Below are 144,179 nucleotides of genomic sequence, written 5' to 3' on the forward strand. Positions count from 1 at the left end.
TTGAGGATTATGTCATTGATGCCATCCTCCATGATGTTGAGGAGAATGACACAAGTGCCATTCATTAAATGGATTGCAAAGAATGGTACCAATGCCATTCTCCTGATGTGAAGGTTATCACATGAAAGTTTTCTCATAGAAAATTTAGAGGAACACTGCCATAATGCCATTCTCCATTCTCAATGTGTCATTCTCCAAATAATAATATGATGTTGTGTGACATTCTCCAAAATGTCATTTGACCTTCTATGTCAGAGATGATGGTTAGAAAAAGGCACTAGTGCCATTGTCCACAACTCCATATGATTATATTGGGAATGGCACCAATGCCATTAATCACATGGATTGGGGATAATGGCACCAATGCCACTCTCCATTCTCTAATAATGAAGAATATCCCAAAAAATATCCCAAAATTTTTAGAGGAAGGCCTCATGAGTAGGTAAAGAATACAACCTCATATGGTCAAATCAATTGCATATTGTGAAAAGATTGAGCCATAGGGTTAAATATTTGGCAAATGGTCAAAATATCATGCCATATGGTCAAAATATTAGGCCAAAGGCCAAAGTATTTAGCCATATGGTGATAACTTGTGAAGAGCTTCATGGCCAAAACTTTTGCATATGATAAAAATCAATTGCATGTGGTCAAAGGATTCAACCATAGGTTAAATCTTTGGCAAATGGTCAAAAGATCATGCCATATGGTCAAACTATTAGCCCAAAAGATCATGCCATATGGTGATAACTTGTTAAGAGTTTCATGGTTATGGTGCCATTCTCTAGATGTCAAGGATCTCACAGATGATGGATATAGAATGGCACTAGTGCCATTGTCCACAACACCATATGATTATACTAAGAATGGAACGAGTGCCATTAATCACATGGATTGAGGATAATGGCATGAGTGCCATTCTCCATTCTCCATGTGATGAATGGCATTGGTGCCATTCTCCAAATATTCATATAATGTTGTGATCCAAAACTTCAAATGATCTAGTGAAGAATATCCCAACAAAAGAATTGAGGAAGGCCTCATAAGTAGTCAATTGCATGAGGTCAGAGGATTGATCCATGGGGGCAAATGGTCAAAACTATAATGCCATATGGTCAAAGTATTATGGCCCTATGGTTAAAATATTAGGTCATAAGGCCAAAATATCAGGCTAGATGGTCAAAATTTTAGCCATATAGTGATTAATCTTGTGGATTGCACACAATGGTTCTAGTGCGATTCCCTAGATGTTAATGTTTTCACAAATGATGGTTAGAGAATGGCACTTGCACCATTTTCCACAACACCATATGGTTATATTGAGACTAGCACCTGTGCCATTAATCTCAGGGATTCTCCATTCTCCATGTGATGAATGGCATTGGTGCCATTATTCAGATATTCATATGATGTTGTGGAGAATAGCATCAGTGTCATCCTTTAAACTTCAACTCATTTGGTGAAAAAAACAAATTTAGGCAGGAAATTTGAATTTAGAATTTCAAATTTTCTTCAAAATCTAAAATTTAAAAGATCATGGGGGAAGTTCCCGAGTGACTCTATAAACTTTGACCTATTGGGTAACAATTGCATTGATGTGGGTATTGAAAAGAAAGAACAAATTACAAGAAGTGACTTAGGGTCTTCTATGCAAGATGTCGGCTCTCTTAGCCTAGTTAAGTGGCCCATCAAGCAGGTTACCTTACTTGATGGAAGCCCATTGCAACAATATGTGCCCGTGGACCACGTTGTTGGCATAGATGAGGTGGTCAATGATCAAATGTTGAAAAGGGATGATCCACCTTCAAATAAAAGACTATACACTTTCATTAACAATGTGTCTAAACAAAGAGAGCCTCTAATGCCAATGTACAAAATTTCACTAGAGTCGGTGTAGTAGGTTTCTTCCATCGATTGTTGTGGGAGTAGGTGTTGCCAACATGCTGGGTGAGACCTCTTAATGAATATAAGGAAGAACTTTTGGGGCAGCTCCTTGGAGTCTCGTACAAACTTTATATATGATGTTTTATCAGTGGATTGGCATCGTGTGACTACACTGGGAGGAGCATGGTACGAGATGCATGGAATTCCAAGGACATCATTTTATTGATATAGGGAGTAATTCGAGAGTGGTGTGCAACAATATGTGCATGAGAATTTAGGGATTGTGAGGAGGAGCAAGGAGCACACAGGTATGGGAAGGGCTCTCATTCAACACTTTGTGGATAATATCATAGAGCATATGCCTCATAAGAGTAGAACCATGTAGGATGGTTCTAGAGAGACACAGCAAGTGATACCTGAAGTGTATAAGAAGCTAAACATCTTGTGTGAGGTCAACACTTCACTTAATCAACGTGGTTATCAGAGCCTATCCACATCCACATTTGGCAAGATTTGGAAATCAAACTTCAAAAATGTAGCCCTTGCTAAGACGAGTGAATTCTCTAAATGTAGCTTGTGCAGTTAGATCAAGGCTCAATTGGCAGCCACAAAAAGTCAAGATGAGCACAATTCATTGATGGAGGAGAGAAAGATGAATATGATATAGCAACAAAGTTGTAGGAACTTATACTATGCATGGTGTAGATACTCCGAGATGAATCCAAAAAAGTATTGTACGCATAATCCATGATAAGATGGACCAAAAAAAGATAGCAATTCCAAGACTTTGAGTGAGGTCCAAGGACACCAATTCTGCATGGCAATTACAGGTTTCACTCATTGGAATGATTATCCATGGGCATGGACATGGTCATTATGGACACTTCACCCTCAATGGTTTGTGGCCATCATCTGACGGTTCATTTTGGGGCCTTTTGGCCAAAGTGGAAAATTCCTATCCACCAATCACAAGAGGGTAAATGTAACATTGAGAAAATAGAGAAAATACAAAATAATTTCACATAATAAGAGAAAGAGACAAAACTTTATAGATATACAACTATATAAACCTGACAAGGAGTCATTTTCAAAAAAGATCATGAACTCAAATATGATTTCCCTCCTAAACAATTTTCCCTGCTTGTATCAATCAAAGATTCAAATGTGTTTTCTTGAGTCTAGGATTGGGCTTGTTTTTTCCCCCCAATTCTCCTACTCACACTTTCCATCCATGGCAATAGGCACCCCAGGGTGTCTTTCTTGCTTGTGTTCCTACTTTTCATCCTAGTTCTCTTGCTTGCATTTGACCCATTTGCAGGTTTGGCTCGCTTTCACAAATCATCCATGGCAACAGGCATCCCAATGTGAAGTGGTGTGTAGCTCAAAATGCAAAAGACCAAGACATAGAGGTGAGAGTTGTTTCTCGGTCACCTACAACATGCATATCATCTATAGAGTTTACCAATAGGGTGAATGCAAATGGTCATTGCAAAAAGATGGTTGTGTTGAAAGGAAGTTGGGTGCTAATGAAGCCAACAAGGAGGAAAAAACCACGGTCAAATAATATATTTCTAGCCTCTTGGAAAGGCAGGGTCAAAGATTTCAGAACAATAGATGGTAAGAAATATATTAAGGAAATACTAGTTGAGCATGTATATATGCACAATGAACTTGTGCTACATGATTATCTATATTCTCTTTCATGGCACACGCCCAATTGTGAGTTTTTAACCCTTTCAGTTTCGAAATGGTAGTTTTGAACATTGCTATTTTCTATGTAAACTAAAATGTGTTTTGGTTTTCAGATATGTATCCATCATCATATGAAGAATGGAAGCCAGTGGAGTGCATTTTGGGATTCTTGGATGTCTTGTCTGAAGCAATAGGAGAATTATAATATCAAGGTAGATTTGCAACTCAATTAGCGCAGACATGTATCTTCTTCTATGACTGTTTTTATGAATTATAGGACAAAGCAAACACTCATAGTGTGTTGAGGAAATAAGATCTTTTGCCACAAAATACGATACACTGGCCAATGCCCCCTAGTAGTGTGACAGAGACATACAAGGCTAAGTTATTTGTAGAAGTTCAACGATCTTTACATCCAGCCATTGCTACAAGAATTGTAAAAATCAATGTATGCATGCCAGTCACTGTTTTGTTGACCTATTTAACCAGCATCCATTCAAGGTGTGCAAAACAGTGCTCACCTACAAAGCAACTGGAAATGAAGAGAACCTTGACTTCTTGGATGATGGTTGGGATAATTCAATATCAAACAAGGTCTACTGTGAGGTGGTGCCAAGTACGGTTACCATTAAGTATATGATTGCAAGCCATAATTTTATATTTTCTTTTTACTACAAATGTAGTAGGTTCATTGTGGATAAATTAGTTCCAATGGACCAATACCTTAACTTGTTTGGACCTAAAAAACAATGCATCATGAAATTCGCATGGAGACAGAGGACAGTATTTCAAAAGAATTCTCATTCATTATCACCAACAAAAAGGTGCATAGAATGTTTATTTTTTTTGGCAAAAAGAGACTTCTATTAAGTATTAAAGAAAACCGTTAGAGCAAGCTCCATACGGGATACAACATGCAATGCATGAAAAGCTCAAAAGCCAAAAAGAAAGGATTGGGGCTGAAAGTGCCATCTCAATCCTATAGAACCCTCCAAGAAAAAGGGAGAACCCCTCCAAACTCATAGGAATATAGTCCTCCTCGAAGAGGCTGCCCATGAAGGGCCCTGCATGCTAGCCCAAATGGCTATCAAAGTATGAACCGTGTCAATCCAAATACCCGTGAACACCTATGAAGGGTGTATATGGGTGCCATCCAGGGCCTCTGTACATCTGGCTGTCCAGATGTGCCAAGAGGAAATGCTAGCTAGAATCTCCTAGGAAGTGTCCACTAAAGCATGAGAAGCTCGGAAGGGCATAAATGGTACATCCTAAAGAGAGCAGGTCTCTATCACCTACCTATAGACCAAGAGTGCCCAAGAAGAAGGCTCACCCTCATAAAACATATGTGGCCCAATAAGGGATAACCAGGCAACCGAGCCCCAAGTCATGAAGAAGGGGCAGGTATGAAAAATGCTGAGTATCCAAGCAACCCCTTTCCAAATAGTCCTCGCCTAAATGCAGTCCCAAAGGCAATGTCACACTGACTCCTTTGTAGAATGACAACGAGGGCAAGTAGGGTCAGCCCCAAATCGTGATCTCCACAGATTCACTGCAATCCTTCCATGAATAGAAAGCCAAAAGAAAAGAGTGATCTTTCTATTTCTAAGGGATTTCCAGAGCCGCCTCCATAAGTTCCTACGCAAATCTGTGGTAATGAAGAAGCTGTCCCAATGGGGGGATCTAGAGGGAATCTAAGCCCTACTGCTCAACTAAAATCTCCTAGCATTACCAATCGTGAAACAAAATAAGGGAATCTCCCTCTCTCAGTGTCCATGATCTATCCACTCCCACTCTCTTGGGTCCCACTGTAAGCACCTGATAGGTGCACCTCCATATAACCATATTCTCCAAGATCCTAGGGCCAAGAGCAGAGGATCAGGGTCTAAATACCATTGCAAGCCTGCTCCATGATCCACAAAGCTAGCAATCCTGAGAACCTAAAAGGCAACCTCTAGAAGAATATCATCCATGGATCTAGAAAGTAGACCCCCATCCCCAACATCAAAGACAAGTGCATCCTCCCCAACACCTCGAAGAGCGATCACCTGAAGAGGAACTGCTGTCCTCGAGAAAGCTCCCATCCAAGTGCCAAAAGTAATAGGCATATCAACTGTCCACCAATCCACTAGGATGGCTGCATCTATCTATTGAATCCTATGTGCTACCCCTCTGAGGTGACTCACGGACTGTAGTCTCTGATCCTCAGGTAGCCTGATAAAAGCTTTCCAAGTGCCTACTGTGAAGGTGGGGCCTCTCTCCCATCTAGACCATTGCATGTAATGCGAAGTGCCTAGTGGTCTGCCATGCTCATCAAGAATACTATCATTCCAAATGACCGGCTGTCTATCAATCTCTTCGAGGGTAGAGGGCGAAACCCTGCGAAGTGTATTCTTGAAGCTGCCCCAAGCTTTCAGGATGGCAGCCATGAGAGTAGATGCCAAAGATCTGAGAGGGGTGGAAGTAAAAATCCAACGAGGGCTATCCACCCAATCATCTCCCAAGGTAGGTGTTCAAGCCTAAATGAATCCTGAATGCATCCAAAAAAGAAGTCCTTCCAAGGTTCCTGCCTAGGCATGACACCCCTCACCACCACCTTACAAAGCAATACCCTGCATTGCAGGTCCGAGTCAATGATATTAAGGCCCCCTTCACATGTAGGGAGAATAATGGTCTCCCAAGCCACCCTCACTGCAACATCTGTCTTGCCATCGAGTCCACTCCATAAAAAATTTTTGATTGGTCTAATGAGCTAAGTGATGCACTCTCTAGACCAGCACCAGTAGGAACACACAAACCACACGGTGGCCAAGAGAACCTGGTTCACTACCACAACTCTAGATGCAAGATCAAGTTTGGCTGAGCTCCAGAAGAGAAGCTTTTTCCTTATACTCTCCAGTATTGGTGTAAATTGATGTGCTGGATAGATGCCCAACCCTACCTAGCATCCCAAATACCTAATAGAAACACCCCTCTAAATTTAGGAGAAGCCAATGTCAACTCCCCATCCTAGAGTGTCCTCATTGCTGATCCAACAGCCAAAGGATTTATGCCAGTTAATGTGTGCTCTTGCAGCTAAGCAAAAGATATCCAAAGCTATCCAAAAAGCATCGAGTGACTGTGAGGAGGCCTCAATAAAAATGGTAGTGTCATCAACCAACTCATAGTCTAGAAGCTCCTGCTCCTATCTCAAGGGCAACCTCAACCCATATAAACCACCTTGAGATCTAAGAAAAACACTCATAGCTTCAGCCACAAAAAGAAAAAGGAAGGGGGCTAAAGGGCATCCCTGACAAACTAATCTAGAAATCTGAAACCTGCCACCCCTTACCCCTCCAATCAAAACCTGGCTGTGGGCTGTGATCTGTAAAGGGAGGCCACCCCTCTAATCCATGCATCTGAAAATCCAAATCGTAGAAGAGTGCTTTCAAGAAAACCCCAATGTACTCTGTCATAGGCTTTCTCAAAGTCCAAGAGTAGAATTGCCAGCCTCTGCATGCTTTGCATAGCCCACTCTGAGGCCTCCTAGAAGGAAAAGATGTTATCAAATCTGCTCCTGCCATGCACAAAGCCTATTTGAGTATCATGGAGGAGGTCTGGAAGAAGGGGCTACAATCTGATGCTGATCGCCTTGGCAAGAATTGTGTATAGAGTGCCCAAAAGAGTGATGGGTCTCCAATGGGATACAAAATTCCTGTTGCCACCTTTCGGGATAAGGTGTATAAGTCCCTCGGTAAGTGAGTCAAGCATCTCACGTGAGTCCCAAATGCCTTGCACGGCTGAAGTAATATGATCACCTATCATATCCCAAAAGGCTATTAAAAAAGATGGAGTAAGACCATTTGAACCAGGGCACTTGCCCTTATGAAGGGCGGAGAGAGCAGTCTTGAATTCTGTGTTGGTAAATCATGCATCAAGTGAGCATATCATCTCTGGTGTGACCAACACTGGTAAATGCCACCAAACCGCATCTCTAGTCACATCTCTAGCCTATGTGTAAGGTTCTGTAGAAAGAAGGGAGGCATAAAAATCTATCACTAAGTGCATGACGATATCCGGATGAGACTGCAAAACCCCGTCAGAGTTAATAAGCTGTGTGACACTCTCTCTACTATGTCTGGGACCAAGTGTAGAGAAAAAGTGTTTATTGACTCTCCCTCCCATCTGTATCCAAAAAGACTCCCATGCATGGAAGGCATACTCTGCTCTTTGATCTAGCAATGTCTACAAGTGAGCCCTTGCTACAGCAAGGCGCTCTTGGATCCAAGCATTTGAGGGTCATTTCTACTCCTCCCTCTACAGGGCTGTCAATTACTAGCGAATACCAATCTCCTGCCTGAGTACCTCACCTCGCCTTAACTAGCAACGACAAAATGATAAAAGTCACTGCTGATACTGGCAAGTGCTGTGGCCACATGTGAAGGTGCAGCCACCCCCCCTACATGTGAGAAACCCAAATCTCCAAGGCTACCTCTATGAGAGTATCATCTGTGTATAAGGCATTGGGGATCCTGATACTGGAAGATCATCGTCTCAGATGGGGCTCTGAGATGGACAAAACTATCGGAAAATGGTCGAAGGTGGAAACACCAGGTGTAATGCAAAGTGTCCCCCCTCTATCAAGAGCCCAGTCATCCACATAGAATCTGTCAATCCGAGAATGGATAGGCACCTGCACCCTATGGTTCGACCACGAAAACAAGAGTGACTGAGACTGAATATGAAATGCATCATCTAACCAAACATCTCTGCCATTGAATCTAAACAAGAAGGCATCCCAAGCTACTCTCTCAAGGGAGTGAATACCACCTTCTCTTCCCCCTTTCTTATCGGATGGTGCCTCAACCATGTTGAAGTCACCTCCAATAATTCAAGAATCTACAATGTTAGCCCATGTAGAGGACCTCTACCGGAGATTTGGCTTCCCAGGATTTGGGCTCAGCGGAATTCCTTTTCCGCTCTTGAGGACCTTTCTGACCTCCCAGATGATGATTTTGTACCCTCCACTTTCAAAGAGCCAGTTATCGGCATCCCCCTTGAGAGATCCTTCTCTCTCTCACCAGTGGACTTTCCTCCCCTTGGACCTCATGTGTATGGCAGGAGGTCAGCTCCGGTAGAGGGGTGTCAACTTTGGAAGTGGCAACTAACTAAGCTTTTGGAGTCACAAAATTCTTCTTCTCGTATCTCTTATCTCTTCTCTTGTCTCTTGTCTTCTATTACGGCTGTTAATCGCGTACGGGCAAGAAGGGAGGTTCGCGGGAGCTTTGGCACCAAAAGGAGGCTCGCGGGAGGTTCGGTAGGAAGAGGAGGGAGGGAGGTTCGGCAAGAGGGATTGTATGAAGAAGGCTGGAGGTAGTGCCATGTGGCTCCAAACCAGCGACGACCAGAGCAGGAACAGCGAGAGCGAGAGAGAGAGTGTGTGTTTTTACTTCGTAGGAACAATCCCAAGACGCACACAGTAGGCGTATCCGAAGTCGACCAGAGTGACGGTGGAGAGTAAATGCGTGTGCGGCCATGTCGGCGAGCATGGACACATGGCAGTCTCAGTGCGCGAGGCCCGGTGTGAGCACAGTTGCAAACGATGGCTGTGGCTGACAGCGCAGTTGGCATCTGCAGATTACCTCTGGACCCGTGTACGCATCACCAGCACAACTGCGCTGTCAGCCACAGCCATCGTCTGCAACTGTGCTCACACCAAGCCTCGCGCATTGAGACTGCCATGTGTCCATGCTCGCCGACGTGGCCGTACACGCATTTACTCTCCACCGTCACTCTGGTCGACTTCGGATACGCCTACTGTGTGTGTCTTGGGATTGTTCCTACGAAGTAAAAACACACACTCTCTCTCTCGCTCTCGCTGTTCCTGCTCTGGTCGTCGCTGTGGTCGTCGCTGGTTTGGAGCCACATGGCACTACCTCCAGCCTTCTTCATACAATCCCTCTTGCCGAACCTCCCTCCCTCCTCTTCCTGCCGAACCTCCCGCGAGCCTCCTTTTGGTGCCAAAGCTCCCGCGAACCTCCCTTCTTGCCCGTACGCGATTAACAGCCGTAATAGAAGACAAGAGACAAGAGAAGAGATAAGAGATACGAGAAGAAGAATTTTGTGACTCCAAAAGCTCAGTTAGTTGCCACGTCCTCCAAAAGCTAGCCAGCTCTTCGAAAATGGAATGCAGTGCTGGGGTCAACTTTGGAAGAGTGGTGAGTACAAGTTGGGAAAACGTGGCTAGAGATCAAAAGGGAATTCAGACTCTCAAATCAGGATCAGATTCTATCATGGGAAGAATTGAATTATGGAATGTTAACTTTCACTGGAAAGGAGGTTCTTCACTGTGCTACAACAAGGAGTTTAATTGGCCCAGGGTAGAGTCCTCTCACTTCTTCCCTATTCCCACTCCCTCAAATGACATTGATGCTATCTACATAGTGTTAAACACTTAGATGGAAGATTTTGGACTCCAGGGTGAATTGGGGCAAAAGCTTCACAACAATCTAGGACAAGAATATTCCAAAAAACATGTCCACTTTGTTATAGCTAATCCTACACAAAGCTGTTTAGACAAATTACAAGGGTGAGTTTATAGGCGAAGGAGATGGGATGTGCAAAAGATGCCCTAGACACAAAGAAGACATCTTTCATCTTTTTGTTGCCTGCCCAGGGTATGGAAAGAAATGCAAATGCTTGTAGGGGAACATATCAATTAGAAAGCAATTCTTTTGGGGGGATGCAAGAAAGGTCAAAAATGACAAATGGGTATTAATTAGAGCGCATGCATTGTGGTTCATCCAGATTGCTAGAAACAATTTTCAATTCAATGGAGTTGACACTTTGCCTCATGCCACTTTTTAGAACTGGTTTAGTAGGAACATCTCATCTTTCAGTGAGATTGATGTAGGACTACTACACAAAGGATTTATTTTTTCTCTCTTCTCAGGCACATAGAAATCTTGAGTAGGAAATATCCAATGATGCACACGACTAGCTTCTCACGAACATGGAAGAGCATGACAAGTTGTTTGGTACCTGCAACACTGATACAAAAGTCCTACAGGCTCACTATCATCAGGGTTGCTTCCACATCAAGGATGAGGTGGACTGAATTTGGCCAATTCTCTCCAAGATACTATTTTTACTACTTACTACTTTGTACGCATGTCAGGCTATTATATCCATTCAGTTAGAATGGCTTGTGTTATACCTGCTCTCCTTTAGAATGCTATGCAGTTTTGAGGTTTTGTTTTTTTGCCACCCTAACTTGGGGAATGAGATGTGTATGGAGCTTATTGTAAAATCTTTATGATTAATATAAATTAAATTAATTACATATCCCCCAAAAAATATTGTTCATAGTTTCACAATGTCATATAAGCTTTTCGCAATTTTCTTAGCATCAAAGGCTCTTAGTGCAAACATGATTGGTTGACTGACAACAATTATATCTCCCTCTTTTCCGAAATGTTGTGCTTGTAATCAATGCCTTCACATCCTTCAATTTCTCTCTCTTGTCCCTCAATGAAGAATTGGGCCTCTTCTAGCAAGATGAATTTATAAGTGCAGCATCTCTATCAGAGCATCTTTATTTTCAAGAACCAATTCTATGGAACATTAACGCATATGAAATCTTGATATAGTAGGCCATTTTTAAAGTATAAGAATGGACCTAGCTTGATATAGAATAGGTGTAAACTAGGTAAATCGCATGTCACATGGGATGGCTATTCTATGATGTACAATGTAGAGACTTTTCCAATGCACAACTCTTAGAGTAAAAGTTCATTCTCATCCAATCCATTCATGGCAAAAGGTCTCTCACCTTGGGCACATGCGATGATTTAGAGGTGTGATAGGCAAAGATTTAGTGATGTGCCTATCCAAAGGCAACGTATTGCCTGGCGTGTGCAACGGTGGCAGGATAAGGTCCGGTGTCAAATGGGTTGTTGCCACTTCATTCCCTTCCCGCAAAACGATGTCTTGCTGCTACAAACGGAACATGTGCCCCTACTCCGCCACATGTACATGTCTATGAACAGGTCCACGTGCTTTTTGAATGTGTAGAATTGCTGATCATCCTCTGAGTTGCCATCATCCTCCTCATCAAAAGAAGAGTCATCCTATTATGATGATTCCCCTGGCGAATCACCTGTGCTCTGTCGTGAGTGAGGAGGATTCTGCAAGGAGACCAAGATCTTTGTAGAAAGCAATGAGTCGTGATCATCGGTTGGGTCCTCTGGATGCAATTCAATGCTAGTGCCAGTTCGTGGACGCTTCTGAGTGAGAGACAAGCACCTCTGCACCGCTCGTTCTCCAGTTGGTTGGTCTTCTACTTGCTCTTCACCATGTTGCTCCCACTGCTGCTCATCTACGTGCTATCTTTTTGGAATGTTAAGATGCATCTTGTACCAATGCATAAGGAGGAATGTCTCCAAGTGCATAGTTTTACTTTGAAAGCTACCTATAGCGGATTGGATTAATGGCAGAAAGGTACTTGTAAGTGATCATGGGGAGGCATGAACTCATCGAAATGTTATTATCTTGCGTCCATGCAAGACTTTTTGGCGATGGGAGTATGTACTTCAATCGGCCACCCGATGGTCTCAACTGCATATGCTACCTGTATTGCCTTGGCACATAGGCAAGGCTTTGTCACCCTTTTGTCCAAAAATTAAAGACACGTTCATCGCTTGCAAGCTGAGAATCTAGTTATAGGGTGTAACATTGGATAAATCCTCGCATAGGATCCTTGATTGACTACAATGTCACGCAGCCAGTGGAGAAATGGGTGGCACGATTGGATGGAAAATCGATGAGCACATGACACCAAGACATGTGACCCAAGGATGGTTTGAAAATTGATGACTCTTTTATCAAAAACCCATATGCTTTTTGCAATAATTGGAACTAACAAATGTCCATTGTACCTTGCTCGCTCGCTCGCTATGTGGCCCAAGCATCTTTCCTTGTAGCCAACTTTAGGACTTGGTCATTACTTTTACCTTAGGGTCTCAATTGGATTTCTTCTTTCAACAAATGCTTATTGCTACATTACAAGACAAATGGTGCTAACAATTTTACACCCTTGGAACTCTTTAGTTGCAAATGCGCATCATTTAAAAATGCTTGGAATGTTATTTGCTTAATTTGTTGCAATTTCAAAGCTCGCTTCTTTTATAGCACTTTCTTTTAAGAACCATCAAAATAAAGTTTTGTCTAAATTTTTTGATTTATTTAAAATTAATTTCGACATACAAAATCCATATTCTAAATATGCTTTATTGTATTTGCATGCTTTCTAATATAGATGTTTCTAAATCATATTTGTTTCAATGTATTGTAAATGCATGCATTAAAATTATTTGGGTGATGGTTTGGTTTTCGTTTCTTTTGGGGTCCTTGTCCTTAAGAAAGTCCATAGCACTTGAACCTTTCAAATTGTGCAATTTATTGAAGATACAATGTGAACTTTAGTATTTGTGATTTGTTTTTCCTTTTTTTCTTGTGTATCACTAGCAAACAATGCATCTACACTTGGCAAAGCCAGCATATTTTCAAGGAGCACACTCCTCAGTTTTGTATTTTTGTGTTCCTCATACACATTTGATATCTTCATTATGTAACTGAAAATTAGACTTATAAATACCATGGTGCTCACAAACGATATTTACTTATCATCGCAACTTATTTCTAAAGGAACGGCTTGTAGCTACAAGATATTTGTGGAGTCATTACCTGCCCTTTCATATTGTGCTCACTTTTATGGGAACTACTTTGAAGACTTATTTTGCAATACACTCTCCCCTTATGGAACCCTCCATTTGTTATCATTGTCATCATGTACTACAACCATATGTAGCCACCCTTAATTCTTCTCTTATAAAGCTCCCATATAGATTCCAAGAGAATCTAGATCGTGGCTTAATTATTAGCAAAAGGAATTATGAGAATTTTGTCTAAAAGTTTCAAAGGTCTACAATACCATTGATGGTATGATTCATCGATCACATATTGTTTATTAGTTGCAACATTGTTCCAAAAACCCAATTCAAAACACACAAAAGCCACACCAATACAAGTATTCACAATCATGCCTCCAACATTGAAACCGAAGGAGATATCAACATCAACATTGGTCATGCCCATGCCATTAAGCGGAAGCCTTGGACATTTTTTGTGCAATGCGGATTATTTGCGAAACATTATGTTTACCAATGTGCAATTCTTGGAACCAATGTAATTGGATTATTTGTGAAACATTATGATCTACCATTAGTATGTCTACCTTCTTGTATCTCATTATACAAATCATATAGCGTGCTGTTTACATAGAGAAGAACCAGACACACCCTTTTTATCAGCTCAATCTTAATATTATGCGCACTTAGGCATCAACCTCTCAATCAATCATTGGACCTAGCATAGTTCACAAAACAACTTAAGGTACCTGGTCATTGTACTTGTGTAGTAACTTAAGGTAATGTTTCAAAACGAGAGACATTCAAGATTTTCAAAGCGTTGAAAAAATAGGGTCCAATTTTCAAAAACCCAATGTTTCTTCCAATGATTATATACATGTGCCAAAGGTGCCAGTTATACCCCATAGGCCTTGGAATGCAAAATTATGGCTTGAAAAAGTCTAAAACATGCAATAAGGTATGCTTGCAGGTTGAAACTTGAGATGGAAGCTTTAATCACGTCTGTGTATAGAACTAAAAAGCTTCAAGACCACATCATAATATGAATAAAATATCCAAGTTTGATCAAAATGACGGCCAAACAAAGCTCCATTCTTTTAATCTCTTTATCTCCATTGCTTTAAAAGCCTAACCAATACAGGACAGTAGCCACAGGCACCTTCCTTTAGAGTTGCTGATCACCAATCCACAGCCAAGGAAGCACCAAACTGGGCAAAGTTTCATGATGAAAGAATTGACACTGGCTCCCTTCTTTCAAGATTATCCAGGTAAGCTGCTATTCCTTGAGGGTTTTGGCTTGGTGTCTCTACTTGTCGTCTGCCAGTAAGGAATTCTGGCTGATCATTTGATCTGCTAACCGAATTGTGCTCATGTCCTTGCAGCTGTTCTTTTGCGAGCCTAATGATAAGCCCGGAATCTCTGGTGCACTGTACAGCAAACAGTCGCATTAGTTAAAATCTCAGCACCAATATAGTCAACTGAAATAACAAACCAAGTTCTGCACAAGTGTAAGAAAGAGGTACCTCTAATATTGAACCAGCCTTTATCTTTTGCTGCATAATACACCATTTATTAAAATGCGTTCCTGCAAAATTTCAGATTACAATAAGAAGTCTCTTTGCTTGACCTTCGCATCTATTCCTCTTGAACATTCTTGAAAGTCATCACCTCTTCTAAGTGACTCACCTACTTTCACTTCTACCCTACACATTGAGCCGGTAATAGAGTTGAATGTCCATTTTCCATGAATCTGCACAGCAACCACACATAAATGAAAACCTTAGTACCATGCTTCAGGAGGGAAATACTAAAATGTACAGATACTTTCCCTATCAAATGATAGACTACCTTCTCCATGAAGTTTAACACTTCTCAAACAACTCAATAAACCAACCAACATAAAGCTACGTAGGTTCACAAATAAACAGTATGCACGTTAACAAGAATGGTATACCTCAAAATATGAGCCAAATGGAACATCATGAGCCTGCTGTACTATTTCAAGAATCTGCACAGAAAATAGTTATTGTATAAGACGTTCTACAGGAACACATTAGATTTCGGCAGTCATGACCTGTAAAAGAAGACTTGAAGTAGTTTAGAGCAGCCACACACAAAACTTTGAAGTGCAACCACGAAATTCATTCAAGACAGTGAGATATCGAAGACTATGCAATGCCATGTTCCAGAATATAAGTAGCTACTAAGGCAACTAGGCTATATGCTTTTACATTTGCATGCTTGGGGCATGATTAGAAGGATCACTATAGGAAATAAATACATAAGAAGAAACCAAGAAACCTAGTATTGCAATAGCCAGATCAACAGGACTGAAAAGTACAATGAATTGAGAGCTCATGTGCTGAGCCCAAAAATTCAAATTGCAGAAATAAAAGAGCAGTACCAACAGTGCTGAAAGTACCATAACCATCAATAAAAGAACATGTTATAGGGGTACACACTCACTTCATTAATCCCTTGACATCTTGCATTTCCTGCAATGCCTGAGCCCTTCGCAAAAATGTTATAACTTTCTGTACTTTTTAGTGACATCCTGCACAAGAAATAGTGTTTTCCCAGAGTATATACCGCTCATTATGTTGAAGATGTTTCATGTGACAAGTATGTAGGATTCTGGTGGAGGTCTTTGTGCCCAGCATTGGACAGCACTAACAGATCTTGTGGACATCATGGAGAGGTCTGGTGCGAAACAATTAAACAACCCAGCCTAAAATAAACGCTTCTGCAAATGTCCCTGATGTAGTTGCTATTTGCAAAACACAAAATATAATCAGCATAAACACGTCCAATAACTCCCATATTGTTGCACGTATATAAACTGCTCCCAAAAAGGAGCCCGGTATGTCGCCACACCCCCATATTCGATCAATGTAGGTAGTGTGAAATGGGAGGCGCGGCCCCTCTGGTCAGCCATTGTAGCTGTTCTACGTAGATCCTACAAAAAATGTATTCCAGCCGAGGGCAATGAGCTCGATTCATTTTCAACAACTTTGCTCCGCTTCATTGCAATCATGTAAGCATATGGTTACCATAGATAAATGCATCGCTTCATCCGTCACAGTGTTAGACAATCCAACTATCGAGGACATTGCAGAGCGGGTTGAAGGCATAACATGTAGAAAGGTATTGAAATGCTGAGTTAGCAAACAAGCGGGTTGAAGGCATAACATGTAGAAAGGTATTGAAATGCTGAGTTAGCAAACAGAGAGAATGTGAAGTTGCAAAGGTCTTGGGACATTCTTCAAGAGGAACATGCATCAATCGGTAATGCAAAAGATGTCTGTGTTTACTGAGATCGCAATCTGAATGTTCTGATGTTACAATGCTATGATTAAGGGGTTTATTCAAATAATACAATTGTCGCACAGTTAATGATGGACTCGTGAATGGAATGGTGATGCATATGGGACCAGCCTCTCTCATCAGCCATTCTAATTGCTCTACCCAGAGCCTACCAAAATGTATTCCAGCCAATTTCAATAAGATTAATTCAATTTCCACAACTCTTTGTTCTCCTTCATCAGAATCAAGTGATCATGTGACTAATGTAGTTAGATTGCATCACTTTGACTTAGACCACCCGTATTGCATACCACCTGTATACCACTAGTCACTCGTAAAAACCACAACCTGTTAAGCCTGTGCAGGAAAAAAATCTCACAAACCCATTAAGAGAAATCGCCATTCTGTTGTGTGGCAATTCCAAACTATCTAGAATATGTAAGTGACCCCTCTTGACCATGAGCTCACCCCAATGTCTCATTTTTGTCCTTGTAATACCTAGTCCTCTTGCAACCCAGAACGACCTGACACACAACCTGTGACTATTGGTTTGACCACCATAGCTCAAATCAGCCACACAGCTCATACACGGAACCACACTTAACAACCTTGCATTTAATTAAACCACTCAAAGAACTCTCAAGTTCAAAGTCAACTGATCCATCCAAGGTCATATTATGCTTAGACTGGAATGTAACATAATAGCTGTAACAACCTTGCATTTAATTCAACCACTCAAAGAACTCTTAAGTTCAAAGTCAACTGATCCATCCAAGGTCATATTGCGTTCAGACTGAAATGTAACATAACAGCTGAAGCTAATCCAGATGGTGTCTGTTCCAAGTTATGAGAGACAGCAATGTCTTTCAAAAGCAAGCAAAGCCCTCAATGTCCTCCTTGTCAGCTAGCCAAGTGTAAGTCTTGCCCCTAGTGCTAAGGCAAAGGAGGCAGTGGATGCCTTCTCTCTCTCTCTCTCTCTCTCTCTCTCTCTCTCTCAGGCATGCACGCATGAGACACACATATATGGCTCACTAGAAACCTGGAATGTTGGGTCTTCCCAATTGTAGGTGCCAGTAATAAATCTGTGATCCAAGGCAAAGATCTACCCTATCCTCTAATTATGAAGTATAATGTGTACGGAAACACGAAGCACCTTTAACTCCATCTAAATGGCATTATGTACATATCAATTGCTCCTCGGATACACTCTGATCATCAAGAACAACGTGCATCTAAATATGAAGTTTCTGTAACTCAACCACATTCAAATGGCATAACTCACACACCCAATTGTCTAGCCCTCATGTGACCATGGATATTACCCAACCTCAATGCAAATCTAGTGGGAAAGACCCTGATCTGCCCAAAGGTCATACATTAAGCATATGACAACTGGACCGTAGGGTATAGAGTAAGGCCAAGAAAGTAATTGACACTTTCCAAGGCTGGGTGGAGTTCAACTTAACTAGTCACCTTTATTTGAAGAGATTCTATTTGATTAGATGGTTCAAGCCATGTTTTGGAGAGCTTTGTGTATACCTTCCCACCTATTACAAAACCCCTTTAATGTTGTCAAAGGGAGATGTAGGCCCTTTGCTCTGTCTACGATCAACAATACATCGTCTACACATAGCAAGATGGGAATGAAACTCTCTGCTAGTGACGACTGCTCCCCACCCAAGGTGTCTACAAAGCATGCTAACTCATCTATAATATGCTAACTCATCTATAATGAGTCCAAAGAGGATGAGAGACAGTAGGCAACCCCTACTACACCAAATGGTGCTAACCACCTCCTTAGACATACATTGTCTAGGACACACCCTACCTGTAAAGTGACCGACTGAACAACCTTGTCATTAATATTCCTCATAAGATGAGAGAAGCACATGGAACGTCCCAAAGGCCCTTCATCAGAAGTTCACAAATCTCTACTATAGATGTCTAGCCTACTTGATAATAGCCCATAGTAAATATATGAACCTAGAAAAAGTGATTACGCTTGAATCATGATTGGCACATCGCTCTCATACATGGACTCACTAGTATGCACCCCTATTGTTGATACTCCTATCATGTATCATTCATGAGTGATCCAAGCGCTGTGCGTTCTTAACTGAGGTTCCAAATGGACTTTTGATGTCTTTAGAATATGTTAAAGATTTGCTATCATCGTCCCTTCACGTCATGGCAAGGGCCTATGGGGCATTATGAGGTATCCTAACACTATGATGCTCCAATGAGGGTGCCTTGGATGGGATGGTAACTTGCATGTCTTGTGCTTTATCCATTGTTCATCTAATGTCTTTGGTGGAGAATGGACTCAAGATCCCATGTTCTATGGCCTATGCTCATTGTTGGCTCCTCTCTTGTAAAGAAGTTTGTAATTACTTATTGTTCACGTCCTTGTCCACTGTCTTAATCGGTCTTTGGAGGACTCCAATACAAAGAGAGCAGGCATAGTGCTAGTCCAAGTAGTTAATAATGTGTATCATGTCTACGAACCCCAAATTAAACAAGCACTAGACAAAACCTAGGCATCTCATTAACATGTGTTCCTTTATCTTCATCTCATGCATATTGCATGGAGTGCAAAGCCTCAAGTCTTGGCAATGTTGTGCGGCCATAACCTTGCACCCCACAATTTCAAACTAGTCAAGCATACTTTTGCAAAGTGTGATCATTATCATGTTGTGTTAGGATACTTACTAGATTTACCTCTCATAGGTGATAAAGAAAGCCATGGGTTAGCTTTGGACTTCTAATCCAAGAAAATTTGGAAACATGCCAAGCTAGGATGGCAAGTTGCTATTTGACTTCCCTCAAACGTCACAATTGGAAGTTGGTGGGGAAGCCATTGGAGGAGAGCTTCACGGGAATTAAGTGTGTTCATAATGTCATATTCATATCAAGGAGATGTCTCAACAAGTACATGGCTAGGTTGTTGGCCAAGGGGTGCACATAAAAGGAGGGACTTATTTATGAGAGAAGTTTGCTCCCATACATAGGATTTCTAGCAGTATTTTCATTGTCATGAGACTTTTTCTCTGAGAGCAAGGATGACCACTATCATGTTAGTGCATGCCCAAGTTGCACATAGAAAATCACCATATGGATATAAAATCTAGTTTTTTTTTAAATGAAAATCCCTGAAGGCGATCTATATAGAGCAACCAATTGGATTTGAAACCCCATGATAAGAGAACATATTTAAAAGTTGCAAAGTAAACCCAACAAAGGATTGATGAGTGTTCAAGAGCATTGGTTTGAGCAAGAGCCCTCTAAGGGCAAACCCCTACCAAAGCTTTGGTGACGGAAACAAGCACATGCCATTTTCCTTAATAGGGGCAATGAGGACAAAATCAAGAAGAGTCAAATTTCATTTAGCTTTTCTATACCACACCACAAACTATTGCGCCATTGCTTGGATACAAGAATTTGATAAAGGTTGAATGGGATCTTTGCTTCACAAAGTATGCCCTAGACATCTTTCAAAGTTTCCATAAAGTATGCCCAAAAGGTACCAAATTGGGATTTGCAAGGAAATTGCGACACCAATGGAAGTAAGTTCCAATAACATTATTCCGACAATTTTTAAGAGCAATTGCTTCGTACTTCGGTCAGCTTTACTAGGTCCACTGAGTTTATTATATACAACAAAAATCAGGGCACCACATAGAGTACTTCTTGATTCAGTTTTTAGTTCGCCCTGTAAATAGTTTTGGGCTAGACATGAGCACTTCAATCTTTTGCATTTATTTGAAAGCAATGATCATTGGACATGCATTATATCCTTTTGTTGATTTGTCATATATGAACATTGGTGTTCTGCCTCATTTTTTGATATACATGTGTTTGCTTTTGCTTTTGCCTGTAGGTATGCTCATCATTCCCTTAAACGATTGAGTTAAGTCTTCCGATATTAATATCTCATTATTAAACTACCACTCCACATATTTAAACGGCTAGTTAGGCCCTGACAGAAGTAGGACTTCAAACAAAACACAATGAGTTACATTTACACAGCTCATTCTCTTATTTGTTCTCACTATATAAATGGTTTAGCAGACATGTCCACAAGTGTAGGGAAAGGCAAACCTACCAGTGTTCTTTTGTTATTGGTGAAAACTGCATGCTGTAATTCTGTGACAGCAGTGTCTGGTGGGCACATTGGACTGGAGCAAATTGATCTGAAAGATACTTTGCGGAGAAGCCCGGTATATGGTTCTGCAGTGTGCCATTGTTCTACCTGCAAGTTTGCAAAATAAGAGGACAATGCAATTTATTCAGTAAAATGATAAAATATGAAATTCAATACTTAACTGGCTGACCTTCACTCACAAGGTCAAAAACCGTGAATCCATCATGCACCAAAAGAGCTAGCCACTATAACATCCCAACCAAATTTACCCCAATGGTGGGTAGAGACCTTTGTACACAATATGCCTCATACATGCACGCATCTTCACACATGAGCCTACATACATTCACACACTAATAAATGCATGAGCCTGCACAGCTTCATATATCAGCCTTTATCCTCAGTGTTCAGAAGATGAAGAGAAGAATATTATGATGATGAAGACTAGCACTATAGTAAAGAAGAAAATAAACATGCTATATTTAGCGATTCAGCCAAAAACAGTTTTTTTTTGTTGGCAGCTTGGAGCTTTCTAGAATAGATCACACTGCACATAGCAGTAGCCTTCCTTGCTTCGAAAGAAAAAGTTTCATACCAATGAGCTTCCAATGATTTCTTCTCGACTAAAGAGAAAGAGACAGAGGTAAATAATTAAGTAAGATGCGACAGATTTACAAAAACATTTAGAACATATAGGAATAAATTGACCCAGATTTGTGCTGACTGCAATTTCTGGGACCTGCAGAGGAAGAAGCCCAGCTTCACATCTTTAAATGGAGTTGATCAGTGCTTTTTAGTGTTAAGGGTTAAATAGTTTGCTCAATTATGTTACCACTTCTGGATGTGCAGAAGCCCATATGGCAAGCAATTGCTAAAGGACACACTATAACTCAGACATCATGATTGAGCTGGAGTTTGGTGAAGGAAGTATTTAGCCAGAGATATCGACTGATGACTAAACCTGCAGTTGGTGATATTCACTATTGAATGTACCCTTCATTTGGCCTGCACTATGCAGCCTCCCTGTCCAACAGGTATCAAGTAATAAAAGTGCACAAATTAATAGAAAAGAAACAATACCGCCTTCTGTTGAGACAATGGTAAAAATTGACCGTGGCCAGATTATGAGTTTTGCAGTGTGACATTAAGCATCATAGTTCAAGGATCATCTTTCCTGCTTTTTTAATAGTGGACCAGCATGATAGAAGAGTTAAACACCCTCAATAATCAAAGTCTCCATCGGGACTGCCACCAAAGCCCAGCCGGGCTTCTTAGCCCAGTCCTCTCACATACATCAATCAACCAATCCAGGATCCCAAAGAACAGTGTAAGGATGCAATGATCACACCTGCAAATGAACACCTGCCATGAGATCTGATGCTGCCTCTAAGACCTAGTCCCTCACCAAGCCTCTTATCTGGCTGCATCATCTCGCCTATCCAGCGACGAGCACCTTGCGTGTGAGAGATGCTGTGAATACTCTCCTTGGGATGGAGCTGTGCAGTCCAACACTAGGTGCTCAGAGACCAAGTCAACCAGCACTGCTAAAGGGAGGGAGGATTGGCTCTAGTTTGAGAAGTTCGGATATGCTAAAACTAGGGTTGCCATACTGTCCTGAAATAGATGGAGCTGCTTTCATAATTGTACGAGTTTATTCCAGGTTGGAATTAGTCTTGGGACCTTTACGGTAGTCTATCCCTCTGTGATTACCGGAGTAGATGGTTCAAACCCCTTTAAAAGAAGTTCCATTGTTCTTGAAAGACCTTATAGCTGAGGAACAAGTTGGTTGCTTATTTGTACGCGGCATTGACTTCCAAAAGATCCACCTTGAAAATGATGACTTTGCTCTTGGCTGAAATATGTTATTGAAGACTTGGAATGATCTTGATTATTTCAAGATCCTTGACTCTATATTGTAATTATGATTGGAAAGAACCCCTAGAAAAATGAGATGTGCTAGATTAAAGGTCTCCTTTCAAGACATTGGCTTGTAATGTAGCATGAAGGTGCAAGATGAAGGCATGTAGCCTATCTTCATCAATAAGGTCACCAAAGGTTGCCTTTTAAGACATTAGCTTGCAACGTAGCATGAAGGTGCAAGATGAAGGCATGTAGCTTATCTTCATCTGTAAGTTCATCAATCTTAGACACCAATTTGTTGAACCGAGAGATGTTTGCAGGTAAGGAGCCTCTTGGCACCAATTGTCGCAATTGAGTGCAACCTAGGGAATGTTCACTTTGGGGATGAGAGAAGGAGAATGGAAGTGTTGTATATCTTATGAGAATAACCAAATGAGGATTATATCCTTTACATAGGAGATTCATCCTAATACTAATCCTAGGGAGAAAAACCTTTTAACTGGAGGGTGAAAGTGCACCAATTTTTACAGCACAATACCCATAATCTAGCAAATCCCCCCAAAAGTGGCAGTGTGAACATGTACAGAGAAACAAATCAATCATTAAAAGACATAATCCTAAATCTTTGCAGAAAGCTTCAAATTTTCTCTAGATAGTGCCAAGTGAACAGATCAGCAACATTGTCTTGTGTAGAGCAGTAGGTCAATGTGAATCTCCCCTTGCAATACTAGCTCTCGTAAAAGACAGCAAAGACACTCTCATTCCCTCGCTCAACAGAGACACTAGGGCCGAGGACAACATGTCGGGCTGGACCCCCCCCAAGGTCTTTATTCATGAAGAAATCAAGGTACAAGAGTTTTCAACGTGGAAGCTGTCTGTTATCCGTACAATATCAAAACGTGAATCCAAATCATACATGAGCTCTCAGGCTCCTTTTCTTGGCAACAAGCCACTTGTCAATTTCCTACACTACTTTCCTAATTACATGCCACTAAGGGCAACTCTCGAGTCTTTGAAGCACTTGGTCACACGAACCGCCTCCTAGACTCTGATTAGGCTTCCGTAGCGCTTAGGAAATTACTCTTCCGAGTACGTGCAACAATTAATTAAAGCGCACCACCATGGCACCCATTAATTGTTAGCGCTTTGCATGCAAAATAACACACTGTGGACTAATTCTAGTCACGGTGGGCGTCCCCACTGAATACATGTGCACACCTAAACAAATATAAAAATATATATTTATTCTCTGGTTGACCGGAGTCAACACTCTTGATTATAATTAAGGAGCTTTGACCAAGGGTCAAGGCGCCGTATTATGGCCAAGTCTCTCCAACCGAAGTTGGCACATCTTGGTTCACCGGTGTTAACCCTCTTGGCGCATGCCAAGTCTTGTTGACCAAAGTCAACACTCTCTGACCGTAGTCAACTCTATGGTTCTCTGGCTAACTGCCGTTAACCCTCTTGGTAATAAACCAAGTCTCTTGACCGAAGTCAGGTTTACTTGACCAGAGTCAAGTATCTTTGACCGTAGTCAATTCTTTGACCATTAAAAGAACTCTTTGACCATAATTAACACATATAAAACTCCAAATAAATGGTCGACTGTACTTTGACTTAGGATATTTACATTGTGGTGACATCCCCTCGGCTTCTATTCAGTTGACCTCAACTGAAAAGCTTCCTTGTAAACATCCAAAAGCTGTGGATGATCGGATAACATGTCTTCGTCCATCCACTTGGCATCTAATGCCGTATAGTTCTTGAATTTTACAAGATACCTGTAAAACTCCTTACCCTGAGGGCCTATGTGTACAGTATGGTACACAATTTGCTCTGGCTGAAGGACCTCCTCCAGCTCATCCACTTCTGGTGGATCCTCTGATACTGGTTCTGTAGGCTCTGGTCCCTGGAATTTCTTTAGAAGACTCACATGGAATGCATTGTGAATCCTCCAATGCTCTGGCAATGCTAACCTGTATGCAACCTCATTTATTCTTTCTGTAACCCTGAAAGGGCCATAGTATCTAGGAGATAACTTTGCATACACTTTCTGTTTTCCTTTAAACTTGCGGAGCCTAGCTTTTTCAAACTTCAAAAGTACGCAGTCCCCTTCCTTGAGATCTAACTGTCTCCTATGCTTATCTGCAGCTCTTTTATGTTTCTCTTGAGACCTTTCGATTGCTGTCCGGACTTGGCTGTAAGCTGTCTGGAGGTCTCTCACAAACTGATCAGCTGCAAATATTTCATCTTTGGTCCTCAATATAGGTGGCAAAATCACCTTCCCATATATGACCTCAAAAGGGGCTTTCCTTATAGAGCTATGTACTGTATTATTGTAAGCAAACTCTACCAACGGTAGGTACTTTTCCCAGTCTGAACTTTGGTCACCCACGTAACATTTCAGCATATCCAAAAGTGTAGAATTTGCTACTTCACTTTGACCATCTGTTTGGGGATGGAAAGAAGAAGAAAAATTCAGATCCGTCCCCATGTTATCAAATAAAGCTCTCCAGAATAGACTGGTCATTCTAGGATCTCGATCACTAACAATGAACTTAGGCATACCATGATGCTTAAAGATATGTGCCATGAAAAGCTTAGCCATATGATCTGCCTTTATGGTTTTACGAACCGGAATGAAATGAGCTTGCTTGCTGAATACATCAGAGTGGATTAATTCCAATGGCCTCTTACTCTCTTGAACATGTCTAGGAAATGGTTTCCTTGCCTGTAATGATAGTCCAAATCCCATCATTCCCTGACTTTGATCTTGGCAAATCAAAAATAAAGTCCATTGTAATACTTTCCCATGGTGCCTGAGGCACGGAAAGAGGCATAAGTAGGCCAGGTGCCTTCCGTCTGTCATACTTGACTTTCTGACACGTAAGGCATTCAGTAACAAACTGATGTATATCTTTCCGCATCCCTGGCCAAAAGAAATACCTCTCTAGTGCTAAAGTGGTTGCTGTAATTCCTCTGTGTCCAATGTAGGGAGGTCCATGGCATTCCTCCAAAATCTTTTTCCTCATCTCCTGGGTGATGCATAGGCAATCATCTTTCATTAGATACCCATCTTTCAGGGAATAGTGACTGGTGGATTGCCCCTCTTGCATTTGCTGTAAAACTTCACCAAAATCTGCATCACGAGCATATTGCTCCCTCATGCCTTCTAGGTCCTGATGATAAGCAATAGTCACATTATTGACCTGGGGTCTTTGGGACAAGGCATCTGCCACTCTGTTCCGAATTCCTGGCGTATGGACAATCTGAAAATGATACATTGACGGCATGTTTGCCCATTTCATATGCTTCTCGGAAAGCTTGGTCTGAGTCAAAAAGTACCTCAGACTTTGGTGATCTGTCTTAACAGTAAAATCTGCATCCAAAAGATAGTGCTTCCATGTATGGATGGCATGAATTACAGCCAATAACTCTTTCTCATAGATTCCTAGATATCTTTCTGCATCCCGAAGTCTCCTGCTTTCATAGGCCACTACATGACCATTCTGATGCAATGCAACCCCAACACATTCTCCACAAGCATCGCAATCAACATCAAAAGATTGATAAAGATCCGGGACTACAAGAATAGGCTCTGTAGTCAACTTCTCCTTGGGCGTATTGAATGCTTTCTTCTGTGATATTCCCCATGTGAAGGCTGCATTTTTCTTAGTAAGGTCATGTAATGGAGCTCCGATATCAGCAAAATGCCTGATGAACCTTCTATAGTAAGAACACAGGCCTAGGAAACTTCGAACTTCATGCACAGTTTTCAGCTTTGGCCATTCCTGAATGGCACGGATCTTTGTTGGATCCATCTGTATCCCATTCTTGGATATTATATGCCCCAGATAATGGATTTCTTCCAAGAAGAATTCACTTTTCTTGCTGTTTGCATAGAGCTGATGATTTCTCAGTTCTTGAAACACTATAGCAAGATGTTCCCTGTGCTCTTCTTCTGTCTTTGAAAAGACTAAGATATCATCAAAGAAAGTACCCGTAAAATGCCTGTACTTTCGGAAGATGCAATCCATCATTCTATTGAATGTGGCTGGAGCATTTGTCAACCCAAAAGGCATCACTAAGTATTCATACAACCCGAATGTAGTGTGGAATGTTGTCTTGTACACATCCTGAGGCTGTATCCTCACTTGGTGATAGCCACTCTTTAAGTCTATCTTGCTGAAAACTGAAGCTCCATTTAACTGATCCAGCACATCATCAATGCGCGGAATAGGGAATCTATTCTTGATGGTCATTTTGTTCAGTGCGCGATAATCGATGCACATACGGAATGAACCATCTTTCTTCTGTACTAGCAGTATAGGGGAACAAAAAGGAGACGAGCTGGGCTGAATCAATCCTTTGGACAGCAAGTCCTGTACCTGAGCCATAATCTCCTCTCTCTGAGTCGCACTGACTCTATAAGGTGGTCTGTTTGGTGGCTCACTACCAGGCATTAACTCTATCTGATGATCTTCTGGTCTCTCTGGGGGTAACTCCCTTGGCAAAGCATCGGAAAAGCAATTTTTAAAGTTTACAAGAAACTGGAACTTATCTTTGTCTGCATCATTCATTTCAGCATGCATATCATTCTCTTTTTCTTTTACAAAAACCATGTACGCAGAAATTGCAGACTTTATTGCTTTACCACATGTAACATCAGATACAATGGGGATAGTGTCCCCTTTATTCCTGGCAACTAAACGCTGATTTTTCCCCCTATGCACAAACTCCAGCACTCTTTCAGGAAGAGTCAACTTCACTGCCTTGCGATGAAACCAAGGCATTCCCAAGACTACATCATGATGTTTCAGTGGAGAAATGAAGAAGTCTTCCTGATCCACATAACTCTGAACATGAAGACGGAGCTTCCCTATCAAGGGAGTGACTGGCACAGGATTCCCACAGAACATCTGATCGGCATCCAAAGCCCTGCCCAACTCTTCCGTCTTTATTCCCAGCCTCAGGGCTAGATCCTCTGATATGAAATTATCAGTAGCCCGTGGATCAAATAAAATTAGCGCTTGCTAGTCTCTGACTTTGCCCCATGATAGCAGCAATTCTTGTTCTTTTGGGTTTGAAACATGACCCAGTATGTCAGGAATTCCTCCTACCATTGGCTTTTGCAGTCCTCGTGGCTTCTCTGCCTCTTTTCCCTTCGAAGTTGAAGGCTTTTCTGGGCACTGGGCAGCCACATGCCCCTCTTTACCGCACTTGAAGCATTTCCCATCTCTACGGAATTCAGCTATCTGTTCACGGGTGAATGGAGATTTGCCTTTATAAGCCTTTGAAAACTGAGTACCCCTCGGCTTCTGAGGCTGAAACCCTTTCTTTTCAACCTTGGGGTACTCTTTCTTTTCTGATTTTGAAAAATCAGTTTTCTTTCTTTCGGCACGTCCTGCATGCAAGGATAGTACCGTGGATGGATCTTGTAACGGCACAAGACAAGCTACTGAAGCTGAATGCATAAGGTCTTGAATGTTCTTTGCCCCCAAAGCATTCACTACTGCCTGGATTCTTGGAGTGAGACCTGCTCTGTACTTTCTCATTTAGGTCCCTTTGGAGATCTTTTTGAAAGGTGCAACCTGCAAATAAGCATCCCAAAACTTTTGGTTGTACACATCCACTGTATCATCGGTGATGATGCCTCGATCTCTTCTTGCTATGGGACCGTCCCCTATGAGATCTCTCTCTCTTTGGTTGTACGCAAGAGTGTGCCTCTGGCATTGGCACGCCATATGCTATATTAGGCATAGCTTCTGCTTGAAACAAATGCTGAGCCCTTGGATCTTTTCTGAGATTTTCCATCTCTTGCATACGAGCACGTACCATCTGTTCAAATTCTTGTTGAGTTTGCTGCACACTTCTCTGTCTTGGATGTACATCCCTATCTTGTGAATCCCACTGGATAGGTGATTGATCCATATTCTGAGATCTGCAAATTTTTCACGCACCGTGTAGGTAACTGATGCACAACTACCTTTGCTTTTCCGACAGAAAAATACCTCAACAAGAGGTGTCTTGCATTCACAACTTGTGCCAGTAATTGGGCTATCAGTTCAAAGCATAAACCCACAAAATTGCTAAAGCATCAACAATTGTATTGCCCCTTTTCTGGCTACTGCGAAAAGCACTCAGAAGCATCTGATTCATCTTCCCAGTGTACAAGGGCATGCATTTTCTTTTTCTGCAAATCTCTGATTTTACTGTGTTTCTGCTGCTTTTCTGACAGTAAAAGTCTGACAGGCAGGTCAAATCTGCTAGCAGAAACAGTGTCTGCAACTGTCCCTTTTTTTTTTTTTTTGGGAAAGAACAATAACCAGATGGAGTAACTGGCTAGTTACTCTAACCAGACTGACTGGTTCTGGTCTGGTTAGTCTGCAACTAGACTAACTGGACTGGTCACAGTCTAGTTACAGTGACCAGACTGGTCTGGTTGGGTCAACTAACTGGACCTCTAACCAGTCCACTAACCAAGGTGAGGTTAGCTTAACCTCAAGTCTGCCACATCAGCCACCTGTCTGCCATGTATCAGTGCCACATCAGCATCTGATCTGGCTGCCACATGTACTGCCACGTCAGCACCCCTCAGGCCTGCATGCCACGTCAGCAACTTGCCACGTCAATTTGTCTGATTGCCTATGTGACACGTGTCAACTGTGAGCCTCCTGCACAGAAATGGAACGATGGCGCAACCTGCGCCTAGCCAGCAATAGCGTCTCAGCGCCAATTAATCATCTGCACGCACATACATCCAAAACTCCTTACGACGCACGTGAATTCCCATCGAAAAGTCTTCCGTCAGACGTCAGCAAACGACGACTCAGAATTTACAGGGCTTTGGCGTCGAAATCAAGATGGAGCCATGACTGCATACGCCAGAGCGTGTTTCTGCTACAATCGACAATTTCTTCCTCTCCCCTGGAACGAAGCAGTACATCTCCGACACTATTCGAAATGATGATGCAAGAATAGGATACGCAGGTTACACCTTTGGCTGGCCCGCGGAAGTATCAAGCTCAACGCAACGCCAAGCACCTCTCGATACAATGGTCTGGAAGTCCAAGAAATCGGTTAGCAGCCAACATCCATCGAAATGGTAGTATTGATGTCTTCAATCCTGGACCATTACAAGGATATCTCTGATGCCATCTCTTGGGTTTGGGGTATGCTATGCGTGCGACCCCAGAATTAACGCTACCCTCAAGGCTTCAACATCAGGATTCAAAACCTGCGCTACAATTTGGCGTCCAATTCTCTCAAACTGTCATCTCCAAGGAAAGAGACAAGCCAATAGCTCTAATACCAATGCAATACCAGCTCTCGTAAAAGACAGCAAAGACACTCTCATTTGCTCTCCCTCTCTCAACAGAGACACTAGGGCCCAGGACAACATGTCGGGCTAGACCCCTCCAAAGGTCTTTATTCATGAAGAAATCAAGGTACAAGAGTTTTCAACGTGGAAGCTGTCTGTTATCCTTACAATATCAAAACGTGAATCCAAATCATACATGAGCTCTCAGGCTCCTTTTCTTGGCAACAAGCCACTTGTCAATTTCCTACACTACTTTCCTAATTACATGCCACTAAGGGCAACTCTCGAGTCTTCGAAGCACTTGGTCACACGAACCGCCTCCTAGACTCTGATTAGGCTTCCGTAGCACTAAGGAAATTACTCTTCCCAGTACGTGCAACAATTAATTAAAGCGCACCACCATGGCACCCATTAATTGTTAGCGCTTTGCATGCAAAATAACACACTGTGGACTAATTCTAGTCACGGTGGGCGTCCCCACTGAATACATGTGCACACCTAAACAAATATACATCTTCTGATTCGGGATCACATCCCGTAGATGTCACGGTTGGGTGGTGAGCAGCGTGCTCAGTTCTGATGTTGTGTGTGGATGTTTTGCAGATCAGGGGTTTCAGGAGTGCTGGGATGTGTCAGTTGGTATCAGAGCCAACTCCTAAGGTAGGAACTTCTGATGCGAGAACTTTTGACGAGTTTTCCCTCCAGGTATGCTCTAAATTTCGAAATCTGTTGCTGCGTTTTTGCTGGATACCTGGGATAGGAGGGGTGGAGAGATATCTGGGAAAAGGAAGAAGAAAAAGAGAGAGAAAAATCGAGATCTCTGAAGGCCTGTGAGAGAAGGCTAGAGGAAGGGGAAAGAGAGCAGAAAAGCAGGAGAGAGGGGCGGAAAAGAGCAGCACGGGAGGCGTGGAAGAGGCACCTGGGATGGTACGGAGTAGGCTGGGGGCAACGAGAGGCTTGAGTGCCTGCGCAACAGGCTGTGTACAGCCTGCGCAGAAGGCTGCGAGCAGCCTGCACATAGGGCTGCGTGCAGCCTGCGCAGGGGGTGCTTTTTTCGAAAAAGCACCCTTCCAAAGCTAGGAGGGCTTGGCCTTTTTTGGAAGTACAGCTTCCAAATAAGGCCGCCCTGCACCCTATATAGGTGGGGGCAGGGTACCAGCCTACCCACAAGCCAGCCTACAGCTTCGAGGCAGCACCTCGATTTCTGCGCCAGCCTGCCTCATCCGTACCCTGTCTGCGCCAGCACTGCCCTGCATCGTGCAGTCTTCTGCATCCGCACCCTGCCTGCGTCAGCCTGCGACAGCCATCGAAGGCTCTGCATCAGCACCGTACGGACTGTACGGAATACCTGCGCCAGCCCTGCAACAGTACCGTACGAGCTGCGTCAGCCCTGCATCTGCTGCTGCGAAATCTGTCTGTGCACCTGTACCTGCAGACTGTACAGACGCCGTACAGCTACGTCAGCACTGTGCGGCCTCCGTCAGCATCTGTACGGCCTGCGTCAGCGACCGTACAGTCCATGTCAGCAGACCGTACGGCCTGCGTCAGCAGACCATACAGCTACTCCAGCAGCACGCGCATACGGTTGCGGGTTCGGAGAGGTCTCGGGATTCGTGGGCTTCCGATTCGCAAGGTTCCAGCATCTCCTTCTGTCAGCATCTTTCGGGACGGTTTTCTTCTGCTCCATTCTCCTCTGTACTTCGTTTCAGCCAGTTATTTCTCTCAGTTTGTATTCAAATCAGATTTCAGCCATGTCTGATGCTCAAAATCCCGAGTTCACCATGGGAGAGCAGGACTTGGATTACACTCCTCTGGGAGAGGAGGATCAGGGTCTCTATGACGACCTAATAACTAAGAAAGCCTTCAGTGAATTTACGACTGCTCTTGATGGCAAATTCGAGCAGGTCAATGCTAATCAATCGGGGTTGACACAGCAACTCCAGGGGATACAAGCAACTCTCACTCTTCTGGCTAGCACTGTACAGGCACTCACGCATGTGGATGCCATGGCTTCGGTGCTAGGCCCGAATATAACTCCAGATCCTTTTCCCGGTGACCAAAAGTCAAGAACAAAGGAGGTAGTTGACACTTGGTTGCACAAGTGGCAGGTACACTTCCAATTCCACCCCTATCCAGATGAGAAAAAGATTCAGCTTGCAGCAGGGTTTATGTCAGGTAAAGCCTTGCTATGGTGGAAAGAACTCCAGCCTAAGCCTGATACTTGGACAGATTTTGAGGGCATCTTCAGGAAGGAGTTCCTGAAGAAGGAGGATGACTACGATATCGTTGGCAAGCTCAAGGCCCTCGATATGTCAAAATTAAACTTGACCTTTGAAGTTTATCTTCAAAGATTTAGGGATCTGCAAACCAGGGCCACTAAAATGGATCCAGTAACCTTGTTAGGTTTCTTCGTGGATGGTTTGCCAGACTCCTACAAGTTGCAGATAAAGAACAACAAGTGCACAACGTTGCAGGAGGCCATGACATATGCACGCATATATGATGATACCATGGCCGGTACCAAGGCAACCACAGTTACCGATACGAGTGGAAAGAACAAACGCAAGTTCTTTAAGCATACGACTGGTATTGCAGAGACGAAGTCTACGGACAACGCCTCCAGGAAGAGCTTAACTCCAGCAAAGAATGGTAAAGCCCATTTCCTTCGCACTCTGAGGCTCAAGAAAGAAGGACGATGCTTCTATTGCGAGGAGCGGGGCCACACAAAGAATGAGTGTCCTAAGCGGAAGAACCAAAAGTTGGTGCTAGGACCGAAGCTCCAGGCGGGTCCACGTACCGCAGCCAAGGGAGCAAACCAAGTCGCGATGACAGGTATTTCAATAAATGTCATTACCTGCCCACTCTCTTGTAATTGTACTTTCAATACTTCGTTGTTTGGTTCCCATGATCTTTTCCGAGTTTATGGAGAAGTTAGGGACCAACAGGTTCACATTCTCTTTGATCCGGGCAGCTCTCACAATTTTGTTAATTACAAATTTGTGCAGAAGATGGGGCTGTCCACAGTACCTAGCGATCACACCTACGAGGTGCAACTTCCAGCTAGTTTTGGGATCGCAAGGTTGAAGCGCTTCCTATCCGGATTCAGGCCTACACGGGAGCTCTTACATGTTATGTTATGCATCTGGAGCATGTAGACTTGTTGATCGGGATAGAGTGGTTTAAAACCCACAATATTCAGATCGGATGGACGGAGCATACGCTTTCTTTTGTAGATAAGGACACCCAATTTTGTATTCAGTGTGATCAAATTCCCCCTTCTCAGGGGCCTATTGTATCTGCGATGCAGCTTCGGAATACATTAAACAATTCTCATTATGATGTCTATCAGTGTGTTTTGATTCCACTTTCTTCATTTATTGTTTCGGTAATTAACAAGAATGAATTAAGTGTGTTTGAACACCGTGAATTGAGAATGTTGTTAGATAATTTTAAGGACATATTCCCAGCTCAACTGCCGGAAGGTTTACCTCCAGAACGGGCAGTAGATCATCGCATAGACTTAGTCCCAGGGGCTCAACCTATCAGTGTACCACCTTATAGGATGAGCCAGGTAGAGGAGGATGAGTTAGCTATCCAGCTTCAGGATTACCTGAATATGGGCTATATCCGCCCAAGTAAATCACCCTGGGGTGCACCTGTCCTCTTAAGAAAGAAGAAAGATTCTTCCTAGAGAATGTGTATAGATTATAAACGATTAAATAAAGTCACAATTAAGAACCGCTATCCTTTACCTTGTTCCGATGATTTGATAGACCGTTTGGCCAGAGCGAAGTATTTCACTAAGATTGATTTGCGTACGGGTTATCACCAAATCCGTATCTATGCTAAACACATAGATAGGACCGCATTCCGGACTAGGTATGGTCATTACGAGTTCCTCGTATTACCTTTTGGTTTGACCAATGCTCCTGCTACTTTTCAGCAGATGATGAACGATTTGTTCAAAGATTATCTGGGCAAATTTGTTGTAGTGTTCTTAGATGATATCTTGGTATATAGTAAAACGCTTGAGGATCACATAGGACACCTCCGGGTTGTCTTAGTTGTTCTAAGACAGCATAAGCTTTATGCCAAGATGAGTAAATGTGACTTCTTTATGAAGGAGATCATTTACTTACGACACAAGATTTCTTCTGAAGGTATTAGCATTGATCTGGATCGTATCCAGAAGGTTTTAGAATGGCCTATCCCTCAGACTGTGAAACAACTTCGTTCTTTCCTAGGATTTACGGTATTTCTTCGGAAGTCAGTGCGTGATTATTCACATATCACGGCACCCTTGACCAACATATTGAAAGGTCGTGGACGCAGGTCTACCCAACCAATCTCTTGGAATGATGCAATGAACAAGGCTTTTGAAACCTTGAAGTTTTCTATCAAGGAAGCACCCGTTCTTGCATTACCCGATCCTACCCGGCCTTATGTTTTAGAGGCCAATGCGAGTGATTATGCGATTGGGGCAACTCTATTCCAAGAGGGCAGACCTGTAGCTTTCGAGAGTAAGAAGCTAGACGACACTCAGTATCGTTGGCCAACACTCGAGAAGGAACTTTATGCTGTAGTGTATGCTCTTAAGGTTTGGAGACACTACTTGTATGGTTCAAAGTTCCTTGTATTGACTGATTGTGATGGCTCAGAATTGAGAGGAAGGAAAGCTAGATGGGCAGAATTAATGCAGGATTTTGATTTCGAAATACGTTATCGCAAGGGTTCGTTTAATAGTGTGGCGGATGCCTTAAGTCGAGTTAAGTTTGTAAATGCTTTGTCATTTACGGAAATATCCTCAGACCTATTTCAATCCTTGAGAGGGCTATACGTAACTGATAGTCATTTCAGTTCTTATTGGCAGAGAGTCCAGGATGGGAGCTCCATGGTTGACCAGGACTCAGGGATTGTGCCACCTAGGATACAGGCGGCAGGAGGTCAGTGTGGATGATTAGGAACGGCTTGCTGTTCCGGAATGAAAAGATTTGTGTGCCTGATGTTCTGGACCTTAAATCCAAGATTCTCTGGGAGTGTCATGATGCTCCTAGTGCTGGACATCCGGGTATACATAGGACTCTGTCCTTTGTGAAGCATACCTTTTATTGGCCTAAGATGCGTGCATTTATTGAGAACTAAGTAGGTTGCCGAGTTTGTCAGGTTACTAAGGCAGAACGCCTTAGAAGCGCCGGCTTATTACAGCCATTATAGATTCCTGGTAATAAATGGGAAAGTATTTCCATGGATTTTATTACTGGTTTACCTCGAACGCGCAAGGGTCATGACTCTATTTGGGTCATAGTCGACCGTTTGACAAAAATGGCTAGATTCTTACCTACAAGAACAACTATTTCAGCTGTTCAGTTGGCTCACGAGTTTGTGGACCACTTGTTCAAGCTGTATGGCTTGCTGTTCCGGAATGAAAAGATTTGTGTGCCTGATGTTCTGGACCTTAAATCCAAGATTCTCTGGGAGTGTCATGATGCTCCTAGTGCTGGACATCCGGGTATACATAGGACTCTGTCCTTTGTGAAGCATACCTTTTATTGGCCTAAGATGCGTGCATTTATTGAGAACTAAGTAGGTTGCCGAGTTTGTCAGGTTACTAAGGCAGAACGCCTTAGAAGCGCGGGCTTATTACAGCCATTACAGATTCCTGGTAATAAATGGGAAAGTATTTCCATGGATTTTATTACTGGTTTACCTCGAACGCGCAAGGGTCATGACTCTATTTGGGTCATAGTCGACCGTTTGACAAAAATGGCTAGATTCTTACCTACAAGAACAACTATTTCAGCTGTTCAGTTGGCTCACGAGTTTGTGGACCACTTGTTCAAGCTGTATGGTTTGCCATCTGACATAGTCAGTGACAGGGACTCAAAGTTTACAAGTAACTTTTGAACACTTGTTTTTGAGAAGTTAGAAACTACTCTAAGTATGAGTTCCTCGGATCATGCACAATCCGATGGCAGTACAGAAAAGGTCAACCAATTGCTTCGGGCATATGTATCTAAGAGACAATCTTCAAGGGAAGATTATCTACCTATGATTGAATTTGCTTACAACAGTGCAAAGCATTCTAGTACAGGTTACAGTCCTTTTATGCTTATGTACGGGTTTCAACCTAAGTCACCAGTTATGGTTGGATTAAAAGGGATTCAAAATGATGCTGCTAAGAACTTCTTGCTCGATATGCAGGCAATGTTGCAGTTTGCCAAGGAGTCTATTAGAAGTGCCCAAGATCGGGACAGATTTTATGCTAATAGACATCGTTCACCCAGAGAGTTCTCTGAAGGAACGATGGTATATTTGAGAATTCCTAAGGAATCCAAGAGCCTAAGTACTGGTTTGGTTCCGAAATTATCCCCCAGATACTGTGGCCCATTCAAGGTCATTAAAAGAATTGGACCAGTTGCATATCGACTAGAATTGCCTCCTGATGTTAAAGTACATCCAGTCTTTCATGTCAGTAGACTGAAAGAAGTCTTGGGTGCAGATGATCAACTTGTTTCTCCTCATGAGATTATAGAAGTTACAGATTTGACTTTTATTCCTCACGAACCTGAGTGTATTCTTGAATTTCGTGAAAGACAGATTCGTAATCGTACTATCACGGGGAGACATTACAAAACCTCCAAAGAACATTTCCAAATTTCTTAGCGAACTCAGGAGTGAGTTCTTAGAGGAGGGGGAGTATGTCATGTGCACGGATTGGTATCTGACGTGTACTAGGTACACAGAACTAGCTCAGGTTAGCCTGGGGAGGCTTAGAGCTAGGCAGGCTTGATTCTCGGGTTGAGTGGCAAGGGTACGAACTATTTATAGGTCTTCGCTATTTTTGGCGCCAGGGGCCCGAGTCTATAAAAGAGGCCCAGGGGGTTCAGTTCTCAGTGTGCAGTTGGGAGCAAGTCTCGTTCCCAGGTGCAAGGTCTGATCCTGGATTGAGTCGCGGACGCGCGCCTGCATCTTAGCGTAGCCCAAGGCCCAGTGGCAGATCCAGGGCTTCACAGCGCCACCTGGTGGTATGGGACACCAGGCTGGTTTGGATCTAATTGGGAGTTCGTGCCAGTAGCTCAGCTCGTGGCTCGGAGGGGACATTTTCTGATTCGGGATCACATCCCGTAGATGTCACGTTTGGGTGGTGAGCAGCCTGCTCAGTTCTGATGTTGTGTGTGGATGTTTTGCAGATCAGGGGTTTCAGGAGTGCTGGGATGTGTCAGGAGGATACATAATGCCTTCCATGTGAGCTTGTTGAAACCGTTCCAGGGTGATGTGTCACAAGATATACCTCTAGAGGAACATCCTGAAGTTGAGGAATAGGATGAGATTCTGGTACCCGAACAGATATTGGCACATGAGGAACGAAAGGTTAAGGGTAGAATTTCCCGTCGCTACTTGGTTAAATTTCAGAATCACCCAGCGTTGGATGTGAGGTGGATGGAAGAGGGTGAACTGGCAGAATCACCTAAGGTATTGCAGCTCTACCTAGATGCATTTCAGATAGAGCAACCTGTGGTTATGGGTCATTGAGCCTCAGTAGAGCGTAGGTTGGAGCATTTCCTGGTGCTCAAGAGGGGGATAGCACTTCTACTCCCTTGGTTCAGACAGCTCATCAGATATCATGAGGTCGCTTGGTGAAACCGATTGTATCACCTAAGGTATTGGTTGCTGGCAGTGTTTCTGCCGTGAGGCCTATGATCAGTGTACTAGTCACTGCAGGATTGGATGTATATGATTGGTTATGTGCACCTCTACCATATTATATATCTGCTAGTTTCTTTTCGGACAGATATCTCTGTTGGTCCTGTCTAAAGGTTGTTACGGAAGCATCTGTTGGTCTTTCTCCAGATATCCTTTGGTATTTCCAGAGACATCTGATATATATATTTGCTGTACTTTGGTTCGTAATGCTGCTTTTGCATTATTGGAGATGCAGGTATTTGTGCAAAAATATTGGAAAAGGCAGAGTCTACCACGTTTTGGATGTAATTTTCAGAATTTACCACTTGATGTCACTTGGACAGCAAATGAGGACATTTTCTAGGATTCCAAGAGGGGGGTAGGTCACGGCGGCATGGTTCGAATTATTAAATTTACATGTGACAACCCAAGCCCTACAGTGGTAAAAAGGCTAACCTAGTGCATTAATTCCTAGGGCCAAGGGCAAGGGATAAGTGGTTTCGAGAGGGGTAAAAATCCCCTAGCTAAATTTAGCATCAGTGACCCAAAAGTGGGGCTAGGGTGCTTTTCCAAGAGAAGAGGGCTCCAATGTGCATGTGCAAGCTTGGATAGGACTCCCAGAGAGCAACCACCAGCAGCCAGGAATCAAGTGCATGCTTGCCAGAACAGGTCGACTTGCTCATTCCAGCCTTCCAGCACCAGTCGCAGGTTGCCAGAGCCCATACGGGTGCTTCCAGCTCCAGTCGCAGGTTACCAAGAGGGTGCCAAGGAGATTTTGCAAGTTTTCTAGAGCTGTCAAGAGCCAGTCGCAGGCATCTGGAGCAGCCAGAAACCATTTGCAGGTGTCTGGGGCTGTTCGGATCAATTGCACATGACTAGAGGCAGAAGAGAGCATTTCGCAGGTTCCCAAGTGCAGTCGTTGGGATTGCCAGGACTTGTGGATATTTCACAACCTACCAGAGGAGCATTTTGCTGATTCGCAACTATTTCAAAAGCTTCCAGGAGCAGCATGGACAGGTCGAGCATATTGCAGGAGAGTTGGGTTGCTTTTGCCTTGCTTTTACAGGTGTTGTACCCTTCAGTCACCTCTCCAGGTGCCCGGGACAGCTTGGATTTGTTGTCCTACTGGTTGAAGCCTTCCAGGGGATAGATTGGTTGCTAGTTGCCAGGAGTCTTCCAGGCTTGTGTTCTTGTTGGTTTCTGCCTAGCTGGCCTAGTTTGATAGGGTTTGGTTGAGCCAAAGGTTGCCAGATACTAGGTATTTTGGTTGTTGGTGGATGCCCTACTCCTGCCTGAGATTGCCCACAGGTTTTTGCCAGGATAGCCATGGAATTCGCATTGGGTTTTGATGCCTTGCCAGCCACAGTAAGGCTACTTGAGTACCCAGTTGATTGATCTCTCAGGTGCTGTGCAAAGTCGAGGCTTTGCTGTATTTTGATCTTTCTGAATATAATTAAAGAAATACCGCAAGGGGTGCCAATGATTTTGGGGCCAATCTGGTGTCTCGTGCAGACCAGGGGCATTCTAGCTCTTGGATTGTGTGTTGGAAGTTGATTTGTTTGCTGTCTTGAATTTTCTAAGTGGCTGTAATTAAGTAATTTGCTCATTATTTCGGATCTACCGCCCTTTGAAGAATCCGAAGGCTGATGACAGGTTCCATTTAGGAGACCTTAGACTACAAATATATGCATTGCATCATGCTATTTCTCCCCAGAGTCCAATTATGCCAGGATTTCCACAGCCAGGGGGACCTGATGCCTTTTCTTCTAGTTAGTATTTCATAGGAAAAAATGGTCCCCTTGCTGTGCACTCTACAAGCAGTTCAGATATAATCATGGAATGGAAAGAGGTACACCATCAGAAGGTAAAAAGTTAGCATGGTTGTGGTATACGAACGGCGGTCCGAATTGCACCAAAGGCCTCGCTACCGATTGCAAATCTGGCAGGGTGGCGTCACGGATAAACAAAAGGGTTTCCGAGAAACTCAATCATACTACTCTGCCCAATCTAATCTCCCTTGTAGAAATAATTTTGGAGTCGTTCTCTAAACCAGCTTTGAGCTGGCTGTAAGCGGACGTTACTTCTATAAGACAACTGGATTATCAGAGCTTTTTAAGTTGTTTCCTTATAAATTACTGTCAATTTTACAGAATACTTCATAGTTCTGTAAACAAATTGTAAAGCACTAACCTTGAGATCAGTATCTTTCCGTTCTGCTCGGAAATGTTCTATAAACGTTGAGTCGTCACTGAGGAACAGCTTAAAAAACTGCTCAACATTACAAGGGAACTCGTCCTGCACTCATGAAATTTCCAGTCCACAATGAGTAACATTTACATTCAAAAATAGACACAAGCTTCCTGCTCCATACAGACACTGTTTAATTATTCCTTTTTTGGGGAGAAGTGGGAGTAATAAGAATAGACCTACAGCCATGGATTAATGATTGAACTGACCTTTATAACCTCAACTAGCACATCATCTTTGATGAAGGGCTGTCCCTTTTCAATGTCTTCCGGTAATAGGTCATATTCAGCATTCAGAACAGCTAAAGCAGCTGCATTTTCCTTGAATGAGCTGCTGTGGGCTCTCAGCTCAGACTGACGTTGTTCCTGCAAGAGACATTGAGTAAGCTCAACAATCCACCCTATCCAATTATTCCAACCCATTCATAAAACCTGTAAAGAGAAAGATGAGGAGTGTAGCTGGATATATGGCTGCAAACATAAGAGGAGGCTTTTAATTGCTGTATCAGTATTCCACATTGCATTGGTTGCTGCATAGTAGACTGCATCATGGGATTTCCTACTCTTTTTTTCTGATGAGAAAGACTTCTTTTAAGTAGGAAAAAACACCTAAGAGCAAAGAGCTGAAGGCAAGAAATACATCATGCATAGAATGAAAATAAACTGAGAGGGTAGAGCCCTAAACCAAACAGCTAGGAATGAGGCCAGAAGTGCCACCTCAATCCTGTAACTAATATCTGAAAAGAAGGGATAACTCTCCATTCCCTAAGAAAAGTAAACATCCTGGCAATAGCGGCCCTCAAAGACCCCTGCATATCAGAACAGATGGTCATGAGAGCAAGGACCATGTCCGGTCCAAATATTGGCCAACGAGAGAGGGGTGGTGGACCTAGGAGCCATTTTGTGCCCCTATGCATCTGGATTCCAGATATGCCAGGCTGAAATGCTCGCTATGATCTCCCACCAAGTGTCCACTACTGAAGCATGTGCAAGTTTGTATGGAGAGAAAGCAACAGCATAGAGAGCATGGCTCAAGTAAGCGACATTAAACCAAGAAAGTCCAAGAAGAGCCATGCCTCTTGAACAACTGAACAACTGGGGTCTTGTAAGAGAGAGCCAAGAAACCGATACCCAGGTGATGAAAAAAGGGGAAGGGGCATTGCCCTTATGAAGAGAAAAGAGAGCAGTCATGGACTCTACATTGGTGAAGTAGAACCCTCATATCTGGTTTACCAATTTAGGAATAACCTGCCAAACCCTCTACCTGTCATGTGGAGGATTAACCAATAGGTGCATCAAGTAGAGCCCTCATATCTGGTTTTACCGATTTAGGAATAACCTGCCAAACCCTTTGCCTAGCATCATGCAGAGGATTAATAGCACACCTGCATCAGCAGCTCATTGGGAGAGGCACATACTTTGTTGCCAAATGCTATGGGACAGTTTCCATTCCTAGGCAGATCTCTCTTTTCTTTGTTTGATAGCTCACAAAGCCCTAGCAATGGGCACATGGCTGGGATATATGCATAGACAGGTGACTTGTTTGCGATGTCGTGCCTTCGGAAAGGAGTCACATAGGCATTGTATCTGGAATTGCCTACATTCATACAAGGTTTGGCGGTGAGCCTTCAGATTTGTCTTTGCTAAATGGTGGTGACCAGGAGCGTAGTTGAATTGGGTAACGGATAGACAACCACCTTGTGGCTCGAAGATTTTTTTAGCTTTTGGTGAAACTCAGCTTCTACAGAGATCATTGCTTACGGATCTCAGAGGTGAGGTTCATTGAGCCGTCGGGCTACACCCAAATTCATCTCCCACATGCATTGAGGATCTCAATGGGTCAGTTTCGAGTATCTTCACACAAGCTACGGGTTGAGATAGGACGAGAAAAGGACATCCGACGTGAGAGACGGATCAACACTTTATGTGATACGAAGGAGATCGAGACAGAGGATCACTATGCTTTTAGATGCCCTCTATACTATGAGATCCGTGGATGGCACCATTGTCTTTTCAGTACCGGTTTCGACCCACTTAGAGAGTTCCTGCCACATCTAGATCAGTGGCGGGTGGCTAGTTTCCTTCTTGAGGCCCAAAGACACAGAGGTCTGCTCATTCGAGCACAGAGGAGAAGACCGGCCGAGCCTAGTCAGAGCACGATCATGGATTTTTTCTCCGGTGACCCAAGCTAGGACAGTGCCAGAGGACACGACTCGCCAAACCCGACCCCAAATGGACACTCACATGAGAGCCACAGACATATCCTTTTTCTTCAACGTGGGGAGATGGACCACTGGATTGACAATAGCACTTGCCAAACAACGGGCCACCTCACGAAGACTAAGATGGGACCCAAACAGGCCGAATGACAACAACGTTCTATCATTTTCTCTCTAGACGCGAGCTCTCGCCAGATCCTAATCCATTGTCAGACGAGCTCTTCTTTTCTCTCCTCAGTCGTCCAATCATGTTAGTCCCACAGACAACATACACAGGTCCATCCACTAAAGGACACTTGAGGGATTGATAGACAACCAAAACAATTGTCCTTGGTGTTTGCTTCCCCATTGTGAGTTTTCTCACCATTGTGAGTTTTCTCTCACAACAATAGTGCAATGTACACCTATTATTTCTCATCCGAGACATCAGCCTTGGGTTTTATTAGCTTTCGTATCTAGTTTGTTTTCAGTCTCATGGACCCTTTGGTCTTTCGTAAACGTAAATAAACTCTCTCTCTCTCTCTCGCCGCTTCATCCAAGATGATGGCAGCTTTTCAGAGGAGACTTACTCATGGAGATCTCGCCCCACCAGCCGCTCACCTCACCTTTGCTCAGATTTGTACTCTCATAGCAGGAGGCAGAGTCGATGGACAGGATTTCCAGTATTATTTTGGTTCTCAGACTCCGTGACACCTGGACTTGTATCTTTGCATTGGCATATTGTACTCATCCCCCCATTTTGCACCTAGGGGCAGTTTCCTTGCATCTAGTTTACTTTGTATTTAGGCTCAGATTTAACATTATGTACTTTCACTTGCATTGTATTGCGTAGCACTTAGATGATATTCGACGATGCCTCTTCTTTGTGGCACGTTGATTTTGTGCTATCTTGTACGCAGAGTTCTTGATGTCCCATGGGCCCATTTTGGCCTTTAGTGGACAATAATACACTTTCTTTCTTTCTTTCTTTCTCTCTCTCTCTCTCTCATACATAGCGACCAAATAGTAGAAGTGTCTGTCATGGGGCTCGACTCCTCAGCCAGCATCTACAGGACCACCGCAACGATGCCACACACCAGTTTCCATGGGCTTAAACATTTTTTGTACTAGTATTTCTATGTTTATGTGGCACTTGTCTTGGGTGCAAAGGCCAGTTTAGAGGCACCATCCATTCAGCTTTTGTATTTGGTTTTTTAAGTCTCCTAGGTACTTCAGGCTTTCAAAGACTTTGAAAAAGACTCTCTCTCTCTCTCTCTCTCTCTCTCTCTCTCTCTCTCTCTTTTAAGTCTCCTAGATACTTCAGGTGTCCTGTTTACTATGAGATCCGCAGACGTTTCTACTGCCTCTTCAGAGACAACTATGTGATTTTGGCCCAATTCATCTCCTACCCATACCAACGTTGTTTGGCAGGTTTCGTTCATGAGGCACTCAAACACCGCGAGAGGATACTGCGAGCACGGAGATAGGAGCAAGCAGACTTTTTCCTTGGCTGATCCCTCTCAGAGCTCTATCACGGAGTTTTTTCAACCAGATCACATTAATAACCACAGGACGAGGCCTCGACATGACCGTGACCCGGAGCCTGTGACCTGACAGCTCAGACAGAGGGTTGACACACAGATCACACTTGGGGACATCCCCTCACTGTTTAGAGTCGGGTCCCGCCCGACAAGGGTCACAGTAGCCCTGGTTAGACGCAGAGCTATGACCAGGAGACATGCTAAGGCTGCACCTTGAGTGGCCGACAGCACTCTATCGTCGCCGATTTCATGCCCCCATTGCCTCGTCCACCCTGATGTCCTGATGATGATGATGATGATGATGATGATGATGATGTTGAGATAGTCGACTACCGACATGACTATGTTGTACTTAGGATTTAGTACTGACATTCTGCATTTTTGCATTTACATTGGTGTGGATGCTCGTTTTAGTAGCTCCACCACCACAGCTCATTTGTACCAGGTTTTTCACAATCTCATAGACCCATCGGTCTTCCGAAGACTTTAATAAACTTTCTTTCTTTCTCCCTCCTTTATGCTGTCCCATAGACCTGTTGGTCTCCCGTGGACATTAATAGACTTTCTTACTTTCTTTTTTTCTTTATATGCCTTTCTTTGTTTGTGGTCCTGTTTATTTGATAGAGTTGGCTGTACGATGGAGTACCTACTTAGAGCTGCAGCAAGCAGTTGAGCTGTATAAAATTTTGATAACAAATTAGAGCCTGATAATTCTTCCACGGATATTTATAGAGATTTTTGTTTCTTGTTTTGAGATGCAAACTCAGATGTAGGAAGACTTTGGCCATAACCTTCATGAAGTGACAATGTTACGATCTGTTACATGCACAAAAGAATTAACAGACCCTAAGCTATAAAGTGATGATGGATTTTTTCAACCAGTATCAAGAAAGCTTCAATCGACCAGTGGTAGATGGCATTCTTTCTAGACAAACCTTTTTAGCTTTCTCTTGAAATTCCTTGAATCTGTTAGAAGCTCGTTGCAGCCCTCTGCATGCAGAATTCCTATTCCAAAATGATGCAAATTTGTATTTGGCACGACCTGCAAATCAGCTCACACTGGTCTGTGCATGCTCCCAAATTTTCTTTGAGTTTAAGTCATATGTGCCATTTCAATGCACAAAATCATGAAGCTTTACTCGCAAATGTAGTAACAAACAACAGTCAATACCCAGACTGAAGGGTTGTTAGAGCTGTGACTGTCGATAAATGATGCGCCAACTAAAGCTGGCTTTGGAAGCATCAATCATTTTAATACATACCATCAGGGCTTGCAAGAGGAGGCACACCATGACCACCAGACCCTGCTCTTAAAATTATGGTGATTGCAGGGTTTATAAATGCATGCTGGCTTCGTTTTATCTGCAAATTGAAATCAGTACCACCATAAGCAGAAACAGCATAAAAAATAGACAATGTTACATCTGAGAAACATAAATTGCCCCAAAGATTTAAAAAATGAATTTACCTCTTCCACATCTTCAAATGGAAGCACCACCTTCAACACAAAACAACATAATTTAAGTTTAAAAAATGTATAAACTAGCCCTTATCTAAATGAGATATCAAAAAATACAGTTGCTTTGCTAATTTACATAGCAATGAGGTACTTTCTTATGATCTAGTCTAAAATAGAAAAAGTCTCATTATTTCCCATTGAAAGGCAAGTGACGCAGGAGAACAGCAACCAAAGGATGCTTCCCTTTTCCATAATTTCTGGATTTGGGTCGTCCTTTTTTGTTTTCTTTGTTTTGTGCGTGTGCACGCGCATGCGTGCATGCGTACGTGTACGCATGCGCGTGCAAGGGAAAGGGGGGTTCCCACACACACACGCACAAAAGGAGAAAGAAAGAATTTCTTAACATCTATAGAAGGCCAAAAAAGATATGAGACCTCAAAAACTGAAATCACTATGGAAGTACACCACCATGCGGGAACTAGAGCTATGTATCACACCACCAAGGAAAAACTACTGATGAAAACTAGGGACTGCCGGTAAGAAACTTCATGTGTCACAAAAAATTCCTATGATGATGAAAGAAAGAAAATTTTATTAGGGCCCAAAAAAACCTATACCACAAAAATTGAAATCATCGTGAGAGAACACCCCCATGGGCGGAACTAGAGGTGTCTATCGCACCATCAAGAGAAAACTGTTGATGACTCCAGGAAAGAAACCCGTGTGTCAGGAGGAGTTTCTATTATATCCTATCCTGCGTAATGTGTCATGTGTTAGACGTGGGAGCTGACTAGGGTCCCATCTGGAGTCGTGGTGTCTCTAGAACATGTCTAAGATCTGCTCTTGGTGTCCTTTGCTTCTATCTATAGGATATACTGGCGTGAGGCAATTGATATTAGGATGCCACATTGATGGTACTTTGGATAAGACCAATGCTCATTGGGCCTGTGCCTAGTCTCCTACTGACTTGTCTAGTCTCCTGTTGACTTGGTGCGCAATCTCGACATCTCCTATCCAATAATTCTCCTTTGAAGTAGTATGTGATCTCTTCCTATCTAGGGCGGTGTCCCATGGTCGGTTTCGTGAGTCTAGACGTAAGTCAAGTGACATCGTGTACAAAGAGTGTGGTGCATCTCTGGTTTGGATAGTCAATGACTCTAGTTCACATCCATGTATCCATGGGTGATATCTCCCTCAGATCTTTTGAGTCATAATACCTCAGGAATCACATCTGGGGCATCACATCAAGACATGCTTCAGTCGCCCTAGAGCATAGGGTCCCACACTCCCAAGTGGAGCGGAGGGTGTAGATGATATCCTGCTAGATGGCGACCAAGGTAGCCGAGGGTGGAACTTGATGCTCACCCATCACCAAACTGCAGCGAACAACCCAAATGTTCCACGCCGCGATACTCGCTACTACCTCCCATATGCTGTCCTCCGGAGGAGAATGAGGAACGAGGCTATCAAGACTCAGGAGGGACCGCCTTATGGAGCTCTATCCTCAAAATGTTCTGACCCTGTATCCAGTAAGCTGGGGAGACCTCATCAATCTAGAACGTGTGTCTTCCCTTAGTCAACTAGGCCACCATCCCCCATGTGTAGACCCTCTGAAGGCTTTGCATACGGGTCATAATCCTGAGGGCTCCCATCCAAATCCTCGTTGCGCTGCGACAGCTCCAGAGACAGTGAGGGATCGTCTCCAGAAAACCAGCAGAGCAACAATGACACTGCCCCTCCACCCGTATCTGTTCCAACCACGAGCCGATGGGCAAGTGGCCAACCAGAAGAAGTAGGAGATCTTTCTCGGCTGCAACCAAAACCTAGAACGGACCTCCTGGGGCACTCTCTGGGCCACCCATTGCCTCTCCCTCAAAGGGGTCCAAGTCGAAGAGTCCATCTGAAGCCTCCTGCCAATCCGTGTGGTGTAGGAAAAGAAGGGCACCTCGTCCACCTGCTCAGCAAGGCTGCCCCTGGAGGGCCAAAACCACTCTCTCGAATCCCACTAGACCTCCCTCAAGGACCTACCCTCCCAAAGCCAAAGGCGCCATCTTGGGGCATCCTGCTCTGGGATACTGGGAGGATCAATGTGCCACTCCTTCCCTAAACGTCCCACCACTCTAATCATCTGCCAATGAATCCCATCCAGACTCCCATCCATCTCTAGGTCTCTCACAGTGAGTGCCTAGAGTAGGCCTCCAGGTCCTACAAAGAAAAAACCAAGCTGTGTGCTGCATCGCTGCATCATCATCCTCAAGGGAACACCAGTCCGAGAAAACTGACCAAACCATCTATTGTCCATCCACACACGAAGTCCTTCCCACCAAGACTCAGGGATGGCTAGGTCAATCTCTCTCATCCGATGCCCTCCCCCTCGCAAATGTACTAAGGCGCCAAGCCTCGCCTTTGCCTCCATGGATAATCTGCTCCACCTGCCAAAGGAGCTGGCAGGTCCACCTTCCCACTGTGCCCAACCAATGTGAGTCAGCTGCCGGAGCATACATCCATCCTGATCCCTAATCTTCGGGTGCCAAACAAGGGACTGACGCTCAAACTCCTCTCTACATCTGGGCTGAGCACGAATGAGGCCCCCTGCTAATCTCTACCAGACCCTATGGAGGCTCCTCATCAAGGGGGAACCCTTCCCTGGAAGGGGGGCCTTTGAAAAGATCCATCTGTGCGAATGCTGCCACTGTCCCCCAGTGCGTGGGGTGTTCCTGAGAAGCCCTTGCTGTAAGAGGAGCTTCCAAAGCTCTGCACCTGGGGTGAGGCCGCGCACAACCAACTACCCCAAGAGGGCTATGCTCTGCATCTCCGGATCAATGATACCCAAGCCTTCCAATGCCTGCGGCACGATCACCGCCTGCCAAGCGACCCGAGCTCTAGTATTCTTGGTGTCCTCCGATCTTGCCTGAAGGAAGTTCAGAACCAACCATCGGAGCTGCCCAATGCACCCTCTGTGAAAACACAGCAGGAGGCGATATATCAGGCCGTGGCAAGAAGGACCTCGTTTGCCACTAAGGCACGGCCCGCTAGGGAGAGTTTGGCCCAGCTCCAGTAGAGAAGCTTGCGCACTCTCGAGGACCGGGGCGATCTGCTGCTTTGCTGTAATATCGATACCCACCTGGCATCCGAGGTATCTCGCTATTAGGCCCCGAGGTATCTAGCGGAAGCCAAAGTCACTCCCCCAATCTCGAATCTCCTGTGTCTCCTCAGAGCCTGTGAAGAAACCTATGGATTTTGTATAATTGATCTGCACACCCGAGGCCTCACAGTAGATAGCCAGGGCTCCCTTGACTCTCTCCAAGCTCGCTCTGGTGCCCTCTACATACAAGCCGTGTCATCTGCAAACTCAGAGTCTAGCAGCTCCTCCTAATTGGGAGCCTCAACCCTATGACGCCCACCACTTGTGATCTCAAGTAGTAGCCCAAAGCCTCTGCCACAAACAAGAAGAGGAAGGGAACGAGAGGGCAGCCCTGCCAGACCGAGCGAGAGAGGAAAGGCCTCGCTTGTGTGTCCCACCGATAAGCATCTGACTAGAGCTCCCCGCATAAAGCGCAGAAAACTCCTCTAATCCATCTGCCTGAGAAACCCAATCTCCGCATAGTACCCTCCAAGAAAAACCACTCCACCCTATCGTAAACCTTCTCAAAATCCAAGAGGACGGACAACGGCTGTGACTCCTCCCTGGACCAAGCTACTGCCTCCCAAAACGTGAAGATGTTGTCCAGGATGCTGCGCTCCTAAACGAACCCAATCTGTGTGTCGAGGATGATGTTAGTAAAATGAGGCCGTAACCGCAAACTCAAGATCTTGGCGAGGATCTTGTATGCAGTATCAAGTAAAGTGATTGGTCTCCACTGCCAGATGTCTGACCCATCTCCCTCTTTCGGGATCAAACAAATCCACCCCCTGCTCAGGGACTGAGGAAGGGAGCGCGTGTCAAGATCTCCTTACAGGCTAGCCTGAGCGGGGTGAAGATAATCTCCTAGAAGTTTTGGAAGAAGGCCGGAGTCAAGCCATACTCGCCAGGACACTTCTGGGTCAAGAGAGCCTTGAGGGCTTCCCAAAGCTCCTCATCCGTAAAAGGCTCCTCCAAACTCCTGCACAAATCCTGCAAGACTACCATCGGAACGTGATCCCAAACTAACTCACGAGCCACAAGACAAGCCGAAGTCATCCTCTCCGTCTGAAAGAGCTAGCTATAAAAGCATGTGGTCAAGTCTAAAATCTCCTGCAGATCAGAGTGCATGGTGCCCTGCGGATCCCGTAGATGCTGCAACTGCAAGCCTGCCGATCGGGGCCCAGTGGTCTTAAAGAACTGCTTCGTCATCCTGTCCCCCTATTGTACCCACCGGGCTCGGGAGGAGTGATAGGAGAACTCAGCCCATCAAATCTCCGTAACCTGAAGCTCAAGGCGCACACTCTCAAACCTGTCACTAAGCCACTGGGATCCTGGGTCCTCCCTGAGTCTCTCTATGGAGGCAAGGTCTCTCCGCAGTGCCCGCTTGCGCTTGTGAAGGGCCCTCCTCCGTCTAAGGGCATGAGCCTGCAACTCCTCACTGCTCCTCTGGATCACGTCGGCCACCCACGAAGCCCAGCCCTCGCAAGGTGCCCTCTCTAACTGTTGCCAAATCTCTGCCATGACCTGCTGAATCTCCGCGTCCTACAGGAGGTCCTCTAGAATGCAGACCCCCTTTTAGGAAGACCTTGGCGGGGCTGCTCTAAGTGGATTACTGCTGGAGAGTGATCTAACATCGTGGTGCCTGCCAGAATCTCAGTAGAGCCGCCCCTGTGCAGTGCCCAGTCCCCAACATAGAAGCGGTCTAGCCTCTCAAGCAATCTATCATGTCTCCTCTGTCCGAAAGAGAAGAGGCTGCTGCCAGGTATCCTGTTGTAATTTGGCTCTCGCCACGGATCTCTGCCATTGATCATGAAGATGAACTACTCCCAAGTGCTCCGCTCTGCTGCTGGCATCTCAGAGAAGGAGGCACCACCCTTCTTGTCCTCCCCAAACTCCATGTTGTTGGAGTCCCCTCCAACAATCCAAGAGTCTACATTCTAAAGACACTCTGTCAGCCTCCTCTAGAAGGATGGACGGTGTTGTCTGCACGCTGGGGCATGGGCATACACGTTCAGGATCCCAATCTTGGACTCTCCCATCCAAACTACCCGTCCTGGGATAAGCTTGGCCTGATCATAAACCTCTAGACCATTGTCTATGAGACGGAGATGCAAACCCCTCCGCTCCATCCTACTACAGGGGACCACACCTCCGGGCCTCTCCCCGGGAGGAGGTGGTGTCGCTATCTAATGTCTAATGCTGAGAACATATGCTCTTAAATCAAAAGGATGTCCATTGTCCACCCTACCGCTGCCCTCTACAGCTCCTACCGAAGGATCTAGTACTGCGGTTGACTATGAGCACGGTCATGGAGCCCATGCACGTTCCAACTGACTATGGTCCAGCTCATGAGGCCGGGGATGCAAAAAACAAGGCTCTCTTGTCAAGGAGTTGTTGCTTTTTCAAATGACATACATGAATATTGAATGCACCATACATCCTTCTAGTAAGGCTACCTTGTAAGCAAGCTTATCAATACTCTGAAGTGAATGCACACAATACCTAGAGGCAACTTAGGACATTCAACAATCTTTAGGGTTTTAGAGGACTCCGGTAATCTCAAAAAATACTCTTTCTCCTTCTTCAAAAATTCCACATTGCATCTACGTGGATCTACATAGAATTTAGCTCTATCTCAACCTTTCTTAAGGCATGCCTCAATATCCAATGCATGTCCTAGAGAAAGTCTTTGAACGGTTGCATCCTCTCTCTTAGGGCCTACACATGATGGAGCTCTAGGCTGAAATACATACATCAACATACATGGACTAAAATCTAAAGCTGAATGCTTATCACTATTATATGCAAACTCTAAAATCGGCAGAGGCTCTTCTCAATTTCTTTGTCGATTGTTTCTAGCATAAGCACGCAACATATCTTCCAGAGTTTGATTGAAACAGTTTGTTTGACCATTCGACTACGGATAATCAGACGTGCTCATATTTAGCTTAATCTCCAACTTGTGAAAGACAACCCTCCCAAAAATGGCTATCAACTTACTATCCTGATCAATAACAATATCGGTGGGTAAACCACGTAATCTAAAAACTCCTCTGGCCTTTTTTCTTGCTGGAATGGAATGAGCCACCTTGGTCAATCTATCAAAATAACCCACCCAGAGTCATGAGTTCTATGTGTTCTTGATAAATCAATAATAAAATCCATAAAGATACTTTCCACATATCAAATCTATAATAGATGCCACTAAGTACATAGCTTAAGATGTTCTAACTTATTTAACTTTGGCACTTGTGGCACTTGATAACATAATCTTGGATGTTCATATCCATACTAGGCCAAAAGAATTGTGTTTTCAATAAGTCTTCTAAATGCTCAGATGTCCCACACTCAGACCATCACAACCCTCAAATAACAATTAGTGCCTACTGTCTTTATCATCCGGAATACAGATTCTACTCTGATAAAGTAGATATCCATCTACTAAGGTATACTTTCCCCATTTCTATCCTTGCTGAGTACCACTACCAGTACTTTACCAATAGCAGGCATATTTACTTCATCTTGGAAAGTGCTACTATTATCGCCAACATATGGCGTTTTTTAACCATTGCTAGCTATCAATGTTGTACATGAGTAAGTCTCTTAGGCTAGATAGACCAAGGCTTCCTATCATAAGGTTTCCTAAGCGGTTAATATGTAGACTACAAAAAAGAGGCCATCCACCACTTTGGGCATTAGACAACAACAGTTTAAAGCCTCGAGCTCACTCTTTTGGCATGGACAAGTCCGACCTATGCATACCTTGTGGTTTACAAGAGGACAAAATGTTTGCCAAAGACAAATCCCAACGTTATATAAACCCCATGCTTGAATGACTATGGTGACAACACAGAATTATGAGGTGAGTCCTAGATTCACACATCTATAATAATTGAGTATTGTATAACATGTTAGTGACATTACGAAGCATTGACACCAAGAAATGTGAAATGGATCTCTATGGTTTTGCACAAACAACTCAGATGAAAATGCACAAAGTTGTTAACATGGATGAAAGTGCACAACAAGAAATGTAAAATGGATCTTTATGGTCTTGCACAAACAACTCAGATGAAACAGCACTAATGGGTGCTTAGACAATGAATGCAAGAATGCTTTGAAACTTAACACGGCAAGAAAATGAAGTCAGCTTACACCATGTGACAGTTTCTTTGATATACAATGCAAATAGCTCACACACAAAAAGGTCACACTAATGTCAATTTCATAGTTCAAGAATTTTGTATCCAGCAAAGAACCAAATCCCAATGCATAATATATATATTTTCATAAAACAGAATACTTTCAAAATTGCCTTAAAAATGAGAAGGTAAGGTTCACCTTCTTTTATCTATGAAAGGAAATGCAGGTCAACACAATCCAAAGACAACAAGAGAAGAGCCTAATCAACTCTCTATTTTTGGAATTCAAATTTCTTGCACTGAAAGGCAACACACCTTCATTTGTTTGGCGAAGACATTGGAGTGGAAACAGATGTTTGAGGTAGATACGTACATGCGGCCATGGTACAGAAAGGACCTTTCCAAAGCACAAGAATAACTGTACTCAACCACCTGAAATAAGGAGAATCTCAATTTACAGTTACAAAAATTCAATCTGAAAATAGCTGCTCTTGAATAGTGTATGAAATTGGAAATACAACAGAGAGAAGATAACAACCAAAACAAAATAGAAGTAAAAGACCTCATCAGGGGGTAGATGAAAGATTGTTTGTAGTGGCCCTGGTTTTGTCCGAACCTCTGTTGCCACTGGCTTATCTAGAGACAACCTCCGCCGTGCAATAGCTCCAGCAAACCCGTTTAAACTCCTACATTAAGGTCACAGAGAAAAGTAAAACAGATTTCACAAAAATTTATCCTTGAGAAAGCCTATGATAAGGTAGCTTAAAGAAAATGTTGCCATAAGTTACAACTTTGACTGCACAAGGAGATAACACTAGCTACATTCATGCTTGAGGGGGAAGGGTTTAAGATGAGCAAAAGGAATTCCTCGTGTGCAAAAAATGTCTTTCAAGAGACAACTACTGTGTAAACATATGACCCATACATAGATACCATAAACAAGCAGCCATCAGGAAAGAAGTTAAGCCACAAGTATTCGAATATTACAGATTTGGCCTCAAAAGGCTTCACTTCAAGCCCTTGTTAAGCGAATTGCTAAACAAACATGACCAAGCTGCATAATTCACTCCCAACAAATATGGGATGTGGTCAAGATGGTAAAAAGCTTATGACGAAAGACAAGTTTTAAGTGTGGTAGCTGAAACCATAGCTTATAAGAACGTCTCCATCTGTCATCAATGCAAAAGAAACTCGTAACAGAGCTCCTAACGCCAATGCGATGCAAGCCACACTACAGGGCAATGAACATTGGGCTTCTTATACCTTGGGGTTGAGTAAAAGCCATCCACCTCGAATTATTTTCTTGTTTACTGGACAAGATAAATGTATATTAAATGTACTAGCCAAAAAACTAGGGATATCTCTAAAGAACAACAGGAAACCTTTGGAGATTATGGAACTTTTGAAGACCACAAATATATCAGGGTACTAGGAAAATTATGGTGCATATTCAGGTCTCCCTTTACTATTTTTGATAATAGTTGGTTTAATTCAAGAAGAAATGAGAAGACATGAAATTTCAGCCAGAGTTCAATGGCAATGCCTCTTTTAATGATCTCAGTGGTGCCCTCCAGAGTTAGCAATAACTTCATCCAAACAAATTAAAAGATCAAAAGATTGACTGAGTCCCTCAACATACCCCTTCTTAGTCCAGCAGTCTCAAATTTCAATAAGACCTGATCTTTGAGTAAGTCTAGATAGCCGCAACAAGATTCAAAATCGTCATGTTTCCTCTACTAAAGCTTCTTCCAAGTATCTTCTCAGCGAAATAACACATCCAATTTTAAATTATTCACACTGTTTTTTCCCAGAGTAAATTTCTTTCTAAGAGCGCAAAGTATCACAACACTGACTCTGCTCCCAGAATTTCCCTTCAAATAATTCAAATAGGTTTCAATATAGAGTCAACCGGTCTCAATAAGACGATAATCCCTAGACTCCGTAGGAAAGTCTTATATCCTCACATTCTATGTTCCCTAAGATGCATGTACTGAATAGGGAAACAAATAGCACTATACAAATGGACACGTGGGTGGACGCGATTGTTTGGGCCATCTTTCTCATCCATTCTTGTATGATTTATCTTGTTTATGTCAGTTTGGGTGGAGAATAAATTTGCATCCATCTGTTCGAGCTGAACAGTATTGTTATGGTCTGGGTCATGGATTTGGATTGGTCCCAAAATAAGATTTTGAAATTTGGCTGAGAACAAGGCATGGCAGGCATCATGTTAGAGAGCTAGCTGTCCTGGCCTAAAATCATAGACCTTGGTAAGTCCACTGTTGTACTTATTTTGGCATTTCTTCTTCGCTTATGTTCGAAGAGAGCCAACCATACAGGAAAGCATAATAGCCCATGGCTGATGTTGCTCTAAAAGGAAAATCAACAGTGTGAGAATGCTCAAACCCCCCATGCATCCTGGGCGAACAAACATAATTGTATTTGAGAAGATGGAGCCCCTTTCGATCATGTCTGATGCGCCAAAAACCTTGGTGATAAATTTTGAATGTCCATAGAGGACCACAGAATAAGCAGCAAATGAAACTGCACGTATGCCATAAGAGTGGACTGCACAATCCGAAGGCAACATGCAGGAGCCAAGTAGACAATTTTTCAATATTCTAGCTTATGAAAAATCTTTTGTACCCAAAATCTCTCTTGCAGCAAAGAGATATGCCATCCAAAATAACGCATCACCTAATCAGGAGGGAGCAATAGGCCATGCCACAAAAGGCGATGCCAATCACTCACGCAGAGGTAGAAGTTTGGATTTAGTGAAATTCACTTGAGCCCAGCTGCTAGGCCAAATAAATCAAGTGCCTACATAAGATCCCTAACATTTGCAATGGGCATCGGTGTAATTGGCCGCCAGTCTGAAAAATGTCATAGGGGCTTTTTTGGTATCAACCACAGCAATCCCTTGTCCATGATGAAGGCACAGTGCCAAAGAGCCAAGCATCATTAATCATGTGCAACAGAACAGGGCTCAGCTTCAACAAAAAACTCAACTGTTAAGCTATCCCAACCTGGCGCTTTAGAGCGCCCCAACTTAGACAATGCTGCTTTTAATTCTTGATCAGTAAAAGGCAGATCAAGCTTATGCGCTTCCAGATATTTCGAAGAAAAACATTCTGGGCATCAACCCCTACAGATAAAGTAGGAGGAGGGGCTGCAAACATATCAAAATAGTATTTCTGCACAACATCATCAAGCGGTTGTCAATTCATCGTCCGTGAGCCATTCTGACACAACACCCGATGCAAAGAATGCATGCGGTGAGAAGTATGAAGGCTTTTGAACAAAGCCTTTGAAGAGCAAATGTATCATGTGGGAACCATGTCTAGCTCTAGACCAGCATGCACAGTTTTGATGACCGTCATTGTCATGTTCTGTTCTTGGTTCCATTCCAGTAGTCTCTCACCTTGCCTTCATGGGGGGTGTTGGAATATGATGCCAAAGTGAGTCAAAAATGAGTGTACTAGGTGTCTAGGGGGTGTTTTATAGTCTAGTGAGTTCTATGGATGCCACGTGTCGTATTGGAAGTTATCCCATATGCATAGGTGTTCATATGTGTGTGTGTGCTCTTATATAAGAGCTGTACTTGTCTAGTGTCAAAAATCAAGTATCAAGCTACAAGCTCTTTGGTCTTCCGAAGACTTTAATAAACTTTCTTTCTTTCTTTCTTTCTTTCTACATGTGAGTACTCTCATTTTTGTTCATTGCTCTAGTCATTTCATTTCCATTTCATTATGTCTCCTTTTGAGTATCACTTCCACCCTCTCTCTCTCTCCCTCTTTCCACCATGTTCCTTTATGTGGTATCAAAGCCTCCCTTCCTACCTTCCCCTTCTTCTTGCTCTATCTAGAGGGGATGAGAGAAGCCCACAAATGGAAGCTCCCCTCTCCTCTAAGGTAGAGCCTCCCTTCCCTTAGCCTCGCCATGGTTCCTCGCCATCAAGTACTCTGGTGTCCTAGTGATTGCTCCTAGTCCTCGTTTGTGAGTTCAGCTCACTCCCGCATCAGTTCGTGGTTCTCTCTCAGCATTGGCGGACATTCCTCGTCAGTTGGTCGCCAAAAACTTGTTTTGGAGCAATCCAGCGGCTGTTTTTTGACCTTTTGAGGTCCGATTTTGACGTGTTTTCACATTTCGGCACTGCCCAAACATAAACGACCCTGTCCCGCACCATTTCGAGGGGGAAATTTTTTTTATTTTTTGTTCGTACAGTTGTACAGACCTCTGCAAGCGGATGCGCGACAGTGCCAGGAGTCCGTACACTTGTCAGAAGGCAATTCCGAGCAGTTTTAGGCTACTTTTTGGCATTTTTTGCTCAGATTTGGACTCCCGTGACCTCCACCAGTGATTTGAGGTTCCCAAGCTTATCCACAAGGCATTTCGACTGTACCAACACTCCAGTAGATTGACTTAAGGCTTCCGACAGCAGGGAATACTCTTTTCACACCTCACTTTGCTCCCAATTCGCGGGTGCCCCCGATTTGTTGGTGCTCACGAATCTGATTTGAGCTGCCCATGATTTGCATCTTCAACTGGGCAGCTCCCTTGAGCACTTTCACTCATTTTTTTGAGCCTCTTCTGTGCATTCGGTGACTCTCCGATCGGCACATTGAGAGTCATGACGTGATCTCCCTTGGTAGCTGCTCCTATGGCCTTCATCGACACATCATTCGAGGGCATCCTCGCCTAGTTCTTGACCGACATACTTCTTCGCATCAGGATGTGCACACTCTTGTGCGGTAGCTACTTCGGGCTCATGGATTCTCTGCCCTTGCTATGCATAAAATGAATGAAATCTTTTATATTTTTTATATGTTTGAGTTAAAGGTTCTCTGCCTTGAGTAGTCCCTCTAAAATGAAAGTTTGAAGAGTCAATAAAGATACTGTGCCTTGGATAGTCCTCCTAAAATGATGTAGTTCTTTTATGGTGTGTGACTCAATGTTTCTAGTGAGTCCCTAGAGTCAAGAGGGGAATGTACTGTGGGAGCCATGTATTGGCATTGATAGGTCTATTTGTTTATCATGCCTGGCTTGAGAGTTCCAGGATGTTGGTGCATTGGTCACCTAGACCTCTGAGTTGATCATGCATCCATGCATGATGAGCCTCTGAGCCATGCTAGATGAGCTTTCTATGTTATGCTCACTTGCCTCTAAGATTGTGTGGGAACCATGTCTAGTTCTAGACCGGCATGCACAGTTTTGATGGCCGTCATTGTCATGTTCTGTTCTTGGTTCCATTCCAGTAGTCTCTCACCTTGCCTTCATGGGGGGGTGTTGGAATATGATGCCAAAGTGAGTCAAAAATGAGTGTACTAGGTGTCTAGGGGGTGTTTTATAGTCTAGTGAGTTCTATGGATGCCACGTGTCATATTGGGAGTCATACCATATGCATAGGTGTTCATATGTGTGTGTGTGCTCTTATATAAGAGTTGTACTTGTCTAGTGTCAAAAATCAAGTATCAAGCTACAAGCTCTTCAGTCTACATGTGAGTACTCTCATTTTTGTTCATTGCTCTAGTCATTTCATTTCCATTTCATTATGTCTCCTTTTGAGTATCACTTCCTCTCTCCCTAGCCTACCCTCTCTCTCTCCCTCTTTCCACCATGTTCCTTCATGTGCCTCATAGACCACACATGGTTTGCACGGGTTGTAATCCAGGGGAAAGGCAAGAGAACCTTGCATACTAGCGCCGTAAGAGATGTCAAAGGAATAGGATGTCAAGTAGTGAAATCTGAAACAAGCACCCAGTCACGTAGGCGATCTTCAAGCTGAAGGGGAGGTACTAGCTGAAATCTTGAAGCATTTGAGCAAGCAAACACCAGTAGGAGCGAATGCATCCCTGTGTCATCCTATACATCTGCCACAAGACGAATACCCCTGGACCATATAAAATAAGGGCAGTGGAGCAACAAAATCCTTTGACCGGTGGATACTTTCAGCGTGCAGTGAGTTACCATCCAGAGAAACCCGATCACTCCATTTCAGTTGTGAGAGTATGCTTTTCCAGTCAAAAAGCATCCGCGTGACAAAGGGACAGTCCCGAATTTTGCCATGAATGTGCCCAAGGACGAAATCCCATTGTGTTGGCTACCAAAAACCATATATTGTAGTATTAATATGCAATAGCAAATGACAAACCATAACAGCCCAGGGCTGATCAGTATGCATGAGTTGGAACATCATTTTTCTCTTGTGGGCCAGGATATGCAGGTGAATATTAAGAATATTCAAGCCCCCATGCATTTTTAAAGTGCATAAATGTTCCATAGAAAGAAGCCTAAGAGCCTTGTGATGATGATGCAGCTTCCAGAAGAGTTCCATAATAGCACACATAAAAGAGTTGATGTCCTTCTTGGTAAACATCATCAAAGGCAGATAGAACTGAATATAGGCCATTGCACAATTCGCAGACGAACATGTAAGGGCCAGTAGCCAGTTTCCAGTATTCCAGTTTCTTTTGAGTTTCTAAAGCACCTAGTCCAGCTGTTGTCTGCAAGTCAGTTTCCACCCCAAAGGATGACCAAGATATCTGACTATCTGCGCAAGCTACATTATTTGTCCAGGCCAAAGCAAGGAATGCCGTTCCTTGTCATGCAAAGGATCTCCTACACACACACACACACACACACACACACACACACACACACATAGAGAGAAGGCGGAGGTAAATGGAAGGATCATGTGATAGCAGTCCAAGAGAATTTAAATTCAAAAAAATGTGGAAGGGAAGCGCTCCAAGGAGAGGCAGATTGAACTGGAAGGCAGGGCAGGCTATGGTGGGGCCAAACCAGGGCTGAGCAGGGGCCGGAGCCAGGGCTGAGCAGGGTCACAATTTCCACAGACCACACACCACCATCTATATACACACACGCGTGCACAAATAATCCAATGTAAATACAGCGTACATGCATAGTACATACAACTTACATGTATCTCTATAATCAAATGTAAACACATTGGATTATAGAGATACAACTTACGTGCATAAGTACATCCTATATAGTATTAGAGTGATAAGATAGTTGGTAGTTGGAACCATATTCTAACAACATAGCACCCTGCATGCAGCACCAATTGGACACCCGTTGGTTATGTGAAGCATATTAGAAACCTGTTCCCAACTGGCATAGAACCTCAACAAGCAGCTGGACAGCCACAAACAACCTCAGAGACCATCCTCACCTGACCTCATGGTCTACTGGGCACCAAAATAGGTCAATCCTGGGCAGGCCAGCTGGTCAGCTAGGCGACAAGTCTAGGCTCTCAAAATAGACCTCAAGAAAACCCTAAGATTGGGCATAAATAGACCTAACGCTGGCCCTTGACAGACCCTCCAAAGCCTATCTTCAGATCCTTTCATGTACTGTGCCCATCACTCTCCTTAGATGGGAGCTACACCTAGCTTGTAGACACAGGATGGACTCTGGAGGGTTGACTACACTTTCCAGCTCATTCACATTGTACAATTGACTTGTTAGGGCACACCAAGATTCGTCGTGGTGGAGAATGGATCATGGATCATGGAAATCTATAAGCACTCCCTTTGCCAACCCACACCCCTCGCGAGAGGCCTGGTTCCAATATGCCACCTGCATGGAAGCCTAGCATCAAGCCCTATAAATCTTGAAGGGGCATCTTTGGCAAACCTAAAAACACTATATGGTTTATTGCTTTTATGCATACTCGGCATGTATAGGCCTACCACAATGGCTTCTCATGATAGGCATAATGGCACTTTTGACAGACCCTGGCCTACACTCTAAGCGGCAAGCATCAGTAGTGTGAAATAAAAGATTCCCCCAGTTGCTGTGGCAGATCCATATCTGCAAGTGTGGATCGTGGCCCCTTCATCTTGCACACAGACTTAATGATTAGGTTAATATTGTCTATTGCAATGGGGCGGCATAAATCAGGGGCATGGTCTTCTATATCAGGGCAGATAAAGCTCCTCAACTTTCTGAGAATCATGTTGGCTTTTTCTCCAACCTCTAATTTTTCTCAGAACAATGCAAGCACAAGAACCAAACCAAATGGAATTATGCCATTAAGCTGATCCAGAAGAAGCTCAATTATCTGGAGGCTGTGTGGAGATTTTTCTCCACTAAGACTGAAACAAACTCCAGCATTACATAAACTTTTCTCCGACAAGGCATATGAAGATTTGGTTTTTCTGGCCATTTTTCTACAGCAAGCCAGTAAGTTTGGCAACTCCATAGACTTTGGTTTTACTTTCCAAAACTGATTCCCTGTCAAATCTCTGCCTATATAGCTGGACACACTTGGATAGAAAGTCTGACATCAAAAAAATTATCACAAACAAGTATCTCCATTTGACTTTTGTAAAAGCCAAAAACTTTCCAAAAAGTTCACTGATATGCTGCAAAGAATAGAGGGAAGTTCAGGTTCCTGAGAAATAAATCTATAAGAAAGACTTTCTAAATCAGACATTTTACCCAGAAGCACTAACAGGGTACCGCTTTGTGGTCGTCTGCAAGCAAACCTGCATTTCACACGATGATTGTGAAATATCAGAGCAACAGAAGATTGTGCCATCTGACCACTGGTAAGAGAAGGATACATGAAATACATCTTTACAAATGCTCTAGATACCTGCCCAGATGGACTGTCTAGGGTATACCAAACAGCTTCTGTTTGTCCTTCTGCTGCTATTGGCAGAGTCATAGACCCAAGCATTGTGCTTTTCCAAACTATGTCCCAGTCATGAATTGCAATCTTTATCTGCCAATCACAATGAATTGTAGCAACAAAATTACGATGAGACACTTCAAGCTTTATCAAAGTAGGCACATTCATAGGTAATGTGAAGCAGTACAATTCTGAGGAGACTAATATGAATATAAGAAGCCATATCACAGCTTGGAAACCCTTTTCAAAAGGAAGCAAAATAAAGGAGATGACCTGGGCTGGAAGCTCCTCAACGTAGAAGTCAAATTCTTCACCCCACATAGGGTTTCTTGACCCTTGCACCAAAGAACTTCATCAAAAAAGTTACTTTAGATTCGATGACAATGTCACACCACAGTGACTTGAAATTTCTTAAGAAAAGACATGTTGACAGGTAGTAGAACAAGTATAATGAATTGACAAATTCAAAGTGGTGACAAGAAAAGAGAAAAATGTTCTCCAACATTGAGATTGGCTCCAAATTTCACATGGTAGCGCCAATTTGACCACATCAAATTCTTTGCAATTTCCTTTCCATTCCACTTCTATGGAATTCTGCTAGCAGATAATTGACTTTTCACTTTAAAGATTGTGAGAAAAGAGACCCAGTATCTTCAAACAGTTCTAACATATTTCCAGTGAATGTGTCCACTAACTTAAAACACACCTATGTAAAATGAGGAAAAAACATATGCAATATGGGAAATTTTAACATGAAACCGTATTCATCCTAGGGCTGACAGAATTTGATCCATAAGTGGCTGTGTTTAGATCTGTGCTTCATGAATATCGACAATTCTCATAAGCTTTCTATTGTTCTACATCCATCTGAGTACTTTGGAGGGCCTTATAGACACCACCAAATTCTAGCTCAATATCATCCCATCACACATATCATCAGTTCCAGCTGAACCCTTGACACTATGAACTGACTGCTTGCATATATCTTCCTTTACAGGGAGATTATTTCTTTTTCCACAGCCTCTGTTCCAAGCCAGGAGCCCTAAATCTTGCTGCTTTTCTGGAGAACAATAATCAAGGTTCATGCCATCACGCACAAAAGGATGAGCATGCAAGGGCTTTCAGGCATCTGTGTCAAGTTTTAGATAGATTTAGTGTGAAGACTGTCAAAGAGAGGATCCATTTGGCACTCAAGGCAGAGGCTAAGTGCAAGATTGGTGGACATTTTGGTAGGGGTCTGCTGGAATATAAGGGCAGATGCCCCACCTGTGCACCTGCTCCTCCTACAAAAACATGTGACAAGATGAACAAAAGTATAGTAGTTGGGATTACCCATAGCCTAAGGCATACTTTCTCAGAAAGCTGAGCTTTCCCTAAAATCAGCTTTAGGAGGCTTTTATTAAAAAGTGCACTGGATTTTCTTGCTGATTTTGACTTGTGGGATCCTCCATAAAGTAGGTGCCCACATTCTTGGTGCCTTTTGCTTTGTAGGACCTGCTTTTTGCACTTTTCCCTTAATTCTAGGGACTTTTTGCACTCCTCTTGGTCCTACACAATACCACAAACAAATACCAACACTTTAACCCATTAGAGGTTAGTCTAATGCATGCATTATAGTTCATGGACTATTTCTAGTCCCTTGTGGGCGCCCCCACAGTTCTCTTTTTACCAACGCAAGGCAAAAGTAAAAACAATAAAACTTATTCTTGGTTAACCAACTTCACCATTCTTTGACCGGAGTCAATTCTAATAAAGATTACTCTTTATTTTCTTAGGAGAAGTCCCAAATGGAGACAGGTGAAGTGGCAACGGGTGCCTACAACACAAGTCTCATATCAGTTCCTACAACAATACCCCAACTATTTTTGGCACCAACAGGTGGCACACCATGTACGACCACGTAGGATAGTTGGTGCCATCAAGCTCATCCTCCATTGAAATCATCCCAAGCAAATCATTGCTGGCTATTGCTTTCAATAAACAAGGCAATAAATCCCAAAAAAATAAAAGAGTTTTGCACAAATGCAAATTTCCAAGCCTCAAGCCTATATCCAGAGGTCACCATCTATGGAAGAGGCGTCTTATCCCTCCAGTTGAGCTCCCCCGACACCACCCTGGCACTCATGGAGCCAAGCCCCATTCTCCTGGGCCCTCACTTGGTGTACCTCTTTCCCTAGTACCACGGGTTTATAGTGGAGAACATGGATTTCGACTCACCATGCCCCCCCTTCCCAGTGACGCTCTGAATGCCGAGGCTTCCAAGGGAATATAGGGCCATTCTTCCTTCCATTGGACAAGAGTTTGGTGCAAATTTGGAGTCTCCCACGGAGTCGGCAACATCAGTCGTGGAAGATGATGGAGTCCCACGGCTCCAGCTGGTTGTCGAGAGCCCGGAGTCCCTACGAGAGATTAACCCCCCTAGAGACTCTTGAGGGGGGAACACTTCGATAGAGATGGGAGGTTTCCAGGCTGCTAGGCCAGTGTCTTAGGTGCAGGCAGATGGGTGAGAGGCCAGAGTTAGCCACCTCACCTCCCCCCCCTCCCGGCAGGATAGACAGAGACAACAGAAAGATTATCAAGACGATAGGACCCAGGGCCCCACAACAGCTCAAGAGCAGTCTGATCATATGACTGCTACTAAAGCAAGCCCTTGATCACACATATCCCAACATACCCCCCTTCGAGGGTTTGCCTTATGCTATGTCAAGGATACATCTAGTCACATACTTTCATAGGCCATCTCATGGTGGTCAAGGATAAATCTATGGCTAGGATCCCATGCTAGCAAAAGGTGCCCAAGGGTCAAGGTTTACAAAATGGGATAGCGCCCCCCCACCCCCCCCCCCCCTGAAATTGTTCTCTCCCTTGCATGTACAAGGACTAATCTTAGGCCTTTGTTTGGACCTAGTTTCTGATGTCTGTAAGAGGTACCATAGAGGCAAACACATATCACATGGCCTATATCATATGGTGACCAGAGGTGATTTGCAAAGACATAAGGACTAAAAAACATAACATTCCTTTTGGAGTACTACTCCAGGCAGAGAACCTCAAAATTGACTGCATGACCAAGTACTGACAAAAGTTCAAAGATGTTGGACCTTAAAAGATAAAATCTTTAAAGGTGGCCATGAGAGGGTCTTACATTTATGTTTAGGCAGTGTCTTCTCTCTTACAAATGGCTATGAATCTCAACCATACAAGTGCATATTGCAAGCCATAAAATCAGAGAATCCTAATCTTTTTGCATCAAAATAATAATATGACTTTTGCTTTGCAAGTTTTGTCACCTTTCTATTGATATATCTAGGTGCTTGTTTCTTCTTCTTTGCTTTCACATATGAAGCATTGGAAGAGAAACAAGAGCTAGGAATTCGGAAAAAGCATTTACTAACTGAAAGTATTACCAACGGTAAGTCATCCTCAACACCCACATGAACTGATTTTTATCATCAAATGTCAAAAAATTGCCAAAATGACTTGCAGAGTACTAGATCAACTTGGAGGGAAGCATTCACACAACTGGAAAAGCTATTGAAGGGGCTTTCGGTCGCAAAAGAAGCCCCCAGTAGCAGAGAAGATCCTCCAACAAGAGCGAAATGGTCGCTCAAGTCGCCTGGGAGAACTGCTGCAAGCTGAGCTGATAAAACATTGATATCTCCTCAACCGCTTCTTGTTTTGAGCTCAAATTTCATGAGCAGCAAGCTCTCAACATCGCCTAAGTTGTGCTAAAAAGGCAGGTCGGGATTGTGACTGTAGCGGCCAAATTTTGAAGAAGTTTGCACGGCAATAATGTTGCCAGCACGAGCAGCAGAAGGAAATTTACAGATCCCTCCGGTGAGGATGTGCAACCAAGCAAGGGAGAGCTCCACCTGAAAGGATTTTGGAAATGAAAGGTCGGATCTTGAGAATAGTAGCCTCCAGTGATCAGGCAGAAAGGGGGCAAAAGAGGAAGAAGGTGGAGGATGGAGAAGAAGATGATGAGGTGGCATTTTGGAGCTAGAATGGACTAGAGGCTCAAGGTGGCTCTAATACCACATGTTGGGGAGTTGGAGAGTAAAGGTGCATCATGGAAAGAGGGAGTGAGAACCAAAGAGTGTGTTCCATTGATTTGAGAGAAAAGCCTCTCTTTTATAGAATGAGAGAGAGGGCGGGCTAAATCATAGGCACCTCTCCTACATCATAAGAGATAACTCCTACATCACAGGCACCTCCCCAAGTGGGAGCCTTGCATTACATCATCACCTGTGTCATGGTCGAGACACCTCATAGCACTAAGTGTGCTTCACACAACACACACACACACACATGATCATATGACTGCTACTAAAGCAAGCCCTTGATCACAAAGATCCCAACAACATGTTCTCAGCAACGGACACTGCACGTCGCCATCACCTCCTCCCTGGAAGGGGCCCAGAATTTTGGTCCCAGGCAATTGGTAGGAGTGGGGGAGTCTATAGGTCGATTTCCCAGGCAATGGCCTCAAAGGTTTTTGAACAAGATGAGCTCATCACAGGTCATGCAGTTTGGATGGGTCTCCATGTAGGTGCGTCCAGGATTGGGATCCTGAATGTGTATGTACCTGTCTACAGGCAACACCGCCTTACTAGAGGCGGCTGACAAAGCGCCGCCCGGACTCCTGGATTGTCGGAGGCGACTTCAACAATTTAGAGTTTGCAAAGGACAAGTAGGGAGAAGCCTCTTTCGTTGAGATGCCAACAGCGGATAGAAGCACTTGGGAGCATTTTATTTTTATGATCAGTGGCAGAGACCCTTGGAGATTACTAGACTCCCCAGTAGCCTAAATTTTTCTTTCGCACAGGGGACGCACAATGGACTGCTAGAACACCTTGACAGATTTTATGTAGGGGATTGGGCGCTACTCAAAGGAGGCTCTACAGGCATTCTAGTGCGCACCACGATGTTAGATCATTCTCTGGTTGTCCTTTATTTAGAGCAGCCCCAATGTGGACTTCCCCAAAAGGGAATCCACATTCCAGAGAATATTCTATAGGAGGCAAAGCTGTAGCGGGCTGTAGCTGAGATTTGGAGGCACCCAAAGGAGGGGCCCAGAGAGGACGTGGGTTGCAAATGAGATTCTGTGCAGTAGCCAGGAATTTCAGTCTCAGACCCTTAGATGGAGACACGCTTTTCGGGAGCGAGAGAGAGCACTTCGCCGCAACCTACCATCCATAGAGAGACCCAGATAGTAGGACCCAGGCTCCTAGTGGCTCAGGGACCGTTATGAGTGTGCGGCTGGATCTATAGGCTACGAAGGTTCATCCGGCCAAGTTCTTGTACCACTCTTCCTGAGCTAGATAGGTGCAACAGGGCGACAGGATGACTAGGCAGTTCTTCAAGACCACAAGCTTCAGCAACATCGAGACTGGTAGGGGCAGATGCATACTGGCCCTCAGGAGATCCTTGAGCTGACCACAGATGTATCGACAGTTGTTTTAGTCTAAGGAGAAGTCGCCCACAACTGTTGTAGCCCAAGAGGCAGTTTGGGAGCAGGTTCCATCAATAGCCACGCAGAGTTTGAGCAGACGACTAGAGGCTCCATTCACGGATGAGGAACTTTGGGAGGCCCTAAAGGCCCTCGAAGTTAATGAGTTTCTTTCGACCGCTTAGGTTGGCCTGCCAGGAGATCTTCGACTCAAGATTCCTTCCACGGTCTTTGAGCAGAGGTTGGATTTTCCTGATCTCGAAGGGGGAAATAGATCGGGCATTCACCAACGGAGACCGATCACCTTACTTGATACAGCTTACAAGATCTTGGCCAAGGTCCTGAGCCTGCGGTTGAGGTTCCACTTACCTGATATCATTCACGACACACAGACAAGTTTTGTTTAGGAACGCAGTATCCTAGACAACATTTTCATGTTTTGGGAGGTAGTGGATTGGGCTACGGAGGACTCGCAGCCTCTTGCCATCCTTCTCTTGGATTTCGAGAAAGCGTATGATAGAGTGGAGTGGTCCTTTTTGGATGGCACCAGGCAAAGACTGTGCTTCTCAGAGAGGTGGACCACAGGGGTTTCTGCTCTTTATGCAAGCAGTTCCAACCAGGTGATCATTAGAGGGCACACAGGTGAGGCCTTTCCTCTTTCTCACTCGGTTAGGCAGGGCTGCCCTCTCGCCCCTTCCTCTTCCTTTTGTAGCGGAGGCGCTAGGTTACTTTTTGCACTCTCTAGTGTTAGGCCTAAGGCTCCCGATTCGACAGGAGGAGGAGTTGCTGAACTGAGTTTGCAAATAATACAGCCTTGTATGTGGAGGGGTTCAACAACAAACCTTGAAAGGGTCAGAGAGGCCTTGTCTATCTATTGTGAGGCTTAACTAGACCAAATCTATTGGTTTCTTCATACAGGCACAAAGGAGGTCTACCGGATCCGAGATTGGGGTACTTTTGGTGTTGATATTTCAGCAAAGCAGCAGATCGCCCAATTTTAGAGAGCCTTCGGCGCAAGCTCTTGTACTGGAGCTCGGCCAAACTCTCCCTAGCAAGTAGCGCATTGGTGGTCAACCAGGTTCGTCCTTGCCATGGTCTGGTACATTGCATCCTGTTGGTGGTTCCACCATGGGTGTATGAGGCAGTTGAGATGCTTGGTGCGTAACTTTCTGTGGGCAAGATCAAGTGGCACGCGTAATACCAAAGCTAGAGTAGCATGGCAGACAGTGATCATGCAACATGGACGAGGCGGACTAGGCATATTGATCCAGAGATGCAGAGTAAAGCCCCCCAGGGCAAGCAAGTGGTACAAGGTCTCACCCCAGGAGCGAAACCCTAGAGGGTCCTCCTCCACTAGGCATAGAGGACTTGGCTGGCGGGCCCTCAAGAATTCGACTTGCACACCGCAAATACAGAGGGATTTCACATGGGGGATGGTGACATGGCTCACGGAGGGGGGACATGACATCTTGATTGATCTAGTTTCACCAGCTTACAGGATTCATGGCCAACAAGTCGGATAAAGATTTACGACACCTGCCGCCTTCCTAATCACACTTCTTCGCCAAAGGATAGTGTTTGGGAGACAATGTCCAGCATCACTGCTTGGAGCATCTGAGTCGCCCAGTGTAGTCACGACATGGGCAGCCAGCTTGTCTCTTTGGCGGCTACCCTAGTCGCCATCTGGCAAGACATCATCTTCACTCTACGCACCACTTGAGAGCGTGGTACTCCAGGATCGGGATCGACCGCCTAAAGGCGGTAGCGTTTCTACAAGGCTTGGCTTACAAGTGTCTTTTACACCTTTTCCGCGAGGCATATTCGATGGATGTATAGACCACCACCCTGGTTGTTAGCCCCTATTTCGGAGATTCCCTAGGCAATGAGTTGGGAGCTCCAAAAACAGGCTGGTCAAGACAATTTCCATTCCTTTAGGAGGAATAACCCTCAAGGATCATTAGCTAGAAAGCTCAAGACAGCCCATGGAAATGGCTACTCTCAGCCCTCTTCAAACCAAATATTTATGTGACTCATATCAAGTTTGAGGCACGGGTCAGTACCAACTAGCTTTTGTGGTCTAGAGGCAGGTTTGGATGTGATGGCAAAGGCAAACAGGATGACTACCAAGAGCTCAAGTTCTCTTGAGGGGTGTCACAATAGTTCAGCCAGTAGCTTAGGGACTCAAACAAAAGATGACACGAAGGCCCAAACCCCCAACCTCTTGCCTCGAATTCCCCCTCTCCCCTAGCCTCTTACTTCCTCTTTGTTTTCAGCCCATGGGACTGGGTGTGCCTCCCACCATGGGGGGGGGCTCATGCTCCCGCTTCCGCTCCCGCTCCTACACTAAGACCTGCACCGAACACGGGATCAGTCAAAAGAAATGGGGAAAGGTGGCAAAGATACGGATAAAGTCGCCAAGAAAGACGGCAACAAAAACAAGAAACAAACACAAGTGAAACTCGAGGATGTGAACACACACTTCAACTGAAGTGGACTCAGAGTTGATAACAAAGCAAAGGCGGGGTCCACCTCAGCCTCAGCTTCAGTCTCAGCCCCTGCTACATCCTCATCTTCAGCTTCAGCGACAGCCTCAGTTTCAGTTTCAGCTTCAGTGTCAGCCTCAGTTTCCATTTCAGCTCCAGTTCCAGCCACAGCCTCTACATCCTCAGCTACAGTTATTGGTAGTGACATCCCCATACCCATGACATCGATTGCTACGAGCTGTCACGCTTCAAACACAAGCAGACACACTTCACGCAGGAGCAGGTGCGTCTCATACAAGAGCAGGCTCATGCTATCCGAGACCAAGCTAATCTTATTCAGGGACTCAGACAGGAGATCTCACAGCTTCGACAGGAGGTCAATGCTATATGCACAGTCCCACTAAGCACCCCAGTTGTGGAGGCACAAATTGCAAGCATACAATCTGCCATCAAGGAGACATCCAAATGGGTCGACGTAGCCAAACGGGAACCTGCAAGGGTAACCGTTTTGGCTACCCTCCTGGAGCAACAGCAGAGAGCCAGTAAGGCCCTCAACATCAGAGTACATGGGATCCCACGCAATGAGGCTACACTGATGGCAGATGCAACGGCCTTCGTGGCCACTACTCTGGGGGTCACTAAGCACAAGATTGAGAAAGCATGGCAGGAGGGGAGAGACCCCAACCAAGAGCAACCCCTGATCATATGGTTCCATGACGCTCAGGCACGACTTTCGGCTTTATGTCGCACGTCAACCCTACGAGACCAACCAGCGATCTCCATGGATGAGGACCTCACTCCACTACAGGTTGAGGAGAGGCGCTTCCTATTGCAACAGCAGCATCGGGCCTGCAAGCAGGCGAAGTGGACAGTAGTAGGAGATGGACGACTCCTTATAGGCGCCCGTCGAGCACCCACCTCCCCTCCCATATAGGGAGGCAGGGTCTATGAGACTCAGATATCTGAGACCCTATCCTGCACCATCTGGAACTGTAATGGTACCTTATGGTCAGAACCAAGGAACTTCCCGGAATCCTATACAGGTCATGACATAGTCTTTCATACAAAGACACATTAGAGTCTAGAGCGTCCACTACTAGTAGTCAGCGGGGATACATGGAGTCTGCCTACAAAGATGAGACGAGGGATACAGGGGGAGTTCGAGGGTCAGGAGGAGTCATACTCCTTTACAGATCCACACTTTTGGGGACCATCTCAGCAGAGCAGAGAGATGCACATTCCAGGTTTCTTTGGATCCGGATTCAGCACACGGACATCCGGGATCTGTTTGTTGCAGTTTGCTACTTCCCCCCTAAGACCTCCCACTTTGCCAGAGATATTCAAGGTGAGGATGACACATCTCCATTTGCTGCTCTTTATCAGTCCATTGTTGAGTTCTCTAGCCGCAAAGAAGTCCTCCTAGTTCGGGACTTCGACGCAAGGACAGGCACTCGTAAGGCACCACTCCTCGACTTCAAGGATGATTCCACTCTACTGCCAAACATAGACCTTGAGGAGGCAGGTATGCTACGGGTTTCGACTGACAGACGAGGTCCGTTCACATCTTATGGGCAGGCCCTATTAGACCTCGCCAGGATGCATGATCTCATTATTTATAATGGTCTTGACAGATGGCCCGCCTCAGGTGGTTTTATGTGCTTTCCACATGGGGGAGGTTCCAGTGTTGTTGACTACGTCATGGGATCCCTTGCCTTCACATCTCGCATCACTGACTTTACCATAGCACCTCTCCCTCCAAGGGCTGATCATACCTATCTTTTCTTTAGAATTTCCACTCCTCGTCGCACAGCACTTCCCACCCCATTGAGTTCGTACTCCACCTACAATGATATACGCTTTGACCGCGATCACTCACCTACTTACTCTAGCCGTCTGTACATACTTCTCGCCTACATTGACTTCACAGCCCTATTAGAGGATCGTGTTGCCCTGGTCACACGAGGTTGTCCTTCACGCTTTCCCCCACATCACCCGCTCCACCCGCCCACCACCCCCTGGGACCGTACCCTGTAATAGCTGGTACGATGATGAGTGTAAGGCTTTATGCCGTCAGCTCAAATTTGAAACCAAAAACAGTCTTTCGAGCGAACCAGAGACGCTACGCGAGGACCGTCGATTGGTACGCAGAAAGAAACTAAACTTTGTTCGCCGAAACGAGGAGGAGCTACTGAACATTTTGTTCAGTAACAGCTCTAAGGACTTTTGACGGAGATTTCTAGAGGGACGGTCCCCCTCACCACTCACTGACACTATGGTGTGGTTTGATTATGCACGCACACTTTATGATATCCCAAATCAGCCAGTCCCTAATCTCTCATATATGCCACGCCCCACATCTTGCACCCTCTCCACTAGGGGGGGGTAAAGGATGCCGTAATGAGCCAGTCCCTAACCTCTCACATATGCCACACCCCACATCCTGCACCCTCTTCAGAGGGGGGGGGTAAAGCATCCCAAATCATGCACCCTCTTCACTAAGGGGGGGGGGGGGGTAAAGGATGCCGTAATGAAACTTCATAATGGCTGAGGGAAGGATCATGAGGGACTATGCACTGAGTTCATTGCATATGGGATTAACCTCCTAGCCCCGATCTTAGCAAAGCTATTTAATGAAGCTGTTTGTTTGGGGTTTCCACGCACTTGGACCATTAACACTATCTCACCCATCCACAAGGCAAGGGATCCCATGAGCCCGGAGAACTACAGGACCATTATGATTGGACATGTCATGTCCAAGATTTATGCATCAGTACTTGATTCCGAGGTCAGCAGATTTGCGAAGTATCGAGGACTTAGAGCAGCAGAACAGGCCGGATTCCGGCGTGATCATGGGACCATGGACCACATTCTCACACTCAGATGTATCATCGAGGAGGCGAGGGCACGGAAGCAGAGGGTTTACTGTTGCTTTGTGGATTTTCGCAAGACATTTGACATAGTCCCGAGAGCCCGCCTCATACGGCACCTACAAGATTTAAGTTACAACCAAGAGATCACTTGGGCTGTCATGGCACTTTACGAGAGAGTTTCAAGCAGAGTTCGGGTAGATCTGAGTGGACAGACGAGATCATAAGCACTATCGGGATCAAACAAGGGTGTCCATTATCATCTAACTTGTTTGGCCTCTACATTGACGAGCTTGAGACAGTGATGCAGACACAGGGGGAGGGAGGTTGCTCTTTTGCGGACACGCTGATCCGGATATTCCTTTACGCAGATGACGCAGCTCTCTTGTCTTCCTCAGCAGAGGGGCTCTAGAGACACCTTGATGCACTACAATCCTTTTGCGAGTCTCATGATTTGAAGGTCAACCTAGGTAAAACCAAGGTTATGGTCTTCAATACATCTCGAGCCATCATGCGCCAGGAGCAATTCGCATTTGATGGGTCACCTGTTGAGGTAGTTTCCTCATACACTTATCTTGGGGTTGTCCTTTCTGAACCCATCTTCACTATGAGACCCGCGATGCAGGCACGCTTGAACAGAGGATATGCTTCATTGGCCAAACTAGAGAGGTAGTGCTTTCGCTCACACTTTCAGGATCCACGGACCAAAGGGTCCAGCAGGGATGTACAGCAGCCCATGTTGGGACTCGGGAGCCACACTTGTCAGATACAGAGTGGGCCAGTGTGGAGCGGCTACAGGTTCTCATGTTATCACAGATGATCCGTGGTAAGCCATACGTTCCTCACCAGATCATTCGGGCAGAGTTTGGGTCACCCCCATTATAGCTAGATGCTGCATTAAAGGTTATCACGTATCTATACCGAGTGTTGTTTGCGACTTAGCTGTGTTGTCGACTGTAGGCAACTGATCCTGAATCTCTGTGACTTTCACGTATGACACAACATTGGATCTTTGTCACTCAGCCCTAGAGAGAGAAGAAAGACTGGAAATCAATCACATAGGTGAGATTCTGAATCTCATATTGGTCCCAAGAAATCGTCTATGCTTCCACCGGCGGTTGTAAGTGGAATCACGATGTCTACTATTGCCATTACCAGTGCTTGTGCATCCTTCTCCTCCCATTCTGTCACCTCATCGTCATCGCCCATAATTGAGAATCTTCTTCAATGTAGCAAAAGTGGAGGCTAGAGACTTCTTCTCACTAGTCAACGCCTCTCATAGTTTCCTTGCTATGAGCTGAGTCTTTATCGTGAACACCCCACAATGGGTAGTTCATGCCATCAAGCTTGCTTGCTTCTATAAAGTTCAGCCTGCAATTGATGATGTCATACCTGCCACATTAAAAAACCTATAGCCCTCCCAAAGCTCCGAGATAGTAGAGGAGAAGAGAGGAGATGCTTTAAGGAACTGGCTAGTGCTAAATGAACAGCTTGGTCTCTGATATCATTAGAAAAATTGAGAGAAAGATATTCCCACGAAAGAGATTTCACAACACAAGCACTTCAAGCAGTCAACTTCTGTAAATACTTAACTAAACTGTGATTTAAATGGAGAGCCATATACAAAATAAAACTGTAGGGTTCCCATAATGGTGAGGAGCTTGTTCTAGATCAAAACTCAACCTCTTCTATTTCACGGAGAGGCTTAGGGAGCTATAGGGTAGGGATAAAGTTGGTTAGAAAATTAAAAATCAGCCTTCAGCAAATTGAAACAAGCTCTTCTCTCACAACCAATTCTTATTATGCCTAACCTTTCAAAGCCTTTTGTGGTTATAGCTAATGCGAGTAGAGGATGCATAGGTGGAAACTTAATGCAGGAAGGGCATCCTGTAGACTATCTTCTATCCTACTCGAAATCGCATACAAGAGCAGGAGTCTTAAGGAGGCTGAATTGAATACAATGATTATGGAAAAGAAGCGGTTATTTATGATCTCAAGATTTGGAAGCTGAATTCATTCTCATACTCATCATCAGATGTGCAAGACTTAAAGCAGCAACCCTTGGTCCAAGAAAAACATATGCGATGGGTAAACTTTCTTTTCACATTTAATTTGCAAATTCAGCATATCCCTAGTAAAGGAAATGTATATGGCTGATGCAATAGACCAAAATTCATTCTAATTCTGTATCCTACCATGAAGGATTTGTTGACACTACCCATGGTATGTCCTTGTAAACACTTAGTCCTAGGACACTTAATCTTATTGGGACACCTAGTACACTTACAACATTTTAGTCCTAAGTTGACTTTCGTTGATTGCCAGTACACTTCAGTTCTTTCAGCTTGTTGGCTCCTAAGTCCTCCTTGCATTCCAGCTTCCTTCCATTGCTCTCCACATCCAGCAGTGGTATCAAAGCTCGATCTTTTGCTCCTACTTGCCTCCCCCCATGCTGTACATGTCTCTTCCAATGCTAGGATCTTGTTCTCCTATATCCCACATCTTGATCCTGAGGGTCCAAGTTGCTATGTAGTTTTGCTTGTCGCCTTGTCCTTGTTGCTTACACCTTTTCTACCTTTGATATATAATATCTTGCATTCTTTTCATTGATTTCGCAATATTTCAAGTTCCTCAAGTTTTTTAGGGTATTGGCTCTTCGTGAGGTCTTCAATCACCTAGACTGATTGAAACCGTAACTAAACCAAAGAACAGCCCTCAAACCAATCGCAAATTCCTCTTGGGCTCCCGGGCACGGCTTGCAGGCGCTTACGTGCTTCAATCCACGCGTAGAAACCAAAATCGCAGCAAAGGAAACACTCTCGGGCTCAAGAACCTGGCACGCAATCCAAGATAGGCTCTGTAGAAGAAATCGCAATTTGATCCTGCACTAGAATCTGTAACCGGAACTTGATCAAAGCATGGGAACTCTGAAGAGCTTGTTGAAACGTGATTGCCGACAAGTAGAGTAGCTGGGAGATGAGGGAGAGAAGCAAGAACATAGCACCAGGGGCCAGAAAGAAAGGCTGGCCCCCCCCCAAGGTCTTTATTGCAATAGAAAATAGTCTTTGTACAACTGACTCTTCACAAGAGCATGAACTGAGTACAAAACTCAATGATCTTGAGCTCTTTAGCTCTTCTTTTATAAACTTGGCCTAGCAAAAAGCTAAACCTGCTTTCTGAAAGCTATTTCTAGCTTTAGTGCTTTTCAAAAGCTATTTTATGCTTTTGTTCTTCCTAAAAGCTACTTTTATACAAAAACCAAGCTTTCTAGCTTTTTCTGCTGCTTTTAGGGCTTTTCTTGAGTATTGCGCTGCTTTTTCCAGCTTGTCTACCTAGCTGGGGCCCTCCTCCATATAAGCGCCCACTTTCTGGATGCTTTTTTGCACTTTTCCTAATTCTAGGGCTTCTTTGAACTTTCCTTGGTCCTACACATTGCCACAAACAACATTCAACACTTTAACCCATTAAAGGTTAGTCTAATGCATGCATTCTAGTTCTTGGACTATTTCTAGTCCCTTGTGGGCGTCCCCACAATTCTCTTTTTACTAATGCAAAGCAAAAGTAAAACAATAAAACTTATTCTTGGTTACTGCCTTCTTTTGCTTGTGTTGAGATCTTTCAATTGCTGTCCGAACTTGAGAGAAAGATGTTTCTAAGCCTCGGACATACTGGTCGGCTGCAAATATCTCATCCTTTGTTCTGAGAATAGGTGGCAAAATCACCTTTTTATAAATAACTTCGAATGGAGCTTTTCCGCTGGAACTATGAACAGTGTTATTGTATGCAAATTCCACAAGAGAAAGATACTTGATCCAATACCGTGGAATTGGCACTCTCACTTTGTCCGTCAGATTGAGGATGAAAAGAAGATAAAAAGTCCAACTTCGTCCCCATATTATCAAATAATGTTCTCCAGAACAAACTAGTTATCCTGGAGTCTCGATCACTAACAATCGACTTAGGCATCCCATGGTGCTTGAAGATATGTGCCAAAAACAATCTGGCCATGTGCTCTGCCTTAATGGTTTTTCTTACTGGAATTAAATGGGCCTGCTTGCCGAACCTATCAATGATAGTCCATATTCCATCATTCCCGTTTCCGGATCTAGGAAGATCAAAGATGACCCATGGTCCCTGTGGTATGGGCAACAGCATGAGAAGTCCTCGGGTCTTGTGCCTGTCATACTTTACCTTTTGGCACGTAAGACATTCAGTTACAAACTTATGAATGTCTTTCCGCATCCCTAGCCAAAAGAAATATCTCTCGATGGCCTGAGTAGTAGACAAAATGCCTCAATGCCTTGCATAAGGAGGAGCATGACATTCTTCCAGAACTTTGGCTCGCATATCTGAGTCTCACAAAGGTGATCATCTTTCATGAGAAACCCGTCTTTCAATGTATAATGGCTGGATGATACTCCTTGCTGAACATTTCTCATGATCTCTCCGAAGTCTGGATCCTGTAAGTAGAGCTCTTTCAAGTCCCGATGATATGCTATGGCGACATTATTCGCTTTAGGCCTTTTGGATAAAGCATCTGCAACTCTGTTCTGAGCTCCTCGTGTATAAAGAATCTGAAAATGAAACATGGACAGGAAATTTGCCCACTTCATCTGCTTTTTGGAAATCTTGGTCTGAGTCAGGAAATACTTGAGACTTTGGTGGTCAATCTTGATCGTAAAATCAGCTCCAAGAAGATAATGCTTCCAAATAGTTAGAGCATGAATAACTGCTAACATCTCTTTCTCATAGACACCAAGAAACATCTCTGCACCACACAGCCTCCGGCTTTCATAAGCAATGACTCGGCCTTCTTGATGAAGAGCAGCTCCCACACATTCTCCACATGCATCACAGTCCACATCAACGGTTTCTGTAAATTTGGAACAATGAGAATGGGCTCAGTTGTGTTGACTTTTCTTTGAGAGCATTAAAAGCTATCCTTTGTCTTTCTCATAGACACCGAGAAACATCTCTGCACCACGCAGCCTCCGGCTTTCATAAGCAATGACTCGGCCTTCTTGATGAAGAGCAGCTCCCACACATTCTCCACATGCATCACAGTCCACATCAACAGTTTCTGTAAATTTGGAACAATGAGAATGGGCTCAGTTGTGTTGACTTTTCTTTGAGAGCATTAAAAGCTATCCTTTGTCTTTCTCCCCACCTGAAGACTACGTTTTTCTTGGTCAAATCATGTAAGGGGGCTGCTATGTCAGCAAAGTGTCTGATGAAGCGTCTGTAATAAGAACAAAGTCCAAGAAAACTGTGTACTTCATGTACCGAGGTGAGCTTTGGCCATTCCTGTATAGCTCTTATTTTAGCTGGATCCATTCGAATCCCTTCCTTGGAAATAATGTGTCCAAGATAATGAATCTCGTCAAGAAAGAATTCACTCTTTTTGGCATTTATAAAAAGCTTACGATTTCTAGCCAAGTGCTCTTTGTGCTCTTCTTCTGTCTTAGAAAAGACCAAAATGTCATCAAAGAAAGTACCTGTAAAGTGCCTATGGGATCTGAAAATTCTGTCCATCATTCGATTGAAAGTAGCTGGTGCGTTGGTAAGTCCAAAAGGCATCACCAGAAACTCATTAAATCCAAAAGTAGTCCGAAAAGCTGTCTTGTGGACATCTTGGGGCTGAATCCTTATCTGATGATATCCGCTTTTTAAATCAATGCGGCTGAAAATAGAGGCTCCTTTCAATCTGTCCAAAATATCGTCTATGCGAGGAATTGGAAACCGGTTCTTGACTATCATTTTATTAAGAGCTCTATAATCCACACACATGCGATAAGAGCCATCCTTCTTTTGAACTAAGAGCACTAGAGAACAGAAGGGGGCAGAACTGGGCCTGATAAGTCCCTTTGAGAGCAAATCCTATACTTGTGCCATAATTTCTTCAGTCTAGGCTGCGCTCACACGGTAAGGCAGCCGATTCGAAGGCTCACTTCTTGGAAGGAGCTCTATGACATGATCTTCAAGCCGTTCTGGAGGAAGCTCTCTTGGTAAAGAATCTGAAAAGCAATCTTTGAAAGATTCTAAAAACTGAAATTTTTCTTTTTCCAATGGACTTATTTCCACTTGGGGTTCACCCTCTTTTTCTTTTGCAAAAACCATGTACGCAGAAATTGCACATTTAATTGACTTGGCAACGGAAATATTTGATACAACTGGAATGGTCTCGCCTTTTCTTTTCGTGGCTTTGACCCTGGATAGGACATCATCTCCTCGAATAATTGCTGAAATCGAGGTTTCTCCTTAAGAATCTGGAACTCCTTGATCTTTTCTTTCATGAATCCTTCAATAAGATCGTCCTCAAGTCCCTTAGATTGCTTCTTGAAAGCTGAACCGGGCCTCTTGGAAGCTGAACTCCCTTGCTCCGAAACCATGACTTCTTGTTCTAACACAACTAATTGCAGAGCTCCACTCCTCTTTGAGGTAGTAAATGCGTACGGGTTAAGACGGGAGCCGGCCCGATTAGCGATGAAGTAAGGGTGGGAGTGGCTTTTAGTTGTATGGTGCAACCAATTCTCCGGGGAATCAGGACCAGAAAGATACAACAAGGGCCTGCGAATCTCTGAGCCTACAAGCTTCTTGGATCATGGTCACCAAAGAGCAACCAACCTTGGCTCTGATACCACTGAAACCATAACTAAACCAAAGAACAGCCCTCAAACCAATCGCAAATTCCTCCTGGGCTCCCGGGCACGGCTTGCAGGCGCTTACGGGCTTCAATCCACGTGTAGAAACCAAAATCCCAGCAAAGGGAACACTCTGGCACAAAATCGCAGCAAAGGAAACACTCTCGGGCTCAAGAACTTGGCACACAATCCAAGACAGGCTCTATAGAAGAAATCGCAATTTGCTCCTGCACTAGAATCTGTAACCGGAACTTGAACAAAGCGTGGGAACTTTGAAGAGCTTGTTGAAACGTGATTGCCGACAAGTAGAGTAGCTGGGGATGAGGGAGAGAAGCAAGAACACAGCACTAGGGACCAGAAAGAAGGGCTGCCCCCCCCCCCCCCCCGAAGGTCTTTATTGCAATAGAAAATAGTCTTTGTACAACTAGCTCTTCACAAGAGCATGAACTGAGTACAAAACTCAATGATCTTGAGCTCTTTGGCTCTTCTTTTATAAGATTGGCCTAGCAAAAAGCTAAACCTACTTTCTGAAAACTATTTCTAGCTTTAGTGCTTTTCAAAAGCTATTTTATGCTTTTGTTCTTCCTAAAAGCTACTTTTATACAAAAACCAAGCTTTCTAGCTTTTTCTGCTGCTTTCAGGGCTTTTCTTGAGTATTGCGCTGCTTTTTCTGCTTGTCTGCCTAGCTGGGGCCCTCCTCCATATAAGCTTGCCTTTGGTAGGACCTGCTTTTTGCACTTTTTTCCTAATTCTAGGGCTGCTTTGCACTTTCCTTGGTCCTACACATTGCCACAAACAACATTCAACACTTTAACCCGTTAAAGGTTAGTCTAATGCATGCATTCTAGTTCTTGGACTATTTCTAGTCCCTTGTGGGCGTCCCCACAGTTCACTTTTTACTGATGCAAAGCAAAAGTAAAACAATAAAACTTATTCTTGGTTAATTAACTTACGCATTCTTTGACCAAAGTCAATTCTAATAAAGATTATTCTTTATTTTCTTGGGAGAAGCCCCAACTGGTGACACTGATTGCCCCTTACAACGTTGTCTATGTTTCAGAGCCTTTAATCTTGTTTTAGTGTTTTGAAACTTCACTATGAGATGTTTAGGCAGGAAGCATAGTGCAATCAATGGGAAATTCAAGCCCTCGTTGAGCCACGTGCCGCTCTATTTTTACAGCTCCATTATAAATCGCGTTGCTATTCATTTCTTCTCGTGTCTTCATCAAACTTCCCCCTTCTTCATCATCCTCTCACCTCCTTGGGAGCTTCCAAGGCGGAATCCCTTGTGTTAGAGTTTATCATCTCATGTGTATATTTAGTGAGTGAGGGCTTCTATGTGGCTGTGACTGCCCCTTTCAGGATAGGTATCACTGTATGATTATGCCTCTTCATAGGTTGTTTTGTAGGGCACATTGGCCCAGGTTGTAGGGCACTTTAGCCCATATTGTAGGGCAGGTATGTCACGATCTGTGACGTATTCCTTTCTCTATTTCTAGACTTATGGATGGTTTGATGAATGGACACTTGTGGAAAGGTATGCCCTTTCGACGGGACACTTCCTAAGAGGCACAACTCTTGCCCTTTCGACGGGACACTTCCTAAAGAGGCACAACCCTTCACAAGAGACATTCTATTGAAGAGACATTCCTATTGTAATGTACTCTCTCATCAAGGGTCACACCCTTCACAAGGGGTACACACCTCTTCATGCACGTACCCTTTGGAGTACACACCCTTTCATGTGTGACTCTTCACTCTCTATATAAGAGAGGCCCAATTGTATGGATGACACGACATCCACCCTACAAACATTCAAGCAATACAATTATTCCTTGTTCTCTGCTATCTCAGTCTCTTTTTTGTTCCTTAGCACATTTTAAAATATAGTAAATCTAGGATTTCTTATAGTGGTATCAGAGCAAAATTCGCTCCTGCCTGTAGGAAATGCCCCCCACCTTCTAGCGCCGATCTGATACATCTCCTCCGCTAGAAGGATATTCCGTGCACATTGTGCATGGAAGAGATGGAGAGGATGAGCGTAAAAATTTTTAGCGCCAACCCTGCCTAAAGTCATCTATGGCCTCTCCATCTCCCACACATCACAAGTTGATGTGAATGGACACGACAAAAATCGTGTCTTTTCAGGTGCTTGGGCTGTCCCAAAACCAAGGGACGCACCTTTTCCACCATGGGACACACCTTTTGATGAAGAGTCTCGACTCCTCACTCAAGGGACACACCCCATCGTGGACAAAAGGACATACCTATTCATGTAGGGACACCCCTTTTCAAAACAGGGACACACCCCTTCATGAAAAGGTGCACCTATTCCAAGGGTCACACCCCTTCGAATAGGCACACCTTTAAAAGGGAAACAAATAAACCCATCCCCTACCCTTAGGTTTACCCTAGCTACCTAGGGTTAACTAAACCCCCAACTTAATTTTCGGGGCAACTAACCCTTTAGGCAGCCCCCAATGAAAAGTCACATCTTTTCCCCAACGAAAAACTGCAACATACGGATTTCCTGGCAACCTGCGCAGCACCAGCCTGCGCCGTACGGACCAGCCTGCAGCCTGCGCCAGCCCTTGCCCTCGCCGTACAGTCCTGCGCAGCCTCTGCCGTACAGCCAGCCTGCGCTGTCCTGCCGCAGCCCTGCACCATACTGCACGACCAGCCCCTGCACAAATCGTTGGCCTCGCCAGCCCCCCCCCCCTCCTGCGCAGTCCTTGACCAGCCAGGCCTTTCGCTCCTGCCTTTCCTGCGCAGTCCAGCCCTGGGAAATGCTAAGAGCCTCGCCATTGACAGCCTGCAGCCCTTGTTTCGCAAATTTTTGTCCTGCCAAAATCAGCACCAGTTGAAGTTCCTCGCGCAATGAAGATCGCCTGTTGACAGCCCGGACCAGACAAGTCTCGATCTCTCCTCGCAAAACACTGCAACATGGATCTCCGGACAGCAATTTGCAGCCTTCTTCTACGCAACACTTTGGCAGATTAAATTATTGCCAACACTTTGGCAGATTAAATTATTGCCAGGTGGAGTCTTTCCCATCTGCTTTTAAGGATTCTCTTTCCTTTAACAAATTACAGCAAATGAAAGAATCCACCTTAAAGCATGGAAACCCCTGGTAATTCACCCGGCATTTCAAGAACCCCTTAGGCATCAGCTACCACACAATATCGTGTTCAAATTGCACAGCCAGCCCATTTCGGAGCCTTTGCATCTTGGGTACTCTGTGTCACGTGCCCTCCTAGTGATTTGGACCACATCCTCTACCTTCTGCATGAGGCACCTCAGTTACATTACTTCCTCAGCACACTACAGGTTGTGTTCCACGAGACACGAAGATATCCTGAACCCGATATTCCTCGAGTTTGCTGTCCATCTTTGGAGAGAATTTTATCCCTCACCTTCGGCATCTCCAGGGTACTCTCCACCTCCTTCAGCTCCCAGATATCCTCCTCTACAGGTTGTACCTTCTCCAAGTCAGTATTTACACTCTGAAGGCACTCCTTCTCCTGGATATCCTCCACTTCCGACAGCAGCTCCCTATCCCTTCTCAGATCCGTGGACTCTGCAACCTACTCCTATCCTCTCACGAGCAGTAACACCACTTTCGACATCACCAGTGTTACCTCAGACAGGACCTCCCTTACCAGATTTCCACGGGTGGTTCCATCCTGCCTCGCCTGCCCCCTCCAACATGAGCAACCTCAGGGAGCAGCCCGAATCCTCTTCCAGGAATGGTACAAACTAGAGCGCAAGTTCGCGCTTTTCTCACAGGGATCTCAGATATGTCGCAACGCTCGCGTGAAGCCTCTCCAGAGATCAAAGAATCAAGTCCCAAAAAGACCCCTGAAGTCAACGTACAAGGCGAATCACTATTGCAACTGCAAATATCCCAGCTTCAGGACAGCATCTCCGACTTGGTCCAGAAAGTTCAACAACTTCAAGATTCTCGAAGTACCACACATACAGAGGATGACGTGACGCAACCAGACGACTATGTGGATTCATTCCCACCAGAGGTAGAAAACACTGAACTACGTGCCCTCTACCGTTTACTTCAAGCTTCCAAAACTAAAAGACTTGACATCTAACTTCCGGAAGCCTACACTGGTCAACGCAATCGCCGAACAGTTGACCAATGGCTCGCAAAAATGCGCATGTATTTTGATACTGTTGACCTCACTGAAGGCCAAAAGATCGCCTTGGCAGCCTCCCTCCTCAAGGATACAGCTTTTCTATGGTGGCAAAGACACTTAAAGGACTGCAAAAGTGTGTTAACATGGGAACGTTTTGAACACGTGCTCCATAAGCAGTTTATACTTGCCAATGCGGACTTCCAAGCACGTTCAAAACTCCGACAGTTGGAGCAAACGGGCTCCCTGTCTTCCTACATCTCTTAGTTCACCACATTAGTGCTGGAGATCGCCTTCATGCTTTCATCTCAGGCCTAAATCCCTCGTTACGCATTGATGTCCTTAAAGCAAACATCACCACCACAGATGGCGCTATTGCTTACGCAGAGCGCATTACAGATTTCCTAAACACAGGGAAGCAGAGTGCTAATCGCACACAAAGCTCTCCTATGGCCAAAGGTGCTCGCCCTCAAGATAACACCAGGTTTTGAAAAAACTTCGGTAATCAAGGTCAGCGACAGTCTCAAGATCCCCAGAAGCCTCAGAAATCATTTGCTGGATTCCAACAGAAGCACTCCCCCAAGGATCGCGCTTCTTCTTCTTCACAAAGTCATTACCGACATCCCCAACATAAAGGTGCAGCCACTGACAAGAAGAACAGCTCCAGCACAAAAGGACTTTGTACCATCTGTACAGACGACCATAGATGGTTCGATTGTCCCAAGCGACCAAAGCAAAATTCCAATATGGAACCTAGCACTTCCCAAAGAGAAGATGCTACCCCAGCACAAGACAAGAAAGGCAAAGCTGTTCGAATGGCGAATACCATCCACCTGAGCCTTGCCAGCAACCCCGAACCTTCCCTGGCCACTCAAGTACTTTGTGTTCAAGGATCGATTCGTGGAACAACGGTCACTATCCTCATCGACAGTGGCTGTTCTCATAATTTCCTAGCCAGTTCTGTGGTCAATAAACTTCGGTTGACCACTAGTCCTAGTCTCATGGACTATCAGATTGAACTCGCAAATGGAACGACTTTCTTGTGCAACACCAGGATCAAAAACTTGTCTTTTCGCATCCAACATTATACGGACAAGTTGAACTTCGACATCATGCCTCTTTCTCGGTACGATGTCATACTCGGACAACAGTGGCTCTACAACTATGATCCATCAATCAGTTTTCGCAGCCATACTATCCAGTTTGTCCACCAGGGAAAACTTATTGAGCTAACTGGTTCTAGGGACTCTCCTTCAATCCCAGTTGCCTCTGCCCTACAAGTAAAGAAGTGGGTTCGTAAACGTCAAGTAAAGAATTCACTTCTGTTGGTTACAGCAGTAGAGGAGACACCAACAAAGGATCCTCCTGAATACCTCAACCAACCTTTTTTCCAGCCTTACCTGGATATTTTTCCACAGGAATTGCCACAGCAGTTACCACCTCGACGACCAGTGGATCACCCAATTGAACTTATTTCCGGCAGTAATCCACCGTCGAAACCTCCTTATCGGGTTTCTTACACTCAAAATGAAGAAATCCAAAGATAGGTCACCGAACTACTCGACAAAGGTCACATTCGGCCTAGTCGCAGCCCTTTCGGATCTCCTGTACTACTTGTGGAAAAAAAGAATAAGTCAATGCGCCTCTGCATCGACTACCGAGCCCTCAACAAGCTCACTATCAAAAACAAGTATCCATTGCCTCGCATCGATGACCTCTTCGATCAACTTCTACATGCAACACAATTCTCAAAGATTGATCTTCGTTCAGGTTATCATCAAATTCGCATACGAGAAGGTGATGAATACAAGACAGCTTTTCGAACAAAGTATGGACACTATGAATGTTTGGTCATGCCTTTTGGGTTAAACAATGCCCCGGCCACATTCATGACACTCATGAACGACATCTTCAGGCCTTTCCTCGATAAGTTCGTCATCGTTTACCTCGATGACATCCTCGTTTTCAGCAGATCCCTACATGAGCATAAACAACATCTTCACCAAGTTTTTGAAGTTCTCCGCGCAAATTCTCTCTACATCAACATTGAGAAGAGTGAGTTCTTCAAGACCCAACTCGAATATTTGGGACATGTTATTTCCGCTCAAGGCATCTCTGTGGATCCCAAGAAGGTCGAGGTAATCCGAAACTGGCCTACTCCTAAGAATGTTCATGATGTCCGCTCTTTTCTCGGATTGGCAAACTTCTACCATACAAAGGTCTATCAGTTTTCCGAAATCGCAGCTCCTATGTCCGAATTATTGAAAAGCACAGCAATTTTTCACTGGCTTCCCGAAACAGAGTATAGTTTCCAAAAACTCACAAGCACTCACTACCACACCAGTTATGGCTATTGCTGACCCAAACCTTCCATTTGAGGTCATGACCGACGCTTCTGACATCGCTACAGGAGCAGTCTTGATGCAAGAAGGCAGAGTTATTGCTTTTGACAACCATAAATATTCTGATATCCAAACCCGATATCCAGTTTATGATAAGGAGTTCCTTGCCGTTGTACATGCTTATCGCTCTTGGCAACATTATCTCATGGGAGCCCAGTCAAGACAGACCATCACTCTTTAAAGTATATCTTTACTCAGCCAGTCATGAACGCCCGAGATCTGGACGACTCCAACGCTACTTGGCAGTCTGATGAAGACTTACCGCAGTACCCTGACATTTTACAGCAGTATTTTCAGAATTTACCGTGATATTTTCTACATCAGTTCATTATCTCCACCAGGGTCTTCTTTTGAGTGGGAGGGGATGTCACGATCTGTGACGTATTCCTTTCTCTATTTCTAGACTTATGGATGGTTTGATGAATGGACACTTGTGGAAGGGTATGCCCTTTCGACGAGACACTTCCTAAGAGGCACAACTCTTGCCCTTTCGACGGGACACTTCCTAAAGAGGCACAACCCTTCACAAGAGACATTCTATTGAAGAGACATTCCTATTGTAATGTACCCTCTCATCAAGGGTCACACCCTTCACAAGGGGTACACACCTCTTCATGCACATACCCTTTGGAGTACACACCCTTTCATGTGTGACTCTTCACTCTCTATATAAGAGAGGCCCAATTGTATGGATGACACGACATCCACCCTACAGACATTCAAGCAATACAATTATTCCTTGTTCTCTGCTATCTCAGTCTCTTTTCTGTTCCTTAGCACATTTTAAAATATAGTAAATCTAGGATTTCTTACAAGGTAGGCCAGCCTGTATGGCAGGCTACCCTGGCCACCCTTAGGACCAAACCCAAGGCTAAACCCAGGTCGGATCGAAGCTACGGTCATCCATGACCAGTTTTTGTCCATGGGAGCTGCAATGACCTCTCTCCAATTGGCGGCACTTTGAAACACCTGCATCCAACAAGGAGGGCTCTTCCCAGTGATTTTCCGCACGGCCTCTTGAGAGCGCTTCCGTCTGAACCTCTCTCTCTCTTCTTCCATCCTGAAGCGCTCTCTCTCTCTAGAAGCTTCCCCTGAATCCATCACTTGCCAAGTGGCTTTCCCTTTTGGTGCCATGTGTCCCATAAGGACCCTTACCATAAAAGCCCTCTCATGGGCTCCCCTTCGCACTTATTTCTTGATCTTAATGCCTAGGCGTAAGAATAAACCTAGACCCAAACCTTCGAAGCCCTATTTAAATGCAAGTGATATCGAGCCCTATCGCCTCCCGCCTCACCATAACCAAGCCGCATCTTCCGTGATTATAGCTGACATAACACACTTATTCTCATCAAGCTACCTCCGGCTTATGACATAGTCTTTTGGGCCTTGCGGTGTCAGGTCTGACCTAGTCAGTTAATCTTCGATGATCTGTCCTCTCTGTTGCTCAAAGAGGAGCAGTACTTTTGTCCGAGGGCAAGCTGCAGGTCACTCCAAGTAGCAACGCGGCTCTTTCATCTCAGGAGAAGACCAAGAAGAACCAAAGTAGGTGCTACAAGTGTGGCAACAGCGGTCATTTGGCGAGGGCCTGCAAGTCCAAGGGTAAGTCTCACGATCAAGACTCGTCATCAGACTCTAACCACTCAGGAGGTTCCAAGGCAGCAAAAGCAAAGACTGTCAAGGACCGCAACATAGTTCCAGCTTTCTGACATTGAGGGGTCACAACCAGAGAGAGCGTGTGGGCAGGAGAGAGGGCTGCTTCTGGCCCTAATCTGTTAAAATTCTGGCGGGCAAGGTGACAGCATATAGCTACAGACCAGATGTGTTCACAGTTCATTGCTTGGTGTTGCAGTGATTATGGACTGAAGGAGTTCGAGTTCATTATCAAGGGTTCCTGTATGTGATGAGTTCACTGCTTTGACACTGGACATGGTGTGTTCCACAGTTCATATTACTCCATTGGGAAATCAGTGCAACTGGCTTGGGAATTCACAGTTCAGGACAACTCTTTCACGGTTCGAGGTGGCACTTCTTGGAGGATCCAGGCTATCCAGAGCTATCTCCTCGGATACTCCCACAGTGCTGGAGGGTCCATGGTGGAGGCTTCATCAGCTTGCTTCTTCAGTCAGATTTTAGCATCTCATGTGTATAGTTAGGGAGTGAGGGATCTATGTGGGTGTGCCCGCTTTCAAGACAGGTATCACTATGTGATTGTGCCTATTCATAGGCTGTTTTGCAGGGCACATTGGCCCAGGTTGTAGGGCACTTTTAGCCCACATCATAGGGCAGGTAGGCCAACCTGTTGATCGATAGTTTGCATAGGAAAATTGCAGGTCTGCCGTACTTCATCATCAAGAAAAACGAAATGTGCTCAGGTGAAACTCTAGATGGCCATAAAATATGAAACAGTAAAGCACCTTATTGAATTTGGCTGGTATCCTACAAAACATAAAATTTCGTCGACGAATGGCTGGCTGGATGAAACATTAAAGCACCTTAACGAATTTGGCTGGTAGATCCTTCACTCTTCCAATAACTGAAGACTTTAGTCTTTTCAAGCAGTTCCATAAGATTTCCTTCTGCTACATACTCGCTCTTACTCATCCTGGTCTTTCTCAGGACTGCTGTCTCTACAATGTGTGAACAACGTGCCTTATAAAATCTCAACATTAAAGCACCTTGACGAATTTGGCTGGTAGATCCTTCACTCTTCCAATAACTGAAGACACTAGTCTTTTCAAGCAGTTCCATAAGATTTCCTTCTGCTACATACTCGCTCTTACTCATCCCTGGTCTTTCTCAGGATTGCTGTCTCTACAATGTGTGAACAACGTGCCTTATAAGGCCTCGCTTGCAGATTATACTTCCTTATAAGATTACTGCTACATGAAGCTGATGTGTCGATGTTGCTTTTCTTAACTTGGAGACATACAGGAACCATATCTTTCATAAGCATTTCAGGTTGAATCTTCCAGCTTCTCGATGCTACTTTTTTCAACTCAGTCGAATGTTGGCTTCTATTTTGTCCAAAATGACATAGTCTCATGTGTCTGTACAAGGGCCAAACCCTCACCCTACTAAATGCAAAATGCAATGTGCAAAATGCAGATTCTTATGTGTTGTGCATATACTATGAATGCAAATTACTATGTGTCGAATGCCGTGTTGAATGCAATGTGTTATAAACCCAAGGAAGGGCACATTCCTTGGTCTTATAATTTTTTGAGAGGAAGCATGCCAACTCTCCCTCCACACAAGTGTGAGGTTATTTATGTGCTAATGTGTTATAAACCCAAGGAAGGGCACATTCTTGGTCTTATCATTTTTGGAGAGAGAGCATGCCAACTCTCCCCACACACAAATGTGTGGTTATTTTGCTAAATGCAAAAAGCTATGCACACAATGCAAAATGCTTTCCAATTAGCTAATACAACATGTACTCTCAATTTCTATATTCAATTTCAAGCTCATTTTCGCAAAGTGCTATATGTACTCTCAATTTCTATATTCAATTTCAAGCTCATTTTCGCAAAGTGCTATAAGCTAAATGTGAATTACTATGTACCCAAGGATGGGCATGCTCCTTGGTCTCATAATTTTTGGAGAGCAAGCATGCCAACTCTCCCCTCATAGAGACATGTGGTTATTAATGAATGTAAAGTTGGTATTAGCAGAATGCAAAATTCTTTCAATTAACAAACATAACAACATTTACACTCATTTTCAATATTCAAGCTCACTCTCTTTTAAAAACTGAATAGAACAATTGTACAAATCCTACAACCAAAGAATATAATGCAATCTTCTTCCTCAATACAGCTGCCTGCCTGGATCTAGTTGGGCTTTTCCCCTCTTTCCCACCTTTAAGGCTCTTTGCCGAAGGGGTTCAGATATGTCCATGGTGTTACAAAAGAAATCACCAAGCATGTCATCAAGGTTTTCCTTCTCTTTTTCTCCTAGGTTGAGGGATTTTCTGTCCCTTCTCCAATCTCATTTAGCTGATTGTCTTCCTCTTGGCATCCTCTGTTGTCTAGTTTCTAAATTATTTGCTCTAGTGTCTTCACTCTTGCATATCCCATATTGACTTTATCTTCTAATGCATTTATTTTCTGTCATTACATCCATGCATCTCGCAAGCCTTTAACTTCTCCTTTTAGTTCCATGTTCTGCCCTTTTAAGTTCGATGTTTTATTGCTATGGATTCATGATAAATGGCAGATTCCCTTGCTGGTAGTTTTATAGGTATTTTCTTGCTCGCTGTCCTCATTGAAATCAGCTGCTGTCTTGCCCTGCATATTTCTGTCAGTACTCTGCAAATTCTCTTCCAAAGGACGCACTTTTCCTCTTATTCTGTCTCCTTCAATGCCTACACTGTTCCACTGTACTCCCTGCAAGTACATTGTTCCACTGTATTTACTCCCTGCAAGTACGCTTTGCACACCTTAATTTCAGCATTCATTATTCCCGCATGTGCATTCACAGCCATTTACTGGTGGGAAGAGAGAAATAATATTCCAGATCATGCACTTTGCCCCTTACTTTGTATCCTTCAGTGCATCCGCTGTTCCACTGTGTTTATTATTTGCAACCACTCTTGTATGCCTCAGTTTATGCATGATATTGTGCCTGCATGGGAGAGCCACAGACAAAGCCTTCAGCAAGTCATGCAAGCTTGCTTATGGCTCTTTCAGCTTATTTTCAATCATTTAAATTCATCTCAGGGTATGTTGTTTTTTACTTTGTTCACTGCAGAAGACGTCAAAAGTCATCAAGCTCGCCTGGATCACAAAATAAGTCATTATCTTCATGATCAGGTGTCCTTGAGAGGCTTATATAGGCTGCTGTCCTTCAAGGGTTGACGTAGTCAAAATTGTCTGTCGACCAGGTTGGTCAAAGTCAATGTTGACTTGCAAAAAAGTTGGTGCATTGACTTTTTACCCAAAAAAAGTCAAAACTGACTTTTAAACCTGTTTTGTCATCTGCTGCTGATGCAACCTTGTGTGCCTTGATGGAGCTCATTTGACTGCCTGAAGCCCTTTTACGTATCCTAACCATTCCTAGGGCTGCAGACACAGCAATCTGGATGCTCACGTCATCCTCAAAGTATGGTAATCTGTCTGCTCGACATTCACACATTCCTACCCTGATCGACATGCTCATGCTCTGCTCTATCACTTCTCTAAAAATAAAAGGCAAAGTCAGAGTCAGCACAAAGATGATGGCTAGCTAGGACAAAGAGCAGGATACATCAAAGTTTAAGTTTAGACAGCTGAGACCTGTGAATTGAATGCGTGATGATTGATCTTCCAGAGTTACATGATTGTTCTCGATCCATACCTGAAACGTTTTTGTGAGCCACATGTCATGATGGCATAAGGATCTGATGTGCCATTCATATTTGCCCCAATCAAGTTCTTTGCTGCGAGAAGCTCCAGCTGAAGGAATAAGCATAGCTTAGAATTCAATAATACAATAGGATATTACAGTGAACTTACAAATCAAACAAATGAAGCACCATGAGCGGTGTGCACATCATAACAAACTTTACAAATTGGTGAACATTAAAGTCATATTTTGACCACCTTCGAAAGTGACTAAAATCAAGTGAGGCAATAGGCAGTTGCCTGAGAGTCTTTTTCAAAGAGATCCTTCAAAACCAAGTCTACATCAAGTTAAGGCCAGAGGCAGACCTGCATCATCTATACTGCATTCTCTTTGAGTGCCAGCAATAACGATTGAAAACAATAGAAACAAACTCAAAATCACCAGAGCTATGATCTCTCTCTCTCTCTCTCTCTCTCTCTCTCTCTCTGTGTCTCACACACACACACACCGTGCAAGCGAGGGGGGGAGAGAGTGGCGCAGGGCAAGTGAGAAGGATATAAAAGGTTTAGTCCAAATCTACCCTCTATTTCAAAATCATGGATTTACAAAAATGTCCAGATCAAAGAAAGAAAGAAAGAAAGAAAGTTTACTACAGTCTACGAAAGACCGATAGACTGTTTTGGCTATACCGATCCTATTAGGTCTGTCAAATATGCTCTCGGGCTCAGGATATTACAAGCAGAGCTTTTCCATTACTCTACACACACAATGATCTCATGTTGACTACAATTGACTGTGCTTTTGACCCTTGTTTTTCCACAGGGTAAATAAGGGGGATGGGAGGGGAAAGGGAGAGGGAGAGGGAGAGGAAAAGGGAATTTTAAAAAGGGAAGAGGAGTTAGAGGAGAAGGAAACAAGATAAAAGGAGGAGAACAGGAAATCTCAGAGCGAGATGGGAAGGGAAAAGGAAATTCTAGAGGGGGAGGGAGCAGGAAAGGAGATGTTAAAGAGGTAAAAGGGAAAGGGAAAGGAGATTTTAGATGGAGAGAGGCCAGAAGGGGGGAAGGGAACATCGCATGCTTCTATCCTTTAATATCCAATCTGCTGTTAAACAAAAACAAAAATTGTCATTCACAGCCCCAATTTTCTTGTATCTAATCTTTCTTCAGCTGAAGATATTATATTGTCTGTAATTTTTCGTGTGTCAGGGAAGCAGTTTACCTTTATGACATACACAAAGGAACTCCGCCATTCCGTTGTGCCAACTGCAAGGGCCTGCAACAAACAGACTAATGCTGTTTGTCAATTAAATCAACAGCTCTTCAAATGCTAAACTAAAAAGAGCAATAATTAGTTGGACTTCCAAACGTCTAAATCTTCTACCTGGCCCCAAGGGAAAAAGTTTAAAACTACTTTAAATAATAAAAATCATAACAGTGCGTTAAAATATGAAACTTTTGATCACCATTTATCAACCATATGCTTTTTCTAGGCTCATTATTCATGTCTTTATTTTCTGAGTTCAGATCAACTCATGAGGTCATCCCAGAGGTGAATACTGCCCTTCAGCGTTGGCCACAAATGCTGGTAGGTACATTCCTGAAATTTTAGGTTTATTTCATATTGCACTGGTCTAATTGCAAACCGAATCTTTCTGTTTTATGTGCTGATTCAAGTTCTGAATCAAGTTCATTTCAAGAGGTAGAGCAAATGGTTTTTCCATATTCTTACACGTTCTCTATTGCATGTACGTATTTCCTGAAATATGGAAAATGTATAGAAGGCAAATCAGGATTTCTCTTCATTTTATTAATTGACCTTTTTTTTTTTTATTGTAGCAAAAAAACAAAATGCAGGTGGAAAACTACCTCCTGGCAGCTTTGGGTAACGAACTCTATAGCTTGAAAAGTATCAACAAAACATTACCAAAAAAAAAGGCCCAAGCATCACACCTCCCTATTTCTGCTTATTGCCGGTTCGGAATTGTCCCCGCCAGGAAGTACTGTGACTGTTCTAGAAGGCCTGTCTGTGCAATCAATATCCCATGCAATGGCATGCTGGAGGAAGCTGTAAAGTAGGACCACTGCCAAGGCTGCGACTAGTGAAACATTAATCTCCCTCCAAGAGGGCACTAAAATTTCCATTGCCTGTTCCATTAAACCTGCCATTTCACATCCTTCAAAACTTTTTCGAGCATGTGCAGCAGCCACAAACCTGAAAGCAGTACCAGCTTAAATAATTCCTTGCAAAGCTCAAATGAAGTATTGTAGGAATTTCTGCACCAGTGAATGCCTCAACTATTGCACCTATTGAGGTAGAATATTGAAAGACCATGCACAGTTCTGAAAAATGCTTCGTATGTAAATCAGGAACAAGTGATCAACCTGACACTCCATATATTTGCATAATCTGTAAACAAGCGATCAACCTGGGGTCACAGTCGTTGCCCTCTCATGCGCAAGGATCGCTTGTACATGAACGTCCAGCTGGCGTCACAATTCTTGCCCTCTCAGGTGAAAGAACCCACCTCAAGCGCCCTGCTACCATCTGCCATAAGTTCCCGATGCCTGATTGTTTGCATGGAATTGCCCTCTGATGAATCGAACTGTCATCATATCTGCTGTGTCCTCTCTGGACCAAAAACCATAACAACCACCACTACAGATCTAACCTCTGCTCGTTTGAATTTGCTGGGACACAAAACAAAAACTCTGAGAAACTACAGATAGGATGTTATCCATTGAGAAGGCCTAGACTCAAAATCATACCTTTCTAACAGCAATGATCCATACGATAGCTATGCTTACACGTTGACAAAAAAAATTGCTTTTCGTGAAGCAAGCGCGAACAGGGTGTCTAATATATGGAATGACAACTAGGCTAGACATTCTTGGAACAGCACGACTGGTGAAACAATTCATAATTCTCAACTGATTTCGTCATTCCGACAGCTATTGGCTGTATTGAGGAACGTATCGTCCGCTGGGCTTTCGGTATAGCTCTCTAGTTCAAAGTTGATCAAAGTACGACCCGCTTGCAAATGCACGCACGCAAAAGCATTTTTCGACGTATTTCCTCAGTCTCACTAAGGTCGACACAGCTTTTGACAGAAGTATTATTTCCTTGCACACGTCGCAAGAAGGATCAGCAAAACTTCAGCTCCCCAGAGCGCAAAAATAAGTCCGTCAACGTGCAGAAACGATACAAAACACGAGCCCGCTAAACCAAAAATTACTAGAAAGAAGATGGCAATCCAACTTGCTGTGTGGATGCCACTTTGCCGAATTGAAAATCACGATGTAACGGAGGACGTGTGAAAGAAAGACGACCGCGATCATAGCAAGCATGCGACAGGGGTTAACATGGGAAGGCAATAAAATTCGCCGCAATCCTGCGTATTCTCTGGTGTAGCGTTTCGAATAAAATGCGGACAACTATGATGCGAAAAGAAATAATTTCTGGGAGGCGAAAGGTGAGGGATCGCGGCCAGGGCGACGCGGGGATACTGCTTACAATTTGTGAAGGAGGGACAAGAGAAAGCACCTTCTCGCCGTCAAATTTTGTCTGTCGCGGGAGGATTGGATCCGATGAGGAAGAGATGAAAGGGAGGTCGGAAGAGAAGGGAGGAGGGATAGAAAGCAACTGATGAAAGAGAGTTCGAAACTGGGAGGAGCTCGGGGGAGCTGGAGCTATGGAGGAGAAGATTGGAGATGTGGATATGGAGATGGATGGAGATGCAAGAAAAAAACGAACAAGCTGATGAAGAAGAAGAAGGAGAAGAAGCTGATGAAGAAGAAGAAGAAAATGAAGAACTAAAACTTTGAAAAAATGGACTTATGAAAAAATGAAGAAGAAGAAGATGAACTGATGAAAATTAAGAGAAGCTTCTTTTTCATATTTTCCCCTTGCTGACGTGTCACATAGGCTTCCTCACCGACCCACTCCCTCCCACATCGCCTTGACTTTACTCTCATCACATCCATCCATCAGTTCCATGAGGTCGCCGCTCGACCTAATTAATTACAAGCTACACCTGCAGCATCGGCTTTTTTGGCCCTGCAAAGGATCTTCGGGATGAGTGGATTTTTGGGAGGTGGGTTGCGAAAGTGGGGGTTTCGATCAAGTTGACCGGGTTAGTGAGGACTAGGGTTAGGTCTTAGGCTAATGATGTAGTTAGGAATGTTTGACCCAAATAGGAACTAACCCAGATCTTACTAAATTTGTTTTAGCAAGTTCTTTTATTGGAAGTACCTACCCCCTTAGCCCTGCTCAGCAAGTAGTAGAAGAGCAGCAGGAGCAAGAGTAGTAGATGGTGAGTGATGAAGGCAAAGGTTCCAAGCAGGGCCAGAGTGGTATCACCACCTTGTTTTTTTTGTCGCCCCGAAGTATGGCGCCCCTTGATCGCTTTCGCCACCTCGCCACGATCGCCCTTGACACTCAAGTTGGCACCTCGGTCGACGGCTACCGCCCAGTCGCTCCCTAGACCATCATGCTTCCTACTTGCTTGCTTGCTTGCACCGCAAGCAGCTCCATCCTACATGACTTCCCTCTCCCCACAAGATGCCTCTTAGTCATCATGTCACCATCCCTAAGCGGGGCTCCCCATGCAACTACTCACACTGGGATGCTAGCACTAGCAGTAAGCTACTCAAAAGCATCCCTACCTGTTGCTCAAATTCATGGTTGAGTAGGCTACCCCAGCCACAACCTATTGCCCAAGTTTTAGGATTGAAAGGCGAGCCCAAGGCTGGGCTTGCAAAGCTTATTTCGAGAAGGCTACCCTCACCGGAGAATGCCACATTAAGTGCACCTATACCCTTGCAAACCCCCAAGGGGCGCTACACGATCGCTACTAATAGGGCCAACCCAACACCATTAGCCAACGTGGGGAGGCCCTCTAATCTTTCAACACAAGCATCCATTCTGTTAACCCCATCTTATATAACCAATTCTTACCACCATAGCATCACTATCCCTCAACCCTCGCACATGTCTGAGACCATGTAGGCAGACCATGTAGCCATGCCAGGGGCTTATAATGGATCATGCATCTTATCTTTCTCACAAACTTTGACATAACTTATGTTCATACCCAAGATTAATGTTTCCTAGGGCACACTACATTCTCATTACACCTCTCCCATTCGAATCCAAAATACTTTCTAATCATTTGTATAGCAAGATCTTATGAGCAACCAATCCAACAACATGGGAAAACCATACATTTTGGTTTGCCCTCCTCTCTCTCTCTCTCTCTCTCTCTCTCTCTCTCTCTCTCTCTCTCTCTATCTATCTATCTATCTATCTATCTATCTATTCAAACAAGGACGCTTTTAAGATGAGGTAGGTCAATTTTGAGACTAGGTGGGGTGAAAGCAACGCCATAATTGTCATCAATGATTTTGTCTTTATCATTAAAAAGGGGAATAATAGTATCCTTTTTTCCATCATCATTTATGGTCCCTCCTTGTTTTGGCTTCTCTAAAGTTCCTTTGTGGTGATATGTCTCTTGGTGTTGTCACTCGTTAGAAATGTATGGAAGTACGTGAATTCTGCATTTTCGTCTTTTCGTTTTTCCGCGTTTTCATCTTTCTGCTTTTCCACTTTTTTGCATTTTCGCCTTTTCATTTTTTCCTTTCTGTCTTTTCGCTTTTCCACCTTTTCTCTCATTCCACCTGTCCTCTCTTTTCATTTCTCGTTCCTCTCATTCCAAATTTCCACCATTCCTCTCTAAAGTATTTATTTATTCAATTTATTTTTTCTTCCGCATGTAGTATTTATTGGTTTTTCCACTTCTTATTTAGTTTTGTGTTTGTGTTTGTTTTATTGTTTGTCTTTGTGTTTGTCCAATCCCGTTAAATTAGCCATGTCATCACGTTGCACGTCCGGAGAGCAAACTCTCGATGATCATGGGACTTCTCATAGGAGGAGAGAGAATGGACTCTACTCTCCAGAGGACTTCGATTCCATTCGGCCGACTTCTTAGGGGGCTACCCTTCAGGGAACTAGTTTGCTAGGAGTGCATGGCTTTGTTGGGAAACCTGATGAGTTTGTTGCATCCATGAGCGACGTGGAGGTAGAGAGATACTTTACTCTTCTCTCCTCCTAGAGGACCTCCACTGCTCCCTCTCCTTGACCCCTTGGAGGTAGATCGGGGCCATTAATGGCTTTCCTACTAGAAAATCGTCCCCTATTTCCCCTTATAAGGGATCATCACTTAGGCGTCACCGTCATAGGTCCAAAAAGAGTAGGAAGAGTTTAGGCTGCTATGGTGGCACGGGAGATGTAGACGAGTCTGTACACTCCCAACTCTCCAAGTCTCCCCCTACTCAAGAGAAACAGTTCCAGCCTGGTCCCTTGCCCACCCCTATCAGGCCGTACCATCCCCCGCACCCCTTTCTCCGCTACCTCTTGCTCCGGTACCCCTTGCTCTAGCTCCGCTACTCCCACTCTGTGCTTTGGCTCCACTACTCCCTCCACCATGCAGCCCTCCGGCTATGTTTTGCCCAAGGACCTCTTCCACCTCGTGAACCTCGTTGGGGAAGTTGTAGTCTGTAGAGGATCACCAAGGGAGAAATGTCATAAATTATATGATGAGGTAGATGAGTATGCACTTCCCCAAGGATGTCTTGAAACCTTGGAATCAACAAGACCAGAGTGCCAAGGATGCCATCATAGCAGCCCTTAGGAGATAATTTCCAAATTCCCAACCCTCGCGGGTATGTTTGAGCAAAATGCCATGCTTATGTGCATGGGAGAGCTCCTAAGGTCTCGTAGACATGAGTTGAGAGAAGCTGTTAAGTTGGGTAAGAACAAGCCAGGGTGGGCAGACTCAAAAAATTGAAAGAAAGCAAAGAAGGACTTCAAGGAGAATCTAGATGCATTCGTGATGCAGCAGAGGGCGACGAGGAGACATCTAGAGACCGTAGGTGTTTTGCACCTTAGAATCAGGGCAGACTAGCCAACAAGGCATTGGTGGTAAGTATGTATCTATCTTCTACTAAATATCCAATATGTTTAATGTTACCATTGAGCATGCTAGTGGATCTGGCCTATCCAAATTCTACGGGTTTTGAGCCACAAATGGCTCCATTTCAAAGTAATCGTCGGGATCACCTAAATTGGCAAGGATAACACAAGAGCCATTTGGATGCCGTATATGGATAACACAAGAGCCATTTAGAGAAGTGAAATGTGACTCCATACACACCTTATCAATCACCCCTACTAGCTACTCCCTACAATGTGGCAGCAAAAAACAAGCTCAAATGAGCAAAAAACACTCTCTGGGCGGAAGTGACAGTTTCTACTGTTCCTACACCAAAACCACACTTATTGCCATCCAAAAGCAGCCTATACTCCACTAACAACACCTCTAGATAAGCTAGAAGCATTGTGCAATGGTTAGATATCGATAGAAAGCTTATACATTATGGAAGCATACCCCGAACTCCTCGGCAACGGTGCTAAAAATGTGGTCACCGGCGGTGACTCACGTGTCATGGGGATCTTCAGGAATGCCATCGAAGCCTCTACTCTCAAACAACTCCTTATGGAAGCTTAATATGCACAAACAACCCGCTTGTGTCACCCAAGCATCTACCAAATCGTGTGCAAGTGATTCCACGAGAAAAAGGGAAGAGAGGGGAGAGGGGGAGAGAAGGGAGAAGAGAGCATGAGGGAGGGGGATGGGAGCAAGGGAGAGTGGCAATGATAAGACAACTCATAAGGAGAGTTAGGAAACTCGATGCAAGAGAATGAGAGCTTCTATTCCATTCCTTGAAGAACACAATGAAGACCAAAGTCAAACATTTGGCCTTTTATACAAGTTACCTTTTGAAGGGAGGGCCAACCGTATTCCTTGCACCACACACACTCTCTCTCTTGTTACAACCACTTGGGCCCATCTGCTGGCATCAAGGCATATGCTAATTCTCTCCATAGTCCTCATTTTGTATGACTGGTTATCGGGCTCCACTTTGGGCATCCCACTATGAAGGCCTTTCATAGAGTCTCCGAGTTTATATTTTCCTCAGACCTTAGGGATCTATACCACTGGCCTGCCTTGCCATCAAGGCTAACCCCAAACGTGTTCACTTTGTCCAGGTCACCAATGTCTCCAAAGGTTTTGCAGATCTGCTCAAACCTTTAGACGTGGGAGACCAAATCTCCTTCACCTAAGAACTTAGTGATGAACTTAGAGATTGTGACCAGGTGACCACATGAGGCATTAGTATCCCTTCCCATGACTATTGGGCAGCTCCGCCCCCCTTCTTAGCGCTTGCACTAGGATCCTCATTGCCTCATCAGTGAGTACCATTTGCGATGCGGGCATAGGTGCTTGGGGTACTGGCACAGTGCCAAAGTTGGGTGGTCCTTGGGGTCGATTATAAAAGTTTGTCACCCTGATAGGGATCATAATGGATTGTCTTGGCCTCATGGGACCTAGAGTTGGCATATGCCGATATATGGGCCTTGGTACGGGTATATTCACATTTGAAGGCCGGTCTACAAGATGAAGACGTGGGGAAGTGGGTGCTCTCTGGAGCTCCTCCCCAAGTTGCAAATAGATTGGGGCGAGGGGCCATTGAGATTGGGAAGGTGTTATCCCTAAAGTCTATCTAATTAGTCCTCCATCCTTCAAGACTAGGAGGCCAATACCTGGATACCCAGGGCTCATAAGTCCTTGTGAAAGAGGGTTCCCCCTCATAGAACTATATGTGTGGCCGTCAACACAGCTGATACGGGTATGGGGTTGCTAGGTGCATTACCAGATACTGTGGTTGGTGGTGGGTCTTGCTGTGATCCTCAGCCACTTTATTTTGCTTGGTGAATGGATTGATTTGGTTGGCGTCATCCAAGCCAAATCATCTCATGAGATTGGAGATTGAAATCAAATTAGCCCATTATGTGATGCAGGAAAAGCATTGCATTTTGGTGTCTCAAATGGCTCCTGCAACACAGGCGAGTCAAGGACATGAACACTGTGAATTGCATGCTAGCCATCCAGTGTTGTACTTGCCAGGGTCTGCACCGCGCTCGTGAGTCTCCATACAAAACCATTGCTAACCAGGCCATAGCCTATTATAAATGTCAAGGGCCTCACTTGCTTATGGACTTCCCATACAAGGATGATCAACCCATAGTGGGGCCAATTGCAACCAATTCGAATACCCCATTGTGGGGTGGATCATCTTTATGAAGATTTCCTTATGAGAAGGACTCCTAGGCCAGCTCCCAACCCAAAAGCCTATATTTACTAAGTATTGAAAGGGGCCAAGTATCCTCTGTATCAGTAAATGTGATTACAAGGGCCTAGACCAAATCCATGAGTAAGGAGCTCTGTAAGTAGGCCAATAGGGAAAGGATGGCCATGTCCAAATCTAAGGGCAAGGGTCGGACGAATGCAATTAAAGTGGGGAATGGTTTAGATAGAGTCATTATCTAAAGTGGCTCGGATGAAGAGACTGCAATAGTCTTAACCTCGAAGGGGAAGCAAATTGTCTCAGAAGTCATAGAAAATGACGTGGATGAGGAAAAGACTGACCTGCATTAGGTTCGCAAACACTTTAAAGTCTATATAGTACAGGACCGCACGATACTACTAGAATAGGCTAAGAGGTCTACCAAGCACGGAGACCAAAATGGGTATGATGGTCCTGCAAAGGTCAAGGCTGTAAACCTGGCCGTGGTCTAGGAGAGGACCCTAAGCCGGTTTACATAGCTGACGATCTAACTTTCGAGCAAGAACAAGACCTGCTTGCCTTGCTGCATGAATTTCAAGATTATTTTGTTTGGAAGTACAAAGACATGAAAGGCATGCTACCAGAAGTAATGCAACAAATCATCCCTATGATGGACAACATTATATATGGAACCTATCAGCATATATTTACACATGATTGGTGGTTGGCTTGGTGGCTAGGGCCCAGAGTGGCCTACCCCATGAACCCGAAGTATGCGATGATCGTCCGAGAGGAAATACAAAAGCAAATCGATGCTGGGTCCATATATGAGATTGAGCATACAAATTGGGTTTCTCCCATTGTTATAGAGCTAAAAAAGAATGGTAAGGTTAGAGTATGTGTTGATCTCAAGAAGGTAAATGTCACGACCCATAAGGATCATTACCCACCACTACCCTTCATGGAGCACATCCTTGAAAGAGTCACCAGGCAAAGAAGCTTATAGCTTCTTGGATGGATTCTCAGGGTATAACCAAGTGTCCATAGCACCCCAAGATCAACATTAAACTTTCTTTTTCATAGAATGGGGAGTCTATGCTTCGAAAGTGATGAGCTTTGGACTCACTAATGCACCAGCAAAATTCTAGCGGCTAATGATCACTACGTTCAAGGAATACTTGAGGGATTTTTTAGAAGTTTTCATGGATGATCTGTGTATTCACCTAATTGTGATGATCATCTTAAGTATTTGAGATTGGTGTTCGAAAGATGTCGTATCTATAGAATCTCCCTCAATCCCTTGAAGTGTCAATTCCAGGTGAAACATGGGGTAATACTCAGACACATGTCCAAGAATGGGATCTCCACAACAAAATCAAACTAATTCTAGAATTACCCCCACCCACAAATGCAAAGGTTGTCACCAGGCATACGGGCCACTACCACCAAATTATTTACAATTATGTAGAGATTGCCCGCCCCCTGTACAAATTGTTGATTATATCCATTGGATAGAAGAAAGTCATTTTTCCTATGAGACCCTAAAGTTTGCCTTGGCATCAACCCTATTTTGTGAGCACCAAATTGGGAATTAGAGTTTCATGTTCACATCGATGCGTCGACATTCACGATAGGATGCATACTGGCACATCTAGGTGAGATTCATTTGGTTTATTCCATATACTTCACTAGTCACCAGTTGAACGATGTCAAAATGAATTACACCACCATTGAATGTGAAGGCTTGGCCATGGTATATGTAGTTAAAAATTTTAGGCATTACTTGTTAGCAAACAAGTTTGCATTCTTCATTGATCACTAGGCCCTCCTCTACTTAGTCAATAAACCATGCATGATAGGTCGCATCACCCAATGGATGCTTATCCTTTTGGAATTTGATTTTACAATAGCAGTCAAAAAGGGATGTATGCACTTCATAGCAGATCACATGTCTCGGATCCCTAATGGTGAGCTTGCTACTAGAGTGGAGGATGATCTCCTAGATGCCCACTATTCTTACCATAAGTGCATGCTGAAACATTGAGGTTGCACAGGTTGCACTATGGCTAAACCTGATGATGTCCAATGCACTGGGACAGGACTGTACTGATGCATAAATATCCTCATGCCGAGGAATAATCTGCTAATCTGAGGTGGTGGTGATAACTGGGTCCAAGCATGATGCAATGGGCATGACTGAGCCAATGCTAGAATGTCTTGAAGACTGATCTGCTGATCTGTACTGCTCATGGAAACTGTGTCCAAGGTATGCTTCATGTCAAAGGTGAAAGCATCAATGATGGATGTTGGAATGGAATCACCTGAAGAGCTAGATGAAATGTGGCATGTATCTCCACTTACAGCTAAAGATGTGAGTGCCTCATACTAAGGACTTACCTACTGAATAGCTGCATGATCACTGGTGAACTCCTGTGGTATGTCTGCATCATTTGGTGTGACAAAAAATGGAGTCAAATCCATGCATGAAAGTGATGGCTGCACATCACTGGAATCAAATTGTGATGATTTAGATGAGACTGCTTCATGCTAAGGGCTTACTGTCAAATGTTCATGATAAAAAACTATGGGCTAATAACATGTGGAACATCTGTGTCCAATCACGGATCGAGTCTACATCATAAACTGGTCCATATCCTATGGCAATAAATGGTCGAAGAAGGTTCTCTTTCCACTCACGGATCTCATCCAGAGTCATGACTAGTGTATCTTCAATTGTGTGAAGTGGATAACTCCATGCTAGAGGCGGTCTGGTGCTTTGTATGAGAGGCTTACCCGTGTACTAGTGAGAGTGTCTACCCGTGAGAACATTGCAAAAGCTGTCACTGAGGGGCTTATGCTTACGGTCAAAGCTAAGTCATGTTGGAAGAACTGCGTATGCCAAGGATCAAGCCTGTAACAAAGTGATGACAATTATGTGTCAGGAGTAGCTAATGGATATGCGTGTAGGGAATTGATGCAAGAAAATAGTCAATGAATATGACTGTACATGGGTGGCATATGTGCATGCAAAAAGAATGCAACAATCCTGAATCCGAGGAAGATCACTCTACCAAGTGTCACTAATGTACGAAACTGCTGAATGTGAAGGGAGCGAGCTTGTGTTCGATGTGTGAGTGTGTGATGATAGAACCGATTGGATTGATGCCGGTGGGAACTAATCAGGTAATGTGGCAATGGCTTACTTGGCTTGGTGGAGTTGGATCTCGTCTATGGCTATGCTAGTATACAACTAGACTACAATCGAAGCGTTAAATGCAGCAAAATGAGTTTTAGTTCATCCATTTTATGTGCTGGATGTGCTGCAATGGATCCAGAGGTGGTTCCGATGAAAAGGACTGAATGATGTTGACCTGTGCATAAGTCAAATTGTAGATTTGAGGTGTTCATCGCATAGAGCACGATCTAGGATCATTTTTGCTTTTTGAATCACCTCCAAATTCCACCTGGATAAAAAATTATGGCTCCCTGAAGGATGGACAAATGATGAGGTAGCATGGAGGGTGTTGTGGCATTATGTGTTCACATTCTATATGCCTGTGTGGCACTATGCTAAGATGAGACTAATGACTTAGATGGTGATTGGGCAGGCTGACTGGATAGATGACTGGACAAGTTGCTGACTATATAAGGCGATGTGGCACCTTGGGCTGAGCTGGCAGTCTTATGACATGTTCAGTCCATGTGTCTTGCTGACGTGGACTAAGTGACATGGCATAGTGGCACAATGTTGATGTGGCAACTTACTGTGCACTACTGATGTGGCAGTAGATGACATGGATGGATAGAGATGCCATCGTGGAAGTGATGTGGCACTGCCTATGTGTCAGTAAGGCCACAGTGTTGATGTGGCAGAAACGGCTTCCACTTGGCAGCTATCTTATGTGTAACCCTAGAGGATAGAGATTTCATCGGAATCTTGTAGATTCCATCGACAGATTCCTTGTTGGAGCGTTTGGATCGTGGCGTCACTAAGGAGTTGCCTGTCAATGTTCGATTTTGGCACCGTTTTTACAGCATTGGGAGCCTTTGAAATTGGCAGTGTCATTTGTAGTGGTCGGCTAGAGACAGGAGCGTCGTGGCATTTGAGTGTGGTGGCTACTGCTTGGGCTCGCGTTTGGAGCTGTTGGCACTGCCCGTTGTCAACTGAAGGACTTTGGAGTCGAGGAAGAAGCTCACAGATGAGGAGGCCGACTGATAGTAGGAGCCGTTTGATGTGCTCATTGAAGCGTTGCAGGAGTCGTGCAGTACCAGCCGTGGCTGCTCGTCTGCTGTAGTAGGCGGTCAGTTGTGGATGGAGAAGTTGGGGCGCTTGGAGCGTGGAGTCCGTGAAGGAGTCCCTTGTGTAGCAGCCGTGAGGTTGTTTTCAAGATGAATCGCTTTGGCTAGATATGGTGCTAGCTCGGGAGCCATTTTGTCGAGGGAGCCAGTGGTGAAGGAAGTGGTCGTTGCTGAAGGGTCTATCGTTGTTGAGAAGGTCGTGCGTCTGCGCATTGGCATTTGTGAGCAGTTGTAAGTGTGTCTGCATTATTTGGAGGCTGACGTTGAAGAGGCATTGCCGTTGAAGCCGTGGGGCTCTTGTGGCTGCGCTGTTGATGGAGAGAATTGTTGCTGCAGGTTCGCTCACTAACTGCAGATGAAGGGTCGTTTGAGGCCGCTTGCAGTTGCATTCATTGGGGTAGCCATCGTGTGTTGTTTTGGACGTCAAGCATCAATGGAGCCTTGTGAGCTCGTTGAAGAGCTAGTTGTGTGGAGCCACCGATGGCATTGAAGGTTGAAGCTTGCCGTTACGAGCCGAATAAGCCATGAGAGTTAGCTATGTCGAATTGAGCTTGTTCAGTTCATTTTTAATGCTTTTTTCGATGAAAACACACTATTTTTTTTTCATCCTATGACATACCTCAAAAAAGACGTCTATGTTCGTGTCGATAAGGAAGCGTCGAAAATAACATTTTTATTTAAGTCAAAATTTTTGTCGATATGCAGACTTTCGACGGTAATAGCAATATTTATATCAACGCTCTTATTGACAATTACTGAGTTTTTGGAGTCCTTTTTCGATGCTTTTTTTTATAGTAATATTGACTCTGGGATACAAGTTTTGATGACAATACCGATGCTAATCTCGGTGTTGGTAAAAAATCTTGAAGCCTTATCGATGCTAATATTGACGGTATATTTTGTGGACAAATTTTTTTGAAGGGCAGGTTAGGGCTTGGCCAAGCCCCAATCTGCCCTTTATAAATGTATGTATTACAATACTGTAATGGCCATTGTATTGTATTGTTTAGAATGCTCATTACAAAATTGTTCTGTTACATCATATGAGGTAAAATATTGACACTATATACAGCTCTTCACTATCTCTGTATATCCATCATCAACACGCAAATGGGTAGAATCATGAATGTACTAACTAGTCCTAGCTGCTCCATCCTCGTCCTCATCCTCTCCACTCCCATTGGCACCCTCTCTAATATCATCACCCCCATTGGCGCCCTCTCCACGTGCTGCAGCATCCTCCTAGTAAGCATTTCTCAAGTATTCATCTCCATCATCCTATTCAACCAGTTGGCACACGATTTGCATGGTTAGTATATATATCTTTGAGAGCATTTCTAAAAATACAAATGTAATAAGGGCTTACATTGAGGAGAAGTACAAATTCTCCTCTCTCCACAAGTAGTTTCATTAGAGCTTGCATGTTGTTGTTGTATGCATATCTATACTCCTCATCCGTACATTCCCAACCCATTTTCATAAACTAAAATCATAAGAATACATGTTAGTTTTAGTAATTGACATGCTACCCAAAATTATACAATAAAAGAGTGAAAGAAGCGGTACTTACAAAAAAGTTTTTTAATGTGGCCCTCCCACCAGAGCCCAAGTTTCATACTCCCTATTAACCTCATGAGGGAGGGTAGTGGAAGTTTGGGAGTCCACTTGATTCCCCCTAATGGCACTCCTTGTACTAGAGCCCCATCTTCTACATGGATGATGGCTCTCTCTCTCCCTCTCCCTAGGTCCACCTTCTGGAGTGCCTTGGGAGATCTCTACGGAGGTCGGTGGACCAACACTCGCTGTCTCTCCTCTTCCCACTCACACAGGAGTCTTTCCCTAGTAATGGGATCTAGATTCATGAGTGCAAGCCTTCTCTATGCTACTACCCAAGGCAGTACTATCAGAGGAGCATCACTTCTTACCACTTGATACTCTACTTGGCATCCTTCATGAAACAAAATGGGAGGGTTTATTTAAACTTTTGAAAATATTTTATTCAAACTTTAGAATGCATATGCTTAAAGGGAAGAAGCATATCTTTAAAGCTTTGAAGCATATGCTTTAAAATGGGCGTAAAGGTTCAAGGGAGGAAACATAAGAAAATAGAAAGGGAGAAAAAAGAGGCCAAGTATGAAAAAGTTTTCATCATTGCTTGTTTCTCTTGATATTCTTGATGGACTTGCTTCCTAATGTGCTATCTTAATCGAGAGTGCCTTTTGTATTTCTCTCCTTATGTGCACTATGTTGATGGGACAGTTGGTTCTCGAGAACTTGACAGATGAATATTAAGATAATCTGTCGATTAAGATAGCAAGGGAGGAAGTGAGTCCAATTAAGAATATTAAGAGAAACAAGTGAGGATGCAAACTTTCTCATGCTTGGTCTCTATTTGCAAGTCAAGGATATGCTTATTTCTAGGGAAGGGAAAGGGAAGCATGTTTTCAGGAAGGCCGAGGATTCCAGGGTATCACAATGGTGAAACTTAACATTGTGTTTCTTGGAATCCCTGCCCCCGAATAAAGCTTTAAATCAAGCCTCGAGAAGCATATAGGTTATTAAACATACATTCATTTTAAAAGAAAGAGAAAGAATATGTTTCAAGCCTATTTCTAAAGAACATACATTCATAAAGCCTAACACTCATTTAAATTCGACTATTTAAACATACATAAATTTTGAAATAAAGGGAGGAACAGGAGAAAAGAGAAAAGAGGAAAAGAGAAAAGGGAAAGGGAGGGAAGGGAGAGAAAGGGAAAGGGAAGGGAGGGTTGATGGAATGTAACTCACATCTAACCACCTTGCAATAGCCAAAGGATCATGGTACCAAGGGGAGGTGTTGAGAGTTGTGGTGCCATGAGCACATAATTAGAGCTAAGGTATGTGCTAAGGAAAGAATCAAAGTAGCCACCCTAGGATGTGGACTACATGATGTGGAGATGTGGATTGAGGATATCCATAAGGAGAAATGTGGATGAGAGGATCCCACATGGTTTGACTATTCTAAAGGCTCTCTCTATATAAGAATCCTATCAAGTATTGTTGAATATAGCACATTTAGAATAGATTGAGTGTTTGCTACCTTATGTCTCTCTCTTGTGCTTTGATCCTCCTTGATCCGTCACTTTGTCATGGTATCAGAGCATGGTTCTACCTTCCACTGACATCCTTGTGCGAGAGATTGAGTGTTCTTTCACCTCCTTTGAGTGATACAAAAAATTCTATCCATGAGAGTTTGAGAGATTTTCGTTAATCTCCTTCCATTCATTGTTCTTGAAAGAAATTTCCGTCATTCCATTAGGGAGAGATTCTTCCATTGCAAAAGGAATTCCATTCATTACTATGTGTGAGAGAGTGAGTTCCTTTAAGTGTGAGAGAGTTTCTTTAAATGTTCATGAGAGCTTGTTTTGAGAGATCTGTGAGAAAGAGAAAGAAAGGTTGATTCCAAAGTAGTGAAGCTTCTCTTCCAGCTGCCTCCAACGACTTCGACTAGAGCTTCATGCAAGAGCCTCTCCAACGTATTCTCACTAAGCAACAAAAGTTTCAGCTCTCGACAAGGCTCAACAAACAATGCCTCTCTACGGGTCCTCAATGCATCAGATAGCCCACAGACTCTACAGCGCCTCCTACATGCCCATTGCTCGAGCCGCATCTCCTTAGCTCTAGCCTCTCAGCTGCAAACACTCTAGTCTCTAGCTAGCAAGCTCTACGAGCAGGCTCCTCTATGAGCAATCGCTTCTCCACAACCCGCCATCTACCAATGTTTCTCTGCATAACGTAGCCTTAAGCACCTCCATCGAGCCTTTCTATAGCATATCCTCACGGGAGGCTCACATGAAGTCCTCCACGATCGGCCAACAATGCTCAACCCCCATCTACACCTCCGTGTCTGCAACCCAAATGAAAGGCTGCTTCCTCAGCCTCGCGCTCCTCGAACCGCCGGCTGCACACAATGATGCCTCCTACAGCTCCAAGGCTCCTTCAGCTTCAAGGACTCCTTCATCTACTCTGAATAGCCCGTGCTCCTCCATCATCGATCCACGCCATTGGCCGCAACACCGTCGTAGCCTTCTTTGCTTAAAATTCCTTCCACAAGGTTTCCTAAGGTTCCAAAATTTTTTTTTGACACGTGGCATTTTTGGAACTACCCTTAGTGAGATAGGGTTGGTTAAGTTATTTGGCTGGTTAGGTTAAGATAACCTTGGTTAACAAGTGGATAAGGTTGGTTAACCTTAACTGTGGTTAGGTTCAACTGCTTGGGTTAATTGAACCATGGTTAAGTTCATGTAGCCTTGGGTTAAAATGTCACCACAGTGCCACTAAGCACACAGTACTACCTTACTAAGCACTGGTTTGTAAGCAACATGCGACTCTCTATGCCACCTCATCATGCCTCCTCTTCTCCACAGAATCTTCGACAAGGCGTAACGTGCAATCCAGGAGGAATTTGCATACACTCCAAAAAAAAAAACCAGTTTTTCGAGCTCTATGTGCTTGTCAACTCAGATTTTCTGTATGCAATTGAAAACTGCTAGATTTGAAAGTATCTTCAACTGGTAAGACATTTGCAATGGTGGCAATACGCACCCCAATTGTTGAGAAGTTCACCGGGAAAGGATTTCACACACGGTCCACGCAAATGAGGTATCTCCTGATGCATCAAAAGCTTTGGAAGATTGTAAAAGAAGACATGTACCCACTGCTCAAAATGATGCCTGGAAGGAAAAAGACGAAGTAGCACTATCACTCATTGGTTTGCACTTGGGTCCAAACATAATTCATCATATAGACTCCAAGGATCATGCCAAAGATGCATGGGATGAGTTGAACAGAATGTTTGGTACAAAAGCCAAAAACCAAGAAATTCATCTTAAGATTGAATTCTATGGTTTGCACATGAGCTTCAATGAATCCATGGCACAATTTGTCAACAAAATCAAAAGCATTATGACCCAACTAGAAGGCATAAATGCAAAAGTAGGGGAAAAAGATGCACTTCCAATTCTCCTTAAAAACATGCCTGCAGAGTACAGTGCACTAACAACCACTTTGAAGAATTCGCCAGATCCAAAGTTTGAGGAATGTGTATCCTCTCTTCTTGAAAAAGTAAGAGAGTTGAAGGCATCAACAGTGACAACAACATCTACATCAACACGCAATAGCCATAATGAAGAACAAGCACTGTTCAGTAAAACATCACTGAAGTGCTACCATTGCGGAAGGATGGCTCACTATCAAGTGACTGCAGACTAAAGAACAAAACAAAGTGTCACCATTGCAAGAAGCTGGGACACAAGGAAGAAGATTGCAAATTGAAGAACTATCAAGTCAACTACGTGGAGTCATCATCAAGCCATGAGCAGAATGACAAGAACAACATGTATTGAGAAGCAACATCCTTGCCACCTTCAGCCCATATGTTTTTGAATCAAACTTGACCACTTGAGAATAGCCATGTTAGCATCTAGGGGAGGATTTGATCTTGTAATACCCACACTTGACCACCTTAAGTTGCAATGTATGCACTAAGGGGAGGTGATGGAATGTAACTCACATCTAACCACCTTGCAGTAGCCAAAGGATCATGGCACCAAGGGGAGGTGTTAAGACTTGTGGTGCCATGAGCACATAATTAAAGGCTAAGGTATGTGCTAAGGAAAGAATCAAAGTAGCCACCCTAGTATGTGGACTACATGATGTGGAGATGTGGATCAAGGATATCCACAAGGAGAAATGTGGATGAGAGAATCCCACATGGTTTGACTATTCTAACGGCTCTCTCTATATAAGAAGCCTATCATGTATTGTTGATGACTATAGCACATTTGGAATAGATTGAGTGTTTGCTACCTCATGTCTCTCTCTTGGTGCTTTGATCCTCCTTGATCCCTCACTTTGTCAAGGGTAGGAAGACAAGAGGAAAGAGAAGGGGGAAAGGGAAGAAGGAGAGGGAAGAAGAGAGAAAATGAGAAAAGGGAAAAATAGAAGAAAGAGAAAAAACAAGAGAGAAAGGGAGAGAATAGAAGAAAAGGATGGGAAAGGGAAAGGAAGGGAAAAGGAAAGGAAAGTGAAAAGGAAAGGGAAGGGGGAGGGATGGGGAAGGGAAAGGGAAGAGGAAAGGAATGGAAAGGGAAAGTGAAGGAAAACAAAAGAAAAGGAAAAGGGAAGGGAAGGGATGGGGAAGGGAAAGGGGAAGGAAAAGGGAAGGGGAAGGAAAGGAAAAGAGAAGGAAGGGGAAGGGATGGAAAGGGAAAGTGAAGGATGTAAGAAAATAATACGTCTGTGCTCAACAGATAACTAGATCTCGTACGCAAGAGAGAAAACAAGATAATATGGAGAATCAAAAATTTGATTACTATGGAACTGATACAATAGATGGCGCTGCCTCCCAACCATGCGCTCCTATGAAAGAAGCTTCGATGGCATGCTGGAAACAGTAGAAGATGGAGGCTGGATGCTAAGGAATCAGGATTGTTGTAGCCAGTGATGAAATGGGCTTCACGGGCTTGCTCTTATACAGCCACCAGTCATAGCCAGTTAGGCTCAATTGGGTGACCGACCCAGTCCGCCCAAAACGGTCGACTGGGGGTCGGTCCTGAAATAGGCCACTGACCATACGATAGAACCGGTGCGCAAAACAGAGCAATTGACCTACGGACACCGTTCGGCCTAGAGCCATATGGGATCATCTGAGGCTCCAAACGAGCCCCATAACTCGAGAGTGGGCTGCCCTGGGAAATGCTCTGTCTACCCTCAGTGCGGTCAGTCAAGTGATGCTTTCCCGCACTTGCATGTAGCCTAGTTGGCAGTGTGCCAACTCTATCGAAAGCCGTCCAGCCATCAGGCCACACATGGCCCCCATCTGGTGTCCAAACCAGGACCTACCGGATAACCGAGCTACTCAAATGCCTTCTCCTCATATGGGGGGCTTACAAATAGAGTTAGCTAGTTCCCGCATAGTTACACGAGAGTGGAGCATTGATATCTAACACCCCCCCTCAATGTCCACCCGCAAGTGAACTTACTTTTTTTGGCCCAATGCCAAGTCGATGAAGATGCCTCTCCAACAAGTCTCTTCCAAGAGCCTGCGTAGTTACACGAGAGTGGAGCATTGATATCTAACACCCCCCTCAATGTCCACCCACAAGTGAACTTACTTTTTTGGCCCAATGCCAAGTCAATGAAGATGCCTCTCTAGCAATTCTCTTCCAAGAGCCTTCGTGAAGATGTCCACAGCATTCTCTGTAGTGTCGGACAGTACACCAAGTCGACCTCTCCATCCATGATGAGATCGCGTACAAAGTGATATTGAATCTCAATGTGTTTTGTGCGAGCGTGGAACATCGGGTTCTTTGCAATCGCCATGCAACTCTGATTGTCACATGATAACTACGTAGGCTTGTTCTCCACTGCATCCATGTCCCCCAAAATCCTCCTCAACCACACTGCCTCGCAAGAATCAAAGCATGCAGATTTGTACTCTCGGCCTCGGTAGAAGAAAGAGCAACTGTGGGTTGCTTCTTGCTGACCCATGACACAACTCCAGATCCAAGTGAGAAATAGTACCCTGTCACTGATCTCCTACTATCCACGTCTCCTGCCCAATCCGAGTCACAGAATCCAGTCAAGATGATGTTGCCCTTGGTATAGGTGATGCCATGTATTTTAGCACCTGCATCCCTGCCCTCCAATGGTTCTCCCGGGGCTTACTGGAAAACCTGCTTAGTACACCAGTCGCAAAACTGATGGTCGGCAGTGTGTTGCATAGGTAAATCAAGCTGCCCACAAGCCTTCTGTACTTCACTTCATCCACCAATGGTGATGAATCCTCGTTTGAGAGCTTCGTGTCAACCTCCATAGGGGTACCAACTGTCTTGCACTCAGCCATGCCAAATGCCTTCAGTATCTCTCCAGCATACTTCCGCTGTGAAATGAAGATCTGTTTCGGCTCCTGCCAAACTTCAATCCCCAAACAAAACTGCATCAGCTATCATTTCAAACTCTCTTCCTAGCAAATGCTTCGTCTGCGAGATCTTCTCTTCATGGTTCCCTGTTATGACAAGGTCTTTCACACAAAGGACCACGATCATACACCTGCCTCCTTCTCTGAAGATATACAAATTTGCATCAGATGGGCTCCTCCTGAACTCGTTTTGCAGAAAGTAGGCATGAATTCGCTGGTACCATGCTTGTGGGGCCTGTTTCAGCCCTAAAGTGCCTTCTTCAGTTTGCAAACTTTACCTTCTGAACCGGGTGCCTCTTCAAGACACTTGGGTTCATCAGCACGGATCACTTTTGTCATCAAAGCATAGTTGACCAAGTGTTCCTGCGCCCTTCTTTGCTCCTTTAATCTCTTGGACCGATGGCGTTCGGATGATTCCTTCTCAGTGGCTGGAGGTTCTTTGCCATCCAAAAGCTGCTTTACCCACTTCAGGAATGGCCGTTGCCATTGTGGTTTTGCAGGCTCTTCTTCATCTTCTTTGTTTTGAATCCTCCCAAGCACTGTTGGGGGAGTTCAGTCTGCTATTGGTGGCGGTACTAGATGGATATCCTGGTCTTGGTTGTCTGGGAAGGAAGCATCCTCCTCCAATTGATGCGGCTATTCTGAGAAGACCACATCGCGACTTACAATTACCTTCTTGGTAACATGGTTATAGAGATGGTAACCCTTCGCCTCTTCACTGTAGCCCAAGAAAATACACTTCCGGCTCTTCGGTTCCCATTTGGTCCTGGTAGCATCAGGGACATGCACAAAATAGTCGCATCCAAAAACTCTGAAATGGGCAGATGAAGGTTTCTTACCAGAAAATGCTTGCAGTGGAGTCATCCCGTTCACAGCCTTCGTGTAGCTACGATTCAAGATGTAAACTACAGTGTTACATGCTTCAGCCCAGAAAGTCTTTGGCAAATCTTTCTGGGCTACTCCATTTTGCTGTGATGTATGTGGCGGGGGGTTTCTGCCTCTTGATTCTGTGACTTTTGCAGTAACTTTCGAATTCAGTTGATGTGAACTGTCCACCTTTCTCTGATCTCAACTTCTTCACCTTCCTCCTCGTTTCTTTCTCAACCATTGCATGCCATTCCTTGAACCTACTAAAAGCCTCGTCTTTAGTCTTCAGGAAGTATATCCATATCCTTCTACTGTAGTCGTCAATCAGCGTCATGAAGTAGTAGGAACCACCCAAAGCTTCCGTCTCCATCTTTCTGCAGAGGTCCGTGTGAACGAGCTCTAGAGGAGCCTTTTCCCTACTGGCCTCTTTAGGAAAGGGATGTCAATGCTACTTGCCCATCATGCAAGCTTCACATACATCAGGCAGATTTGAAATTTCTGGTAGGTCTGCAATCATTCCACTCTTATGCATCTCCTTCAAAGAACTAAGGTTTAGATGACCAAACCTCTCACGGCACAGCTTAGTGTTCTTCACATCCGCTCGAGCACTGAAAGCTGAGAGTTTGTAAATGTTGTTGCATCGTGTACCTTTACCAATGACCTTCCCTTGAAGATCCAGAATCTGTGCACCATTCTTATCGAATTGAACTTTGAGGTCCCAATCCGTGATTGCAAAAACGGACAACAAGTCCGTCTTGATATCTGGCACATAAAGAACATCGGACAACTGTTTTACAACTCCATCTGACTTGAGAGCAATTGTACCTTTTCCTTTTGTTGGACATTTTGGATCATTGCCGACTGCTACCAGGATGTCATTCCCTACCGGCTGTAGAGAGGTATACCAATCCTTCCGACTGGTCATGTGGCGCGATGCACCACTGTCAATGATCCACGGTTCATTCGCAGGTACATGAATTGCCTCCGTGCAAATCTCCTCAATTGCGATGAACAGCTCTACTGGTAATGCCTGCGCGGTGTTGCTGGACTCTTTCTTTACTCCGTTCTTCTCATCTGCAATCTTCTTTCAACACTCATTCTGCTTGTGCCCTGCCTTGTTGCAATAGAAGCAATTGATCTTCTTCTTTCTCTTTTTATCATCAGAAGAAGATGGATTACTAGAGTCCTTACCCTTACCTTTCTTTGATCCGGTCCTAAAAGCTAAATCTTCTCCAGTCCTCATCTTTTGATGCATCTCCTCCTCCAGAAGCATCGCACTGAAATCCTCAAAGTTGAGGGGCGGATTTCTATTCTGCGTATTCAGCGTTGTAAGAAGACCGTCGTACTTTGGTGGGAGAATCCGTATGCACCTTCCTGCTAGATTCTCGCTGGTGATGGTGATGCCAATCACAGTCATCTAATCGCACAGATTCTTCACCCTAGTGATGAACTTCTCTGCCGCTTCAGACTCAGACAACTTCTCGTTCGCGAGTTGAGTCTCTAGATTCTGAATTCACATCTGATTCATGGTCTCATACTGATTTTTCAAGACCGTCCATGCCTCCTCTGTTGTGGTGACATGTTGAATTAACGCCATGACGGAATCACTAATACTGCAGACAATAGAACATAGCGCATCTACATTTCTTCTTGTCCACATGAGAATCTCATCCGCAGTTGGTACTATCTGTTGTCCTGCATTGGCTGGATCCGGTCTCGCAACCGGCCTCACGTCCACCCCAGTAGTAGTGTCCCAAAGCTCGTATGTGCTTAGGATGGTCTTCATCTTGAACTTCTAGAGTGGATAGTTAGAGCCGTCCAGCTTTCCGCTTTCGCCGAACGGTGGGATTCACAGTCTTGTGGGCTAGGCCATCTCTCACAATCTGCTTGCAAACAGAAACACACTACTGAATCTTCTTGCTAGAGTCGAGGCTCTGATACCATGTAAGAAAATAATACGTCTGTGTGCAACAGATAACAGGATCTCGTACACAAGAGAGAAAACAAGATAGTATCAAGAATCAAAAATTTGATTACTGTAGAATTGATACAATAGATGGTGGTGCCTCCCAAGCGTGCGCTCCTGTGAAAGAAGCTTCGATGGCATGCTGGAAATAGTAGAAGACGGAGGCTAGATGCTAAGGAATTAGGGTTGTTGTAGCCAGTGATGAAATGGGCTTCACGGGCTTGCTCTTATCTAGCCACCAGTTGTGATTAGACTTAATTGGATGACCGACCCAGTCCGCCTAAAATGGTCGACTAGGGGTCGGTCCCGAAATAGGCCACCGACCATAAGATAGAAACGATGCGCAAAACAGAGCAACTGACCTATGGTCACCGTTCGGCCCAGAGCCATCCAGGATCATCTGAGGCTCCAAATGGGCCCCACAACTCGAGAGTGGAGCTGCCCCAGGAAATGCTCCATCTACCCTCAGTGCGGTCAGTCAAGGGATGCCTTCCTGCACTTGCATGTAGCCTAGTTGGCGGTGTGCCAACTCTATCTACTATCCAACCATCACGCCACACATGGCCCCCATTTGGTGTCCAAACCAGGACCTACCGGATAACCGAGCTACTCAAATGCCTTCTCCTCATATGGGGGGCTTACAAGTAGAGTTAGTTGGTTCTCGCGTAGTTACACAAGAGTGGAGCATTGATATCTAAACAAAAGAAAGGGAAAGGGAAAGGGACAAGGAAAGGGACAGGGAAAGGAAAGAAAACCAAAGAAAATCAACATACCTACCGGAAAGGGATGCTTGCAAGGTGTGATGGTCGTTTTTAGTAGTGGAGAGGTGCTTCCAACATGTGGAAGGCTAGCCAAAGAGGATCACTGAAGAATTGAAGAGAAGAATGAAAGTGACATGATTTGGGATTGGGTTTTACTTTCCACAGCCTCAATAATACCATCGATAAAAGCATCGAAAATGAATAAAAATCATTTTTTGGGGTTTAGGGTATTTAGTAACAAAATGTAAATGCAAATCCCTATTCCAATTCTTCACAGTGTTGGTAAGGTGATACCATGAAATGGGATGTGAAGTTTTAAAAGCTATGGGCATTATTTTAAGGCCCATTACCGTTTTAATTGAATTGGGACGTTGTTGATCAAAGATATCGATTTTCCATGGCCATCTTCGACATCCATTCACGAAACGAGATGAAAGTTGACAGTCCTCTAATTCACAATGTCAGAAATATTCTCACTAGGTACTATTGCATTTAGTGTAAGAAAATATGTTATTTTAAAGGATCTGTATCACTTTTTCACCACATATCAAAATAATGCCCCGTTGGTGTTCTAGTCATGCAAATGGGACCCGATGGCCATGATACTTTTCAAGGGACTAAAAATAACCTAGATTGAGGCCCATGAAAAGTTTCATGGCCATCGGATCAAGAATGAACATTTCCATGTTCTTGCCCATGCATCCCCTGTTTTGGTTCTAAATAATGCCCCGGTGGTGTTCTAGTCATGCAAATGGGACCTAATGGCCCTGATACTTTGAAAGGGACTCAAACTCATTTATATTGAGGCCAATGAAAAGTATCATGGCTGTCGGATCCCATTTTCTTGATCAAGAACGAACATTTCCATGTTTTTGCCCATACATCCCCTCTTCTTGTTCACAATAATGCAACGGTGGTCTTTTAGTCATGCAAATGGAACTCAATGACTTGATACTTTGAAAGGACTCAAAATCACCTTAATTGAGGCCTGTACTTTGTATCATGGCCATCCAATACCATTTGCATGATCAAGAATGAACATTACGATGTTTTTGCCCATGCATTCCCTCTTCTAGTTCAAAATAATGCCCAGTTGGTGTTCTAGTCATGCAAATAAGACTTGATGGCCATGATACTTTGCAAGGGACTCAAAATTGCCTAGATTGAGGCCCATGCAAAGTGTCATGGCAGTCGGATCCCATTTGCATGATCAAGAACGAACATTTCCATGTTTTTGCCCATGCATCCTCTCTTCTGATTTGAAATAATGCCCTGGTGGTGTTTTGGTCATGCAAATGGGACCCAATGGCCATGACACTTTTAAAGGGACTCACAAGAACTTAGATTGAGGCCCATGCAATATGTCATGGCCATCAGATCCCATTTTCATGATCAAGAACAAACATCTCCATGTTTTTTCCCATGCATCCCCTCTTTTCGTTCAAAGTAATGCCCAGGTGGTGTTCTAGTCATGCAAATGGGACCCGATGGCCACGATACTTTGAAAGGGACTCAAACTCACCTACATTAAGGCTTGTGCAAAGTGTCATGGCCATTGTATCCCATTTGCATTGCATGATCAACAACGAACATTTCCATGTTTTTGCTCATGCATCCCCTATTTTGGTTTGAAATAATGCCCCATTGGTGTTCTAGTCATGCAAATGGGACCCGATGGCCACGATACTTTGCAAGGAGTCAACCTCATAATGATTTAGGCCCACACAACGTATCATGGTCATCAGATATCTTTGAATGATCAAGAATGAACATTTCGATGTTTTTGCCCATGCATCCCCTCTTCTGGTTTGAAATAATGCCCCAGTGGTGTTCTAGCCATGCAAACGGGATGTACAAGGGACTCAAATAACTAAATTGAGGCCAGTGCAAACTGTCATGGCCATCAGATCACATTTGCATGATCAAGAACGGACATTTCCATGTTGTTGCCCATGTATCCCCTCTTCTAGTTCAAAATAAGCATAATGCATTGCCTTAATGCTATGCTTTATGCATCAAACGGTGTGAGCACATGTTATGGAACCCCCATTAGCTCCATGTGATAGATCATATTTTTTTGGATAGTGCTCAATGTCTTGATTAGGACAAAACAGTATTGACGCTTTTTTAGATGTTAATATCGACTAAAATAGTGACTCTGGTCGATTTCCAAAATGTTTTTCGACGAAAATATCGACTGAATAGGGCATAATCAATGATTAAACAAAATGGGTTCAATTTTGGGCATGTTTTGTTCTCATATATGTATTATGGTGTTTTAATGATCATGTGTATCCGTTGTAAATATCTTCAAGCTCATCAGAGTCCAAAGAAGACACTAGTAGAGCAAAACTTTATCAACGAGTTTTGTGTGATAATGCATGATGCAAAGGACAAATAAGGATATTACGCAACATATCAATAACACACATAAAGAGACATGGTCGCTTTCAACCCTTACCAGAGATACAGTTGAATGATGAGGTAGAAGTCATGTTTTGGCTTCTCCATGAGTGAATTCATTGAAGTCATTTCATGTACTAACTTTCCATGCTTGTATGTGACTTATGTGAGATGATTAACTAAAGTATTTTCATGCAAGGAGATGAAATTGTTCCAAGAAGTTTGAGAGCAAATGCATTGTATAATTGTCCTCATGAGTCAATGTTGACCCAAGGATATCGAAATACTCTAAGGGAAGACGGAGAGCTGGAAGAGCAACATAATAGAAGTAGTGAAGAGAAAGATGCCCTAAATGAGGACAAAATAATGTAAGACATGATAAAAACTTACTTTGATGCTCCTTCACCACAAAATGAAAGAAATAAAGATGGGGAAGTGAATAGGGAGGATAACATGAGTCCTAAAGAGGAGAGCTTGCGACGTGATGCAAGCACCATTCTCGTCTTGCCTCCATTCTTTTGATCTTGAATTTACAAAAAACTTATGGATGATTAGAAACTAGTGTTATGTCCCTCCTTCGGTAAGAGTTTTGATGTGGTTTAAACTATAGTTTCAAGCATGACTTCCCAACTGTTGCTTCAAATTCATTGAATGGGTCAATATCCCAGGTTATTCCAAACACTACTTCCAAAAGGAAATACAATGCTTGACACAATAAAGGATGCAAAGAAGATGCTAGCATCATTAGGAATGGATTACAATTCAATTCATGCATGTCCCAATGATTGCATCATTTACTGAGGAACATATGAGCACTCTATGTACAAGCTGTCCACAATGTGGTGCATCTTGATACCGACAAGACACACAAGGAGACAAGATTCTAGGAAAGGTACTGTGACACATGTCAATCCTAACATGCATTGTGCACTATTTCATTGTGAATCATTAGCTAGACTTATGGATTGGCATTCTTGCAACCGCTTGATGCATGGAATATTGAGGATCCATGCAGATGGAAAGGCCTGGAGACACGTAGAGAAGAGGTGGCCGGAGTTTGGGATTGAGAATCATCATTTGCATCTTGGGCTAGCTATGGAAGATGTTAATCCCTTTGGACATCAGTTCACATCATGGTCCATGTGTCTAGTAGTAGTCACAATATACAATATTCCTCCTTGGATGACCATAAAGAAGGGGCATTTGATGTTGGCACTCACTGTGCCGAGCAAGCACAAGGTGAAAAACATGGATGTGTATCTAGCCCCTTTGGTGGATGAGTTGCAAATATTATGGAATGACGTGCAAGTTTATGACATTTCAAAGCCTTTGGGTCAACATCATTTTCAAGTGAAAGGCATTCTAATGTGGACCATGCATGATTATCATAGGTTGCATGATTGCTCAGGTACCAAATTTCTATTCCTCTCAATTCTCTTATGCATATCAAAATGTAAAATGTAATTTCAGCCGATGCTCATTGTATGGGTGGTCTTGAGTCTTCTACAAGATGTAACTTGTGTCATTGCATTTTAATAGGTCTCCAAGTGTCCGGATCCTTTACATGTCCAAATTGTGGAGACAATTTGTGCAATCAGCACTCAAAAGAGCTAAACAAGGTGGTATATGAGAAGCACATGACATTTCTTTGTATGGACCATTCGTATCGTGTGGATCCATCTTTTGGGGGGCTAGAATTAGAAGGGGAGACAATCTAAGTGCATAATTCATTGCTAGAGTGATGACATTTTGGCACAAAAATACCAAAGCTTCTCCAAATAGAGAGGACATCTATAAAAAGTAGATGGGATGCAAGGTGTTTGACGAGCACATCATACACATGCTTGATATAACACAAGTCAATGATGGTGCCTAAACCATCCCGGTGGTTGTTTGTGATTGAGATTTGGGATAGTTTACTTGTTTCATTTCTTAAACTAGGCTTGAACTTAATGTGATTATCCTAAACCAACCCGATGGTTACAACATCATGCAATCGTGGCTAGCTTAGCTCAAACACCAGTTATGTGATTGTCCTGAGCTAGCGTGGTTGAATAAAATTAACAACAATATATTTTGCAACAGAACAACAATATATTATTATTGTCCTAAACCAGCCCAGTGGTTGGGACATCATCAACTGTGGGACTGGAGCACTATATTGTTATTTTACAAAACCATCTTGGTGGTTGGAACATCATGCAACCGTGGCTGGTTTAGCTCAATCACCACTTATGTGATTGTCCTGAAACAATGTGGTTGAATGGACATTAGTTGTTGACCAGCCCGGTGGATGAAATTGATGTGTTTCTTATTACTTAAATTTAGTTTCCTACTATTCAGATCATATACCACTTAATTTCTAGACCGGGATGGCTTGGACTTAATGTGATTGTCCTAAATCAACCTGGTGCTAGTTCAAGACAAACAGCAGTTACTGATTGAAATTGTGAAATTTAGAAATGAAAAGAAATATATTGTTATTTTCTAATTGTGAAATACAGAAATGAAAAGCAATATACTTGTTATTGTCTAATATGTAAAGTTGAGACCATCAAGCTAAACCAGCTCGATGATTGAAATTGTGACCGTGTCCTAAACCAGCCTAGTGGTTGAAATTGTGATCATGTCCTAAACCAGCCTGGTGGTTGAAATTGTGATTGTCCTAAATCAGCCCGGTAGTTGAAATTGTGACTATCCTAAACATGTCCTTATCTAGCCTGGGGGTTTGAAATTGTGACCACATCCTAAACCAACCAGGTGATTGAAATTGTGGCTGTCCTAAAGCAGCCCAGTAGTTCAAATTGCGACTATCTTGAACCAACACGGTGGTTGAAATCTTTTTGTTTTGCTAGTAGCTTGTTTATTAGATTCATTATGTGTGACTATATTAAACAAACCTAGGGGTTGAAATTGTTTTGTTTACCCATAGGTTGATTTTTTAAATTACCAGTTCACCAGGCTTGCGTGGCTCGAACTTTCTAATATATAAGGTCCATGACATTTGGCATTTTGCTACATTGCTATCATCCCACCCCTGCTCTACTATTTTGCTCCACGCATCCTCCTCTAGGTTTACCAACGATGACTATCCACGCTTTTCTCAATGCTGTGTGTTTTTCCAAAGGCCTTTTCGACTGAAATAGCAACACTAATATCGGCGCTAATCTAGTAGATAATGCTAATATAGATGTTAATATCAATGCTAATTGACAAAAATGTAGGTGTTATGACTTGGGTATGACTTTTGGCAGTAATAGTGACGAAACGATTCTTGGCCAAAAAACTAAGTAATATGTGTTGAAAAAAAGCGTCATGAGACGAGCTAATGGTAGTAGTGATTCACCCTCAATGGATGGTGTCTAATAAGATAAAGAAAGCATGGAGATGAAATCCTAAATGTTATGTATATATACTTAGAAGCATTCTCTTAATGTAATGCACTTCATTCACTCTTAATTCATAGTGTCTGTCAAGGTAAAGGGAAGAAAGAAGAAATAATGGCCACACATTAAGCGAAGGCTTGTCTTTCTATTCATGCCTACTTCATTCATTCTATAGAGAGGAAGCATGGAGATGAAATCCTCCATATTACCTCTATTTGTTCACTCTTGATAGACGATGTCCATCAACGTAGAGGGAAGAAAGAAGAATTAATGCCCACATATTTTGTATGTGCTTAATGAACGCTTGTGTCTCTATTCATGTCTAGTTCATTCACTCTTAATAATCGGTGCCTATCAAGATAGAGGGAAACATAGAGATGGAATCCTAACATGCTATGCATATTTGTTTCATAAGTTAGCCTAGAATTCTCATGGTGTGTAGTTCATTCACTCTTGATGATGGACAACGTCCGTTAAAGTAAAGGGAAGCAAGAAGAAGAAATTCTCACATTAAGCACATGCAATATAGAATTCTCTGATGCTACAAACATTTGTTAGACTATTCTTCTCTTAGTATATAGTTCTCACATTAAGCACATGCATAGAATTCTCACATGCTATGAACATTTGCTAGCCTAGTCTTCTCTTAGTATACACTTCATTCACTCTTGAAGAGACTGTGATCTATCAAGGTGAAAGGAAGTAAGAAGAAGAAATACCCACGTGTTATGTCTGTTCTAGTTAAATATTTGTGACTATATTCATGTCTACCTCACTCACTCTTGATAGATGGTGTCCATCAAGGTAGAGGGAAAAGAAAAGAAGGAATGCTCAAAGATTGTGAAGGAATGTGTCTATATAATCATGTTTAAATCATTTCCTCTTGATGAAGAGAGTCTGGCAAGGTAGAGGGACCAAAAGAAGAAGGAATTCCCACATTATGTATGTGCTTGATGAAGGCGTGGGTGTTTATATTCATGTCTACTTCATTCACTCTTGACAGACAACATCCATTAAGAGAAAGTAGCATTAATGCAAACATGTTGTGTATGTGCTTAGTGAATGCTTCTATCTCTACAGTCTTGTCTACTTAGTTCACACTTGGTAGATGATGTCTATCAAGTAGAGAGAAGAAAGAAGAAGATATGGCCACAATTTCAAATCTCCTACATTTTACAATGGCATATTATATATGTGCTTAATGAAGGCTTGTGTCTCTATTCATGTCTGCATTCACTCTCAATAGAAGGTGTCCATCAAAATAGAAAGAATCATGGATATGGAATCCTCATATGCTATGTGTATTTGTTTCATAAGTTACCCTATCCTTATCTTGGTGTGCAATTCATTCAGTCTTGATGACAGAAGACGTCCGTCAAGGTAACGAGAAGAAAGAAGATGGAATTTCCACATGTTAAAAGTATGTGTTGAGTGAAGACTTGTCTTTCTTTCAAGCCTACTACATTCATTCTTTATCCCCCGTCAAGATAGAGGGAAACATGGAAATGGAATCCTCACATGCTTTGTATATTTCTTTCATAAGTTAGACTAGTCTTCTTGTAGTATATACTTCATTCACTCTTGAGGGAACTAATCTATAAAGGTTAAGGGAAGTGACAAGAAGATAATACTATGTGTTATGTATGTTCTTAATAAAATCTTGTGACTTCACTCACTCTCGGAGCAAACTCAAAATGAAAGGTGTTCCTTACCCTTATGCCATGTTTTTCTTAGCTTATCTCTTGGTGATTTTATGTTCTTAAGGTTTATTTATGCATTAGTACTTGCAAACATGTTTATGTTATTGACTTGTCATGTTAAATGTTGTGTAGGAATTCATGGAAGCAATAAAAGTTACATTGTAGGTAGTCAATGCAAGAAGTGACTTGCATATGCTTTTGTATAGTGAGTTTATTTTCAATAGGTGGATAGATATTATGGAGAAGTACATAATTGGAGAACTTGCAAACAACAAGGGTCAATATTCCAATATGGATTGTAGTGAGCACGCAAAAGTTTTGAAATTGCAAGTTGATGGTACTATACAATTATCTCCTAGCATATGTCATCATGTTCAAGAATTGCTTGACGATGAGGTCTTCAAGATACAAGAATGGATACTTTGTGGCATAATATGTTAAAGAAGACAAGAAAAATAATAGAGTACAAAGACATGGAGCATGGGGCTACAAGTTTCAAGTAGGATAGAGCTCTCAAGAATGGCATTATGGAGAACTTTTGGTGAGGCCAAGTAAGATAATGATGAGGTTGAAAACAAATACAATATTGCACAGGTCTATGATAAGATGTATAATTGGAGCAAAGATTGGATGAAGGAGTCAATCAACAAAGAAAGAAAAAGGCACCTCTACTTGAAGTTGTGAAGAATGAGCTATGTCTTGCACATGCAAAGGCAATTAGAGTACAACAACGTCTAAATTTTGAAAGACCTTGGAAGACTTTCAACATAAGGGAATTAATCTCATACTTTACAAATGTTATTGGGCTAGTGCTTTTGGACATGACATTAGATCGTCTAGAAGAGGGCATGCATGTAATAAGTTAATGAAAGAATATGCCAAGAGCATGCACTTTGTCCATCAATGAGTCACTTTAATGAAAGCTCGATCTATTGTGTTGATCATAGCTTCAGTTTTGGGACTCTAATTAGAGAATACCTTTTGTCATAAACCAAGCAACCAACTTATCCATGTCTGCCTATGGATGTTAGTCTTTGCGGAAGGTTTGATCACAAGCATACACGTAGCACATGCAGGAATGCAGGATGAGCCTGTACATGGCTTTACCTCCCACCATGCCAAGTATCGACAAAGTAACGAGGGAGAAATTCAGCCTGTCCAGATCTCCTGCGTAGTTCCCCAGTATAATTGCAGGTCTCCAGAATGTAGCACACTAGGCCAACGCACGGGAAGCCACCTTTAGGGAAGCAATTACGAGGGCTACAGACTTTGTGTGTGTGGCCTCTTCCTGCACAATGCGAGGAGGATGATCCTGTGGAGTAGGCATAATAGAATGTAGGTTGGATGGAGCGAAATGAGATGTGAGGGTACTTGATTTAACAAATGCTGGAAAGCCCATCGACCCCTTCCGACAAAGGCAGGGGGGTGAGGGAAGGGATTGGGAAATTTCCAAGAGAGGGAGGATGACTAGGGTTGGGAGAGGGAAGGGAAAGTGAAAGGATTGGGAAATTTCCACTGGGACAAGGAGGGAGAGGGAAGGGACATTGAAAGGAAAGGTAAATTTCCACTTGGACGGAATGGAGTAGGGAATCGTCGGCAGCCTTCTTTTATCGGGAGGAAACTGGCATAGCCGGCAACCGGCCTTTACCGACAAAGGCAGGGGGGTGAGGGAAGGGACTGGAAAATTTCCAAGAGAGAGGGAGGGTGACTAGGGTTGGGAGAGGGAAGGGAAAGTGAAAGGATTGGGAAATTTCCACTGGGACAGGGAGGGAGAGGGAAGGGAAAGTGAAAGGATTGGGAAATTTCCACTGGATAGGGAGGGAGGGAGAAGGAACATTGAAAGGAAAGGTAAATTTCCACTCGGAGGAAATGGAGTAGGGAATCATCGGCGGCCTTCCTCTACCGGGACGAAACTGGCATAGCCAGTGATCGACCTTTAGGTGGAGAGTCGGTGGAGCTGGTTTTCGACCGGTAAAGGACGACCGTCAATGATTTTCGATCGTCAATGGCTTCGGGAGGCGTGGTCGACACGTGGACTGATATGGGACGTTAGATTTGAGGCGAGAGATGATTCGAGGGTGCACGAGCAACGCCACATTTCATTCGTAGGATGAGAAAGCTAATCGAAGGGCACACAAGCATCGTCGAGCATACACCGTAAGATCAAGAAGGTGATCGAACAGCTCACAAAAAGCGCCTTTTCTTGACCCTACGATCAAGATCAAGATCTAACAGCCTATGATCGCAGTAAATTATGGCCCTTCGATTGGGATTCCATCCAACGATTTAAAATCGAGTGTCTGCCTATGGTACATTGCATAATAACTATCCAGTCACTTTTGACCGGGTGGTAGGGTTTTACACACTATGGGCGTCCAAGCCCGCCCAACCTTCATTCAATGCATCTCCACTGTGGACGGGCAATGGGCGGGCAATCTTGCCCGTCATGAACCTTGGGCATGCCCACGGTGGGCCTAAGTGTGTAAACACCCTAACTCTTGGTTCATTCCAACTCCTCCAACTGCTACACCAATGACTTGTCGACGGCGACATAAATTAGCAGCCTGATGATTGTGGGCTGGTGTGAACCTCAAGAGCATGCAGCCATCTCCATGGGCTGGAGGTGGGGTGAGTGAGCTTCTAGTCTCTTTTTCCGTGTTATGGAGCAAGTCTTGGTGAGGAGTTTTTTGGAGCCGTGTGGTGACCGGTGATCGCCCCTGTCGTTGATATGGACGAGTCTTGCTGGGTGAACCTTCCATGAACTTGGTGATTGCACCTTTTCGCCTCTTTCCTTGTGATGGACCAGCCTTGCTCGGTAAAGTTCCTTGTAGTTCCTTGAGAACCTTCCATGAACTGGGTACCTGAGAAGCATATTTGAGGGGCAGTACCCCAGTCAGTACCCAACGCGATTTCGCACCGCTGGAAACTCTCCTGCGAAGACGGTGAGTTAATCGTGGATTTCTTCGACATCCTCCAGGTGCTCCTCTGCAGCAGAAGCAGAAGGGCGATGGATGCTTGCAGAGAAGCAGACGAGGTGATGGTTGTTTACAAAAAGGCGGTAAGAGCTTACACAGCAGCAAGAGCGGCAATGAAGCTATGGCTGGTGGTGCTATGTGTTCGGGTGTTGGCATACGAAACACGAAGAGCAGCGATGCTGCTAAGTGCGGTGCTAAGTTTTGGGCTGTTAATGGGTTTAATCTTGGTTAGATTTCATCTCAGGGCTGCATTCCGGTCGCGCAGGTTGTCTGTCATAGCAGCTTTCGACGACTCTCGTGCTTCCAGAACGGCGACGTCTACAGAATGCATAGAACGAAGGATTCTTGCTGACGACTTGGAGGCAAATGTTTCTAAAGGGCACAGGTCGGAAGCAAAATCTACATTGTGGGCAGATCAAAACGGCAGGCATACAAGAGCTGCTTCAAATATAGCTTTTACTGCTGCTCCGGCGCTAGCTCTAGCAGCGCCTCTCAGCTGCATGACAATATATAATTCATCTTCGTCTGGATCTCCTTCTCCTCCTCCTCCTCCCCTTCCTCCTCCAGCAGCAGCACGAGCTCGCCCAGGCCGATACTGGAGATGTTTGCAGATTCGGAGATTTCAGACTCACATTCAGGCGGGGCTCCAGCGAGTCTCTCATTTTTGGGGCCTCTGCGCTATCCTATGGGCCTCTTCGGTCCTGTTGGCCTCCTTTGCATCCACATTGACCTCAACGGATTTCTTCTTCGTCACAGCCTTCCTGTTCCTGGAAGCAGCGCGTCTCTCTACCGGGGTTTTCTTGAGCAAATTAGTGGCTACAACGAAGCGGCTGATAGAGGAGGAGCGTGAGCCGATGGGGATAATGCCTAATCTGGGCGGAATGATCCATGGGCTTACAGGAGCACATGCTCTTCTGGATATGCTTGGCTTGGTGATGCTGTGGGTGCGTTTGTCACTCAAGACGGAGTGGAATTCTATCGAATTCCATGTAAACAGGCAACCTATGCGTATTTACGTGGACACCTTCTATAGTCTCGTGTTTCTAAGTAGTATGTTCGCAGTTGCCTCGGCTTTATGCGGCGCTCAGGTGAGAACATGCAAGCATCTACAATCCGCATTGGTGATAAGCACAAACAAGGAACGTCTAGCCCTTCACCATATAGGCCAAACTAGGAAAAAGGTGGAAATTTCTTAGATATATAATGAGGCATTTAGGTATGTATATCTAGGAAAACTCATTCCCTACATAAAATAATACTTCTTTTCACCTAAGAAATAAGAAGTGTGTATTACATTCCCATGTAGAAATCTCATTCGGTGTACAAAAATATACTAGTGGGAAGCCCGTGGCAAGCCACAAGAGTATAGCTAATTGCTATTGCTGAGCTCCTAGGTTTCTCGCATTGTTCGTCTTCTTGATCGCCACCACAGCACCATCTTCTAGCATCCCCTATATACGGTCTCAAACCTGCTGCTCCCAGCTTATTCTCTTCTACTCCCACCTTGTTTTATTCTACAAAGTTGTTGGTGGCCTTTTCCAGGATTTCGATTATAGTAATTTATCTCCATCTTCCCTATTTTGATTAAATAGCTAACGCATTATTAGCTTACTAGATAAGATAAAAAATTTCTCCTTTGTAGTCGTCATTCATGCATAAAATGTTAATCAGTCAATTGAGAGGTCTTTCCAGGATTTCGACTATAATAATTTATCTCCATCCTCCCTATTTTGATTAAAAAGCTAACACATTATTAGCTTACTAGATAAGATCAAAATTTTCTCCTTTGGAGCTGTCATTCATGCATAACATGTTAATCAGTCAATTGAGAGGCCAAAAAGGTTGACCTAAATGTTGGATCGTTCAAGGGCCCACATGTCAGTGCAGAGTGTATACAAATTTGAGCCCTCTTTAATATCCACCACAGTACTCGCCATGCCTTCATGTCTTGCAAGTAAGAATGGCTACTAGGACCACTTAATCCTTTCTCAAAGTCACTCATGCGATCATCCCAAAGTGAGTTCGTCTCATAGGGGATTCCGTTGCTCCACAACGTGGGGATCAAATATGAAGAATCACGTGTTTGTGTGAAAGAGTTCTTTTATAACGAATTATCTTATCACCGAAGAAGCATGTGTCATTCCCATTTCCTTCTATGAACTAAGATTCATGTGCGTCTCACAAAACAAAATGGAAAATCAGCCTACGAAGAGTACTCATGTGCATAAACTCGAAAAAGCAGGGGGTTGGATATCCAAGGTATGTTTTGTGTGAAAATCTTGTATGCGGTGTGTTTTGGGACTTGTTGTTGTGCGATTGTGCATGGGTTGACGTCAATTGTAGAGTAAAGCTTTATGAAATGGTGCCGTATGCAGGTTGCAGGATCAGATCTAGGCAAAGAGATGCAAAAACAGAGAGACAAAGTGAATTAGATGAGGTAAAAAAGATGCTCCTTGCAAGGGTGTTTAGAACAAAAGATCATATTGCTAGTTCGAGATGTGGCCCTTGAGAATGTAAGATCGATTCAAACAAGTGAGAGAAAGAAAGACTGATTCTAAATGCCCAACTTCAAATCACTAGAGGACGGAAGCACCACAAACTAAACATAGTAGGATGACCTCTAATACCTCAAGACAGTTGAGTGCAACACATGATTTGTTGTGGACCAAAGAAGTGGTCTTCTAGCTCCTTTAATCCCATGAAGCATTCTTTATTGAAATTGGTATTTTGTTCTACATGTGCTATCTATGGCCAAATATGCTCGGTCTTTGCATGGTTACTATAGGTTCTAATGTCATCTAGATCATGTTTTTTCAATATTGTATCACTGGCATAAAATAAGGATCCAGTGAGCCTATCTTATTCTGATGCTTGTCCCAAGGTTTTATACAACCCTTTATATCATTGACCACTTGAGCACTACCTTTTAAGTACTGACACATTGGCTGTTAACACCATTGGTTCCCCAACTAGCAATGAAGGTTTTTGAACAGCATCTCTTTAATTTCGACAACTCTTTGCCACCACCCTTTGGCATCCAATGATCTTGCGTGTGCTGCATTTTGTAGTGCATTACTCAAAGGTCATCTTGCATCAAAAAATGAAAATGCAGTGGATTCAAATGTCCAATAAGTTTATCTTGGCCTTTACATAGGTAACCATAAATAAACCCTTTGAAGTCTGAAAGCTCTATCATGATAAAAGGGACAGGCCTTGCACTTGTGTACTTATTGAAGGTTTCATAAGATGTACTAGAGTGAGTGAACGACTTGTCCTCAACTGCTCCAAAAATTGACTTAATAATGCATCTTCATGGGTATCACCAAACAGGAAGAAACCCATCTCTATGATTAAGAAAACCCGCCTTGCCAATAGGAAAGATAGGTATGCAAAAACATATATGTTTTTGTTCTCTGAGCCACAATTGTCTAATTGCAACATGAAGTAAGGTGGAAGCACTTTGAAATGTGAAGTGGATGTGTTACATGTACTTGCAAGCATTTGTTGAACATAAGGATTCGACTTTTCATCCATTGATAGATGAATGTCTAGGGTTTTCCTCAAGGTTACACAATTGAGAAGATATGAAGTATTTAAAGCACTATGTACAAGATCACCATATTTGTGTTTATATTCTCTTTCCAAGTTTCGAAGACATAGTGCTAAAGATCCCACGATAAAGTTTGGGTCTGCGGGCCAAAGACAAGCATGCAAGAGCGAATCAGAGAAAGAGAGGGAGTGAAAGAAAGAAAGAATGAGAGAGCGAGCTAGCAATGGGTGGGGAGAGAGAGAGAGAGAGAGAGAGAGAGAGAGAGAGAGAGAGAGAGAGAAGGTGTGAGAGAGCATGCTAACAGGGAGCGAGAGAGGAAGAGAGTGAGAGCAAGAAAGAGAGAGAGAGTGAGAGCAAGAAAGAGAGAGTGAGAGCAAGAAAGAGAAAGAGAGAGAGAGAGAGAGAGAGAGAGAGAGAGAGAGAGAGAGAGAGAGAGAGAGAGAGAGAGAGAGAGAGAGAGAAAGAGATCAACATCCTCAAGAGGCCTCACGGGCCTATGGGACAAAGTACAACAAATGGATAGAAAGTCATACAAGCCAGAAAAGGGCTGAAGCAAAGGGTGCACTAGGGCCATTTGCTAAGGGCTAAGCTAAGCTAAGCTATACAGCTCACAGTTACAAGTACAAAAAGACTGGAGGTAATAAACTGAGAGACTAATAAGCTAAGGCTCGAGATCCAAAACCCTATACTATGGTGGCTCTCCGATGGGTTGCATATTGGATTTGCATCTATTGGGCTATCCCTTCTTGTGGTGCAGGGCGTAATCTCCTCGATCTCTATATCGGCTGGTCTCCTCTAAGGAGGGTGGAGATGGGTTGATACCTTAATTGCGCATGCTTTGGTCACACTCTCCATGGCATGCATGGGCTATGCACCCCTCATGCAGGCTACTCCTCTTGTGGTGGAGGGCATGGTTTCCTCGACCTCTATATCGGGTGGTCTTCTCTAAGGAGGGCAGATATGAATCGAGACCTTGATCGTGCATGCTCTAGTCACTCTCTATGGTGTGCATGGGCTATTACCCCCTCACGCAGTAGCACCATGACATCTCTCCCCGATGATCCATGCTGCTCACATTTCTGGTACCCCTCCTCCTCTACCGATGTGTGTCCTACAGTAGATTTGAATATACTTTGCAGCATACATATCAATATCACCCATTGGATATGGTTTGAATGGTTGGGGAAGCATTGTACCATGTTCTCTCATCACTTAATGGGCACGATACTTTACATGCACCTCATTCTCGTCCATCTTAAGGCTTGTAGAAAGTATTGTGTCAATAGGATATGGTTTATTAATGGGCAATCTGAGTGCAAAAGCATGTGAAGAACTTGCCCAAAGCACCATACATCTATAAACTAATGATTATGAGATCCCGTTGCTTTCAAAAGATGAATGTAAAATTGTATGAGATGAGCATACTAAACATATGTTCATCAAGACAAACCTAGGTATTATAGTATCTGAGAAGTTGTTATTGAGTCTGAGGAGCGGAATGACACTAAAGAGACTATACACGCATCTTGTTATGGCATTGTGCTATGTGGGCTACATGAGAATGATAAAGTACTACATTGGTAGCAACATGATCAGTATTATGCTTTCAAGCACATTGGTGATCCCCATCCAAATGGGGGAAATATGTGTTGTAGGCCTTTCCCTCCTAAACTGAGGGAGCGACCATATTTTGTAGATTTTGATGCAATAACTGAGTTTTGTGTCCCTTTTGAGTCATAAATGGTTTGTATTTGATCCAATGCATGTGGATATGACATCAACACCACACATTGTAATTGATCGTATGAAGCTCATCTACACATTCGATGCATTCCATGCTTGGGGTGGGGTTGTTAATGAGATAAAGACTCCCAACGATAACTTAGTTACTAAGGTAGTATGTGCAAGGGTGTGGTATTGTCAAGGTAGTGTGTGTAAGGGTATGGTATTGATTATTAACTAGTGAATAAGGTGGGTAAGGGTAGTGTATGTAAGGGTATGGTATTGTTTATTAAGCAATTACTAAGGTACTATGTGCAAGAATGTGGTATTGTTCATAGTGAATATTGTGGCAAAGGGCTCATTTTAGAGGTGGTAGGGCTGTCTATGTGCAACTCCTCCATGTAAGAGGCCCCCTATGTGTGAGGTGTGAATATTCCATCAATTGTGCATTTTAAACATAAAAGAGGAGGATGTGGCAAGGCATCATCACTTGGAGGGTGCACTACTAAGAAATTCTATCCCTTCCTAGTAGTAGACACTAAGGATCTAAGGGAGGAGCATGCTTGGCTACAAGGGAAGTTCAAGGGGTGTTTAGAAAACACCTCAACTAAAATATTTCCCTCAATAAATACACACATGTTTACTTATGGGCTGATTGATTTTTTCCTAAAGCTCAATTAAAAACCCCCTTCTATTATTAATTCTATTTAAAAAAAATCAAAGGTGAATTAAAATACCCCTACTTTTGAATGCACATGGTACACAAAAATTTATGAGGTGAAAACCCTAAGCATGCCATGGAAGCATTAAGTGAGATATTTCTTAAGGTCAATGGGTGATATAATATAAAATGGGTGAGAGAGGTAGAGATAGCAAGGAATCTTATGCCAACCTTGCCTTTCGAATTTTACAATTACGGAGAGGAGTTAAGATGGCAAAGAATCTTTTGTGCCAAGCACCCATGCATTAAAATATTGGGGAAGATCCATGGAGGAATATTAGCCTAAGTGATTATGCCTCAACCTAAGGATTGTTGATTGGAATTACAAGTGGTCATACCACATGTCCCATTGAAGCAATGCCTTTCACACTAGGACTTGGGAGATCCCTCTTCCCTTACTATAAAAAGAGGTGGTACTCATTGATGTGCTACTCTCAATCTAGTATAGCCACCATCGTTGTATATTTTCCATCCTCCATATCCCTTTGCAATAAAGCTATGCTCCTTGTCAAATGATGTCTCTATCACTTTCCTCACTTTTTTTGTACACTCTATCCCCTCCATTAGTGCAATCCACCCCCTCCCAACTCTTGCTATGGCTACCATCTATGCAGACATGATTGTGTAATACCACCACGTAGGTCCAACAAATCCACCACAATACATATATAGATGAATACATACATATACATGTATGTGTTGTGTATGTGTGTGTGTATGTGTGGAGAGAGAGAGAAATATCCTACAGCTTGTCTCTAATGTATGTTAATTGTATCCAATCATGATACATTTCTAGAATCTAATGTGCATGCTATGCAACCAAAATTTTTAGATGTCCAATATGTGTCTTGTAACTTTTAAGGGCTTTGTAAGATGTGGCAACTTGAACTGGTTCTATTGTTTTCCCAGAGATTCAATTGAAAAAGGAGTGCCTAAGCAGGCTATCCTACCATTCTCATTCTTGAAGCATGATAACCTAAAATAGGTGACTATGCTCTAAACTTGGTGGAGAAGATTAGCCTAACTTCATAAAATATTTTTTTTAATGCATGTAACTTTATTAAATGGTGCAACAAACAACATAAGTATCCAAATCATTTCTTGCCATTTGATTTGATATGCTACATGACCCAATTTTGATTTGTTGATAATCAAAGGTTTTCAAAGTTTGATGATCCACATAGATTTTTCAAACAAAAATTGAAAACCATGGTTGCCCAACTTTTTGTCCTAGACTCAAATGAACACCTAGTTGTTTATAATTCACCTTTTAAAAAGTACTGCTATTTATCGTGTTTTTCGATTCTCTGTAATATTGATTTGGTAGAGGCTTTTCATTCTAGAAATTTTACCAATGTTTTGTTATTTTATCTACTAGTATAGTTTGTTGAGGTCAAGAGAAATGTCTTTTAGCTCCATGATCCTTGTAAAAGTCATGAATACTATCCATATGTACTTGCCACCTTTGTTTGATCTAATTCCACCGTGATTTCTTTTGCTTTTTTGTGTTTTGACCTTGGATTTGAACAAAGAGTTTTGAATTTTCTTTGATAATATCACTAGTTTGGTCGAACATAAAAATGTCATAGAATAGTTTTATGTCCTCTTACTTGGCCAATTTCTAGAATTATTCTAAGGCATTGATAAGATATTTTGGGATTTTGATTATTGAAAAAAATTAGCTTATGTAGCTAAAAAAAACTTGGAATTATTATGTATTGGAACTCACACAAATGACTTTGAGCTTTAGCTAAAGTTTTACGGTCAAGCTATCAACCAAAACTTCAAGCTGTTTTCTCAACCTTTAGACGAAATAGCCATACTTCTCAATTAGAATGAGTTTTTCATATTTTTAAAGTCCCATAGTCTAATAATAACTATAACACATTTGCATGCAAAAGTATATGGGTCATCGGGCTGGTCATCATCCATGTATGTATGGTGATGCATATGGTGCGACATATGGTACTACATTTTAGAAATCTAGTGACTAGCTCTCCAACAGAGTGACAACCAAGCTTGAATGAAGCCTCCAAGGAAAGAAGGAATGGAGTGACAAGTTGGAAGCTCACACAACCAAGACAACCTACAAACTCGTCATAGCAAGAGTATACGATCAAACTTGAGGGCATTGTTCATGATTTGGTAATAGTAAAGCAGTGACTGGCGATATATGTGAAGGAACATGGTAGAGAGGAGAGGGAGAGAGAGAGAGAGGGTAGGCTAGGGAGAGAGGAAGTAATACTCAAAAGGAGACATAATGAAATGGAAATGAAATGACTATAGCAAGGAACCAAAATGAAAGTACTTACATGTAGACCAAAGAGCTTGTAGCTTGATATTTGATTAATTTGACACTAGACAAGTACAAACTTTATATAGAAGCACACACACACATATGAACCCCTATGTATATGGGATAACTCCCAATACTCCATAGGACTCACTAGACACCTAGTACACTCATTTTTGACTCACTTTGGCTTCATATTCCAAAACCCCCCCATGAAGGCAAGGTGAGAGTCTCTTTGAATGGAACCAAGAATAGAACATGACAATGATGGTCTAAGGTGAGGGACTATTGGAATGGAACCAAGAACAAAACATGACAATGACGGTCATCAAAGTGTGCACCCTATGTAACTCAGAGGCTAAAGTGTGCGCGTGTTCCGAAATTGATCTAAGCACTCTCATGGCTTGAGACTCAACATGCTCAGAGGCTCAAGTTATAGCATGGCTACATGACCAGCTCATAGGTCTAGGAATACACCACCATCCTAGAACTCGACTAGGCTTGATAATGAGACCTATCAAGCCAATACATGGCTCCCACAATACATCCCCCTCTAAACCTATCAAAGCCAATACATGGCTCCCACAGTACATCCCCTCCTGGCTCTAGGGGCTATTGAGAGACATGGAGCCACACACCAAAACAAAATAGGAATATACATCTTTTTAGGAGGACTATCCAAGGCAGAGAACCTTTGACTCAACACACAGGATTTATTTGCATTCATTTTGGGGGACAACCTAGGGCAAAGTACCCTTGACTCAAACAATAGAGTAGTAAAGATATATTTCATTCATTTTATGCATAGTAAGGGCATAGAACCCATAAGCCCAAAGTAGCTACTACACAAGAGTGTGCACATCCTGATGCAAAGACGTATGTCAGTGAAGAACCAGGCGAGAATGCCCTCAAATGATGTGTTGATGAAGGCCATAGGAGCAGCTAACAAGGGAGATCACGTCATGGCTCTCAATGTGCCGATCGGAGCGTCACCGAATGCGCAGAAGAGGTTCAAAAAATGAGCGAAAGTGCTCAAGGGAGTTGCCCAAATCACTACTAGAGGTCACAAGAGTCCAAATCTGAGCAAAAATGCCAAAAAATAGCCTAAAACTACTCGGAATCGCCTTCTGACAAGTTGTACAAACTCTTGGCATTGTCATGCATCTGCCTTACAGAGGTCCATACGGATGTTCATATGGTTGTATGGACAAAAAATTAAAAAAAATCTCAAAAAGTTGTGAGACAGGGTCGTTTATGTTTGGGAAGTGCCAAAATTTAAAAAAACGTAGAAATCGGACCTCAAAAGGTCAAAAAATAGCCGCTAGATTGCTCCAAACAAGTTTCTGGCAACCAATTGACGAGGAATGTCCAACAATGCTGAGGGAGAACCATGAATTGATGTGGGAGTGAGTTGAACTCACAAATGAGGACTGCGGAGTACTTGATGGCGAGGCACACACATGAACACCTATGCATATGGGATAACTCCAAATATGATACATGGCATCCATAGGACTCACTAGACTATAAAACACCCCCTAGACACCTAGTACACTCATTTTTGACTCACTTTGTCTTCATATTTCAACAATGTGGTGGCAGTGGGTCAACATTATTAGTACAGTAGGTCAGAAGTCATCGTGTTAGATTCATAGCAATAGTGAGACTAAGTAAGTCATTGCATTATCAATCGTTGCTACATTACCCTTAAAGCAAGGACATGATTTTGTGGGACCTATTCGACTGACTGACTGATCTACCTTCTTGGACTTCACCTAGGTGAGTGTGAGTGCATGTGGAGTTACATGGAGGGTGCAGTAGTGAGCTATGGTGGTTGCTTTTGTGAAGTTGTTTCTTGTAACATAATTACTCAGGGATAGAATGGAGTACCCTCTCATTTCATCCTAGACATATTTTTCTTCGAGGTACTAGTAGTAGGTTCTTGTAGGTCTCCCTCCTTTTTAGAGATAGGTTCTTGTGTCACTCTACTGCAATCTTAATTATGAATGACATCGAAAGTTGCTTGGTATCAATAGAAGACTTACGAGGAGGTAGCATTGTTGTAGACAGAGCTTTAGGCACCCATATGAAGTTGTTTCCCTCATAGAAGACTTTAGCCTATAGCAACCTTTTAGGTATGCATCTGGGGTGAAACTTCTATTTCCTCTTTTCTATCTTGTGCCTTCTTGATCAAACTCTCTTCGGTTGAGAGAAACTTGAACTCCCATTAGTGTAGGAAGAAGTGAGTGGAGAAGTGAAGCTACACAATGACTCTGGCCTTCCATAGCTTGAGGGATTGATACTGGAGTTGTACCCTTTGGCTACTGGTAGGAGCTCTTTCCTTTGAGTGTATGAGACATTAGAGAGGTTGGCATGACTCTTGTAGATCCATTATCCTTCATACCTAGAGTTGCAAGGGGATCAACCTTTTGCATGGATGTTACTACCATTGGGCTACTAGTCAAAATGGAAGAGGAAGCTTCCGCTGGGGCTGAGCTACTCATCGTCTTCTTGCTGGACTTCTAGATTGTACAAAGTATTGGACCTGAGGTCCCATTGCCAATTGAAATGACTGAGGTGCGACCATCATTGGTTAAAGCCATGGTGTGTTCCTGCCAATTGATTTGGTAGTTAACCATCCAACACCAAGTCCTCCCAAGGATAACTTGCTTATCGATAGCACCTGTTGGCACAACATAGCATCTACTAGCCACACTATGGTTATTAATGGATATAGGTAATTCAATACAATCTATTGCATGTGAGATCTTTCCATTCATTGCACATACCATGATAGGCATGGGTTCAAGGGTTACCTTAAAGGTCAGGAGCCAGGTACACATCTCGTATGAAATAGGGTTATGGCTTACCAGGGTTGAAAAAGGATTTTGCAAAACAAATATTTTCCTTACACAATTGGAATTATGCTTGTACCCTAGCCATTGCAATGGTGAGATCAGCCATGGGGTTTAACCCTTTGATGGATGCCTTGCAAATTATTTTATTAGCCTTAAGTTTTTGCTTTAGCCTATTGAGCCCTAGCTTCCTCTATCACTTGTTTCCTCATTCACGTGACTTCTTTCTTGAGCTTCTTTTCTTGATGGATGGCTTGCAGCATTTGAAGTGTTAATGGACCATAAGCTTACTACCATTAATGTAACCATCCATTTTAATATTGTCAAGGGCCATAATTCCTCATGAACCTTGGGGTGTGACTTCCACAACATAGTACAGACCCATACCTCGATATTTCAATTTACACTTCGTGTTCCTTATGCTATATAGTGGCACAAGGTCACCTTCTTTTAGATCCTTATTCTAGAGATTGTGGTACAACCACTTTTTGTGGCATAGTTTCTTGATTTTTAGCCATAGGCCACTCTCAATCTTGTTTCATCAAGCTTTTCAAGATTGATTAGCCTCTCCAAAATTGCCTCATTGGGATATTTGATCTCTAATTGCAACTTTGAGGCTTGGAACAATAAATTTCATCGGCACGACTACTTCTACCCCAAATGCTAGACCAAAGGGTGTGCAATTTGTCGTGACTATATATGCCATTCAATGTGAATGCAAGAAATTCCACTAGTAATAGCAATTGGGTTTGATCATCATAGCATCCTCATTTAATCTAATTTTATGAGGAAGCTATACAATTGTCTCCTAAAGAGTTGTCACTCAAGGCCAACTACTATAGTGTGACTGAGGCAATATCACAGGCCTAATATTCCATTTTGATCTCCACTTATTTTCATTCACTATGTTAACTAACTTTAAGCTTGAGATTTTACATGAGTTCTCATTTCATGACTTCACATATCCCATGGGCAATGCAATTGGGTACCGTATCAATTCCATGTTCTTCATCATGTGTCAAATTATCTTTGCTATGATGGTGGCACCTTTTGTGAGGATATCCATAGTTAGCATCCATTTTCATGGTGCTCAATCAATCACTGTAGGTGACAAGATGTTGAAAGTGTGAAGATAGTGGGAGAGAAGAAAGGAGTCTCACTTGCGGCTTTCTCACATACACAATGGGGGAATACACACAAAGGTGGAGGCTGAAAACAGTTTTCCTCTTCTTAGTTGTAAAAGCCAAAAGAACTCTAGTACAAAGAAATAGAAGAACCCTATATGTGGGTCTCAAACCAAACTCAGCTAACTAAGGTGGCATACTAACTGAGCCATGAACTAGAGTACATAAGGATAGCTGTCATCCAGCTATTATTCATGGGCGGTGTACCAATCGCATCTACAACTAACAAGTCGGTGACATAAATGCACAATGGTCACCCTGGCATATCACGAGTGGAGCTCGATATCTCAACACTGCCCCTCGAGCTAAATCCCAATTCCTGCACACCAAGCAGGTCTCTGAACTTGCATAGCTTCTTTGTGCCTAATGCCTTTGTGAATAAGTCAACTACCTGATCCTTTGTGCTAACATAAACTAGATCAAAAAGACCTAGTAAAACCTTCTCCCACACATAGTGATAATGCACCTCAATGTGCTTTGTTCTAGCATGATAGAATGGGTTATTTTTGCCAAGTGTATACTGCTCATGTTGTCACAATAAGTGACAAGTGGCCCATCTGTACACTGATGCATATCATAAAGTAGCTTATGCAACCAAGCTACCTCACATGCAGCCATTGCTGCACCCCTGTACTCAGCCTTTGTGCTCGACAAGGCAACTGTAGGCTATTTCTTGCTACTCCAAGTGACTGCAGCACTCCCAAAAGAGAACACATATCCACTGGTAGATCGTCTATCAAAAATACTACTAGCCCAATCAGCATCAATGTATCCATGCAACTGTATCTAAACCCCAGCCTCATAAAATAGTCCATACTACAATGTGGACTTCACATACCTGAGTATGCATCTAGCCGCATCCAAATGCGGTTTCCTTGGAGCCTGCATAAACTGACTTACCAATCCAATAGCATAGCTCAAATCTAGCCTGGTAATAGTTATATAAATCAAACTTCCTACTATGCATCTGTACATAGTAGGGTCTTTCAGAAGCTCACTTGCATCTGTGCTCAACTTCACATTCTGCTACAAAGGAACTGAAATAGGCTTACAGCTTGTCATCCCATATTTGGACAGCATGTCCAATCCATACTGCCTCTGCAAGAGCTGTATCCCACTTGGTGATCTAGTCACCTCAATGCCCAAGAAATAATGCAGCTCTCCCAAATCCTTCATCTCAAACTTCTGCTTCAATAGCATTTTCACATGAAGGATATCTTCATCACTATCACCTGTGATGATCAAATCATCAACATAAATGACAAGCAGCATAATATCTTTCTCTGTTTTTCTCACATAAAGTGAGAAATCTGCCTTGGAAATCTAAAAGCCAATATGACAAGATACTGTCCTATCTTGTTAGACCATGCTCTAGGTGCTTACTTCAAGCCATACAAGGTTTTCTTCAACTTGCAAACAAACTTATGATGAACAGCATGAACATAACCTAGTGGCTGCTCCATAAAGACCTCTTTTTGCAAATTACCATGCAAGAAGGCATTCTTTACATCCATCTGATGTAAAGACCATCCATTTGATGCAGCCATAGCAATGACTACTCTTACGGTTGCCATCCCTGCAACCGGACTGTATGTTTCTTCATAATCAATGCCATATGTCTGTGCATACCCCTTGACAACTAATCTTGCCTTGTATCTATTCACAGAACCATCTGCATTGTGCTTGACCTTATAAACCCACTTATAGCTAATTGCATTCTTGTCTTTAGGCAAAGGCACCAATTCCCATGTAGCATTTGCTTCCAAGGCATCCATTTCTTCATCCATGGCTTTCTCCCATTTTTCTTTTCCCATGGCTTGCTCAAAAGAAGTGGGTTCTGGTTCCTGTATCACTTTGACCATATAGGCATAGTGAATGGCTATAAATCTATCATATTTCAGCCTATCCATAGGATATCTAGCTCTGGTAGACTTGTGCAAAATAGGCTCACTTCCAGGTGCTTGCTTCAAGCCATACAAGGCTTTCTTCAACCTGCAAACAAACTCAGGATGAACAGCATGAACATAACCTAGTGGCTGCTCCATAAAGACCTCTTCTTGAAAATCACCATGAAAGAAGGCATTCTTTACATCCATCTGATGTAAAGACCATCCCTTTGATGCAGCCATAGCAATGACTGCTCTTATGATTGCCATCCTTGCAACTGGACTGAATGTTTCTTCATAATCAATGCCATATGTCTGTGCATACCCCTTGACAACTAATCTTGCCTTATATCTGTTCACAGAACCATCTGCATTGTGCTTGACCTTATAAGCCCACTTATAGCCAATTGCATTCTTGTCTTTAGGCAAAGGCACCAATTCCCATGTAGCATTTGCTTCCAAGGCATCCATTTCTTCATCCATGGCTTTCTCCCATTTTTCTTTTCCCATGGCTTGCTCAAAAGAAGTGGGTTCTGGTTCCTGTATCACTTTGACCATATAGGCATAGTGAATGGCTATAAATCCATCATATTTCAACCTATTTATAGGATATCTAGCTCTAGTAGACCTGCACAAAATAGGCTCACTTTCAGGTGCTCTCAAAACATCCCTGGTCTTCCTTACTCCAGGTGTAACAACAAAAGGAATACCCAACTCATCATTAATGCTCTGTTCTGAGCCACTGGATTCACCATCCACATAAGAGTGACCTGCATTCACATCAAACATGGGTTGATCTACCTTCTTTTTTCCTTTTCGTGATACCTACGTACCACTATCTACATTGCTTTGAGGAGATTCTCTTGATCTCAATCTGCCTATCCATGGCAAAGTATGTGAACCACTGCTAGAGGACACTACATGTCCACTAATATTTTGAGATTGCTGCTGTGAATTATGTGCAGCATTACCATTTTGTGCATCTATATCAATCATCACATTTATTGGTTTATACCAGCTGCTCATCTCATCAAAAACAACATCTCTGCTCACTGTAAACTTACGAGTAGAAGGGTTATAGCATCTATACCCTTTCTGCTGCAGAGAATAACTAATAAAGATGCACTTCTCAGCTTTTGGATCCAACTTGGACCTCAACTCATTTGGCACATGAACATAGGCAATGCAACCAAAAATTTTCAAATGAGAAATATCTGGTTTCCTACTAGTATACATCTTCTCTGGCGTCATGCCATGTATTGCTGCAGTGGGAGTCCTGTTCATTATGTAAACTGCTGTAGCAATTGCTTCAGCCCAATAATAATCTAGTGGGTCTTTTTCATTTAGCATGGCCCAAGATACCTCTCCAATATGCCTGTTTTTCCTTTCTGCAAGTCCATTTTGCTGTGGGGTATGACTGCATGAATATTGCTACTTTATGCCATGATCCTGTAGGAACCTTGCAAACTCGTTTGAGAGGTACTCTCCCCCTCCATCTGACCTCAGGCATTTTATTTGTAGGCCTGTTTCTTTTTCAACCATAGCTTTAAAAGCTTTGAAATGCCCAAACACTTCACTTTTCTTTTTCATAAAATACACCAAAACTTTTCTGTTGTAGTCATCAATAAAAGTGATAAAGTAATGGTAGCCTCCAATAGATGTAGCTTTAGTAGTCCACACATCAGAGTGGATTAATTCCAATGGCTTCTTACTCTCTTGAACATGTCTAGGAAATGGTTTCCTTGCCTGTTTTCCAAATTGATAGGCTTCACATAGCTTATGCATTTCTGCAACCTTGAATTCAGGCAATCCTGCAACAATATTTTGGGCCTGCATTGATTTAAGTCGCTGTACATTAACATGACCAATGCGTCTATGCCAGATATCAATATCTGCAACTACACGGGTCCCATGTGCAAACATTGCTGCACTCAATTCAGGCATGTCTGCATCTAATGTAAACATCGTGCCCTTCTTCTTTCCTTTTGCTATCAAGCAACCGTTATTTTTCATATCCTCAACAAAGCACCCATGAGGATTAAATCTGACCTGCAAGCCCTGCTCAACCATTTGACCAATAGAAACCAGGTTCTTGGTGATGTTCGGGACATGAAATACATCAGATAGGTATTTCTTTTTCCCATCCTGCATAGACAAAGGAATTTTACCAATCTGCACAATAGGATGTGTAGTATCATCACTAGTCTCCACAAATCCTAGTCTTTCCATTTTTCTTGCATCCTGCATCCATTCTGCATGACCTGTCATGTGGTTTGACACACCTGAGTCAACATACCACACATCATTGCTTTCTTCTGCACTTGTCATAGAATTGGTCATGTGCTACACCATAAACAGATGCTCATTTCTGTCATCACCCTGTCTACTAGAAGATGCATAATTCCCTTGCTGCAATTTTCCATTCATGATGTCATTCTGCTTTTTGTAGCAGTCTTTAGCCATATGACCCATTTTACCACAATAGTAGCATTCAACATTGCTGTTTGCATTTTGACCTCTTTGCCATCCACCACGACCTCTTTGGCTCCCCCTGCCTCTAGAGTTACCACATCCTCCTCCAAAGGATTGGTTTTCTTGAGTTTGCTGCATATTCTGATTTCTACCATGGCCTCCAGATCGGCCTCCTCTACCTCTACCTCTACCTCTTCTAGCATTTGAGTAGAAGATAGTTTCTTTTGTAGTTTCTCCTGAAGAAGATGCACCCCCATGTCTGTGCTCTTCAGAAATTAGAAAAGCAAACAACTCCTCAAAATCAGGAAATTTTTCATGGACGGAAATGGATGTTCGGAACTGTGCATAATCCTTTCCTAGACCATTCAAGGTCACAGAAACTAGATCATCATCTTCCGCTGGCGACCCAATGGAAGCAAGTGCATCTGCAATTTTCTTCACCTTCATGTGGTAGTCATTGATGCTCATGTTTTCTCTCTGCACATTGTGCAACTCTTGCTTGAACTCCATTTTCCTGGCTTGCATATTTGTGCTGTACATTTTTGCCAAAGTATCCCATGCCTCCTTTGGCATACTTACATCCTGAATATGCACAATCATAGAATCCGAAATACTGATAGACAGCCAGTACATAACTTTTCTGGCTCTCTCATGCCATCCTTTAAATGCCTGCATTTCCTGTTGATTGGGAATCGGTTCTTCTTCATTTCCTGTAATGAACTCCCAATAGCCTTTTCCCATAAGGAAATTCGTCATTTTAAACTTCCATGCTTGGAAGTTGTTCTTGTTAAGCTTTTCAGTGACAATTTGTGAAAGAGAATCAGACACCATTACAGAACACTACAAAATATTCTCACTGCAAAAAACACAGCTTCTGCCTCACACGGGCAAATCTGCAAAACTGACGAAAGTGGTATTTGACCACACAGTCACTTCCTAGTGACGATTTTGCATGAACAGGCAATAAGGATGATTCAGTAACTCCCAATATCTCTGCACACAGGCATACGATGCAATTTTTGTGGCAACTTTTCGCCGACCTGCAGAGCAGTGCTCGCATAGCAAAAATATGGCCTTTTTCTGAGTGCCTGCGAAGAACTTCTGCCTTCAAAACGTGCCCCGAAATGGACTCGAATCAAAAAAATAAAGTCACCGAGGGCTTTGCCCGGGCCCACATCATATATTGCCCTCTCGCCACATCGTGAAGGGCGTCTCAATTTGAGACAATGCACTCTTGCACTTCTGGCTGTGCTACCTGCAGAGATTTTCTCGCAAACTCGAAAAAGGAAAGCAACACTGGTCCTCTTACTAGGACACCACGAACTTGGTTTGCTTTCTTGAGCTCCTTACCATGAACAAGGCTCTGATACCATGTGAAGATAGTGGGAGAGAAGGAAGGAGTCTCACTTGCGGCTTTCTCACATACACAATGGGGGAAAACACACAAAGGTGGAGGCTAAAAACAGTTTTCCTCTTCTTAGTTGTAAAAGCCAAAAGAACTCTAGTACAAAGAAATAGAAGAACCCTATATGTGGGTCTCAAACCAAACTCAGCTAACTAAGGTGGCATACTAACTGAGCCACGAACTAGAGTACATAAGGATAGCTGCCATCCAACTATTATTCATGGGCAGTGTACCAACCGCATCTACAGCTAACAAGTCGGTGACATAAATGCACAACGGTACCCTGGCATATCACGAGTGGAGCTCGATATCTTAACAGAAATCTATTGGATGAAGTGGAT

General features: G+C 43.5%; 1 protein-coding gene across 8 annotated transcripts; it reads right to left on the reverse strand.

Moving 5' to 3' along the window:
- Positions 1-14,079: 14,079 nt before the first annotated feature.
- LOC147882731 (C2 domain-containing protein / GRAM domain-containing protein) lies at positions 14,080-94,069 on the reverse strand. 8 transcript variants are annotated; one of them, XM_087400327.1, is made up of 21 exons: positions 93,789-94,069; positions 93,177-93,367; positions 92,630-92,935; positions 92,198-92,406; positions 91,467-91,520; positions 90,258-90,355; positions 61,210-61,285; positions 60,901-61,029; positions 60,744-60,790; positions 52,840-52,963; positions 52,593-52,709; positions 45,021-45,050; positions 44,815-44,914; positions 44,488-44,594; positions 40,024-40,179; positions 39,758-39,862; positions 20,665-20,811; positions 15,214-15,267; positions 14,946-15,009; positions 14,783-14,844; positions 14,080-14,686 (listed from the first exon to the last, which is right to left on the reverse strand). In XM_087400327.1, the coding sequence occupies exons 3-21, from the start codon at positions 92,649-92,651 to the stop codon at positions 14,480-14,482; spliced, it is 1,908 nt and encodes a 635-aa protein (XP_087256453.1). In that variant the 5' UTR covers positions 92,652-92,935; positions 93,177-93,367; positions 93,789-94,069; the 3' UTR covers positions 14,080-14,479. The 8 variants fall into 8 exon arrangements, with proteins under 8 accessions (XP_087256453.1, XP_087256455.1, XP_087256458.1 ...); XM_087400329.1 differs by lacking the exon at positions 93,177-93,367 and having other exon boundaries at positions 92,630-92,876; XM_087400332.1 differs by lacking the exon at positions 93,177-93,367 and having other exon boundaries at positions 92,674-92,935.
- Between the last annotated feature and the right edge of the window lie 50,110 nt (positions 94,070-144,179).

Source organism: Dipteris shenzhenensis, chromosome 29 (assembly GCF_047967505.1).
Source record: "Dipteris shenzhenensis isolate YYH24624 ecotype China chromosome 29, Dip_SZ_1.0, whole genome shotgun sequence".
In the NCBI taxonomy this organism is placed as follows: Eukaryota; Viridiplantae; Streptophyta; class Polypodiopsida; order Gleicheniales; family Dipteridaceae; genus Dipteris; species Dipteris shenzhenensis.

Excerpts from the sequence above, each read along its gene's own strand:
- LOC147882731 (XM_087400329.1), bottom strand. The coding sequence starts at position 92,651 with ATGCAAATATATGGAGTGTCAG. Across the intron at positions 90,356-91,466 it reads CCTTTGTGTATGTCATAAAG|CTGGAGCTTCTCGCAGCAAA; the intron begins GTAAACTGCTTC and ends TTATTCCTTCAG. Across the intron at positions 44,595-44,814 it reads TCCTCTTGCAAGCCCTGATG|GTCGTGCCAAATACAAATTT; the intron begins GTATGTATTAAA and ends GCTGATTTGCAG.